Genomic DNA, 129,399 nt, shown 5'->3' with positions numbered 1-129,399 from the left:
GCCTTGTACTTGCCTTTTTTGCCTTCGTTAGTTTTCCAATAGGGTTTTGCATTTAACATTCATGAGATGACAGACGTGCACTACCACATGCTTGAAATGGAGTCTTTTGAACTTTGTGTCTGAGTTGGCCTTGAACCGTAATCCTCCCAATTTCTGCCTCCTAAGAGCTAGGATCACAGACACAAGCCGTTGTACCCAACAGAATACTATTTTGGTTTAGGCTACCCAGATGGCCTCCCTGGGGAGGTCCTACTTGAGGCCTTAACAGTCAAGGAGAGCCAGCCATTAGTGGTGAACTGGATATAGGGTCAAGCAGAACATGGAATATGAGACACAAGAGGACCAGGGTTGTTGGAGGTAGTGTGAACAGGACTGAGACTGTGTAGTTTTCTTTGGTTCTCCTATGAACGAAGGTTATGGTAGAGACAGTGATGACATGGTTTCAGTTCAACACTGCCAGAATGGGGTTGGGATAGGAATTAAGGCCACAGAAGCCACATTCATGGTGACAAAGCCAGTAGGTTAAATCCTAACCACGTGTGTAACGTGTGCTCAGGATTTAATGTGCCCTCAATGATCAGATAAAGGGAAAAAAGGCCCATAAAAATCAGATAGTTATTACAATTATTACATTTCTATTAGAAAATGAAAACTGTGACAAAAAGAGAGCTTGGGAATGTGGGGGAGCCGTATTGCCTTGAAGGAGTCCATGAGGATGCTGGGCTCTGGACTCAATGGAGACAGAAGATAGAAGCAGCTGCTGGCTTTGAGAACCAGCATCTTTAAACAACAGAGTGGCCGGATGTTTCCAAACTAGAATCTATCCCAGTGCTACTATTTCCTCATAAAAATGAGTTGTACTACCATTGATAGAATGCAGAAATTACAGAAAATAAAGATACAATCCCCGGGGCTGGGAATATGGCCTAGTGGTAAAGTGCTTGCCTCGTATACATGAAGCTCTCGGTTCCATTCCTCGGCACCACGTATATAGCAAAAGCCGGAAGTAGTGCTATGGCTTAAGTGGTAGAGTGCTGCCCTTGAGCAAAAAGAAGCCAGGGACAGTGCTCAGGCCCTGAGTTCAAACCTGGGACTGGCAAAAAAACAAAACAAAACACAATCCCCTACTCAATTTTCCCTGGTCTTTTATATATTAATTAATCTTTTTTTGTATGTAAACGTCTGGTCAAGAGTCTTGAACTCAGAGCCTGGGCACTGTCATGAGATTTTTTTTTTCTCCAGGCTAGCACTCTACTACCTGAACCACACCTCTACTTCTGGCTTTTTCTTTCTTTTTTTTTTAATATGCAGAAATTAGGACACTTTATTATAAACATTTCCAGAATATAAACTGATTTTGTATGAGGATACTTTTAAACTTTTAAAACTCTATGAAAGATAAGCTTATTATTTTTTATTATATATTTCACTTCTCACTTTCCAGTCTACAAAATACACTGCAAATTAGACCTAACAAAGAAAAAAAAATCTAATTTACTTCATAGAGAAAACCAATGAACATAAAAATGTTCAATTAAAACTGAAAACAAACTCAACCAAGAAACATTCTGCAGTCTATTAATCCTCTAATGTAAAATAAATCATCTATCAGAGAAAATAATATCACCATCACAGCAATTAGATGAATACAAGCAGAACCATGCTAAAAAAGGGACATTGCATGTAAGAAAACCATTAAAATGCTTTTGGAAAATGAGGAAAAGTAATTTCCATGTTGGAGACCAAGCATACTAAATATTCTTGTTCATTTGGCCTTAATCACAGTTATGTGTCTAAAAAAGGTAAGTGATATGAATATCAAAGAACCAAGTTCCTCAACTGCTTTCAACTAAACCTCAGGAGAACCAACCAGAGAACTTTCAAAATCCAAGGATTGACTGGTCCCACAGCATTTCCTCCTCTTTGCCTTGTTCCTTTTTCTCTTTTCTACGCTTATGGTCCTCTTTGTTAGAGTCTCCATCTCAGCTCTTTTTCTCCTTTCGATTCTTAAGCTTTTCTGTACTGACCTGTCCCATTTCTGCTTCCACTTTTGTTTTCTTTCTTTGGATGCTCTTGTGTTTGTCTAAATCCATTTCCTCAGAACTTCTTTTCCTCTTATGCTTAGGCCGTTCTTCCTCTGGTTTTTCTCTGCCTTCCTCTGGTTGGCTTTGTCTGTTGTGATGTATCTGTTTATGAATGGATTGAGGGGCACTAGTATTGTGTCCTAAGGAGAAGTGCTTGGGAACTCCAGATTCTACATTGTTTATTTGTTTTGTTTTTTTGTTTGTTTTTTTTTTGGCCAGTCCTGGACCTTGGACTCAGGGCCTGAGCACTGTCCCTGGCTTCCTTTTACTCAAGGCTAGCACTCTGCCACTTGAGCCACAGCGCCACTTCTGGCTGTTTTCTGTATATGTGGTGCTGGGGAATCGAACCCAGGGCCTCATGTATACAAGGCAAGCTCTCTTGCCACTAGGCCATATCCCCAGCCCTATATGTTTTGTTTTTGTTGCCAGTCCTGGGGCATGGACTCAGGGCCTGAGCACTGTCCCTGGCTTCTTTTTGCTCAAGGCTAGCACTCTACCTCTTGAGCCACAGCGCCACTTCCGGCTTTTTTCTATATATGTGGTGCTGAGGAATCGAACCCAGGGCTTCATGTATACTGAAGTGCCAGACTTTGAAGTCAGGCCCCACTTTACCACGTGAACCCCACTTTACCACGTGAACACCACTTTACCACGCAAACCTGAGATAAGCAGGCCCTGTGACCAAACCCAGGACAAGCCCATTAGGGCCCAGTCGGTCTAGAACTCTAACTGCTGGGAATGCTTAACTCTGACCACCCCTAGAATAGAACCCTGAGCCAATCAGATTTGTACCTGTATCCTAATCTTGCTTGCTTGAACACCTGATTGTTATAACTTTGTTCTTTGCCTTTATAAGCCCAGTGTAATCACAGCTCGAGGCTCCCTCCTCACCTCCGCTGTGTCAGTGGGTAGGACGAGGCCTAAGTTGCAGCTCACTTGAATAAAGCCTTGCCTTGCTTTTGCATTTCAGAATGTCTGAGTCTAGGTGGTCTTCTTGGTGGTGGTTTCGCGACTTGGCACAACATACGAGGGGAGCACTTTACCAGTAGGCCACATTCCTAGGCCCAAATTATACATTGTATAGACCACAATTATATTCTTGCTGACTAAGGTTCAGGGGTACTTGTTTTTCTGAGAAACAGTCCCTGGTGAATTGACAGTAGCTCAGAGAATCTAGTCTCAGCCTGCTGTCCTGGGCTGGCAACCACTGAGGTAACTGGTTTTCCGCTTTCTGTGAAGTATTGCATGATCTTGGATATGACTGCATAGTTCCAGCCAGGAATCTCTGATCAATCATTCTGTACCTGTGCCTGGACTCAATCTCTTCTCTGTACCCACAGGTATCCAAATAGTCCTCTCCCATCTTTCTGAAACAAGTCTTAGGCTCTAAGCCTCTGGCTTTCTGTACTTTAATATAATCTTCAAGTTCATCTTGCAAAGAGTCAGAAGACTTCATTGAATGCTTCATTAGGTTGACAAAAAGGGATTCTCCTTATCAGGCCAAGAGCGTGGTGGAGAAATCTGATCATATTCACCCATTAACTGCTTCCATTTTTCTACATGAACTTTGTATAAATAGTGACCCCGGGTTACCACCAGGGAGCTAAAATATCATGATATAGACACTACAGCATCTATTTTTGTCCAATACTCTATTCACCTCATAATGTGAAATCTTTTACTATTCAAATTGTAGCACTATTCCACAGATGCCTTCGATATAAAGCTCAGTCTTTGTTTACTCAATATGGTATCTTCGCTGAGGGCGGGCATCTACACTACTGCCCCCTCCCCGCCAACGCCACGGCTGGGGGGGGGGGGGGGCGGGAGAGGCTGCCGTGGAGGTGGCGGAGAGGCAGAGAACACCACCGCTGCAGAGCAGGCGGGGTGGGAGGAGGGCTTCTGGCTTTTTCTTGAGGGGTGGCATTCATTAATTGGACAGAAGAGTCTCAAGGACTTCCCTGCTTGGGCTGACTTTGAACCCAATCCTCAGATCTCAGCCGCTTGAGAAGTAAGGATTACAGGCATGAGCCATCGGCACCCTACTACATATTAATTAGTCTTATAAAGAAATTTTTTCTGTGTGCCTGCTCTGTACAAGCTAAGGGTGAAGATGACCTAAACCCCATGAATACCCTGACATAACTTCCCATAATTCTCTCACTCAATTTCAGGTATGTAATCTTATTTCTCAAGTATTCAAGGCATCTTACCACCTTGGGGTCCCTGCACAAGATAGAATACTCTCCCTTCCGATTTCCACTTGACTATTTATTTGACTCTCTCACTTCCATGAAGCCTTCCCTTTCAATCAAACAAAGACTGAATTTGCTTTATCTGCTCCTCTGTGATATCCTTCCTTTCTCCTGGATAGCTACCTGACAAAGCATGTGTTATTTTTTAAATTTCCACTGGAATTAACCTCCAGGGGGACAAGGATTGCTCTTCATTGGTATATTCCTACTGCCTAGAAGAATGTCCAGTATATTGAGGTTAATAAGTACTTGCTGAAAGAATAAACAAAAGAGAATATTCAGGGAGATAGGAATTAAAGAGTATTCCAAGCATTAAAGTTGTTTTATGCAGAATATCATCTACTCAAGGGTGAAGAACACTGTAGGTAAGACCTTTGACATGGTACATGGGAAGGCTTCTTGTTGGCCTATATTGATAATTCTATATGGCCTGTGGAAAGTGTTTTTTGTCTTGTTTGTGCTGGTACTAGGGCTTGAACTTGTGACTTTACACTCTTCACTTAGCTTTTGTGCTCAAGGATGGAGTTCTACCGCTCGAGCCACATCTCCATTCCCAGCTTTTTGGTGGCTAATTGGAGATAAACACTTTTCATATTTATCTGCCTTGGCTGGCTTCAAACTGGGATACTCAGATCTCAGCCTCCTGAGTAGTTGGGATTACAGGCGTGAGCCACTGGTGCCTGGCTCCTGTGAATGGTATTATATTCAAATGGCCCTGGCAGAAAATATTCTAGACCCCTTGCTTCCATCTCTGAATGGTATATATTGTCCTGTGCTATAGGTAGGGAAAGTGAGACCTTACACAAATAACTTGTCCAGGATCATGCAGTTGATAACTAGTCAAGCTAATTTTCAAATTTAGCCTTTCTGATTCCCTTTATAACATCACACTGCTTTGCAAAGAGCACTGTCACAATGACTTGAAGAAGAACTCTGGGGTGAGGATGTCACTTAGCAGCAGACTTAGACATCCTCTTCATTTTACTGATTAAAGTCCGTGCAGGAGGATACTGACTTATGGAGACACTATATGAGAGTACCGGGGAGCTTGAGAATCCTCAGGATGAGCTGTTCATGTCCACTGCTTTTCAGCCATCCTCAAAGACCAGGCTCAATGAAGCATCTGAGAGCCTGGTAATCAACAGACACGTGCAATGGAATTGGAAGACTTCTCAGGGTAATCATGCTCTTAGACCCTGTGGATGTATGAGAATGCATCTCTATAGTGCTGGAGTCTACACAGAAAGTGGTGGGGTACATTAGCATGTGATGATTACATGAAGAGCCTGATCATGGGGGAGGATGGAGAAGTGTCTGCTCATCATGTCTTAAGACTTGGCAAGAAAGCAGCTCCCATTCAGTTATACAAATGAGCACTTTTTAAAAAATTTACACCAAGATTCCCTTACAGCTGTCTGTAGTTAAATGCCAGTTGCAAGTTCATCCCTTGCTGTGCGTTGCTTGTCAGTGCCTGGATTCCCATGGAAGCACTGGGAGGAAAGGAATGATGTGTGCCATTTGACAGTTAAGCCAAAGTTTAGCTAGTGAACAACAAACCTGTGCTTATTGAAAGTTACTTTCAAGCTAGGTGTTGGTGGTTCACATCTATAATCCTAGCTACCCAGGAGGCTGAGATCTGGAGATCATGGTTCAAAGACAACAGTCTATGACTTTTTTTAGAAGAAGAGAAGAGCCAATGAAATATTTTTATCTATTTTTAATTTTTAAATGGTGTTATTTATTTTTGTTTATGTGACATTGAGGAATTGTGCCCAAGGCCTCATAGATGCTAGGCAAGCACTCTACTGCTAAGCCACATACCCAATCCAACTCCATGATTCTTACCCCCAGTTTAACCACCAAAAAGACAAAAGTGGAGCTGGGACTCAAGTGATAGAATGCTAGCCTTAAGCAAAAAAGCTCAAAGACAGCATCCAGGCCCTGAATTCATGCCGCAGGACTGGCACCAAACCAAAACACAGTTTGAATACTTATAAAACTATATCCACTCTTCTAAGAATCTTAAAGAAGGTATAAAAAGTAGGCTTCACAAGTCCACTTTACTCTCCTTGTAACTTTCTCTAGAGACACCCATCTTGCAGTAGGAGTTTCATTATGGATCACTCTGGCTTTTGGAACTTGACTTATTTGTGTTCTTAAATTGGATTTTTTAAAACTTTTTTTTATTTTTACTTTTTGTGGAGATGTTATACTATGCTCCCAGTCTAGGTAGAATTTCTAGACTCCAGTCAACTTCCTACCTCAGCCTACTGAGTAGCTGAGATTACAGGCACATGCCATTATACTCAGCTCAATTTTTAATTTTGATAATTTTTCACTATTTGTTTGTTGTTCTTGGGGCTCGAACTCTGGGCTTGGGCCCTGTTCCTGAGCTCCTTTTTTTCCTCACGGTTGTCACTCTACCACTTGAGCCATGGCATCACTTGGCTTTTCAGTGGTTAACTGCAGATAAGAGTTTCACTGACTTCTTTGCCCTGGCTGGCTTTGAACTAGTCCTTAGAGCTCAGCCTCCTGAGTAGCTAGGATTATAGGTATGGGCCACCAGCAATTGGCTTATATTTATTTTTCTTTCATAAATATCCATACTTTTTTTTGTTTGTTTGAGACAGGGATATGAACTCAGTACCTGATGCTTTCACTCATTGGCTAATTTTCCAGCAACTGAGCCACACTTCCAACCCCTGTACTTGCTTTTTATTACTTTCTTTTGCTACTTTTAGGCTGAATTTAATATTTTTCTAAGTTCTTGAGATAAATATTTACATAGCACAGGGTTTTCATGCTACCATTTTCCATCTAGTAATTTTTTTTGGTTGCAGTACCAACTTATGTACACCATATTCTCTTTACTATTCTGTCAAAATACTTTTTTATCTTTTGGTTATTTACTTTGTGTTGTCTTGTTTTAAATATGGTTACAGAACACATAGAAATTTATAAAAAGGGCTGGGGATATAGTCTAGTGGCAAGAGTGCTTGCTTCTTATACATGAAGCCCTGGGTTCAATTCCCCAGCACCACATATATGGAAAACGGCCAGAAGTGGTGCTGTGGCTCAAGTGGCAGAGTGCTAGCCTTGAGCAAAAAGGAAGCCAGGGACAGTGCTCAGGCCCTGAGTCCAAGCCCCAGGACTGGCAAAAAAAAAAAAAAAAAGAAAAGAAAAAAATTATAAAAATCTTCATAACCCACACAAATAGTTTGGGTAAATGTTTCCAAGGACTGAAAAATTGTACACTTTTTCACTAATTTTTTGCTTGTATAGTCTGAAGCTATGTTGTTAGAAATGTTATAGAGATATTGACTTTGCATTCATGTATTAATTTAAAACAATCTATTTTCAATAAAGTAGTGAAATATGTTGTAATTTTTAAGAAGGGGAGTTAGGATAGGAGACTGTGATAAAAGGGGTTAAGATTGATTAGGAAATATTGTATGCATGTGTATGTTATAATGTAACCCTCTTATACAATTAATATATCTTAATAAAAATGAAATATCTTTATTTTAGCAATGCTTCTCCCTTCTTTTTGTCTGATACCAATGTACATACATTGACTTTATGTTAATCTTCTTGTGGAATCTATACTCCATCCTTTTACTGTCATTTATTTCATCCTTTGAAGATACCACTCTATTGTCTCCTGACAGCTATCAGGCTTACCATTGCTGCTGCTTCTTTTTTTTTGGTAGAAAAGTGCATTTTTATTTTTACAGACTACATTGAAGAGGCTATAACTCTAGAAAGAGCTTCTGAGAGATTTACCTTGCTTATTATTTTTATACTTTCCGTGGGACATGGTAGAGAATATATGAATTCATACTCTTCAGTGACATATGGTATGTTCTTATCACTGAACAGCTTGGGAGTTTTATTTTTCACCAGTCCTGGGGCTTGAACTCAGGGCCTAGACACTGTCCTTGAGCTCTTTTTGCTCAAGGCTAGCACTGTACCACTTGAGCCACAGTGCCACTTCTGGCTTTTCCTGTTTATGTGGTACTGAGGAATTGAACTCAGGGCTTCATTCATGCTAGGCAAGCACCCTACCACTAGGCCAAACTCCTGGCCCTTGGGAGATTTTTTTTAAAGGCATTACATTGACCAATACTATAATATTTCTTTTAATTTTTTCTTTTTATCTTCAGCAAGATTGAATCTCTTTTTATTAATTAATTTCTTTATTGTCAAAGTGATGTACAGAGGGGTTACAGTTTCATACATAAGGCAATGAGTACATTTCTCATCAAACTTGTTACCTCTTCCCTCGTTTTTCTCACACATTCCTCCCTCCCTAATTCCCCCCCCCAAATTGTACAGTTGGTTTACAGCATATTGTCTTGAAAGTATTGCTGTTGCACTGGTTTGATTTTTACCCTTTGTCTCTCCATGTTGACATTCCTCTTCCCTTCCCCAGTTTTGATAAATGCACATACAATACCCAGGGTACTACCATTGCTTCTTTAAAATCAACATAAAGCCCTGCACTGGTGGCTCACACCTGTAATCCTAGCTACTTGGAAGGCCAAGATCTGAAAATCACAGTTCAAAGCCATTCTGAGCAAGAAAAGTCCATGAGACTCTTTTCTCCAATCAAGCACCAGAAAACTGGAAGTGGAGCAGTAGAGCACTGGCCTTGAATATACAGCTCCCAGGCCCTGAGTTCAAGCCTCATGACCAAAACAACAACAACAACAAAAACAACAACAACAAAAAACATGATTCTTTTTTTTTGTTTTTGTTTTTTGTTTGTTTGTTTTTTGGCCATTCCTGGGGCTTGGACTCAGGGCCTGAGCACTGTCCCTGGCTTCTTTTTGCTCAAGGCTAGCACTCTGCCACTTGAGCCACAGCGCCACTTCTGGCCATTTTCTGTATATGTGGTGCTGGGGAATTGAACCCAGGGCCTCATGTATATGAGACAAGCACTCTTGCCACTAGGCCATATCCCCAGCCCAACATGATTCTTTTTTGGGGGCACTATCCCTGAGCTTTTTTGCTCAAGGCTAGCACTTTACCAATTGAACCACAGATCCACTTTTGGCTTTTTTTTGGTCATTAACTGAGGATAAGAATCTCACAGATTTTCCTTTCAGGGCTTGCTTCAAACCCCAATCCTCAAATTTCAGCCTCCTGAGTAGCTTAGGATTATAGGCATAAGCCACAGGTGCCAAGCTCTATCATGACCTTTTGTCTGGCTGTTTTCAAGATTTTATTCATGATTTTCATCCAGTTTACTATGATATGACCAAATAGTTTGATTGTAGTTATCTCACTTGCTATTATAGCAGTCATGTAATCTCTGGTTCAATGCTTTTCATTCTGAACTATTTTCTTCCATTCTCTTTCAGCTCTTGCATATGCCTCCCTTCCTTTTGGAGCTCCAAATATATCAAGGCTATTCATTGTTTCTCATATCTCCATTACCTTATATTAGCACCCTTCCTTCCTTCCTTCCTTCCTTCCTTCCTTCCTTCCTTCCTTCTTCCCCCCTGACCTCTCTCTCTTTGTCTTTCTTTAGTTCCCAGTAATAGGGCTTGAACTCAGGGCCTTGCACTCTTGCTTGGATTTTGCACTCAAGGCTAGCACTCTACTACTTGAATCATACCACTTCTGGCTTTTCGTTGGTTATTGGAGATAAGAGTCTCTTAAATATGTGCTGGGATAGCTTTGAGCCATGATCCTCAGATCCCAACCCCCTGAATAGCTACAATTATAGGCATGTGCTACTGGTGCCTGGCTTATATTTTCTAGCCTTTTCACGTCAAGCTTTTGTCTGGGTACTTTATTCTGATCCACTTGCCACCTTATTCATTGTTTTACTCAGTCCTTCTAATCTGCTAAATATAAGCATTGGGTTAGCTCTTCATTTCAGTGATAGCACTTTTTATTTCTATTTTTTTATTGTATCTAAGATTCTCCAACGTATCATATAATAACCAGAATTTTTTTCCTTTCTGCTGAGCTGATTTATTGTTTAACTTAGTACATTGGTTTTATTTGTGGTACTGGGGTTTGAACTCAGTCAGGGATTCATAATTGGTAGGTAGGCGCTCCAAAGTGGGAAATAGCTCCTGCCCTAGTCTATGAAATAAAACTATTTAAAGCATGATGCCAAAAATCAAATATATTTTCCCCCTTTCTTACTTTTAGGGCATTGCAATGAAGCAAGTGGCTTCCTGGAATAATAGTTCTTATAATGGTCTCAGACACAGTTAAATGAAAAAATTGCTAAGCAGTCTTATAAAATTGTACCCGCCCCCATAAACAGCTGCACCTTCTTGATGCTATAACCCTAGTTAAAAGCATATGTGATTAGAACTGCTAACTTATTAAGGTCATCATCAAAAGTAGCTACAACATAAAACTTTGTCTATATATTCATATATATGCATATATATATATGCCTGTATCGATTCTTTGTGAGCTGTCATCATTCCACCTATAGATACTCAGCATTCCTTAACAATACTTAAAATTCTGTATTAGCTTCATAAATGCACCATTATACTACTGGGGACATTCAGGAGTACACACAGGGCATATAGACCATTTTTGACTGCACTATCTATACTTAGGTTGCTTTAAATTAACAATTAATAAATTCGAACCTGGATATAGTAGCTTAAGCCTGTAATCCTAAACTACTTAGAAGGCAGAGACTGGGGGATCATGGTATAAAGCCTACATAGGCAAAAAGAAGCTCTTGAGAGTTCTTCTCGACCAATGGCTGAACTCCATGGTACTACCTGTTCTCCCAGCTGTAGGGAAAGCACAATGGCTGGGCACAGTGAACATGTCTGTTATTCCCTCTAAAAAAACACAAGCACAAAAATTGCAGTCCAGGGGCTGGGGATATAGCCTAGTGGCAAGAGTGCCTGCCTCCTACACATGAAGCTCTCAGTTCGATTCCCCAGCACCACATATACAGAAAACGGCCAGAAGCGGCGCTGTGGCTCAAGTGGCAGAGTGCTAGCCTTGAGCGGGAAGAAGCCAGGGACAGTGCTCAGGCCCTGAGTCCAAGGCCCAGGACTGGCCAAAAAAAAAAAAAATTGCAGTCCAGGCCAGCCCTGGGAATAAGCCAATACAAAAATAACTAATGTAAAAGTGGGCTGGAAGTGTGACTCAAGTGGAATGCTTTCCTAGAAAGCACAAGGTCCTTAGTTCAATCCCCGGTACCATCCAAATAATTAACTAAATGAGTTTGGCAACTATTTAGGTATAAGTGGGCCCAGTGCCAAATTATATTAGTAATAGGAGATGGGAAGAATTTTCTTCTTTCTTGAATAGATTGAAATCTTTTACTGGCTTTATTTTGGTTTTAGGTTCTGGCCTTTTTTTTTTTGCTTTCCCCTCCCTGCAGTACTAGGTTTGCAGTACTAGGTTTGCAGTACTAGGATTCCACAGTTGCTTGCTTTTCTTGCTTAGCTGTTGCACTACCATTTGAGCCATATTTCCAGCCTAGCCTCTTGCTGCTTAATTGGAGGAGTCTCAGAGGGTTTTCTGTCCAGGCTGACTTAGAATAGCAGTCTTCCAGGTCTCAGTATACTGAGTAGTTAGGAGTGAGCTATGGCTCCTGGCTGGGTCTAATATTTTTCTTTTGCCCTCTTCAGAAGTCATGCCTTTGTTACAAGGAGACATATGTCCTTGCTTCATTACTCTATGTTCTTCCTGAAGTCCTGATGCATTCTCTAAAATCTCAAGGCAAGGCTTGTTACCTTAAATCCTATGTTTGATGAATACAATCTGAATTCCTTGTGATCTCTTGCTTTTTATCTCTGTCTGAGAAATACTTTGAGTGTCAAATATTTCTATGAAAAAAGTGTAGTTGAGGGTCTGGATGTTGTTCCCTTCAAAGAGTAGAAGCAGATGGCCTTAATGCAATTGAAAGTTGACTGGTGCAAAGCTGGATTTCTGGGGGTTTTGAGAGCTGATCTACTTCTAGTTTATCTGGATTCCTCAAGTTTATCTTTTCAGAATCCCAATCAAAATTCCAAGGTGTTTTCCAGCCTCCTCCTTTTCATAGGTAGCCTAATTTTCCCTTCATTTCTCAGATGGTCTTTCCAAATCTCTGCTCAAATCTTCTGCTTCTCAGCCAGCTTTTTGGCTAACCGGTGTCCAAAAAGAATAGCAAAAGCTGTTGGCCTCACCACTTTAAGATTTTCTTCTTTCTGGGATTTTGGTCCAGTGTTTACTTTCTCCTTTGATATCTCCCAAACATAATCATATTTTCTTTCTTTTTTTTGCCAGTCCTGTGCCTTGGACTCGGGGCCTGAGCACTGTGTCCCTGGCTTCTTTTTGCTCAAGGCTAGCACTCTGCCACTTGAGCCACAGCGCCACTTCTGGCCATTTTCTATGTATGTGGTGCTGGGGAATCGAACCCAGGGCTTCATGTATGGGAGGCAAACACTCTTGCCACTAGGCCATATTCCCAGCCCCCATAATCATATTTTCTGTATTTAGTCCAGTCCTTCTACCTATTCTCAGAGGAGTAGTCTGAAGTAAACCAGCCTACCAATGTAGGAGTAGTTGCCATATTTTCTCTGTACTTTGTGAGACATGTCTCCTATATTGATAGTGTATATTATTCTAAAAAAAAAAACCTCAGAACCTATCAATACTAATATTACCTAAGAATATAAATAGAAGTAAAAGCAAAATAGTATCAATGCCTCTTAACATTTTCTTCTCCACCAGTATTACCATGATCATATTTTATTTTTTTTTTATTTTGTGTTCTTTTAAAAAAATTTTATTGTCAAACTGATATACAGAGAGGATACATTTTCATATGTTAGGCATTGGATACATTTCTTGTACTGTTTGTTACCTCCTCCCTCATTACCCCCTCCCCATGATCATATTTTATAACCAAAATGCTTAGAGTAATTACATTTTGAAATCGTATTTTTATTCCATTGAAGCTTGACTTCTCATAGAAGCCTTTTCAATTCCCAAGCTTTCCATATTATCACGTGTAAAAAAAAATACTTCAGTGCTAACATACAACTCTAGGCACTACCTGCTATCATTGCACACTACATCAAATGTTCTGTGGGTCATAGGGTATTCACTGTGTGACTAAACAGGGAACACTGTAAGGTATTTAGCCTTCCTGGACTATTGACCAGAAGCATCATCATAATTTTAAGAAAAAAAAGAAGAAAGAAATAAAAATCTTTCCCCCACTAAAAGAAGGGAATGTGAATGTTCTCATCACAAACAGGTGATGTTTGAAGAGATACACAGTCTTATCTTATTTGAAAATTATTCAATGTACGCATGTGATGAAACATTAAATGTTATACCATAAGTATATATAATTATGTACAATTATTTTTTCCCCAGCACTGGGGCCTGAACTCACTGCCTGAGCAGTGGTTCTTAGCTTTTTCACTTGATGTTGGTGCTCTGCCACTTTAGCCACAACTCCACTTTGGTTTTTTGGTGGCTAAATGGACTTTCCAACCTGAGCTGGTATCCAATCCAACTGTGATCCTCAGATTTCAGCCTCTTCAGTAGCCCTGATTAGAGGCATGAGCTACCAGCACCTAGATAAACATAAAAATATTTTTGAAAGCAAAAATATGCATCCCCAAATTACCAAAATATTCTCTATGAAAGGACTCAGCTATCAATTCTTGGACAACTTCCATTAAATCTATAAAATCATCCCAGACAGTGTTAACCCAGAATAGTGCCATTCTCAGAGTGATCTTCAAGTAAAGGGCAGTACAGGTCAGTTACAGTATGTCTTTTTTTTTTTTTAACTTTTCATACGTGGACAATTCCTAAGGCTATCCTAAAATCTAATGCAAACATGGCATAGGTTTGACTTTATCCCCAGTCCTCACAAACACTGAATAACCCAGTCCTCACAAACAAGAATAACTGTATCCAATTTAGAGACAAAGAAACAGACTTAGAATTAAAGGATTGCTGAAACATTTTCTTAAAATCTTAATCAAGATGCATTGTAGTAAAAAAATCTGACAGGTTGAGCTCGGCACAAGTGGGTCACATTTGTAATTCTTGTTACTCAGGAGGCTGAGGTCTGTAGATCACAGTTTGAAGTCAGCCTGGGCAGAAAAATCTGTAAGAATCTTATCTCCAGTGAATCACTAAAAAAGCAAAATGTGGAGGTCTGGCTCAAGAGGTACAGAGCCAGTCTTAAGCAAAAAAAGCTAAGGCATAGTGTCTAGCTCCTGGCTTTAAGCCCCAATACGGGCACCAAAACATAACAAAACTAATCATGTTGAATTGAAACCCCTTTTTACAACTACTTAAAGATAATTAAGATGCATATTACAAAATATTAAACATGTCTATGATTCCGCTACACAGTTTCACTCTAAGCCATGTGTCTATTAAAGCCTGTCTTGTCTCTATCCCTGCTCCTGTCTCAATCCCCCCCACCTAAGGCAGTGGGGGTCAACCAGATTGGAAAGGCTTAAGGAAAAAGAACAACAAGTCAGCTCCTCCCACTTCTCTGCTCTGGGTGTTGCCTAGGGTGCCCATCCTTCTATACCAACTTTGCAGCTGTGGTGATTGTCCAGACCCCACTCTACCACACCTCTACCACAGTGCACAGCGTGGGGGCGAGTCCAGAGGCCTTTGCTACCCCTTCGCCCGCGCAGCTCCTCCAGCCGCGGGTCTAGCAGATCCTCTCACCTGAGGCTACCAGCTGACTTCATGATGTCTGGGCGCTAGGTTCCTCGACGCCAGTTGCTGGTCTCCACCCGAAAAGGAGCTGGGAAGATGCCTCCCCGCCTGCTGCACAGTCGCTCTCACTGGCACAGTGGACTGCCCCCGTTTCCTTGGCAACGCCAGTACACACTGAGAGACTGAGCCGAGCGCGCGGGAGATGTGCATAGGCAGATCCAGATCTGCGGAAGGGTGGGGAGCAAGGGCAGGAGGAAGATGGGGAAGCCAAGAAAGATAAAGTGGGAGGAAGGTCAGTTGGCACTCTCTCTCCCCAGATCTGGGTTTGGTTTTTGTAAGAGCTGGGCCCTCCCCTCCACCAGGCCACCAATAGGCTGTCACAGTGTAGGGAGCCTCCCCTCACTCGGAGTTTCGCCTCTTTGTTGATCTTTAGGTTTGCCGGAGAACTACTCCTTTGGAACATGTCAACCAAGAAAGCTCTTTCCTTACTACCATCCCCCAAGCCGACTGGGGAACAAGTTTCTCCCTATTAGGGGGGCGCCTCACCGTGGGCCTGGACGGTACACAGAAACAGATGTGAGTATTCACCTGCCTTTAGGTGGGTGTGGGTTCCCTGCCTGTGGAAGGATAACTCAAGTCTCTGGAGGAAAAACTTGAAGATATCTTACGCCAGCTTCCTTCCCTTTAGTTCAGTCATCAGGCTATTGTATTAGAGTGAGTTCAGCTCCTGTGGGGCTCAGAAGACTGAATTCACTAGAATTCAGAAATGCCTTTTATTTGACCTATCCAGCCACACCCTTTTGTAAAATCACACCTGTGGTGTATGTTTAGATGGTCTCGAAGGAGTCAAGAAAGAGAAATGTCTTGCAAAGAAGGTTCAGAGAGGAACATTCTAAGTTCACAGCATTTTGAAGGATGTTACTGGTGTTACTGACATTTCCTTTCTCTTCCCTCCCCCCTTCCCTCCCACTCACAGTGGAATGGTTTGGCATACAGCTTATCTAAGATTCCCACCAGTGTGAAAGGATATACTCTTGGAGCCAGAACAGCGGCAAGATTTAAGACAATCAAGGTAATGTGCTGGTCTTGCAGGCTAATCTAAGTTGTTACATGAAACACTTGGGCATTCACATTGCAAATGTGTGTGAGAGTCCTGGGGAGACTAGAAGACAGTCCACTGAAAAAATCTGGTCCCCAGACAAGGGCTTCAGTGCTGAGATGCCTACATTTCAAATACTGGAAGATGTGTGTGTGTGTGTGTGTGTGTGTGTGTGTGTGTGTGTGTGTGTGTAATATGTATCAATATATTATTTTTGGTGGTTTTTTTTTTTTTTTTTTTGCCAGTCCTGGGGCTTGAACTCACAGCCTGAGTACTGTCCCTGGCTTCTTTTTTTTTTTTTTTTTGGCCAGTCCTGGGCCTTGGACTCAGGGCCTGAGCACTGTCCCTGGCTTCTTCCCGCTCAAGGCTAGCACTCTGCCACTTGAGCCACAGCGCCGCTTCTGGCCGTTTTCTGTATATGTGGTGCTGGGGAATCGAACCTAGGGCCTCGTGTATCCGAGGCAGGCACTCTTGCCACTAGGCTATATCCCCAGCCCTTCTTTTTTTTTTTTTTTTTTTTAATCATTGTTGTTGTTATTTTTTTCAAATTTTTATTATCAAACTGATGTACAGAAAAGTTACAGTTTCATACGTTAGGCACTGTATACATTTCTTGTACAGTTTGTTACCTTGTCCCTCATACCCCCCTTTCTCCTCCCCCTTTCCTTTCCCCCCCACCCCACGGAGGTTCTCAGTTCACTTACACCAAACAGTTTTGCAAGTATTGCTTTTGTAGTTGTTTGTCTTTTTTTACCCTGTGTCTCTCAATTTTGGTATTCCCTTTCAATTTCCTACTTCCAATACTGTCCCTGGCTTCTTTTTTGCTCAAGGCTAGCACTCTACCATTGAGCCATAGTGCTACTTCCGGCTTTTTTTTCTATATATGTGATGCTGAGGAATTGAACACAGGGCTTCATGTATATGAAGCAAGCACTTTACCAACAGGCCATATTCCCAATGGCTGTGTCACCATATTATATATAATATTATCTTGCCAGTTTAAAAAAAACTGATTCTGACTTTTCCAGCCTTTTGTGTGAATGGATTCAAATGCTGAATATAGAACTTCTTTTTTTTTTTTTTTACAATATAGTAAAAGATTGACCTCAGAGCTTTGCCATACTAGACAAGTGCTTTACTATTGGTCTTAATCTTTTCCTGAATGTTTCCTGACATGTAAACCCAATGAATAGGGGATACAAGGTCTTATAATCTTCTAGTGAGGTTATGGGCTGGGGCAAGTAACCTGGGTTTTCTCCCCATCTTTGTTTATGTTTACAGTCTCTGTACTATTTGTCCTTAGCCAATCCTTTCCAACATCTTGATTGTTTTTCCATCCAGAAAAGCCTGTTTATATGTCTTGAAATGACAGAAGCATGATTTATGGTTAGAAAAAAATGACTCTTTTTTAATCATAAGGAGATACATGATAGATGCACACACAGAAGCATGTGCACGCGCACGCACACACATACACACACATCATCCTCTAACACATTGATTCTTTTCTTGGTAACAGGATACAACACCTTACCCAGGCAAGTACCAGAAAGTAACCACTGGTGAACAGAAACTCAAGCAAAGTTTCGCTCCATTTAATACTTTGATGCCTCGATTTGGGATGTATTCAAAGGAAACATCTTATCCTGGGTATGTCTCCTCTTTTCTAGTGCTCTTGAGGAAAAACCATTAGGAAAAGCAGTCCTTAAATCAGGGATTACATACAAACCATCCCAGTTAAAGAAACAACAACTTACCTTGAAATACTTAACCTTTCATTTTCCAGATCCCTGGCATTGTAAAATCTGTTATTCATGAACTAGACATGTATTTTGTGCCAGGTAGTTTTGTAGGTTCCAGGGATCTTGCAGCGCACTCATCACACAATGCTCCTGATATTAATTTTGGAGCTTTTATGTTGGAGCCTAGACAGGTAAGAACCATCTTAGTTTTCTAATATTTCTAATATTTAGTATATTTGAGAAAGAATTGGCATTGGAGTAAAAAAAAAGAGAAGAAGAAGATGCTAAACCCTGTAGTGTAGAGAACAAGGACACAATGAGAAAAAAAGAATGAGGGTGGCCTAGGGTTTACAAAGGCTTTATAGGCTAAAATGCTTATTACAAATGTTTTAGGAACTCAATATATGGAGTTATATAGCAAATGCTTAAAATCTTTAGTGATGAGAAATCCAAGGGTCAAAGAGTAACATTCCAAGATTGCATTTAAGTTTAGGAGTTGAATCTTGACACCCCATACCCTGCCATGTCTTCCCTAATTATCATTTCCCACGATAAAGTCGTAAAATATTCTGAAAAAGACAATAGCTAAGAAAATATAATCAATTACAGAAAGATTGTTGATGCATGCTAATCATCAACTTCAAATTATGGGTAATGCCGGCTCACCACTAACCTCCCTAGGGATGTTTTGATGGCTCAGCTAAGGACATTGAGCGGCAGAAATACTTTCTAAACTAGAATCAATCTTTACCCTAACTGGGGATGACTATCTCTAACACGAAGCTCTAGTTAGAAACACATTAACAAGCATATTTTCCTGACACCAAGAGGTTCATCAGTTATCATTCCCCAAGGAGTTCAGGAATGGATGTGCTACTGTGGAGTTCATGGTCACTAACTCATTACACGCTTGTATTTTTATTTCTAGTCCTGGCACATACAACCCGGAAAAAAGGCCACCCTTAAAAGTTTCTTGGCCAATGGTATTTGGAGCTCCAGACTGGGATCAGGTTCCATGTCTAGAGAAAAGAACCCTGAAAACTGAGGTAATGGTGATGTGAGGGAGGGAATGAGAGAGAAAGAGGAAATAGATGATACTAAGGAAATAAATGTACATATCACCTGATCTGGAAGAAATAGTATTATTGTTAATGTTGGTAGAGTTCATAAGCTTTGTAGATTAGAATGATGATGTTCATCATTGTGAAGGTTAACATGTGTACTGTGAAGGAGAAAATTATCATCACCAAAAAAAAAAAATAGTGAGGTGACATGATTTGAACTTCTAAAAGCTACTCTGTCTAGTCATGTCATAACTAGGAATCTGTAAAGAATAAAACTTCAGGAAGTGCATTGTTTCTTGAAATTATGCGCACAAGGTTGTGTGTATATGAGTATAAGGAATTTCCTGGAGACTTATATAACTTCATACAATTTTGAAAGGGGTATATATGTATAGCCAAAACTCATACTTAGGTATTTGATCTTCAAGTAATCCCTAAATGACAGATAGGGATGGGTACTAGGAATGGAGTGGTTTGTACAAATTGTGCAGCTAGAATCCAAATCTTATGACTCCTAATGAATTGCTTCTTTCAGTACACCACTTGTATGTTACATCATTAGAGAGCTGTAGATAAGAGCACAATTATAGGATAAGTAATACCTGGGTTCCACTAGCTATAGTTAATTGACTTGCTGTGTGATGTTAAACAAGTCCTTTATTTTTTCTTAGTCCTAATTTTCTTATTTATAAAACGAGTATGATAATACAATTGATCTAATGATACAATTAATATTAAATTTTAATTTTTTGTGTGTGCAATCCTAGGACTTGGGCTCAGGGTCCAGGGACTGTCCCTGAGCTTTTTTTTGCTCAGGGCTATCACTCCACCACTTCTAGCTGTTTGGTGGTTAATTGGAGATAAGAATCTCACAGACTTTCCTGCCCAGGCTGGGTTTAAAATGGAATCCTCAGATCTCAGCCTCCTGAGTAGCTAGGATTACAGGCATGAGCCACTGACACCATGCTAAGTTTAACTATTAAAGTAATATAGAAAAGTATTTCACACAGTTCCTGACACATAATATATCTTTGATTTGTGTTAGCTAGTATAATTTTAGTAGTGCATTTTTCCTAGTGAAATTTAGAATTAACTCCAAAAATATTTGTTAAACACTTAATGTATTAATACCATTGTGCTGTACCCTGTGATAGCATTCCAGAATTAAATATATAATCCTTCTCCTCAAGAAGCCTGTAAAATACCAGAAAGTGTACCAAGTATTAAATAATTTGTTGAATGATATATAGCATTATAAGATGAGGAAGAGTAGATTTGCACAAATATTGAACCAATAGGGCTAGATTACTATGGAATTGGGGTTCAACTGAGCCAGATAGCTATAATGCACAGCCAGGAAGCCTGCAGATAGAGGCTTAATATTAGAATATTGGTCTAGACAATATTGTTTCATTGCAGCTGTCAACAGACAAAGACTTCAGAAAGCATCGGAACCGTGTGGCTTACTTCAGCCTATATTACAATTGAGAAGCAGTCACTACCTTCATGTGCTCTTCTTGACCACGGAATCTCCAGGACTGAGGAGAGAGGCCTTCTTCTACTTCTGCATTCTGTGGCCCTCTTGTCTGCCATCTTGGGGTGGAGGGAGAGGAGTAAAGGGTCTCCATAATTACTATATGCAAGCATAAAAGACTGGTTGAGTGTTCTATCTCCATCTTTTGGTTTGTGGTCTGAAGTTGGGTGATTTCATTTTGTGTGAACTATCTATGCATCTCTACCTCTAATTCCAGGTGCTGGTTTTTATATGTTCTACTCCTAGCTCTAGTACTAGGTGGCTTTTGGCCTATACATGTCAAGGACTTAGATGGCATTTGGGCTTGTTAGATACAGAGGATAATTTAAAAACAGTTTAAAATGCTTATGTGTTAGGAGCCTCTTCCAAGCTTTGGAGTTCCCTGATCAGGAATGCGAAGGCCCTGATTTGGTTATCTTCCCCAAATAGCCTCAAAAGTTGAAGAATCAAAAAGTCACCCTTTCTCATTATATCATCTGTTCAGTCGGTTAGTCAATCAATGATTTGCTGCTCCATTTCAGGAAAGGTGGTAAGCACTGGGGATCTACATAATCTCATCTGCTAGCTCCTTTAGACTGGCCTGAAGTCAGAGGACTCCCCAGGGCAGCTAGTAGATGGAATCTTCCCCTCAATCTGAATGAACACAAAGCCATAGAAATGAGTCTTAGAGTATAAGAGTTCAAATCTACTACATTCCCATTTCAAATATGTATAGAGATACTCTGGTCTGGGAGGCAGGTCCTTTCTTTCCAACATGAGTTAAAGTAAGTCAAGCATAATAATGTAGGATTAGCATTAAGTGTGGCTGCCTTTTAATGGGAGGATCCTCTAGTGAGCACTTAGGCCTATTAGTAATTATGAAAGGTGGTGAGTCTGAATGAATACTAAAGAGTGGGAATTGCCAACAGCCATAGAAAAACTCCAGACCATCATAATCCAGAGGACTGCACGTGGTAAATGTTTACTTTGAGCTGTTTTGTTTTTTGTTGCCAGTCCTAGGGTGTGAACTCAGGGCCTGAGCACTGTCCCTGGCTTCTTTTTGCTCAAGGCTCGCACTCTGCCACTTAAGCCACAGCACCACTTCTGGCCGTTTTCTATATATGTGGTGCTGGGGAATCAGACCCAGGGCTTCATGTATATGAGTCAAGCACTCTTGCCACTAGGCCATATTCCCAGCCCCTAAATGTTTACTTTGAAAGGAACAGAGGTAGCCTTTCCAGGAGACTTAGGGAGTAAACTGATTTCTTAAGGGCCAAGGTTTACAGAAATCATAATGTAAAATGCTAAGAAATATTGGAAACCAAACTGGAATATTAAGGTGATTATAATGCTACTCACAGCTAAAAGCTTGCCCCGTGATTGAGGCTTTTTTTTTTTTTTTGGCCAGTCTTGGGGCTTGAACTCAGGGCCCTGGCTTCCTTTTGTTCAAGGCTTGCATTCTACCACCTGAGCCACAGCACCACTTCCAGATTTTTCTGTTTATGTGGTGCTGAGGAATTGAACCCAGGGCTTCATTCATGCTAGGCAAGCACTCTACAGCTAAGCCACATTCCCAGCCCAGATATAGGCTTTTTTATTTTTATTTTTTTTTATTTTTTATTTTTTTTTTTTTGGCCAGTCCTGGGCCTTGGACTCAGGGCCTGAGCACTGTCCCTGGCTTCTTCCCGCTCAAGGCTAGCACTCTGCCACTTGAGCCACAGCGCCGCTTCTGGCCGTTTTCTGTATATGTGGTGCTGGGGAATCGAACCTAGGGCCTCGTGTATCCGAGGCAGGCACTCTTGCCACTAGGCTATATCCCCAGCCCCAGATATAGGCTTTTTTAAAGATGATGATTTCATGATTTATCTTCCATTGTCATCAAGTGTTTATGACTTGATTAAGCTAGTCATGGTGATGCATGTCTGTAATCCCAGCACTTAGAAGATTAAGACAGGAAAATTGTATGTTTTAGGCCAGCCTGAGCTATATAGTGAGTTCAAGGGCAACTTGAGTATGCAATAACAACCTGTCTCCAAAAAAAATTTTTTAAGTGAGCTAGGCACTGGTGGCTCATGCCTACAATCCAGGCTATTCAGAAGGTTGTGATATGAGGATTGTGGTTCAAAGCCAGCTCAAGAAGAAAAGTCAATGAAACTTTTCTCTAATGAACCAAAAAGAAGCCAGATGAGCTGTGGCTCAAATGGTAGAGTACTAGCCTTAAGTTAAAAAAAAAAATCTCAGGGACAGCTCCCAGTCCCTGAGTTCTAGCTACAGGACTGCCACCAATTTTTTTTTAAACAAATAAATAAACCAGGCACTAGTGGCTCAGACCTGTAATCCTAGCTACCTAGGAGGCTGAGGTCTGAGGATCTCGGTTCAAAACCAGCCCAGGCAGAAAAGTCCCCATGAAATTCTTATCTCCAATTAACCACTCAAAAGTCAGAAGTAGATCTGTGGCTCAAACTGGTAGAGTGCTAGCCTTGAGCAAAATAGCTCAGGGACAGTGCCCCAGACCTTAGTTCAAGCTCCACAATGGACAATATAATAATAATAATAATAATAATAATAATAATAAAGGCTAGCTATTTTTAGGGTAAAATGGGAGATCAGAAGTTTCCTCCATGTGACTTTGAGAATAAAATGGGTCAGAGTAACAAAGTAAAGACTATGTTCTATATCCAGCAAAATTACCTTCAATAAATAAGTAAAGACTTTCCATGATAAGTATAAACTGCAGCAATTCATGACAACTAAGCTGGCATTGTGGACCATTACTCAAAGGAGTACAATACACAAAAGAAGAAACACAAACTCAAACATGACAGCACAGGAAAGAATAAATCTTTCAAGAAGAGCACATACATAGATATGGGGAAGATTCAAAAACTATAAGTTCAGTAATGTAATGAACTGAGCTTTAAAACAGAAACAAGGTCCAACTGTTTGAAGGCTGCAAGAAACCTCACTGGCAAAATCACATGGAGACTGGAAGTGAAAGGATTGAAAAATATTCTAAGCAAACAGAAGTTGAAAGCAAACATATTCCCATCTAATAAAGATGATTTTTAGCCTAAATTAGTCATATGAGGTAAACAAAGTCACTACATATTAAGGAACAATCCACCAACAAGATATAATAATTATAAATACATATGCACCAAATGCTGATGCACCCAAAACTGATACAAGCAAAACAAAAAACTACTTGACATAAAAGGACAGATAGATTCAGATATAATAATACTTGTTACTTTAATATTCTGCTCTTATGAACAGACAGGTCATCTTAACAAAAAAGTTTAAGAAATTTAGTGTTAAACAACACCATAGATCAAGTAGACTCAATAGACACCACGGAATAGTTCATCTAACAGTTGCAAAACACATAGTATTCTCAGTAATTCATGGAACTTTCTCCAAAATAGATGACATGATCAGCCACCAAGTCAATCTTAACAAATATGAAAAAATGAAATAATCTCATATTTTATCAAGTTATGATAGAATACAATTAGAAACTCATAGCAAGAGAAACTACAGAAAATATAAAAATGCATGGAGATTGGACAATGAACTTTTCAATATTCAATGAATTATTTTAAAATTCAGTAGGGAAGGAGCTAGAGGTGTGGCTAAAGTGGCACAGTGCCTACCTAACAAGCATAAGGCCCTGATTTCAAACTCATTACCCACAAAAAAATTCATTAAGGGAAAATTTAAATTCCTCGAATAAAATGATAATGGAAATGCAACCTGCCATAATGTTTGGGATGCAGGAAAGGCAGTTCTAAAAGGAAAGTTTATTATTAGGATTATGAATTTTAAAATTAAGCTATAAAGAAGGAGAAAATCATGTTTACAGGAAAATGAATAGAACTGAAGATCATCAAATTAGTGAAACACACAACTCAAATTGAATCCATTTGTCATGTAAATAGAACACAGCACTAATGAGAAGAGGAATGGCCACACAGAGACATTACTAAGCTCAGATTGACTCCATTGTATGTGAGTAGAGTCAACTAATGAAACATCAGGAAATTCACATCTCTATCTGTGCATCTCTCTAACTATACCATAATTACAGTAGAACCTTGATGTCTACAAGCATGGTTCAAAAGAAACTGGTGAGGGAACTGTGAATTCTCAGGATACAGAGCTCAGCACTCAAAAACTACTCACACCTGGGGCTGAGAATGTGCCTTTATGGTAGAGTGCTTGCCTAGCACGCATGAAGCCCTCAGTACCACATAAACAGAAAAATCCAGAAGTGGTTCTGTGGCTTAAGTGGTGTGCTAGCCTTGAGCAAAAGAAGCTCAGGGACAGTACTCAGGACCAGAGTTCAAGCCCTAGGACTGGCAAAAAAAAAAATGCCTATACCATATTCACAGTAGGCGTGAGCATCATAACTTGGAAACAGCCTACGTAAGCTATGTTACTCTCACAAAATGACTATAGCATGCATTAATTACCACTCACAAAGCACTGCATGTTAGTTCATGTTCCTTTTGTCAAATACTGTACATGTGTGATTCATCTTTCTCATAAGGTGATACAACTTCTGCTAAAGATACAGCACTTTATAAGAAATCTGAAGATGTCAGTTTATTACCTTAATTAAGCTCCTTATGCATATTTGTGACTTGAAAAGATTACCGTAAACTGAGGGCATCATTTTCCTTCTTTTTTTTTTTTTTTTTTTGCCAGTCCTGGGCCTTGGACTCAGGGCCTGAGCACTGTCCCTGGCTTCTTTTTGCTCAAGGCTAGCACTCTGCCACTTGAGCCACAGCACCACTTCTGGCTGTTTTCTATATATGTGGTGCTGGAGAATTGAACTTAGGGCCTCATGTATACGAGTCAAGTACTCTTGCCACTAGGCCATGTTCCCAGCCCATCATTTTCTTTCTGAGAGGCAGATTTTCACAAAATTAAGGGCAAGGAAACACTCAGCAAATCACACAATAATCTAAACACAACTGGTGATTAAATGAACAGAATTTCTATGTATCAACTGGGCTGCAAAACACACTTAAAATTTTAGATTTTTGTTTTTTTTTTAATTTTCCATTTCCTTATTTACTTTTTTGGCCATGCTTGATCAAAATTGCATGTAATAAACCCATGGATTGGGGCTGGGAGTGTGGCTTAGTGGTACAATGCTTGCCTAGCATGCATGAAGCCCTGGATTCCATTCCTCAGTACCACATAAACAAAAAGCTGGAAGAGGCACTGTGGCTCAAGTGGTAGAGTGTTAGCTTTGAGCATAAGAAGCTCAGGGACAATGCCCAACCCCTGAGTTCAAGGCAAAAACACAAACAAACAAAAAAACTATGGATTTACATAACTGAAGCAGTTTTGAGGTCTCAAGACCTCAAGTGCCAAAAGGTAATTTCCTGAGGACAGCTTTGTGCATTGGAACAACCTATTTCAAATGATGGAGTGTTAAATGTAAACTCAACTACTGGGCTATTGCAAACAGGGAAAATGCTCAAGAAAAATAAACTCTACTTGAGTAGAACTTTGTAGGAGCCAAAACCATGCCTGGACCAAAAAACAACCACCACAGAAAAACTATGCCTGGTTTATATTTGGCCCTCTGCAGGGACATAGTGAAAACTGTCGCATAGAAAGGTATTAAACTATTATGTTAAATCTGGATCTTATTTTACCCCTAGCTGTATGATTATCTCTCCATGCCTCAGTTTATTCCTGTGTAAAATAAGAGTAAGGATTAGAATCAAATACTTTCAGGATCAGGCAGATGAAAGACCAACAGTGCCTCATATGAGGGGGAAAGGTGTATGGTTTGGAGAGAGGAGGACATTGATTTATGAAAGTGTAATTTTCAGTTTCACAGGAAGTGGAAGATTATAGGAAAAATATTATAGGGAAGATTATAGGGGAAAATGTTTTCTGATAGCCAAAGGACAACCAGTGTTCAAAGAAAGAAGTTCATTCTGTATAGTCCAGAAAGAGTTAGAACTATGGACAAGGTCACAAAAAGACATAATGTAAGCACAACATTAAACGCTTTCCTCTCCAACCTACTAGGGAAGCAATCCCAATCTTGTAAAGTTGGAATTATAGCTTTTGATGTCCCTTTCATCTCTCAACATCTGGGAAGTTGTATCTATTTAGTACATGTAGACTTCTCGCAGACTAAGGCTTAGAAAACCAGAGCAAAACCACAAATCCTCAGTGACCAAGTGAGCATTATTCTCACCCAAACTACACTCAGGGTGTGAGGCCCACCAGAGAACCAATAGGATTGTCTATTGTTTCTGAAAGTCAATAACAGGCTGGCATTGAACCTATGATGACTGATTGTAGAAAGATCAGAGGCAGGTGTGGAATATCAGTATCATTCATTTGGAGGCTTCAATGGCTTGAAATGATTGCACCCGGGCTGAGAAAGAACATCACCCTCAGAATTTTTGTTACAATTTCTTTGTAAAGGCAGAAAGTAACTCCAACCCAACCTTAATCCACATATCCACCACCAACTATTCTCACAAAAACTGAATTTCAGATAAAGAGGAAAGAAACTACAGCACACAGAAAAGACCCCAAAGAGCCAGTGATACAAACCTTGAACAGGTTCCACATCCAAGATGTAGGAATAGGCCAGTGCTTAAGGCAAAGGAATCAAGTCACACACTGGATAGTTATTAAAACATATTCAGGTGCTGCTGGCTCATGCCTGTAATCCTAGCTATTCAGGGGCCTGAGATCTGAAAAATCATGATTTGAAGCCAGCCAAGACAGAAAAGTCTGTTGAGACTCTTATTTCCAATTAACCACTTAAAAAAAGCTAGGAGTGAAGCTGTGGCTTAGGGGTAGAGTGCTAGCCTTGAACAAAAAGTGCCCGGGCTCTGAGTTCAAGCCCCAGCTCTAGCACCATAAAACAAAAAAGCAAAACCAAGAAAAGTGTAGTAGCATCCGACAAATGGCAACCCTAAATAAAAGAAAATTGACGTGCAATGTGAATGTTTCCAAGAGAAAAGGACAAATGATTATTTCTTTGTTGTTGAGTACAAAGGCAAATCTGTGTTCCTGTTATGTGGCTGTGCATTAGCAGCAATGAGAGAAGCCAACCTAGAGCAGCAGTGCAGCTTACAACACACTAACTCTGATGAGTTTGGGAGGCCAAATACATCTGGATAAAATCTGTGCTCTTTAGCAGAATTTAGAATCACAAGCTATTTCCATTAACCTTCACTGTGACAGAGACAATGCTATTCAGACAAGTTAAGGTATGAGCCAGCCAATCACAAAGAAGCTGAGGGCTCATAGAGAGGGAGAAAGTGTGTGGTTACATCAGCAAAAAGTTTTCATACACTCTTTAATACACCATTTGACAAAAAAGCCTCTTCTAGGAAATCTTCCCAGGTTTTAGCAAGTTTTGACCACTGAAGTCACTTTATCATTGGCATTGCGGTCATCTATTTGGATTTTTGTAATTACACACTGATTTCAAAGAATGTCTGTTTCTTCCCCAGTCCTTGTGTATATATGGGACAGAGATTGTGATCTTTCCTTCTTTTTTAAAAAGAAAGTTTTATTGTAAAGGTGATGTACAGAGGGGTTACAGTTATGTAAGTCAGATAATGAGTACATTTGTTTTTAAAGAGTGTCACCTCCTCCCTCATTTTCTCCATCACATCTTTCTTTCCTTAGGCCAACAAAATACCCTGTCCAATGTTAGCTTCACCACACACAAACACACACACACACACACACACACACACACACACACACACACACCATCTCAAGGTATTGTGACAGACAAGCTGATTGAGTCTCCAGGAGGCCCACCAAGAAACGTCCTGCTGTTAGTTTTCAAGGCTCCCAAGCACTGGCATTCTCAATGAAGCTGAATCCCAGTTCACTTTTTTACACCCTTTGCTAGATGGAGACAAATCAGGACCAAGGCCAAGGATCTTATGGTACTGATATTCAAGCACCCTCCATGACACAGGACTTGGTGACAGACACAAGTATTGGAGCAAACAGAAGTGAGGTTGAATTTCTTTCTTACATCCTGAATGTTCCTGAACTTTTGTCTCTAACTTTGAGTTTTCCTGCATTTTTTTCCAACTTGAGTCCCAATAGACACATAGAATCTGTTTGATCTTTCATTTGGCAAGCAACAAAGACAGTGTGTGTGTGTGTGTGTGTGTGTGTGTGTGTGTGTGTGTGTGTGTGTGTGTGTGTTGCTACTGGGGGCTTGAACTAAGTCTGGGCACTATTAGCGTTTTTGCTCAATGTTAGTCCTCTACCACTTGAACCACACCTCCATTTGCGGATTTGGGTGGTTAGAGATTAGTCCCCCAGTTTTTCTTGCCTGTGCTGGCTTGGAACCATGACCCTCAGATCTCAGGCCCTTGAGTAGGATTACAGGCATGAGCTACCAATACCTGGCAAGACTTGATTACAGGTTTGAACCACCAACATGGGCAAGCATCAGATATTTCCGTATTCACTTTGTAATAAATGTATAAAGCAACTAGCCCTTTGCTGATGGGACCAGCAATTAGAGTCTGAAAATAAATATGAAATGTCTTGGGTAGAAGGGATCCTGATGTTTGAGCCTATAGACAAATGGAATAGAACCAAGTTTTTCTCCATAGGTACTTTTGGGGGGAGGTGGGATTTACAGTCTACTCTCTACTTCTTCCTCCTTCTTTCCTCCTGACTATCTCATCACAATCTGCCATACATAATTTTCTCTTTATTCTTCCTTTTGTATGTTTTAGTCACCATTTGGTAAAAGACTACTTTGCATTACCCCTACTCTAAGCTGTAAAGTTGCAAAGATAACCAAGAAATTATCTTTGCCTGAAATGCCTGTATTCCTATGGGAATGATGGACAAGCTGCAATGAGATGCAGTCCCTCTGGGCATTCAAGGTTTGCTGAATGAGAGTGATAATAGCAGCATTCATAAAGCAGGCAGATAAAGGGAAAAGTAGTTTCCAGTGAAATAGAGAAGGCCTTATGGAGGATGTAATATTTGTATAAGGATTATGCTCTTCAAAAAAATGGAATCATATCAATAGACAAATAAAGAACTGTCTCAGTAATGCAAAAGTTACTTCTGCAGAAGGGTGCACCACCAGCCAGAAATCTGGCAAGCAAACACACAAAGCAGGCTGCTCCCCTGTTTATCCATAATGCAGAAGGCCCTGCTCAGATTGGTAGAGCTCAGGTTCACAATCTGATAACAACTGGCTGGTTTGAATAGAGTAAGACATATTTACATAAGGTGACCATTAAAAAACTTTGAAATAAGATTAACAGTATATAAGTATACCTTCTACTATTTCTTGAACAATCTGAGGTGTGTTTTCTGAGGTGTGTTTTCTGAGGTGTGTCTTAATTCCATCTTGGAAAAACAAGTTAAGACACCACCTTGCATTTCAGAAATCCTTCCTTATCCAAAGCAGCTTTTCTTTTTCTTCCTGTACTTGATGATTTTGTCTTAGCAAAATAATAGCAAGAGCCAAGCTACAAGGCCAAAGCAGGAACTTTTAAGCAACCAATTCTGATAGAAAAGATAGTTTTTCTTGCAGAATCTTTCAAGATGTTACATGAAGAAGAGAGTTGGAAGCAGAAGAAAAACTTGAGCAACGGCACAAGAGAGTCACATTGTGTGGTGAGTTTGGAGACACTGTGCCAACATGACCAGAAGAGCAGATGTCAGCATGATTTCTCACCAGCCCAGAACACACCTAAAGGACTTAACTGAATGCCCACTGTGCTAATTATGACTCTAAGCAATGGGGAGCTTGTGTAAGTTTGTATGGGTGTGCCTGTACTGGGGCTTGAATTCAGGCCCTTGTGCTCTCACTTTGCCTTTTGACTCAAAGCTAAGTGCTCTACTTCCAGCTTTTTGCTGGTTACTTGGTGATAGGAGTCTCATGAATTTGTCTGCCCAAACTGCAATCCTCAAATTTCACCCTTCTAAGTAGCTGAGATTAAAGACTTGAGCCCAGCACAAAGCTTGAAAAGTGTTTTTTTTTACTTAAACCATTTGAAATGTAAAAAAACCCCACAATAACAAAAGAACTAAAATACCATAATGGGAATACTGTTAAGTCTATAATACTATATTAAATACATATATTCAACACTTTTAGAATTTTAAATATTATACTATCAAATGATTTATGAAATGTCTCATCACTGATTGCAACTCAACAGAGCTCTACAGATAGAGGGATTAGACTAGTATATGAGTAGTCATATTGAGCCCTGGGACCACAATAGTGAAAGGATAGTGGAGTATATTGTTAATAGCACTGGGTATTTATATGAACATGGTTTACATTATCATAATCTTATAACCCTCTGTGCACAGCTTCTTAGTATTGACTTAATTCTATGTTTATTGAAGTGTGTGTGTGTGTGTGTGTGTGTGTGTGTGTGTGTATGTGTTGGTACTAGGGCTTGAACTCAGGACCTAGGCACTGTCTCTTAGCTTTTTCATTCAAAGCTACCACTCTACTACTTGAACCACAGCTCCACTTCCAACGTTCTAGTGATTAATTGGAGATAAGAGTCTCATGGACTTTCCTGTCAGAGCTGGCTTTAAAGTGCGATCCTCAGATCCTCAGTAGCTAGTGTCTATTAGCTGTGAGCCACTAGCACCAGGCTGAAAGGGGGGTGTGTGTGTGTGTGTGTGTGTGTGTGTGTGTGTGTGTGTATGTGTGTGTGTGTTTTATCTCTCAAATGACATCTTCAAATCCTTGTAGATATCATAAATATACAACTTCTTAGAGTAGAATTTTTTTTAGATGCCTTGTGTCAGAGTCCAATTACCAGAATGATTTCCCAGGTGAAGATGCTATGAAACTTTCTGTGGATCTTCTCGGAAGCTATGCAAAGTCCTGGCTTCTCATGAATGAAAGAGTTTATAAAGAAAAGTGTATAAAGAAAAAAAGGTTTATAAAGTTTATTTTTTAAAAATACTGAAGATATGTGGCTTTTTTTTTTTTTACCGAATACTGACACCCTTATGAACCCAGCTTTCCATCCCCAAGATCATACAGTGATAACAAGGTGAACTGGAATTTCAAGTCCATTTTATCTGAACCAGAACTTATGTCTAACGCAGAGTCTGGTGTGATTCCTTTGTGCTTTTTTTGTTCTCTGTGCATGAAGAGGTCAACTTTAATAGTAATAACAAACCAATATCTATTGGATTTGGTTTCCTTTTTATACAAATGGTTTCTACTGGCTTTTCTCATACTCTCCTAGTTATCTTGCCTACCAAAATAAAAAAAGTAACCTTGTCTGCTGCTGCCACCTGGTGGCAAGATCCCTAGTTTTCAAAAAAGACGTTCTTGAAAATTGAAAGTAATTCAAGTCAGAATGTGACAATAGCCTGGCATTGGTGGCACACACCTGTAATGCTAACTACCCAGAAGGCTGAGATCTAAGGATCACAATTCCAAGCTATCCCAGGCTGAAAAACCCTTGAGCCTTTTGTCTCCAATTTGCCACCAAAAAGCTGGAAGTGGAGCTGTGACTCAAGTGGTAGAGTTCTAGCTAGTCTTGAGCAAAAATCTCAAGGACAGCACCCAGGCCCTGAATTCAAGCCCAGGTTCTGGCAAAAGAAAAGGTATAGTAGTTCACAACACCATCTCCATGACCCTTTCTTAGGCAGAAACTACTTGCATCTATCATTCCTCATATCTGTGCCCTGCCCCCTTTCCCACCCATGTGGAAACAATCAAACCATCACCTTCCCCGTCTTTTAAAATACATTTCCTCCAAATGAAAAAACCTCCCATGCTCCTGGATTGGGAGAATTAATATAATCAAAATGGCAATATTGCCAAAGGCTATCTACAAATTCAATGCAATACCCATTAATATCCCAACACCATTTTTTAATGAAATAGAGGAAGCAATCCAGAAATTCATATGGAACAATAAAAGACCTAGAATAGCAAAAACAATCCTAAGCAGAAAGAACAGTGCTGGAGGAATTACAATACCCAACTTCAAGCTGTATTATAAAACTATAGTAATAAAAACAGCTTGGTATTGGCACCGGAACAGGCCTGAAGACCAATGGAACAGAATTGAAGACCCAGAAATGAACCCACAGAACTACACCTACTTAATCTTTGATAAAGGAGCTAAAACAATAGTTTGGAAGAAAGATAGCTTCTTTAACAAATGGTGCTGGCAAAACTGGCTCAACACATGCAACAAACTAAAACTAGATCCTTATATATCACCCTGCACCAAAATCAATTCCAAATGGATTAAAGACCTCGAAATCAAAACAGACACCCTGAAAACACTAAAGGAAGGAGTAGGAGAAACACTTGGGCTCCTTGGCACAGGACGGAACTTCCTTAACAATGACCCAGAAAGGCTACAAATCAAAGGAAGGTTAGACAAATGGGACTGCATCAAACTGCAGAGCTTCTGCACGGCAAAGGACATAGCTCACAAGATAAACAGAAAGCCCACAGACTGGGAGAAGATCTTTGCTGGCCATTCAACGGACAAAGGCCTCATCTCTAAAATATAGGCAGAACTAAAAAAATTACCTTCTTCCAAAACAAAACCACAAAGAACCAATAGCCCCCTCATCAAGTGGGCTAAAGACTTACAAAGAGACTTCTCTGATGAGGAAATGAGAATGGCCAAGAGACATATGAAAAAGTGCTCTACATCACTGGCCATAAAAGAAATGCAAATCAAAACAACATTGAGATTCCATTTCACCCCAGTAAGAATGTCATATATCAAGAAAACAATAACAATTGTTGGAGGGGATGTGGCCAAAAGGGAGCCCTACTTCATTGTTGGTGGGAATGTAAACTGGTTCAGCCACTCTGGCAAGCATGTATGGAGATTCCTCAGAAGGCTAAATATAGAACTCCCCTATGATCCAGCAGCCCCACTTTTGGGTATCTATCCAAAAGACCACAAACAAAATCACAGTAATGCCACCAGCACAACAATGGTCATCGCAGCTCAATTTGTCATAGCTAGAATCTGGAACCAACCCAGATGCCCCTCAGTAGACGAATGGATCAGGAAAATGTGGTACATATACACAATGGAGTTGTATGCCTCTATCAGAAAGAATGACATTGCCCCATTTGTAAGGAAATGGAAGGACTTGGAAAAAATTATACTAAGTGAAGTGAGCCAGACCCAAAGAAACATGGACTCTATGGTCTCCCTTATTGGAAATAATTAGTACAGGTTTAGGCAAGTCATAGCAGATCATCACAAGAGCCCAATAGCTATACCCTTATGAACACGTAATATGATGCTAAGTGAAATGAACTTCATGTTATGGAAACGATTGTTATTTCACAGTTGTAACTACTTTCAACGTCCCATGTGTATCTGTAGCTTCTATTATTGATGATGTTCTTGTGTCACCTTCCTGTGGTTGTACCTACACTATCTCTGTAATCTTATCTGAGTATATTGGAAACCGTGTATACTGGTATTAGAAGTAGGAAATTGAAAGGGAATACCAAAATTGAGAGACACAGGGTAAAAAAAGACAAACAACTACAAAAGCAATACTTGCAAAACTGTTTGGTGAAAGTGAACTGAACACCTCAGGGGGGGAAAAGGAAAGGGGTGGAAGGAGGGGGGTATGAGGGACAAGGTACAAACTGTACAAGAAATGTATCCAAAGCCTAATGTATGAAACTGTAACCTCTCTGTACATCAGTTTGATAATAAAAATTTGAAAAAAAAATACATTTCCTCCTTTTGTCTCTCTTCTCTGTCAGTCTTCCCATGCTCCAGGCTTTATTAATGCACGTAGAAAGTGTTCTTTTCAGTATAATATCAGTACACAAACACTCTAGGTTGGTTTCCTTGGCATAAAATGATGCATGGAAAGGGCAGAACAATCCGAGGCCATTCACATGCATAATTTTGTTTTGTTTTGTTTTTTGCCAGTCCTGGGGCTTGAACTCAGGGCCTGAGCACTGTCCCTGGCTTCTTTTTGCTCAAGGCTAGCACTCTACCACTTGAGCCACAACACCACTTCTGGTTTTTACTATATATGTGGTGCTGGGGAATTGAACCCAGGGCTTCATGTATACAAGGTGAGCACTTTACCACTAGGCCATATTCCCAGCCCCACTTGCATCATTTGAGTACTTGCCTTAGGTCTCATTTCTGTTTTAAAGTCTTCAATGAGGCTCTTTCTGAAAAGACCACCTATTGTACATCATAGTGGTTTCCATGTAGCAGCTGCACACACACAAAGTAAACATATAGACTAAGTCCTGACATTTGCATTGCATCTTCCATCTTTTACATTTGGTAACTTTTCATCAATGACTAACAAGTAATAGAGGGAAGTAATAGGGAGAAGAGGGTGGTAGGACTGCAAAATCTCCTGTTCAAATACACATAGCTTGCCTGCTTGGTTTCATCAAGAGTTCCCGTTATCTTGTCCACAATTTAGTTTTCATGTTATCTAGAAAGGAGATAAGGAAATGGCTCCACAATTTTCAATGAGAATAAATTATTTGAATCCAAGTAGACTTAATCCAAGTGTTCATGATTTTCCTACAATGCTAGAAGTTCAGGAAACTAATCCTTTACCAGGGATGCTCAATTTCTTCCACTGTCTCCTAGTTCTTCGGCTACACATACTTCCTGGTCCTTATCATGCAGGAAGGGTGGGCATACTACCCCAAAGAAGTAAATTTGTGCATGCTCAAGTTTACCTTTTGGCCCACATGGTGCTGTGTTTGTAAGCTTGCAGAATTCAAGCATTATAAAGCCATAACAGCTTCCACTGGCTTGAGAGGCCAGCCAAAAGTGTGCCATAGGATCTGACCCCCTACAGAGACTCTTTCCTGGGAAAACTCCCTGTGAAACCAGGAGCAAAGCTGTGGGAGCGAAACCTCACTGGGGATCTTGGAAAGGAAAAGCATCGTCAATGTACCATGCCAGTCTTCCAACTACAAAGCAGTCATGCCACCTGGCATCTGCCACAGGCATGATGGGATTGTTTCTACTTGAGGCCTTAATAACCCAACCTCAGTACCCTCCCTGTATACAGTGCAGGCCTTGAAGATTTCATGTCTGTCCCACTGGGTTTTAAACTTTCTCTGGACAAGTTATTCTATTTTCTCCTCAACTATACTTTTAGTATATTTTTGTCTCCTTTGAAATGGATGTTGGAATTTAAACCCCACTGGGAAATATTAAGAGGGTGGAAACTTCATCTGATGGTGGTGTTTACAGGTGGGGCCTAGTAGCACTTGGTAAGATCATCAGAGTAGAGCCCTGAGAACTGAACACTGGCAGGTTTAACAGAGACAGAGACAGAGGATACACACACACATACACAGACAAATGTTTCGTGTGTCCCATTAGGTCATGATTCCTGCCTTGGGGGACATTATCAGCAACAAGGCCATCATCAGATGTGATTTTTAACCTTGGATTTGAATCAGGAGCCAAAATAAATCTCTTTTCTTGATCCCTTACTCAGTCTGCACTATTGTGTTACTAGTAACAGAATTTGGGTGCACACATAATGTTGGTGATATGCTGGTCAGCCCTGATGGGCGGAATATGCCTCACAAGGGGAAAATTTGGCTTTGGAGGTGAAAGCCAAGACCTGATCCTGTGTCTGTGGCAACTGCCAGGGTGAATCACTGCCCAGGTAGATTGCAGTGTGCAGAGTCTGAAAATTGGTGCTTCTAAAGGAGACCTTCTAGAAGTATGCCAGTAATATTATAGTAAGATACCATTTTAGCTTCTCTGCCACTTCCTGAGCACAGAATAAATAGGGTCTTAAAAAAAAAAGACAACCCTGAAAAAAAGAAAAAAGGACCCTGCCAAGTATATCATTGGTCAGCTCTACCTCCTTCTCCTCCTCTTCCCTTTCCCCCTAGCTCTCCTTGAGGGTTGGGGAAAAGCTTTAACAAAGGAGGCACAAACTGAGAGCCCATAATACCATTGTCCACAAAGGGTGTCCTTCACTGATCATCAAGACAGCAGTTGTTAATGGCAGAAGGAAGTTTATACTCCACACTGGAATATATCACTGTACACTAGACACAAATTCCTTTCAAAAAAAATACCAGAAGTAAAGTAGGGGAAATGACCCTTAAAGGAACAGGCACTGGCATTTGGATTGCCCAAGGCATTTTGTGTGTGTGTGTGTGTGTGTGTGTGTGTGTGTGTGTGTGTGTGTGTGTACACCAGGGGCTTGAACTCAAGACCTCCACTCTTGCTTGCTGTTTTTTGCTTAAAGCTAGTGCTCTACCACTTGAGCCACACTTGCACTTCCCAGCTTTTTACCGGTTCATTGGAGACAAGAGTCTCAACTTTTTGACCTGTATGGCTTTGAACAGTGATCCTCAGATCTCAGTCTTCTAAGCAGCTAGGATTACAAGGATGAGTCATTGATACCTGGCCTGCCCCAGGCATTTTAAGAAAAGAATCTCAAAAAACCTCAGATGATTTTTTTTTTTGCTTCTAGTTTATTCAACATAAAGGAAATTAGCCAGATTGGCTTTGATGTTTACTTTACCTCATTAACCAGGCAGCTGCTATTTTAGCAGGTAAAAGAAAACACAGCGCTTTCCCTTGGTCTGCCACCAACAGGGCTTATGTTGCATGATTCACAACAGAGCCTTCTAGGTTTTCTAGTTTGAGAGAGAGGACTTGTAGAAGAGTCATTGTATTGATGGAAAAACAGTTGTCTATGGGGAGAAAGTGATTTTCAGAAGCAAGAGAACTACATTCTGGTAGCAGGATAATAAGCCTTGACAGTTTCCTGTCTCAGCTTCCATCTGAACACCAATTTCATCCAACCTTGGCATTAGTTTGAATCTTTAAAGCCAAACTGTTCACTTTGGAGGGAATTCTGCTCATCAGGGGTTACTGACATCTCGCTCAGAAGAGACAAGGACATTTTAGGAGCCATTGTCTTCCCGCTAAGGGTTTTCACCTGAAGAGTCATAGGGACTCCGTTCATCCCTCCAGAGCTCGCAGACAGATGACTCTTCTCAGCAAGGGTCACTGTCTGAGGAGGCACAAGGGCCCCCATGGTGCCTGCACTGGTCTCAGTTGCATGGGTCACTGGGGTCACAGTCTTTGCCCTAGAAGCCTCTGTCTTCCCTCTGAATGCTACAGTGTGCTTTCCAAAGAGTGTTGTGTCCCTTCCAGGGGTCACACTTCTATCTCCAGGGACTGGAGTTGTATTTTCATTCTTCCCATTGCCCGCCATAGCCACAGCCTCTCCTCCTGGAGGCAAAATATTCGTATCAGTGGTCAGTGCCTTTGTCACAGCCAACCTTTCAGAGCCAGAACGTGACACTTTCATAGCAGATGAGTACTGAAATTGTGGTAGAGAAGTTGTGCTCAAGTCTAGAAAAAAAATCAACAGAAAAAGTTATGATTCTTCCTTCTTTCTTATTATTGGCAGGACTAGAACCACTCTGGGGCTAATGTACCTCTTCTAATACTCCATAACTAGAGAGTTTTCATCAAAATGAGAATTATAATCAATCTCTAAGTATCTTTCAGCTCTTACACACTAAGTTCCATCTTCTAACTGCTGGTATAGCCTCTAGTACCAAAAGAAACTGTCAGGCTGGGTTCTGGTAGCTCACCTCTGCAATCCTTGCTACTCAGGAGGCTGAGATCTGAGGATCGCAGTTCAAAGCAAGCCCAGACAGGAAACTCTGTGAGACTCTTGTCTCCAATTAACCACTGGAAAACTGGAAGTGGAGCTGTGGCTCAAAGTGGAAGAGCACTAGCTTTGAACAAAATGAGCTCAGAGACAGCACCCAGGCCTAGAGTTTAAGCCCCATGGCAGGAAGGAAGGAAGGAAGGAAGGAAGGAAGGAAGGAAGGAAGGAAGGAAGGAAGGAAATATCCAAAGAAACCAAATTCCCTTTTCTATTCCTTATCCAAGAAATAAACTAACATATATTGAGTACCAATATGAACCAGTGATGTTTTTATTCCATATTCTTTTGGTTCTTAAAATAGGGTTATTACCATTTCCAGATAAGGCAAAGGAAACTCTAAGAGGGCAAATAAGGAGCCAGGCATGGTGGTGCACACCTGTCATCACAGCTACTTGGGAGTATTGAGAGTTCTAGGCCAGTTCAGGCAAAGCTAGCGACTCTGTGTCAAAAACAAAATACAGACAAAAGGGATTGAGACATGACTCAAGTGGTAGAGGGCTGAAGGCCCTGCCTTCAGTTCCTAGCAACACACACACAAACACACATGCACACGCACACACACAGACACACACACAAAGAGTCAAATAGGGACAGATATCTCAGCGCAGATTAGAGAATATATTGCTTGATTTGACTTCAATGTCACGTTGCTTCATCAAAGAATTTAGAGCCACAAGAAGAGACCACTAGAGCCCAGTTATGCAAACTCCAGTTCAGCTTTCAGGTCCTAGCTACTTACCAGCCTTCACCAGAAGGTCCTTCAATACATGAACCAGAGGGAAAGGGCCAGTGCCACAGAAAGTGCCCCTGACATCATCCATGTCCAATGTCCACACCATGGCCCCCCCAAAATGCTCTCTCTTTATGAATTTTGCCTGCAAAAGTAACATCACAGTCCATCAATGTGCCTCTGTGGCTTCCCTACAGACACAGTATAGTGGCATCATCATCATTATCATCATCATCATCATCCAGAAGATAAACTCCAGGAGCCAATGTTAGGGTACAACCTGCATTTAATTCTTGCTTTGGATTCCTAGAAATTTTATATAATTCGTGTGTGTGTGCGCGCACGTGCGCCAGTACTAGGGCTTGAACTCAGTCAGGGCCTCTCACTCTTGCTTGGCTTTTTCCTATGGCCGGCACTCTACCATTTGAGTCAAACCTCCACTTCATTTTTTTTTCTGCTTAATTAAAGATGAGAGTCTCACAGACTTTTTCCAAGCTGGCTTTGAGCCACAATCCTCAGACCTCAGCCTCCTGAGTTGCTAGGGTTACAGATGAGAACCACCAGCACCTAGCTAAATTTTATTCTTAAGTACCTTAAGAATAGTACTTAAAAGTACTTAAATTCTTAAGTACCTTGGTTGCCTCAATTGTAATAAAGTAATAACATATATGATGTTCTTTAGGACCAAAAGCATTCCTACATACTGTAGCATGAATGAAACTTCAAACAAATTATCCTAAGTGAAATAGTCATATTAAATAAATGACAAATTCCACATCACATTTATAAGTCCTTAGAAGAGTCACATTCATAGAAACAGAAAGTAGAATGGTGACCTCCAAAAGCCAGGAAGGGAGAAGCAACAGGAAGATTGTGGCTAATGGGTTTCAGTCTGGGAAGAGCAAACATACTAAAGATAAATAGGGTGATAGTTGTCATAATGTATGTAATGAAGTCAGAGTGGCTAAAATGGTAGACCTTGTGTTTTCGGCTTCATGGGAACCCTGCATAACTTTTCCTAGGTGCATAGCTAAGGATCAGCTAGTGTTAGCTATTATTCTTCTGGGTCCTCCAAGTGCTTATGGCTGTTATCGTAGTGAACTATAGGTATCACTTTGTTATTTAAAATCACTTCCACATATCTTGTGTCACAGCGATGCTTAAAAGTAGAGCAGATTGGAGCTGGGAATGTGGCTTAATGATAAGAGTGCTTGCCTAGCATGCATGAAGTGCTGGGTTCAATTCCTCAGTACCACATAAACAGAAAAAAGTGGAAGTGGCACTGTGGCTCAAGTGGTAGAGTGCTAGCCTTGAGCAAAACAAGCTCAGGGACAGTGCCCAGGCCGAGTTCAAGCCCCAGGACTGGCAAAAAAAAAAAAAAAAAAAAAGTAGAGCAGATTATTTTATACCCTTTTCGCATATGAGAACATAAAGGTTTTCCTCCATGAATTTTAAACCTAGCTATAACTAAATGGCAGAGTTGATACTCAACTCTAGGGTCTATTGTTACTCTGCCAGATCTCTTTGTCAAAGCTGAAAGGAAAAACAAAAAACACTTCATTATATTCAAATAGCTGTGTGACTTGGCAAAGTCATCTTGTTGATTTTCCCCAGACATAAAATAAGTGGAATGGGAAAAACAATTATTGTTACATATGAAGCTGCAAAAGTCCTGGTTGCTTATCCTGCTTATAAGTTAGCAAGTCAGCCTGCCAGATTTTGTTTTTGTGTGTTAGTACTGGGGCTTGAATTCAGGGTCTCAAGCTCTGGCTCAGCTTTTCCCACTTATACTTGTGCTCTACCATTTGAGTCATCCCTCCAGCTCTGGTTTTTTATTGTTAACTGTGAATAAGAGGCTATCTGATTTGTTTGCCCAGCCTAGCTTTGAACTAGGATCCTTAGATCTCAGCCTCTTGACTAGCTAGGATTACAGGCATGAGTCACCAAGGCCAGCAGCCTGCCGTGTGTGTGTGTGTGTGTGTGTGTGTGTGTGTGTGTGTGTGTGTGTGTGTGTACACCCCATTATACCTCTGGAACACAGAACAGGTTACTATTCATGGAAGGGAAAAAAACAACCAAAATAGCACCTTGAGTTGATTCCTGTCCCTCAGTTCACTAAAGGTCAGTATGTGGGACTGAGGTTTACCTTCCTGTGCAGTGGGGTTTGCACTATAGAAGAACCTTTCAATTATGTGAGTTGAAGCTTATGTAGAATGGCTGAAATATCTGAATCCTCCTTCCAGAGACAGAAATAGCATGCATATTCTGGGCTGTTTACAAAGAAACCCTGAACAGGAAACAATTACAACACTTGAATGTAGGTAAATAACTCTGAACGAAAGAAGGCAGCTCATCCAGAGTGCTCACACTGGGTAGAAACAGTACATGGACAATTATGCCTCAACAGTGACCTCCAAGCTATCTTTAGCATTGATATTCTGACAAAATCTCTTCATCAGGGTGGGCAAATACAGTCATAATATCCCGTGTGTGTGTGTGTGTGTGTGTGTGTGTGTGTGTGTGTGTGTGACAGAGAGAGAGAATGGAACTTGTAAAAACTAGGTAACTTGAGGGGATAGGTAGGGTTAGGAGAGATGGGAGAGAATGATGAATGATGGGAGGGGTGACATTAATCAGGATGCATTGTACACATAAATTGACATGTTGAATTGAAATCATTTGTACAAGTACATGAAGATAATTTTATAAAGTAAGCCAGGCTCTGGTGGCTCCTGCCTGCAATTCTACTCAGGAGAATGAGATCTGAGGATCATGGTTATCTTATTTCTACTTAACCAGCAAAATGCCAGAAGTGAAGTGTGGCTCGAGTGGTAAATCACTAGCCTCAAGCAAGAAAGCTAAGGGAAGCCCTGAGTTCAAGCCCCTGTATGGAAATAATAATAATAATAATATCCTTTTGTCATCCCCACACTGGGCTCCATGTTGCTCTACAAGGTACAGCAATGTCCCTCAATGCAAATCCCCCCACCAATTAACCAGCAAAAAACCCAGAAGTGGAAGTATGGTTCACGTGAGCATCAGCCTTGAGCAGAATAAATGTAAGGGACAGAGCCCAATGCAAGACAGAATTATGAAATGCACGCACAGGCACTATGCACTCCCCGGGGGCTCCACAGAGGCCAGTGGGAATCTACACACTGAAGTGAGAAATCACGGTGTCTCACCTTGTAACTGAAGCTGGTGGCATCATCATAGCCAACCCATTCCTTCCCTTTGCAGGCATATGGAACATATTGGTAGTCAATCCAGTACTTTTTTGCTTTCTGAATAAAGTAGCAAACCTGCCAGGAAAAGCAAAGGTGAGTTCCATGAAATACCATAACAAGAAGCACCAGGAGATGTGGTTGCTCCTTCTCTCAGAATATAGAATCTTGGAAATCCTCACCAGGGCAGAAGAAGAAGGCTGATCATACTGGGCACAGGTGGCTTAGACCTATAATCCTAGCTACTCAGGAGGCTGAGAACTGGGGATCATGGTTCAGCACTACTTAGGGCAAAAAAAAAAAAGTCTTTGAGACTCTTATCTCCAATAAACTACTCAGAAAAAGCCAGAAGTGGTGGAGCACTAGCTTTGAGCACAGAGAGGCTCAAGGACAGCACCCAGCTCCAGAGTTCAGGCCCCAGGGCCAGCAAAAAAGTTCTATGCATTAGAATTACTTTGGCCCATGTAGTATCCTTCAAAAACATTTCAGCTGGGCTGAGAATGTGGCTTAGCAGTAGAGTGCTTGCCTAGCATGCATGAAGCCCTGGGTTGCATTCCTCAGCACCACATAAAGAGAAAAAGCCAGAAGTGGTGCTGTGGCTCAAGAGGTAGAGTGCTACTTGAACAAAAAGAAGCCAGGGACAGTGCTCAGGCCCTGAATTCTAACCCTCAGGACTGGCAAAAAAACAACAACCCAAGAAACAAATTTTAGCTATGCCATCTCTCACAACCACACACCAGTGGATTAATAGGAAAATATCTCCTAATAGCCAGCACAGAGCAGAGCCTGGGGACACTGGGAAGCTCCACTTCGGCTGAAGGGAACGTTTGTTTGTTTTGTGTCAATACTGGAGTTTGAACTCAGAGCCCTGTGCTTTCATTTAGCATTCTTGCTCAAGACTGACACTATACCACTTGAGCCACAGATCTGCTTCAACTCTTTAGTGGTTATTTGGACATGAGACTCTCACTGACTTGTCTGTCCTGGCTGACTGGCTTTGAATCTCAATCCTCATATCTCAGTTTCTTAAGTAGCTAGGACTACAGGCATGAACCAGCAGTGCCTGGTGCGGGAAGGTTTTAACTCTCCATCTAACAGGCCTTAAACATCTTGTGCTTTTGTTCCTATTGTCCCATACCTTCAGATGCAGATTCTCTTGTGTTTCAAAATCTGCTCAGCATTCCCCTGTTCTATGATATTTCCCAGATCCTTATAGCCAGCCCCACATGGTCAGCTCATATTCCTCATCCTTTTATGGCCTTGTCTATCTCCTCTACTTCATTCCAGAGCAAGCTTTGTTAAGAAGGGAAATAAGGATGCAGCTGGAGTAGAGGAGAAAAAACCTACATTAGAGGTTATCATAATTGCTTCAAAATAATTTAGTACCCTCGGCACTGTTGGTTCACACCTGTCTGTAATCCTAGCTACTCAGAAAGTTGAGATCTGAGGATTATGGCTCAAAGCCATCCCAGGCAGGAAAGTTTGTGAGATCCTTGTCCCCAAAAGTGAGGAGTATCTCAAGTGGTAAAGTGCCAGCTTAGAGCAAAGAAGCTAAGCAAAGAACTTGAGGTGCTGAGTTTAAGCTTGGTGTACACACACACACACACACACACACACACACACACACACACACACAGCCTTAGTCGTGAGAAAGCAAGGAATCAAAGCACAGATGAAGCAAGATTGGCCACACATTAAAGATTCCACCTAGGAGCTTGGAATATGGCTTAGCGGTAGAGTGCTCGCCTTGCATGCATGAAGCCCTGGGTTCGATTCCTCAGTACCACATAAACAGAAAAGGCCAGAAGTGGAGCTGTGGCTCAAGTTGTAGAGTGCCAGCCTTGAGCAAAAAGGAAGCCAGGGACAGTGCTCAGGCCCTGAGTCCAAGCCACAGGACTGGCAGAAAAAAAAAAGATTCCACCTAGATAAGGGATATATATATATTTTTTCAAGTGTTTGAATTATATGTATAACACATATAATTACATGTACATATATGTACAAATACATCTGTATAGTATATGTATTTATGCATATATAAATATTCACATGCACACATATCATATGATATTATATATGATATGTATCATATAATATATATCTCATGTCCACACACATATATATCTTATGTGATTTTTTTCCAGTCCTGGGGCTTGAACTCAGGACCTGAGAACTGTCCTGGCTTCTTTTTGCTCAAGGCTAGCACTCAATACCACTTGAGCCACAGTGACACTTTTGGCTTTTTCTGTTTATGTAGTACTGAGGAATCAAATCCAGGCCTTCATGCATGCTAGGCAAACACTCTACCACTAAGCCACATTCCCAGCCCCATCATATGTGATTTTTAAGGCTTATGGTAAGTCAGGGTTTACCTACACAGTACTTAAGATCCTTTTGTGAAAATATCCAAGTCTCTCATCTCTTACAAAAGATTCAACTTCCACCAAAGAAAGAAAAAATTTCTCAGATAGTGTTGAATAAACTATATCTTTGCTCTAGCTCCCACCCTATCCTCATCATCTACTGCCCCAACTAGGGCTCAGGATCCCCTTGACAGAGGTTCCAATACCCTCACCTCATAATAAGCCAGGAATCCAGCTTGCTTGGTGTACTGCCCTGAAGTCCCTGGTCCCATGGCTGCAGCATGCAACCCATTCTCAGAAGCTTTGAGGAGGCGAAAGGTACGTCCATAGGTGGGGAACCCCATGATGAGCTTCTCTGGGGGTGCGCTAAGCTTTCGCCAGTAATTCATGGCATACGCCTGCAGGTTGGAAGAACACAGCCCATCCTTGTTACTAAGAGACAATACTCGGGCTCAGATATGGACACTTGGGCTGCCTGAGACCTTTCCTTTTCTTACCGAAGACTTGGGATCCTCAGGAAAAGAGAAGAGGGGGCTATTATGTCCTGTGAACTTTTCCCAGCTTCCATGTAAGTCATAAGACAAGACACTGATGAAATCCAGGAGTCTGTAAGGAATGGAAGATATGCAGGTTGAGCTAGCCAACCTTACCTTATCAGGTAAGATCATTGCAGTGCTAACTAGCTAAGCTACGGTGTGTTGGTCACTTTAGCTTTTCTGCTCTTTCTGCCTGTGAAGTCTGCTTGGGCTGTGCCTGTCATGTTGAGATAGAGAGCTGTATATCAGGTTTCGTGCATTCTGAGAGAATATGTGTAGGAAGAAACTGGACACAAAAGCAAATATATCCAGGTCTTACACAAGTGTTCACAAGGGTCTAAATAACTGCTGTGATTAAATTCTAACCCCTAGCAATAAAAGAGATGCTGTCTTTCTACCCTTCCAAGAGCCACTGATACCACCTTCTACAAAACTTCTTAGAAACCAAGTTGTGACTGAGCATGCTCCAAGTCAGAGGTGTGTGACTTACTGAAATCATCAAATTTAATTTTGTGTGTGTGTGCTTGTCTTGGGGCTGAAACTCAAGACCTCTGTACTGTCCTTGAGCTTTTTTGTTTTTCTCAAGACTAGTGCTCTACCACTTGAGCCACAGCTCCACTTCCAAATTTTTGGTGGTTAGTTGGCGATAAGAGTCACATGACTGGCAATCTAATTTTAATCAAACCAATATCATACAGAATGTAACTTTTCCCATTTAAAAGATGAAGCAGTGGTAGAGCTCTAGCCATGGGCACAAAGAGTGCCTAGGCCCTGAGTTCAAGCCCCACAACTGACAAAAAACAAAAACAACAAAAAACTGAAGCATTTGCTGGGTGCTGGTAGCTCAGGCCTGTAATCTTGTTTGGTTTTGGGGGGGGGGGGGTTGCCAGTCGTTGGGCTTGAACTCAGGGCCTGAGCACTGTCCCTGGCTTCTTTTTGCTCAAAGCTAGCATTCTGCCACTTGAGCCACAGGGCCACTTCTGGCTTTTTCTATGTACATGGTGCTGAGGAATTGAACCCAGGGCTTCATGTATACGAGATGAGCACTTTACCACTAGGCCATATTCCCAGCCCCTCAAGGCCTATAATCTTAGCTACTCAAGGGGCTGAGACCTGATGGTCCCAGTTCAAAGCCAGCCCAGGGAAAGGGGAGACATTGATCAAGATTCATTATACTCTCAAACTCACATGTTGAATTGACACTCCTTTGTACAACTACTTAAAAACAATAACAATTTTTAAGTCAATCCAGGCAGAAAAGCCCTTGTCTCTTATCTCCACTTAACCAGCAAAAAGCCAGAAGTAGAGGTGTGGCAGAGTGCCAGCCTTGAGCAGAAAAAGCCAAGTAAGAATGTGAGGCCCTGAGTTAAAGCCTCAGTACCAGCATTACACACTACCCTCCAAAAAAAAAATTAGACCTGAAAAATTCATGTGCTGTTCTTTTCTCTCCTTTCAACTTTTGCAAGGGAGACCTGCTCTGAAATTTGAGTGTGACTAGGTATGCCTGAATTTGTTCTTGTGCCAGTGATTGTGAACTCTTCTGCCCTCTGATGCCATCCGCTTCAGCATAGGGTGTCTATAGCTGTGCTCTGGGCAAGGAGAGGCTGGGCCTGTGGCATTCTCTGGAGAGCTTTGTGAAAGCCAGTAAAAGGCACTGCAGCAGATCTTCTCGTGGTCATGATGTTTTGGGCCAGCACTATAGCACCCTGCTCTGACCTTCTAAAGAAAGTCCCCTGCTATATCGAGTAGAGCTGACTCTTGTACATATCAATGCTCCTCAGGCCAGACGCCGGGCTTCAGATGCTTAAGATATCTCCTTCCCTTCCATGTCCTGTCCCACCAGAGCAGCATCTACTCACTGTCCCATACGATACACATCATAGGACGTTTGGACAATATGTGGGACACCAGAGACAGCAGCAGAGAGCAGCAGTCTTGGGCGGTTGGTGAGCAGCGCCTCCTTCTTGAAGGCAAACAGCAGCTCCTGGGAAGAAAAACACAGAGAAGCAGATAAAGCAGCCAGGGAGAGAAAGCATCGCCCCTTTGAGCTGGGTCTGGGGAAAGAAAAGATGTAGGATGAAGACTAGGGCTAGTGTTGAGCCTTGCCTGTATTGTGGTTCAAGAACTATTCCTGGGCTGGGGATATAGCCTAGTGGCAAGAGCACTTGCCTCGTATACATGAAGTCCTGGGTTCGATTCCCCAGCACCACATATACAGAAAATGGCCAGAAGTGGCGCTGTGACTCAAGTGGCAGAGTGCTAGCCTTGAGCAAAAAGAAGCCAGGGACAGTGCTCAGGCCGAGTCCAAGGCCCAGGACTGGCAAAAAAAAAAAAAAAAAAAAAAAGAACTATTCCTGTTTTAAGCTCTCAGAGCTGAGTAAAGCTTTCTGAACAGCTAGTTAGCCCTAAAATGTCCTAAGAGATTTACTTGGCTAAATCTAAACAGCTAGCAAAAAGTTTCAATATGTCCTTCAAGTTTTCGTTGGGAATGCTTTCTATTTTTTGGCACAGGCTTCCAAAGAGAGGATAACTTGCCTTATTTATCACAGGCTAACTCATTTTTCAATTCAGAAAGACTTAAGAATTCACAGGCTAAGTCTCTTCAGTCACATTTACCAAATAAGATGGAATTCAGAAAACTTAAGAAATCAATACACAGACCTTTGTAAGGAGAAAGATAAAAGGAACAATGAGAAATTTGGGAGTGATTTAATTAAGGCAGAATTAAAATAATATAATATTTCACCTGTTTTATTTGAAAATGGTCTGTTAAAACCAGAATTCCTGAATCAGTAAAGAAGTCAGTAATGGTATCTGTTATTCAAGAAATGACTTCTGCAGCCATTTCACTTGTTTGAGATGGAAATATATCAAAGTTATTTATTAAGATATGGTAAACCAAAACAACAACAACAACAAAAAAGTGAGTCAGCCAGGTGCCGGTGGCTCATACCTGTAATCCTAACTACTCAGGAGGCTGAGATCTGAAGATCAAGGTGTAAAGCCAACCCAGGCAGGGTCTGTAAAACTCTTTTCTCCAGTTTATCTTCAAAAAGCTGGAAGTGGTGCTGTGCCTCAAGAGTTAGAGCACTCACTTTGAGCAAAAGAAGATCAAGGACAGTGCCCAAGCCCAGAGTTCAAGCTCCAGGATCAGCCAAAAAAGTGAGTCAGATGCAGGCCCTGACTATGGGCTGTGAAAAATACTGATATGGTCAACAACAGTGATTTTTCTTTCTCTTTTGCCAGTCCTGGGGCTTGGACTCAGGAGGGCCTGAGCACTGCCCCTGGCTTCTTTTGCTCAAGGCAAGCACTCTACCACCTGAGCCACAGCACCACTTGTGGCTTTTTCTGATTATGTGGTGCTAAGGAATTGAACTCAGGGCTTCATGCATGCTAGAAAAGCACTTTATACCTAAGCCACATTCCCAGCCTAACAACAATGATGTTTAATTGATAGAGAGCAAAGCAGTCTGGGTACACATGATCTAGGCTGAGAAGGTGTCACTTAGCTAGAGTAGTTAAGCAAGACTCAGATGCAGAAAAAGAACACACACAGGGCACTTGCTGAACAGCAGTTTTCCCTATCACCTGTAGGGGATAGCAGTAACAGAATATTCTATTTCCTCTCTGCTGCCCTGCCCTTGGTTTTGTGCCCTTCTACCATGAGCCTAGACACAACGAACAGTAGAACTATTCCTGGATTCTGGAACTTCCCAACTAGTCTTACCTCTATTAAGAAGAGAAAAGTCCACCGGTCACTGATGGGGCTGCCTCGTAGTCCCGGGTACAAGAAGAAAAGGTCAAGACCATCAAAGCCGTGTGTCCTCAGGAGGGATATAACTGACGCAATAAACTTGCTACGGTTGGCTGATGTAGATAACATCACAGTGAACCTGTCGGGAGACTGGGAGTGAGGCAAAGAGCACAGCTCATAGCCTCTTCCCTGCCCTAGGCAAGGAAACCGTGCAGGGCGCCCTTCCTCTCTCTGCCAGCACCTCCTCAGAACCACTCAATTCTTTTCACCTGTCCTAGCCATGATGTTCTTTCCCTGGCTGGACTGGGAAAAGGAAGGAGAGCCAAGGTCAACAATTCCAGAAAGATCTATAGACTCATCAGTATCTGGGCTGACACCAGAAGCTAGGGCTCTGATAAGAACTTCCTGTCCTCTGGCTTTTTTGTTTGCTTATTTAATTTTTTTCTGTATCTTAATTTCTTTTCTCTTCCATAGTGAAGACACTTTGGGAAGAAGTCTAACTTGTTGGAGCTAAACATGAAGTGACTCAGGACTAGCGCTCTGGACACTGCTTAGCAAATGACCAGATTCAGAGATAGATAGGCATCAGTTCCATTTTGTTGGCTGCTTTCAGCTGGGCTGACTCTAAGAGAGAAACCTGGAAAGTTCTTAATACTTGTGACTCTTGCTTTTCATATCAATCTTGGAATATAACCCCTCTGTAGGAGGCTTGTGGGCAGATACAAAATCAATGTACAGCTCCAAACTATGCAAAAGTCCAGAGGAGGAGAGGTAAAGACTAGGGGTGTGGATGGCCTCAGTTCTCAGCTGTTCTCTGCTCCAAGAATAGCCAGAAAGCAGAGGAAATATTTCTCCAGAGGTTTTGAAGACAGTTTTTCATATCCACTTTTCCTCAGGGAAGGGAAATGCTACCAAGAGTGACCATTGCATGTGGGACAGGTTCTGTGTATCCCTGCACCATGACCAGCACTTGATCTGTTGCTTCTTTTCCTCCACTGAAGTTGGTAGCACTGACTCTAACAAAGTGAGGAAATGACAGAGCCTGTGAAATTTGGAATTTATCCTTTTTGTCCTCTTACAAAGGAGTGTGGGCTCATTTGTGCATATCTCATTTGATCTGGAAATCCTCCCCACATCTCCTTTGTCGCCACTGGTGGGGACCTCTTTGTCTCTTGTGACTCTCCAGGGAAAGAGTTCTTTAAATCCAGGACCAGGTCAGGACATGAGAAACAGCCTGCATGAGCTTTGCTATGTCCATGGCCAAGCTGGCTTGCTGCTCTACCACTCTCAATTCTAGCTGGCCCTACTCATCCCTCCCAGAGGAAAAAAGTGATAGTCGATCTCACCTTGATGTGCCGAAGTTCCACCCTCCGACAGACAGCAGTGTTTTCAGCTCCCTGTTCCTGGAATGGAGGAGAGAGGGTAGGTAGGCATGTCCTTCTTCCAGTGGGCAACAGCAGCCACTGCTCTGTGTTTCACACAGTGAAGGAAGGACAAATGGGAAGTGGGGGGTGGGGATTAGAGGAAAAAAAAAAAAAAAAAGAGAAAGGAGCTGGGCACTGGTGGCTCATGCCTGTATTCCTAGCTCAATAGGAGGCTGAGTTCTGAAGATCAAGCTTTGAAGCCAGCCTGGGTGGAGAAGTCTGTGAGACTCTTTCCAATTAACTAGCAAAAAGGCTGGAAGTAGAGGTGTGGCTTAAGTGATAGAGGACTAACCTTGAGCAAAAAAAAAAAAGCTAAGCAAGAGCTTGAGGTCCTAAGTTCAAGCCCCAGGACTAGCAAAAAAATAAGAAAAAAGGGGGTGGGGTGGGGAAAAGGCAAGCTGGAAAAAAAGGGAGAAAGAAAAAAGGGGAACAATAACAGGCCCAACAGCTATGGGATTTTCCCTCTGCCATCTATAGTCATTCACGGAACACTAAATCTTCCTGTGTACAGGAAAAGAACTAGGAGTTCCAGGCAGGGAATACTTAGCATATAATTACTAAGCACAACTCTGTGCAAGTACTGGCCTGGCCACTGGGTATACTGAGGCATAGGACATACTGTCCCTCTCCTTGAAGAGCTTGAGCTTGGAGACTGCAAGTGCTAAAGGGTAATCAAAAAATGCTAATATTTGTTGAGCATTTGTGATGTTCAGGTAATCTTAGAAGCACTTTAACAGTACTTTAACTTTAATATCTGAGATTGTCACACTGGGGGGTATCAAAGGGTGAGTCTATCATCAGGCAGTGAAGAAAGAGCTAAAGTCCAGGGAGAAATGAGGCAAAAAAGAAGTTGAAGGATTTGTCAACATGGAGTTTTTAGAATTGGGGGAGCTTAGGCGCCCCATTTGAGAGGAGGTTAGGACTGGAAGAATCAGAGAAAAGTTTAAAAGTAACATGAGAAATAGGTTTGATTCTCTTAAGTCTGTAAAATTTTTGAAAGTGCAACCACCGCCCCCCCCCCCACACCTCCTCCAACATGAACACACTTTGCTTTGAGTTGGTTGAACTCTGGGTAGAGAATCTTCTCATCCTGGAGATTACTGGCAACAATACAGTTGTCATCCATTGATGCAAAGGCAAAAATCAGATGGGTGCAGAGAAAGGGATCTAGGTCATGGGGCCAAATGGAGGCAGGACCTGGTCGACTGTGTGCCCAGTTGGTGAAATAACAAACCAGTTTGTAGGCAGCACCTGATAAGGGAGAATACATATTAGTTAGCAGAGATCAAAGGATTGTAAAGGCACTGGGCACTACTGGGTCAAGCCTATAATCCTAGCTTTTCTGGAGGTTGAGACCTGAGGGTCAAGATTCATCGCCCCCTAAGGCAGAACAGTCCATGAGACTCTTATCTCCAGTTAGTCAGCAAAAGACCAGAAGTGGAGATATGGCTCAAGGGGTAGAGCACTAGCCTTGAGCTAACAAGCTAAGAGGCAGTGCCCAGGTCTTTAGCTTAAGACCCCAGGGCAGGAACAAAAAAAAAGAAAGAAAGAAAAGAAAAAAAAAAGAGTATGGAGAGAATATAGGAGAGCTCAGCTTCTGAGGAGCAATGCAACAGCCTATGTGACTCTCCCACTCAAACACACACGCATAGTTACTGATAGCAGCCCTAGAGGCCACTGACATGACCTCCTCCATCCATCCTCACCCCTACCTCCACCTTCCCAACCCTCACTGAAGGTCCATCCTTTCCTCCCTCCTTAGGTCCCAGGAAAAGAAAGAATGCCTTATGTAATCCTGGTCACCACAGACCCCAAGTTCAAATCCTAAGCCTGGATTACCTCACACAGAATTGGTGATACAGACAGCAAGTAACCTAACATCCTCCAGTAGACAGCACTGGGTCAATAATTCCTGCCACAGGAGCCAGAGTTAGGCAGGGCTGCTGAGAAACATTCTGTGGAAGACTTTCTAGCCAGAAAGTCTCCCCAGTGCTGGAGGAGAGGATACAATTTTCTTACCATTGTGGTGTTTCAGCAGAAGAACCAGTCCTGTGGGAAATAGAGGAAGGGATCACACAGATTCGTATGCACACCAAGTATTTTTCCCCTGCACACCTGTTAGCCAGTGCCCCACCAGCACCAAGATGCACGAATGGAGGTACACACAACCCATTTCCTCTCCTCCAAAGTGAAGTCTAGAGAGCAAGATCAAAGTTCATTTTCTAATAAACTTTTCTACATAAAAACTCTGTGTGTGTATGTGTGTGTGCACACACGCTTAGCACAGGAATCATAATGGTTAACGTTCCAGCAAAAGCTCTCTTAATATAACTGCAAATTAATAAGAACTGCTATCTTGGCTCTTTCCTCAGAGGTACTGATTTGATTGATCCAAGATGGAACTCACACATTAAAATGTTTAATGTGCAACTAAGTTGGAGAGCTGCTACTCTGCTCTTTGCACCCTGGACACCCTTCACCCTTCACTGTGTCTCATCCCATCTCCAGCCTCCTGAGTCCCTGCAGTGATGTTAAACTCACGAAGCCTGGTATCGCCTGGACTAACATTACTGGAACTGCCACACTCACCAACCCAAAGAAACAGCTTCCCCATCTCTGTGGGCTGACAGCTGTGAGGCGAGTGTCTCTTTATAGGAACTGACCCATGTAGAGCATTAGCATAGCACACACACACACACACACACACACACACACACACACACACACCCCTCAGTGATTCATAGGAGTCACAGTGACCCCAGAACCATCAGTCCTCTCAGAATAGTTGAAGCTCTCACATCCAACAAAGCCACAGCCCTGGGCTGCCACTGGCAGAGAACAAATGTCTTCCAGGGGCCTTGTGTTTCTGTGCTCAGCCTGGTTCTCAGACCCTCATGACTGAATGGGGGGAGAAATACTATATGATAGTAGTAAATCTATTGTTACAAGATCATAGGTTGGTAGGCAGTGTAATAGAAAGTTGGTAAGTATCTGTTTGCCTTCAGGCTTTGAGTCCAAGGTTTAAAACTCAGTGTCACCATCTAGAAAACCCCATACAACTTGCTTAGCCTTTGAGAATTTTAGTTTCCTCACAACAATGGAGGTAACAGCTCCTATTTACTCCAGACATTTTAAAAAGAACTGAAGAGATGATTTATGAAAAATTTGTTAGTTCAGTAAGCTTACTCTTGTAATCCTAGCAACTCAAGAGGCTGAGATCTGAGGATCATGGTTCAAAGCCAGACTGGGAAGAAAAGTCTGTGAGACTTTTATCTCCAATTAATGACCAAAAAGCCAAATGTGGAGTGTGGCTCAAGTGGTAGAACACCATCCTTTAGCACAAACACCAACAGACAGTTCCCAGGCTCTGAGTTTGAGCCTCAATATTTAGTTCATCCAGGTGCTGGTGGCTCATGCCTGTAATCCTAGCTACTCAGGAGGCTGAGATGTGAGAAACAACATTTGAAGCCATCCTGGGCAAAAGAAGTCTGTGAAACTCTTATCTCCAATAAATTACTCAGAAAAAGCCAGAAGCAATGCTGTGGTAGAGAGCTAGCCTTGAGTGAAAGAAGCTCAGGGTCAGCACCTAGGCCCTGAGTTTCAGGGCCTGGACCAGCAAAAAAAAAAAAAAAAAAAAAAAAGTTTTATATATGAGTGCAATTAATTAGAGCTGTTTTTAGAAACTTAGGTTGTCCAAAGAAGCAGGTCTCTCAAACTCAGGTGCTGACACTCACCAGGCAGCTCATATAAATAGGTAACATTGTGAAGATTAAACAGTGCCCTGGATACATTATTAGAGGAATAATCATTAAAGCTCAGTGATACATATCAGCTGACGTATAGTTTCTGGTCAGGAGAAAGAGAGGTAGGTGAGATTGTGGACAGTACTTGAGATTGCCCTGCAGGGAAATAGACCCATGCTTTTCTCAAGAAAAGACAAAAACTTGACTTTTTATGAATCAGTATTGAGTCAATGGTGAGAATCTGTCATGAATCTCTGAAATCTGAAGAATATAAGTTGGACATCTGAAAGCCTATTATAAATACATAGACACACAAACATACACATACATATATATATATGTATATCAGCATGAAGGATAAACAAAACAGGTCTGTAAACCATATGCCTTTATGATTTATCAGAAAATATAAGCCCCAAAGTAATACCACCAAAAAACAGCACAAGTGATCAAATCTGGAGAACAGTTCTCCTTCATTAGCAGTATGAAGAAACAAGAGAAGTCATTCTTTTAAACTCATAACTTGGATTTCATAGAATAGTAATGGTATGGAATGCCTAGGGTAGAAATATGGCAATGAAATTCTGGGAAATTCTGGTGGATACCCAAATGAAATCTCCATTTGTTAGTTTATTATTATACCATCCTTTATAGTCAATTAATAGTTCAACAAATATTCACAGGACATGTTCCCAAAACACTTTCTGCTTTAAAGACCTTGTAGTCCAGTGAAGAGATTAATCATATCCCCAGAGCTAGTACGTCTTCTAGCAGTAGCAAGATGTATGCAGTGAGAAAAGCATAGGCTATTTTTCAGTCAAATATCTGCGAGTCTTTCTGTGCTTTATCATCACTAGGGCCACTTGAGTCCCTCTTGCACGTTCCACATGCTCTCTATGGCTTATTAACCTGACTCAAGATCTTTGAGCTTCCTGAGGCCAACACTGGCTCGGGCTTGGCAATAATGTGTTCCACTGCTTAGATGATCACAGTGTGCTTTCTAACCTGTTTCCCAGCTCCATTTCTGTGCCCTAATTCTTGTTACTGTGCTTTGGCCCACAGTTACTTCCTATGTCCTCCGTCCTGCCAGTCTCTCTACCTTACAACCTGAGGTTCTACTGGCTTTCTTTAAGGACCTCCTTAACAGGGAAGACCTGTCTCTGTTTACTTCTGAACCTCCGTACGATTGAGACATCTCATGAGATTGTGTCCTTCCACTCATACCACCACAAGGGCACTAGCTGTTAAAGCCATACCCATCACAGAAGCCATGTTTGCCTGCCAGTCTTCATCTCTGGCATGTACCCTGAATCAGTCATTTGGGCTTCTACCCTCTCACAGGGTTCCTGGCAACTCTCAGACCTGATCTCTCCCTAACTGTATAAGTGAATGATGATGCTGAGACTGCCAAGATGTAACAATGGGTGCCCAGGAATGTCCTCTGCTTCACTCAGGGCTGACCTACTGCAACAAAGGCTCTGTATGGATAGCAGATGATGAATGGTAAATTGCTGAATGCAGGGTATGTTCAAAATCGGTGTTGCATGTCACTGCTCACAAACCTTTTCTTTGAGTTATTGATGCCAAAAAAAATTACAACCAATGTCTTTTGTTTTTACAGACATCTGGATACTCAGAATCACCCCTCCTTAGTGCTTAGCCTGTTCTCATGAAGTAGAGAAGACATTTGTAAAATGTAATACAGAAAATCACCAAAGCAGTATGGCCTTCTCACATTTTTACCAGTAACCTAAATGAATGTAAGATCACAGATAAAAGTGCCTTGCTAGTCCTGGGGCTTGAACTCAGGGCCTGGGAACTGTCCCTGAACTTTTTTCTCAAGGCTAGCACTCTCAGCTCTACTTACAGCAGATGAGAGTTCACAGACTTTTCTGCCTAGGCTGTCTTCAAACTGCAATCCTCAGATCTCAGCCTCTTGAATGTCTAGGATTACAGGTACGAGCCACTGGTGCCTGCCTTGAAGTACTTTATTTTTAACAAAACATTTACCCTAATCTTTCATACTAGTCATGTAGTTGAATTGGAAAAGCTTTTTTGAATATTGTAAGAATTCAGAGTGTTGGCTGCAGATTGGGGTAAACTTCAAGAAGTCTTTTCCAGTCAGTTACCACATCTTTAAATGGAAGGTTTCCTAGTATTTGGAATAAAAATTTTAGGTGTATGTAAAGGATATTTTAATTTTTTATGCTGGTACTGGAAGCTTATTCTGCTCAAGACTTTACTGTACCACTTGAGCTACACCTCCACTTCCAGCTCTTTGCTGGTTTATTGGCAATCAGAGTCTCACACTCTTCTGCACCAGCTAACTGAGCTACAGTCCTCAGATCTCAGCCTTGTAAGTAGCTAGGATTACAGAGGTGAGTCACCAGCACCCAACAGTATTTTTAAATATTTAACATCTTAAATATTTAATATGTATAAATATTTAGCATGTACAAGAAAATGTCTTTCAGATAAAGCCACACTTTCACAGACCTTTGGTTTCTTATTTTATTATGAGACAAGTTGGAGAGCATACTACTAAACTTCTTATGATACTAGATTTAAAAGTTAAAGCAGTTTTATTACAAAAGGAGCTCTTTTAGTGGACTCATGATTGTTTTTCCAGAAATAAATGGTCTGCATTAGAATGAGTAAACTGAGTAAATACACAACCAAGGAAGTGAGCACACCAGCTTCTATTTCTAAACCTAGTTGGTGTCACGTGGTTTTTATAAAAGACTATAGAATCTCAAGGTGATTTAACTTGCACATATAAAATGCACATAGGCGTATATGAAGTGTCAGTGGCTCACATTTGTAATCCTAGCTACTTAGGAGGTTGAGATCTGAGAGTCAAGTTTCAAACCCATCCTGGGCAGAAAAGTCCCCGTGAGACTATCATCTCCTATTAACCACTCAAAAACCAGTAGTAGAGCTGTGGCTAGGTGTCAAAGACTGTAAGATCAAGGATTGTGTTGGCCTTACAACTTATTTCTCCTTCCCAGATCCTCATTCTGTCCTCATCCTCTGATTCATATGACTTCTGTGATCATATAAGTCTCTAATAGCTCAATTTTTATAGGAAATTTTACAAAGAAATGTGTATGGGATCTAAGAGTCATTCACATGCCCTGTTGACTTTTCCAGTTTTCATTATGTGAGCTGAAGTTCTTGGGGGAAATTTTAATTGGCTTGAGACCAACTAGAGCTTGCTTGCTGTTTTCTAAACAAAATCAATCTCCCATGGGAGTCTAGTGACCTGCTTCATGTGACAGATTGGCAATAAGCACCTCACTACAAATAGTGACTTGTGATATAGTCTCAGCTTCTTCCATGTGCTGATTCTGCTTTGATGCCTCATAGCTTTTCAGAAGGCACCAAAACTTTACATGTGCTAAAAAGCTAAGCGATTACATTTTGGAACAAGTTTTTTTTTAAAATTTCATTGTTTTTAGACTCAAAAGTCAAGCTACGCTAAAAAAGAAAATATAAAAGATATTGCTCCTTTTGTCAAAACCAAATAATACCTTAAAAATGAGAACTCTTTACTTTCAGGTCTAGATATGGCAAAAGCATTTGCAGCCCTTTAAAGTTGAATGGTTTTTAAAATGCAATGCCTCTACTCCATCTCATGTCCTTCCTAACACTGCCCAAGGAAACGGGACCAAAGGCTCAAAGTAGTTAATTTCAGTGTTTTAATTTTGCATGATTGTGGGCTAGTAAGTATACTGGTAAACTACTAACCAAGGGACAAGATTCAAGCTGTGCTGCGGGGCACACAAGGTGCCTCAAGATTCAGCCCAATGGCTGCGAAAAGTGTCTACAAACTGTGAGTATTCCATGTGGTTCCAAGTACTGCTCAAAATGACCTCACTCAGACTTCAGTAAAGCAGACATCAGCAGTGGAATAGTTGACCAGGCTAATGGATTTCAAATACAAATCCTAGAAATTAATTTACACATGCTCAAGACACTTGAACCTAAACTAAATGCAAGACGTTTGTTTTTAAATAGATCCCAATGTTCCACCCTTAGTCTGTGTCCACTTTACAGGCCAAAGACCTAATCACTCTACAGCTTTGCATTCCTGATTATTTTGACATTGCCTGTTCTTTTCTTTGCTCACTTCAATGTACACACTCACCCAAAACTGTGCCAGTCATTCCTGTAAACTTAATGAGGTTTACAGGCCTGTAGTAATCATAAATAGGTATGAATTGCTCAGTCACAGGGTGATCTAACGCTAACCTTTTTGGTTTAAAAGATAAGGCATTCTTCAAAAAACAAAAACACAAAAACCTATGCTTTACCTATTTGAGTTGTTTTTGGTTTTATTTCCTGTACTATTCACAAGCCCAAGAGAAAAGGCCTATGCAAACTTAATACCCACCTACCTATCTCAGGTCCTCTCTTCTTTTTGTTTTTGCCAGTCCTGAGGCTTGGACTCAGGGCCTGAGCACTGTCCCTGGCTTCTTTTTGCTCAAGGCTAGCACTCTGCCACTTGAGCCACAGCACCACTTCTGGCCATTTTCTATATATGTGGTGCTGGGGAATTGAACCCAGGGCTTCATGTATGGGAGGCAAACACTCTTGCCACTAGGCCATATTCCCAGCCCCCTCTCTTCTTTTTCTAAATAACTACAAAGCATAAACTTTTACCTCTGAGAAGCAGAACTTGAGAGACTCCTCTTGCCCCTCTCAAGTTCTAGTGAAGAACAATGGAAGATCTCATTTCTATACACCTCCCACTCTAACCCTAGAATGGACAACTACAGATTCCCATGTTTTACTCAAGGGTAACTGTGAAGAGTTCATGATTTTTGAAGGGAACATGGAAAACACTGATAAACATTTTGCCTATTTTCCTTTAAACTCCCTTTCATGTGCTGTTTTATTAGTTTCAACATAACCAGAAATTGATCCAAGACTTCTATATATGTAGCCATTACAACCAACTGAAGGACTAGGTGTTCACCTTCACAAGTTCTAATTAGGGGTCCGCACAAGCTACATCTAATATACACATGGTAATCATATACAGTGAGACCAAAGGTGCTTTTAGAGGAACATCAAAGTGCACTGCCAATGTGCATCTGACTATATAAAATAACATGAATCGAAATGAACTCCAGGAATAAGGTTTTGGGTTTTTTTTTTTTGTCTTGTTTGTTCATTTATCTATGGTTGGAAAGGTACAGAAATGGAGGAACAAAGGGTGAACAAATGCAACAGTGGTACTCACTAGATACTATGTTGAAAATGAACTATATAACTTGTGGGTGGAGACAAGAGCAGGAAACTGGGAAAGAGTAACATTATCCAAAAAGAAATGTACTCTTTACCTGACTTATGTAACTGTAACCCTGCTGTGTATCACCTTTATAATAACAAAAAAGTTCTAACCAGCTACTGGAGCAACTGGGAAGCATAGAGAAATAGTGTGCTGTAAGATGAACACCTTGAAGAATCATGCAAGGATAACAAGTCATAACACAGAAGACTTCAATGGACAAGAGACAGGTCATCAATACCTGCTCTTTATTTCAGCAACCAGGGTTTCTATTTCTCCCTGATGCTGGATTTTAAACACTTAGGAGCCCATGAATATAGCATTCAGACTTCATTATACTGAATAGGTCCCAGGGTCAGGAAGTCAAACCCCACCTATCAGTGACAATGTACAGGTTTCTGTGTGTCAGTTTTCTAACTTCACTGAAATGTCTCATTAAACCTAAACTTTTCCTCCATTGAATCTAGGACAGAAAAAGTCATCTCATATACATGGTACCACAGAGCAGGTGAGAAGGAAATTGCACAGGCACTAATCATGCACCATCCAAACTATTCAACCAGAAAACTAACTTCTGATTCCGTTCAACATCAGGAAAGTGTGTCCTCCTCTTCCTCAAAGTAGGCGGGCTGGACATTTGTGAATGGAAGCGTTCCCTATGTAATGCTGCAGTAAACTGTTTTGGTTTTTTTCCAGTCCTGGGGCTTGAACTCAGGGCCTGAGCACTGTCCCTGGCTTCTTTTTGCTCAAGGCTAGCACTCTACCTCTTGAGCCACAGCGCCACTTCTGGTTTTCTGTATGTATGTGGTGCTGAGGTATCGAACCCAGGGCTTCATATGTATGAGGCAAGCACTTTACCACTGGGCCATATTCCCAGCCCCTGCATTAAGTTTTATTAAAAAAATAAAAGTTGCCCCATCTATGAATGGCACAGAGCTGCTTACAAGATCTCAGGGATGTCTACATCCATCCCATAACCCGCCCAGACATGGCCAGTTCACCACAGAGCTACAGGAACAGCATGAAATTCTTCCGTCAACATTTTTTTGGGGGGTGGAGAGAGCACTGGGTGGGGAAGATGAAGGATTTCTTTATTCCCTCTCCCCACACTAAAAACTGCACTTACACACATACATTCTTATCCATTTTCAAGGAAGATTTTCCTCCCTGTGAGGAGGATCCTAGAATCCAGCCTTCCTCAGGCTGAGAAACAGTGCCTAGGAACTGCAGTGATCTAGAACCAGCATCCTGTCCCAGGCTCCTGTGTGGTCTCATAACGGACAGGCAGGTTAAAGGAGTGGGTACTCATAAGTGGCTGTCTATTTGTGTGTGAAATCCACTCTACTCAGCAACATTTTCAGATCCAGTGGCTGGGAGAGGTTCTGTGGGCACAGTATGGTGGATGACTTGATGGTCCCAGCCCACTGTGGTAAGGAGGGAGTGATTGAGTGGGGACCACGTAGCATCTCTCACAAAGTCTCTGTGGGCTCGGCTTCTAAACCTAGAAGAAAGAAGAGGGAAGAGTTGGGCATGGTAGAGACAACAAGAAAAAATATACCTGAACAAAAAAGAGAATCCAACATCCAGGGCATTGTTTTATGATATTTTACACACATTTCACCATCTGTATGGCCTTATCACCAGGACAGCAATGTAGCTATCCACAGTGGATGTCATCCATCTTGCAATCCTGTCTTCTACTGCCATAGATGATAGTGCAGGGGTCAGGGCTAAACAGCTAATTGTGGCAAATAAGTACATATAAGTGAGATCTTCCATCGGTTACCTTTCCTATCTGTGTTTCTATGAAGCACATATTAAGACTGCCCCTTCAGAGTGCTAGCCTTGAGCAAAAGGAAGCCAGGGACAGTGCTCAGGCCCTGAGTTCAAGGCCCAGGACTGGCAAAAAAAAAAAAAAAAAAAGACTGCCCCTTTGTGGGACAGAGCTGGAATACTACACAGAAATTTCACCTGCCACATATAGTGGCAGAAATAGTCCTCTCTATCAAGGACACAGGTACCTGTAGCTCATCTACAGTCCACCTATTTGCATTGTCCAGGTCCCTGTGGTAACAGAGAACTCTCAGAGATCTGTTAGAATATAGTGCTAGAGTACTAACAAGCACCAGACCCTAGGTTCAATGCCTAGTATTGTAACAGAAAGAAAAGCTGGCTCCTTCACCCCCCCCTCCCCTGCCAATTCCTGATCACAGGACTTCAAACTTACACCTCAGACAGGCTGGAGTTCAGCACAGCAAGTGAGCAGTCTTCACTGAGGGAAGCCAGGAAAGGAACGCTAGAAGAAGGCAGAGAAGGATGTACAAGGTAAAGCCCATAGTTTCAAGACAAACCTCCTGATGAGGTCAGCCCCACTGTAAACTGACGCAGAGAAGGGGGCCTGATGATCACTTTAGGTTAAGTTCTGTCTACCATCACAAAGATCTAAGGACAAATGAAGGAAATGGAGCAAAGAAAGGGCTCACAACAATAATCTAGGCAACCTGAACCCACTCCATCCCAGCCTTCTCTACAATTCAGCAACATCAGAGACAGGTTCCTGCAAATCACACAGTGCTGAGTATTGTACAGAAATGAAGCCAATTACAGCCATTTTTTAGACACCCATACAACCCAAATAAGACCTAGTCTTAGAGATTCTCAGACACCTCAGCTAGAGACTGCTGGCTTTAAGAAACAATCTAATCACTAATGCTTTGCAAACACATGTTCCCCTCGCTTTTCCCATCATCTCCACCAGGCTCTTGGTGCCAAGGATCAGTACCTATGTGGGGAAAACACCAGCCCAGTGACAGACTGGGAGTGCACAGCTGAGCTGAGGGCAGAGCTTGTGTTCTTGGTGTCCACAAGGGAGACAGTCCCATTCTCATCACCTGTGGAAAAACAGAGAATATGCCACAATGCTCAAGAGCCTGGGCTTTAGTGCCAGCTAGACCAACTGAAATCCAGTGTGAGCTTGGACAAGTTAACTACTCAGAGCATCATCTTCCACTTTTGCAGAGTGGGAGCAAGAAGTCATTGGGTAACTGTGGAAATTAAAGAAATGGATGAGGTAACCGACTTTAAACCACAAAACATTATCATAAGTACAGCTTTGCTACTGCCACAGTACCATACCTATACAAGTTAGAATAGAATTCCTTGTGTGGCAAACCATTTGCTTTCTGGTTCACTGACTTCTACCCATGCCTCAAATATTATATCTCAAAGCTACCTTAAAACTAGCGCAATTTACCTAGTGCCCAAGTAGGCTGACAAGAACAAGTAATAAGAACATATGAACTATGGAGTTAGCTCCTTCTCTCTTATCCTCCCCTTCCCAGAACTGATATGCAATTTGTCATGTCTTACCAAAGACAAAGGCTTCACTTTGCTGAGGGTGCCAAGCCAGGGAGGTAGGAAGATAGCCAGAGGCATTGCAACCTGCCAAGGAGGGAAGGGAGGTTTGAGACACACACAAAAAAGCAGTAGCTCTAAATCCCAGGAAGCTTCCACTCCGTTTCTCAAACTCTAAAAAGGGGGCTGGGAATGTGGCTTAGTGGTAGAGGGCTTGCTTAGCATGCATGAAGCTCTGGGTTCGATTCCTTAGTACCACATCCACAGAAAAAAACAGAAAAGGCACTATGGCTCAAGTGGTAGAGTGCTAGCCTTGAGCAAAAGAAGATGAGGGACAGTGGACAGTGCCCGGGCTCTGAGTTCAAGCCCCAGGACTGGCAAAAAAACAAAACAAAACGAAACAACAACAACAACAAAAACCTCTAACAAGGCAGCAGTTTCTGATAACCTACATATCTTCTGATAACCTACATATCCATCAGCCTTCTGTCATTTAAAGTCCTAAGTTACAGGCACATTTCAAACACAAAACATAAAAATGACAATCCTAGCCGTTTTGTTGAACTTTTTACAGAGTAAACTGTCCACCCAGGAAACAGCTTTTCCTCTTTGTACTCCTTGTGAAGAATGGGCCTAGTAGAGCCTGAGTGTGAAAAGACACCATAGCAACCAGGCACTTGACAACCCTGTTTTGACTTAAGCCAAAGAAAGTCACTTCCAGACTGGTCCCTAGTACTACTCTCCCACACTGGCTTTCAGACTCACCCATCTGAGATGCTGGCTTGGGAGAGCGAGTATCCCAGAGTAAAATTCTATTGTCCTAAAAGAAGGAACAAGAAAAGGGTTTCAGTCCAAAGGAGCAAAAAGCTGCTCGCCAAGTCTCCAAAACAGAGATTTTGGCTTACTGAGGAGTGAGGCATGCTAGGAAAAGAGGCTACATCTCACCTCACTGCATGAAAGAAACACAGAATCCTTGTGGGGAGAGGCAGCAACACAGGTGACCTGCCCTGCGTGAGCTGTAAAGGAGAAAAGTATTTCAGAGACTCAGGATGTTATCAAATAAGCCTAGATGAAAAATTAAGAGGCATGAGTGAGAGGGTGAGGCCTCGCATAATGATATAATGTAACAAATTTGGTTTTAACATTTTATGGCTTAGAACAATGTAAGAAGAAAGGTTGACAGCTGTAAAACCTAAAAAGGCTTACTGAAAAATTGGTAAAGGCAGTACAATAGCAACTGGATGCTCAGTAAGAATTGTGAAAGAATTTGCAATTAAGGTACTCCAAATGCAGGAACTACCTAATTTTACAGCAGTTCTCATGTAAGAGTACACAAACTTAAGTTGTATATAAAAACTTTCTAGGGAGTTCTGAGAATTGAGAATGTTAAACAAATTAATTTCTCTAATAATTCTCTTTCAGCCAGGGAACTAGTGGCTCATGCCTCTAATTCTAGCTACTCAAGAGGCTGAGATCTAAGGATTGAGGTTTAAAACCACTTGGGCAGAGAAGTCGTTGACACTCTTTATCTCCAATTAAATAAGAAAAATCTGAAAGTAGAGGTGTGGCTCATGTGGAATGAGACGTGTGGTACAAGTGAACTGGGTTCAATCTTTTAAATGTCACTGAGAATATAGCCTAGAACGTATAAGGCCATCAATAAGAATTGAGGAAAAGACATGAGGTAGTTATTGGAGCCTGACAGTAGTATGTCAAGCAAAACAAAATTACTAGACAGGAGAATATAGAACTGCTGTTTCTAATATCCAAGCAAAGTTCAAGGGCTGAAAGGAGAGAGAAAACAGGGGCTGAAAGACTAGGATTAGAAGGCAAGAATACTCACCTCGGTATGAATTTAGTACCATTTGCTGAGTAAGGTCCCAAATCTTGATGCTAAGAAACAAAAAGAAACAGGAAACAGTTTTGACTTATAATATCAACATAGAAATGTGGGGTTCCAAGAAGAATTTCCTGTAACCAACTATTCCCATGTCTTTGCCTCCTAAGTTCCTGCCATGGTCTATTTACAATGGATTGCTAAGTATCCCATTATTAGTAATGAGGTACTTATATTGGGCCTAAAACATTAAGAAGGTTAACCAAATGCCAAGAAGCCTAGACACAGGAGCCACAAGACCAAGGACCCACCAGAAGTCTTTGCTACCACTGACAGCTCGTGTGCCAGAGCTCAGGACACTGACGGAAGACACGATGTCATCATGCTCATACTTGCAGAACTTGCTGACAATGAGTGTCTCATTCTCATCCAGCTCCCACAATTCAACAGCACCTGTTGGGAAAACATAACTCTACATTATACCAAGATTTTAAGTAATTCATTTGTAGGCCTTAAGTAGCCACTGTCACTAAACAAAATTATTCCTACAACATCAGTCCACATGGAGGAATTACCTAACTTTGAGGCCATTTGATTTTTCTTTTTTTTCTGGATGTGGGGCTTGAACTCAGGGCCCAGGCACCGTCCCTGAGTTTTTTTCACTTAAGGCTAGCACTTGAGCCACAACGCCACTTCAGCTTTTTCTCAGTAGTTTACTGGAGATAAGATTCTCACAGACTTTCCTGCTGGGGCTAGCTTCAAATTTTAATCTTCAGATCTCAGCCTCCCGACTAAACCATCAGCACCTGGCACCATTTGGTTTTACATTGCCTTACTGTTTCCTAGTAACAGTCTAGGAAGCAAGCACTCTACACTAGGCCATATTCCCAGCCCCATATTTTTTTTTTATTTTTTATTTTTTGTCAGTCCTGGTGCTTGAACTCAGGGCCTGAGCACTGTCCCTGGCTTTTTTTTCCTCAAGGCTAGCACTCTACCACTTGAGCCACAGCGCCACTTCTGGCTTTTTTCTCAATATGTGGTGCTGAGGAATTGAACCCAGGGCTTCATGTATACGAGGGAAGTACTCTTACCACTAGGACATAGTCCCAGTCCTCTAGTAACAGTCTAGACAAGCATGCAGGGATAGCTCCTAGGAAAAGATAAAATCTACTACTATGCTTCCAGAGAGAAAACACTAGGACCTCAGTTTCCAGGGAAAGGATGAAATGCACAGTAAAGTCCAGTAATGTTAACAGTTCCCAATAGTTTAGAGACTTATATGTTGAAATACTTGAACAAATATTTTGCAGTCATTTTTAAATTACCTTTAAGTAGTTGCAAGTGGATATCAGCTCAACATGTTCTGCAATGTCTTAGTGTGCAATTGTTACAGACTCAATCTTTAATATTCTACTTTTCAACTTCTATGCACTTCCTGTCAACATTGAAATTATGGTTTTTATTAAATGCCAAAAAAAACTTCGCTTAGCTTGACACGCAAAGCAGAATAAGGATAGGATATTTAACCCTGGCACTTGTGGTTCACACCTGTAATCCTAGCTACTCAGGAGCCTGAGATCTGAGGATCATGGTTTGAAGCTAGCCTGGGCAACAAAGTCCAGGACACTCTTGTGTCCAGTTAAACACCCCTCTCTACTACCCCATTCCCACCTCCCCCCCAAAAAAAACAACCAACAATGGAACTGTGGCTCAAGTGCAGAGCACTAACCTTGAACACAAAAGCTAAGGAACAGCACCCAGGACCTTAGTTCAAACCCCAGGACTGGGGCTGGGGATATGGCCTAGTGGTAAAGTGCTTGCCTCGGATACGTGAGGCCCTGGGTTCAATTACCCAGCACCACATGGTGCGCGCGCACACACAATTTAAAAAGAAAATGGGAAGAAAAGGAAGGCAGTAAGATTGAACTTCAGCATAATCTTTTAAAATCAAGGTTATTAATTGGCCTGGGCTGCACAAGATAGAAGATAATCTATATTAAAATTTGTAATTGAGGGGCTGGGGATATGGCCCAGTGGCAAGAGTGCTTGCCTCCTATACATGAAGCCCTGGGTTCAATTCCCCAGCACCACATATACAGAAATCGGCCAGAAGTGGCGCTGTGGCTCAAGTGGCAGAGTGCTAGCCTTGAGCAAAAAGAAGCCAGGGACAGTGCTCAGGCCCTGAGTCCAAGCCCCAGGACTGGCAATCAATCAATCAATCAATCAATAAATGTAATTGAGGAGCTGGGAATGTGGCTTAGTGGTAAAGTACTTACCTAGCATACATGAAGCCCTGGGTTCTATTCCTCAGTACCACATATACAGGAAAAGCCAGAAGAGCGCACGGCTCAAGTGGTAAGAGTGCTACCCTTGAGCAAAAGAAGTTCAGGAACAGGGCCCAGGCACTGAGTTCAAGCTCTAGAACTACCTCCCCCCCCCCCCCAACACATACACAAAGTGTAATCTTTTTTTTTTTCCTAGGAACGTAGAACCTTGGAAGGATACTTTCTACCTATCCTATAGTTCGAGTTTGGAAACACCATCAGCTTCTTTATCACTAATGGGGGCATTCAAAGACTGAATCCAACCCAAATCATAACCCAAGTCTCCACTCCACTTGAATTGGGGAAGCGAGAGGAAAACGACTTACCTGAATCAGAAGCCACCAAGATACCTTTGTCCCCCACCCAAGTGAGGTCGGCCACTCCAGCCTCCGTCTGAACACCGGCGGAGCAGAAGCCTTCGTTGGGGGCGGCACACGGGTCCTTGAAAAGCCAAAGGGAGCCGGCCCAGCAGCGGCCGCTCAGGCTAGAGGCCCCCAACAAAAGCGCCCCATCTAGAGAGGGGGAAGGTACACGCTGTCAGAACAAGTGCCCGCCCGTCTCCATGGTGACCGGCATCGCGTAGCACGCGGACCCGTCTAGATCAGCGCTCAGAAACCTGGGACGGGGTCACGCGAGGTACGGGTCAGGGAGGCACGCGGAGCAGGGGGGCACGCGGAGCAGGGCGGGCAGGGATGGTCGGGCCGGGAAGAGGCGCCGTGGGGTCGGGGCGAGGTGGTGTCCAGGCCGGGCATCTTCTGCTCACCAGACCGGTACCGCGCAGCCTCCAACTGCCGTTCCATACAGGCGGGCGCATTAGGGGGAAGGTTCCACTCGCGGGCCGCCGGGGGCACTAGCGAAGACGGGTTATCCTTCCGCATCTCCACGGTTTCAAATCCAACTTAAAACAGACCTGGATGGCAGCCCGCCAGAGCTACGGCGGTAACCCACACGTGCAGCACCGCCGGGCCTCCGCCCCTCTCAGGAAGACACAGCAACTCCACTTCTCGCGAGACCCGCGTCTACACCTCCCACCAGCTTTCCGTTCGCCTCTCCCTCAGCAGGTTTTCAGCGAGCCTTTGCCTCTTCTCGCGAGGAAAAAAGAAAACTCTAAAGGGGAAATCCGATACAATACTTGCATCTCGCGAGACTTGCTGGCGGCCATCTTGCGCCTGTCCCCAGACTCGGTCTCAGGTGGAGGTCACAGGGATTCTGTGGTGGCTGCTGTATGGGCATCTGCTAACCATGTTGTCCCGGGTGGCACTCTCCGCCGTCACCGCTGCGGGTGAGAGGCGTGGAAACTTGTCCGGGCTCTCGGGGTGTTCGGGGTGTTTGGAAAAAAGCGAGTCAAGGTGTTGGGGCTGGGGGGAGGGGGAGAATCGGTGACAGCAGAGCAATGACTTTGGGCCTGGACGAGGGGGATAGCCCGCTGGGACGGGAGCGCCGTCTCGGGGTACCGGAGCGGGGCTCGTGGCCTTCGTGGTCTGGCCCTGCAGAAACCGAGGAAGGAGCAAACCAATTTTTCCTTAATTTTTGTTGACCTGCATCTTGTCTTTCTGCAGCTCCGGGTCTGAAGAACGCAGCCTTTCTGGGACCGGGGTGAGTGGGCCGGGGAACGCACTCCTCGGCCTTGTTTATCTCTTGCTTCCTTTCCCCGTGCCCTCTTACCTTTAGGTCTTCCTAATTTGGGCACGCTTAAAGCCTCCCCTCACCCAAACTCTTGTAACTGCCTCAGACTTCAACACATCACCTTAAGGTGGTTAAGAGAAGTAAATTACAAGTACGGTTTTATTTTGTAAGCCGACCCCCCACTCCGTGACCTTCAGCTATTGACAGTTGTAAGGTCAATAACTAGATGACATAACCAAGAACACATTTTGTTAAGTAAAACAGTGAAGGATGTTCTTTTCAGTGTCTCTGCCTGCAGGCAGAGACACTACTATTTGCCCCTGAATCATGAGTCAGTACTGCAAGTTTTTATCCTGTCACTCCAAGATAAAAGATGCCATTTTTTACTTGAAAAGCTAGCAAACTTGATAACTATGGTTTGAAGAAATGGCCTTAATTTATCTGTAATTCTGCAAATGCAATAAAGTGAGACAATAGGTTACTTCCAGATGGGGGAAAATTATGAGCCGGGTTTATGCTCCGTGCAGGAGGGACTGTAATTCCAAGCACTGCAAAAAGAAACCATTTTTCTTTTTAATTTGTACAGATAGGAAGTGAAATAGCTGTAGAAGATACAAGGGGGGGAAAAAAACCCTAATTTTCTTTTCTTCTCTTATCTCCAGACTGCATCAACCAGACACTTCATTCAGATTGTTTAACCACCCCTTCGACTACTATTTCTACTGTAATATGGGCAACTATTAACTTTAACCGAGGCTATTTCCGAAGCCTTTTATTCTTGTTTGTTCTTTTTTGCCTGCTCTGCCACAGGCAGGCAGAATTGTGAGGGAGCTATGATTAACCTTAGATGCACAGGAGCTGTCTTCCATAGACAAGCAAATTTAGAAACAGTGAATTTCCAAGGATATAATGTAGCAGCTTACTTGAAAGTTGAACATAGAGCTAGCTACCCAACACTGAAAGGGCCTGTTACATAGTGATTAGCAGTTCATCAAAGGGAATATTTAGAAATGACCATTTTTTGGCTTTTTTTTTTTTTTTGGCCAGTCCTGGGCCTTGGACTCAGGGCCTGAGCACTGTCCCTGGCTTCTTCCCGCTCAAGGCTAGCACTCAGCCACCTGAGCCACAGCGCCCCTTCTGGCCGTTTTCCATATATGTGGTGCTGGGGAATCGAACTGAGAGCTTCATGTGTAGAAGGCAAGCACTCTTGCCACTAGGCCATATTCCCAGCCCCAAATTTTTGGTTTTAAGGAGCCTCCAACGCAGGCATATAATAGCAAACTATTTATGTAGAATTTTACCATTCTCGGAACTTTATATATATAAACTCAGTCATCACAACAACTCTTAATTTGCTCTATTCCCATATTGCACAGGGAAATCTGAGATTACCAAGTAAATTCTTTGCTCAAAATCAAATGGCAAGGACTGGGAATGTGGCCTAGTGGTAGAGTGCTTGCCTAGCATGCCTGAATCCCTGGGTTCGATTCCTCAGCACCATGTAAACAGAAAAAAACAGAAGTAGAGCTGTGGCTCAAGAGGTAGAGTGCTAGCCTCGAGCAAAAAGAAGCCAGAGACAGTGCTCAGGCCCTGACTCCAAGTGCCTGGAGTGGCAAATAAAAAATAAAAATAAAAATAAAAATCAAATGGCAAGTGTAGGGTTTTAACCCATATACTCTGGCTGTAGACATCTTCTATATCTCATTGCAAGTAATAGGCATACGGAATGTTAACCAAGTGATCTATAAGACTTAGAGGGAGTCTTTTGAGTGTCTGAGACTAAGTTGTCCTTGTCACTCCTGACCTTTCTATTCTCTTTCCATTATAACAGTTGGGAAACTAAATCCTCCCCAATGGAAGAGCAGTGCTAATTGTTCCTATTTTTGTTTTCTTTGAAGAACAAGTTTTTAATTTGTACAATTGCTACCTACAGGGTATTGCAGACAAAAAGGATTTTCCACACTTCACAGCCAAGTTTTGCCCCTGTGCCACCTCTTCCCGAATATGGAGGAAAAGTACGTTTAGGGCTGATTCCAGAGGAATTCTTCCAGTTTCTTTATCCTAAAACTGGTGTAACAGGCAAGTAAGCATTTGCCCCATATTTAATAGTATAATTGAATATGGTACCAGTCAGTTGTTTTGTTGTTTTTAAGAAATGGTGAGGGTTTGGGATTTGGCTTAGTGGTAGAGTGCTTGCCTAGCATGCGTGAAGCCCTAGGTTCAATTCCTCAGTATCACATAAACAGGAAAAGCTGCAAGTCCCGTTGTGGCTCAAGTGGTAGAATGCTAGCCTTGAGCAAAACAAGCTCAGAGACAGCACCCAGGCCCAGAGTTCAAGCCCAGAAACTGGCAAAAAAAAAAAGAAAGAAAAAGAAATGGTGGTGTTTCACTATAAAAACTTAAAAACTTGATTTGGTTACTCTTTGGAATGAAGTTATTTGGAAGTTTAACCACATTGTTTCTATTTGTTGATAGGACAAATTTTCTGAGTGCTTGCCATGTGGAAAATACAGTCTTTTATAGGGTACACAATAAAAGTATGAGTAGCCATGTAAAATAAAAGCTGTAGATAAAAAAGTAAGGCAACAAAAACCAGTAATTACATATTTTATTATATATACTATATTGTGTTAGTATGAACTTCATATTGTATATGCATGTATATATACATATATAAATAAATTAGACTATTATCAGCTGCTTCCCTTAAAAAAGACATTAATTTGGATCTTGCATTTTTATGACTGATTTCATGTCCAACACGTAAACCTTAAAATATTCCCATGAAAACATTTTTATTACTTAGAAAAGATAGAAAAGGATTTGTGAAATTTCTATTATTCTGCTAGTGACTAAGCTGAACTTAAAGGTCGGTCCCCTGATTAAGTTGACATTGTTTCTTGCTGTACCCAAAAGACTATGACTATGAAACTTTGGGAACCGAAGATTCTTTTGTTTTTTGCCAATCCTGGGACTTGGGACTCAGGGCCTGGGCACTGTCTCTGGCTCCTTTTTGCTGAGCACAGCACAGCATCACTTCCGGCTTTTTCTGTTTATGTGATGCTGAGGAATCCAACTCAGGGCATAATAGGCAAACATTTTACTGCTAAACCATATTCCCAGCCCCCATAGACTTCTTTTTTAGCCCTAGAATAGCCTAAAGTAGCATTTCCTTCACTGAGATTGCAAGAAAATTATTGTATTGGATTTATAGATCAAAATGTTACTGTATGTACTGAAAGCAATATTTCTTTTTTTTTTTTTTGGCCAGTCCTGGGCCTTGGACTCAGGGCCTGAGCACCATCCCTGGCTTCTTCCCGCTCAAGGCTAGCACTCTGCCACCTGAGCCACAGCGCCCCTTCTGGCCGTTTTCCATATATGTGGTGCTGGGGAATTGAACCCAGGGCTTCATGTATACAAGGCAAGCACTCTTGCCACTAGGCCATATTCCCAGCCCTGAAAGCAATATTTCTGAAAGAGCTACTAAAACTTTAAATCTGGATAAAAAAATGATTTAAGAATGTAACCCTTTGGGTCTTATTACTGTAAGAACTTCCCTTGTTAGTAGTGCTGCTCAGAAACACCATACAATACTCCCTGAAAAACCAGCTTTATACTAGCCTGATTTCATGTGAGTTACCAAGGAAAATGCTAAAGAAATGTTTTTAATCCAAAAACCGTTCCTTTCTGAACTCCTAGCCTGGTTAAAGAAAAAGATAATATTTTAAACATTATTAGGTGGTAGAAAAGTTGAGAATTCTTTTTTTTTTTTTTTTTTTTTTTTGCCAGTCCCGGGGCTTGAATTCAGGGCCTGAGCACTGTCCCTGGCTTCCTTTTTGCTCAAGGCTAGCACTCTACCACTTGAGCCATAGCTCCACTTCTGGCCTTTTCTGTTTATGTGGTGCTGAGGAATTGAACCCAGGGCTTCATGCATGCATGGCGAGCACTCTACCGCTAAGCCATATTCCTAGCCCAAGAATTCTTATGTTTACTTTTACAGAAGTTGTTAGAGGGCTGGGGATATAGCCTAGTGGCAAGAGCGCTTGCTTCGTATACATGAGGCCCTGGGTTCAATTCCCCAGCACCACATATACAGAAAATGGCCAGAAGTGGCGCTGTGGCTCAAGCGGCAGAGTGCTAGCCTTGAGCAAAAAGAAGCCAGGGACAGTGCTCAGACCCTGAGTCCAAGCCCCAGGACTGGCCAAAAAAAAGAAAAAAGAGCGCTTGCTTCGTATACAGAAGTTGTTAGAGTTTTTCTTGTTTCCTCTATCAGATTGCTACTCAGTTAAAAATAGGCCAGGAATAAATGTTTTCCTATCCAGTGCTTCTGTTCAGTAAATAGTATATTTTTCTGGATAGATTACTGTAGAAAGTAACCTGACATCTTTGTAGAACTATTTGTTTGTTGAGTTGTTATGCTGAGCACTTTAGGTACATTATTTATCAAGTTTATCAACTCTTTGAGGAAACTTGTTTTGATTATTTCTTATAGATCATGGAGTCATGTATGTTCTTCCAACTCTGCCATATTGCTTCTTAAGCTGGTGTTGAATCTTGATTATTTTAAATCATCACTTCACTTTGCTTCCAGATAATCAAATGCACAAGCATTTAATATCCTGCATAGTATATCCATTCTTTAAAAATAATTCTTTTTTCTTTCAGGACCCTACATGCTTGGCACTGGGCTTATCTTGTATTTTCTATCCAAAGAAATATATGTGATTACTCCAGAGACCTTCTCTGGCTTATCATTATTAGGAATAATGGTCTATGTTATTAAAAAATATGGAGCCTCTTTCGCAGATTTTATTGATAAAATCAATGAGGTAAGAATCATAAACTTTATATCCCCTTTTAGATTATAGGAGAAACATTTGTTGCTGTTATTGTTAATTTTGCTTAATTTTAGGTTGTTTTTTTTTTTTTTTTACATCTACCATACTCTGCCTTTTCCTTAGTCATACTCAATCAACAAGCTATTGTATAACTTTAATAAGCAATTCTTTTTTTTTGGTTGATCAGTTGTGGGGCTTGAACTCTGGGCCTGGGTGCTGTCCCTGAGCCCTTCAGCTCAAGGCTAGTGCTCTACCACCTTGAGCCCGGCACCACTTCTGGTTTTCTGGTGATTAATTGGAGATAAGAGTCTCACAGGGACTTTTCTGCCTGGGCTGGCTTTGAAACATGATACTCAGATCTCAACCTTCTGAGTAGCTAGGATTACAAGTCTGAGCCAGGCCTCCAGATAGTAAGTAATTCTTTGTTGAGGATTTCTGTATTTCCTCATATGTATATCTTTCTTTGTGGGTATTCTCACAAATGAGAGGTAGAATCCTAAGCATAAAATCTGTTTTTATACTCTTGTTGATTTTATAATTACAGCAAAAAATTGCCCAACTAGAAGAGGTGAAACAGGGTTCCATCAAACAAATCCAGGATGCAATTGATGCAGAGAAGGCACAGCAGGCCCTGGTTCAGAAACGCCACTACCTTTTTGATGTCCAGAGGGTAGGTTGCAATATTTATAATATTCATTTGTGTATATCTGAAAAACAAGCTGGTTTCTTATCAGGTCATATAAATCTTTTGCCTTAAATAAAAAGAAGAATGGACTGGAGATGTAGCTCCATAGTAGAGTACTTATCTAGCAGACACAAGTCCTGGGTTCAAACCTTAGCATAAAACAAAAGAAATAACTTCTCACGAGAAATTATTAAATTGGACTTACTTGATTTTGCTTACAAGTTTGGATAGAAGTTCACAAATTTTTCACCAATGCTGACCTTGAACTGCCATCCTCCAATCTCTGCCTTCTGAGTAGCTAGGATTACAGGCATTAGCCAGCAAGCCTAGCTTCTTGGGCTTCTTTTTCTGTGCCTGGAACACTTCTTCCCCAGAAATTCATATACTTTGCTTCACTCCTTTTGGGGGAGGGGGGACTCTCAGCTCAAAAATCCTGATTAGTGAACTTTATTGACAACTCTTCATCCTGTAATGTCCTCTGCTTCTGTGCTAGTTATTGTTCTTCCTAGTGTTTGTTACCCAGTGACACATTTACTTAACTATTTACATCCTGCTCTCTCATGCCTGGGTAGAAGTAAGCTCCATAAAGGCAAAAATTTTCTTCCTTTGGTATATTTTCAGCACTGTGCTTTTTTTGCTTTTTTTGCCAGTCTTGGGGCTTGAACTCGGGCCTGAGCACTGTCTCTGGCTTCTTTTTGCTCAAGGCTAGTACGCTACCACTTGAGCCACAGTGCCACACCAGCTTTTTCTATATATGTGGTGCTGAGGAATCGAACCTAGGGTTTCATGTATATGAGGCAAGCATTTTACCACTAGGCCATATTCCCAGCCCAGCACTGTGCTTTGACATGGTACTTAAACACACAAGAATTCAACAAGTATCTATTAAATATTTTATAAACAAAAACTTGGGAATGTGGCTTAGTGGTAGAGTGCTTGCCTAGCATGCATGAAGCCCTGGGTTCGATTCCTCAGGCCCACATGTATAGAAAAAGCCAGAAGTGGCGCTGTGACTCAAGAGTTAGAGTGCTAGCCTTGAACAAAAAGCTAGGCACAGTGCTCAAGCCCTGAATTCAAGCCCCAGGACTGGCAAAAAAAACCACACACACAAAAAAAAAGCTTAAGTAATCATTTATTTAAAAGAAAAACTGTACATGCTCTCATTTGTTTCTTTAAAAGACAAAGTATTTGTGTGTGATATACATGAAACAATAAATATTCTCAGGGCTGGGAATATGGCCTAGTGGTTAAAAGTGTTCAGCTTGCATACATGAAGCCCTGGGGTCGATTCCTCAGCACCACATATATAGAAAAAAAAAAAGCTGGAAGTGGCACTGTGGCTCAAGTGGTAGAGTGCTAGCCTTGAGCAAAAAGAAGCCAGGGACAGTGCTTAGGCCCTGAATTCAAGCCCCAGGACTGGCAAAAACCAAAATAATAAATATTCTCCAGTTGTAATCTAAATTTATAGCAAAAGAGGTTTTAATGTTTTCTGACATGATTAAACATTTGTATGCTCAAGAATCTTATGAATAATCTTGTTAAAAAGAATGCAGATTTTTAGAAATTTCACAAGTTCTGATTCTACAGGTCTTGGAATGTAGCCATAAATCTATACTGACTGATAAGAGTACTTGAGACCACAGTGAGAAATACTTAGAACATCAAGATTTTTAGATGCTTTATCTCTGCATCTCATTTATCTTTTCATAGGTGCTTCTTAATGTAACATTTCAACATGAAAAATCTTAAGTATTAGACATGAAATTCTGGGCTTAAAGACCATACTTGAGAATGTGTTCCTAATTTTAGAATAATAAATGTTTTAGGATCTATGTTCTGAACATAGTAAAAAGCTCTACTGTGTTCTGAATTTGCTTTGTGAGTTTGAATGTAAGTTATCTGATTTTCTTTTGAACTTACTAGGAAGACATTCTCCCACTTGAGCCATGCCACATCCTGGAATATTTTGCTTTAGTTAGTTTTCAAATACAGTCTCACTTTATTCCCAGCCTGGCCTCAACCAAGATCTTTCTTTTTATAATTTCTTTATTTATTTATTGTCAGAGAGATGTACAGAGGGGTTATAGTTTCATATGTAAGGCAGTGAGTACATTTCCTATCAAACTAGTTACTTCCTCCCTCATTTTTCTCCCACTTTCCCCCCTCTCCAATTCCCTCTCCTTCTACCCCCTAAGTTGTACACTTGGTTTACAGCATATTGTCTTCTAAGTATTGCTGTTGCATTGGTTCAATTTTTACCCTTTGTGTCTCCATTTTGATATTCCCCTTCCCTTCCCTAGTTCCGATATACAAAACCCAGGGTATCAAAATCAGTTACAGTGACATCAGGAGTAAAACCATGAGGAAGAAAGACAAAAGAAAAAGGCATAATTTCTCATGGTACATTGAAAATAACAACAATGACAAACCACTTATTTCTATAACTTGCAGTTCATTTCCCTTAGCATCATCTTATGTGTTCATATGTATGTACATAGCTATTGAGCTATTGTGATCTTGTACTAGGACTATCCTACACATGTACTACTTATTGCCAATGAGGGAAACCAGAGTCTCTTTCTTTGGGTCTGGCTCACTTCACTTAGTATGATTTTTTTTTTCCAAGTCTTTCCATTTCCTTACAAATGGGGCAATGTCATTCTTTCTGATAGAAACATAGAATTCCATTTTGTATATGTACTACATTTTCTTGATCCATTGATCTACTGAGGGGTATCTGGGTTGGTTTTAGGTTTTTTGTTTTTTGCCAGTCCTGGGGCTTGAACTCAGAGCCTGGGCACTGTCCCTGGCTTCATTTTGCTCAAGGTTAGTATGCTACCACTTGAGCCACAGCGCCCCCTTCTGGCTTTTTCTGTTTATATGGTGCTGAGGAATCGAACCCAGGGCTTCATGTATATGAGGCAAGCACTCTACCACTAGACCACATTCCCAGCCCCCCTGGGTTGGTTTTAGTCATAGTAAATTGTGCTGTGATGAACATAGTTGTGCTGGTAGCTTTAGTGTCAACCAAGATCTTTCTATTTCTAAGTTCCCATATAGCTGACGTGATAGGTGTGTACAGGTTTTCATCAATTGAAATAGGGTTATCTCAGCCATGCGGTGGCCTTAAACTATTTACCTCCTGAATAGCTAGGATCATAGGTGTGAGCCACTGTGCTAGGACTTACTAGATATTCTGATTACATGTATGTAAGACTTTTGTACAGAAAGTACAAATAAAGTCGTTTAGTTTACATCTCCCTGCTCTTTCATAGATGGTACAAGCTATTTAAAATTTTTTAAATCAGTTATGACTTTTGTATACTAGTGTTTGAATGCAGGGCCTCATGCTTGTTAGGCAGGAGCTTTTTAACACTTAAGCCATGCCCCCAACCCTTAAATTAGTTACAACTTAAATTTTCTTTTGTGTGCTATTCCTAATTTCAAAATCATTCCAGCTATCTTTTCCATTAATAGTTCTTCCCTCACCCCACTGGGTTTGAGTTATATTCTTATTGTTATAATAAAGGTGATATATAAAGGGATTCCAGTTACATAAGTAAGGTAATAAGTACACTTCTTTTTGAACAGTGTCATTCCTTCCCTCATTCCCAGTTTTTCCCTCCTCTCCTTACCCCTAGGTTGTATAGTACATTTTCATCATCATATCAGGAATGTTCCTGAGAGAATATAAGAAATCAACAAAAATGGTAGCCCACAAGGAAGCTATGGCAGACCAAATGCCTATACTGTTACAATTTTCTTTTTACTACATGTTTGTTACCTGTTCATTTGTATTAAAGGTCTTTCATGAAAAGAAATGCATTCTGAATGGCAAAATTCTCACAACAGAATTCCTTCAAGTATGCAAATAATACTCATCATTCCTTAATTTTGCTCCAGAATAACATTGCTATGGCCTTGGAGGTTTCTTACCGGGATCGGCTGCATCGAGTATACAAGGAGGTAAAGAATCGCCTGGACTACCATATCTCAGTGCAGAATATGATGCATCGAAAAGAGCAAGAACACATGATAAACTGGGTGGAGGCGCGTGTGATACAGAGCATCTCTGCACAGCAGGTACAGGAGCTTTTGTAGCTTCTGGAGTTGTATGGGTGTCTCTGATTATTATCTGCTATTGTTTGAAATAACTGCTAAGGAGTGTTTACCTAGAAGCAGCAGAGTTAATTTTTTTTTTTTTTTTTTGGTCAGTGATAAGCTAAGAAGTGCTACACAGATGTCACAATGACTTTCCCTTTTAAAGTTTCAAAACCAGTGGAGTGGTCATTGAGAGCACTGGTTGTGATGAGTGGTGTTCATGGTCCATCATCTGGGCGGCAAATAGCCAAGATATTCTCTGTAAAATGTACATTTTCGTTTCCTAATCTCATGATCTCCATTCTGTTTTCTGTTCTTAGCTGTTTCATCTAACTTGAAAAGAAAACAAATACTTCCTATTACTTTTGAGTAAACAGTATTTAAGTTTATATTCTTTATTTACTTTTGATTTGATTCCCCCACCCCCCAGATACATGGCATATGTAGGCCTTTTTGTTCATTTTCTACATAATTTATAGACAATTAGGAAGATAGGTCTTATGAAATTTGACTGATTGTTTTTATTTTTTTTAACTGTCTTTGCATAAAATAATACATTTTAAATATTTTAATACACTCCTCTAAGAAACTTAGAAAAGCCAAAATAAATAAAAAAGAAACAAAAATGATTCTTATTCTTAACTTGTCTATATTGCTAAGTGTTGATCTTTCTCAAGGATCTTAGCTATATAAGCCAACAACATGGGCTGGTGGTTGGGGGTATCTGGCTCAAGTTCTAGGTTTCATCCACAAAAACTGAACCGAAGAATTTTAACTTCCTTAGTTTGCTTTTAAATGAAATAAGTCATGTTTTATGTTATATAATTAAATTTACTTTTCAAGTAGAGTACCATTTTAAACTAGTAATGAGTTTGAGATTCTGATCTGGTAGGTATTGTATTTTAAAATCACAAAATTTATACCCATCCATGTTTCAGAAATGTCTATTTTTTTTCTTTCCTTATCACAGGAAAAGGAGACAATTGCCAAGTGTATCACAGATCTGAAGATGCTTGCAAAGAAGGCTCAGGCGCAGCCAGTTATGTAAATGAATGTTCTACAGAGATCACCAAAAACAGTTGACTGGGTGGAAATTACTCTGTGTGCAAAATCTTTCATTATTGCTATCTACTGAAATCAGTTTACCTGTCTTAAAAAGAAAAGTTCAGATTTCATTTAGTGAACTGAATCTGTTGGCCAGTCAAGTTTCTCATTCTTACTCTGCCTTTAGAGTTATTTGATTGATCACTTTTGAACAAGCTTTCATTAAAATTTGTTGTGTAATTTAGGATTATTACCAAGTTACAGTTTCATTTGGTAACTAATTTTACCATCTTCCAATAAAGTGACAATTTAAGACCAAAAAGATGTCTCTCTTTTTTTTACAAAACTAGTCACTGTTATTTGTAGCTAACTTGTAAGGTATGGGATGCTTGAAGCTTTTTTTTTTTTTTTTTTTGGCCAGTCCTTTGTGTTGAACTCAGGGCTGTCCCTGGCTTCTTTTTGCTCAAGGCTAGCACTCCACCACTTGAGCCACAGTGCCACTTCTGGCCGTTTTCTATATATGTGGTGCTGGGGAATCAAACTAGGGGCTTCATGTATATGAGGCAAGCACTCCTGCCACGAGGTCATATTCCCAGCCCTGGTTGAAGCTTTTGAATTGCTATTCTTAGAATAACTAAAGCTAGGCACCAGTGGCTCATACCTATTATCCTAGCTATTCCAGCTCTGAAGCACCTCAGTTCAAAACTATCAGAAAAGACCATGAAACTCATTTCCAATTAACCAGCCTAAATTATCAAGGAATTGAGCAAACATGAGTTCACATCCCAGTACAAAAAATAAATTTAAAAAATCACATATTAAATCATTATAGTTTTAGTAGTATGCCTGTAGCAAATATTATAAACTCAGAATTTCAGAATCACTTATGAATATAGAGTATAACTGTCCAAAACACAGAAAAGGTCTAGAGCTGTTGTTCAGTAGAAGATATGCCATTGTGCATCAGGCCCTGGATTCAGTCAGCACCAAATAAGTTGGAACTACCCACTGGTGAGATTTACTGTATTCACCAAAACCCACAGAAGCTGCATGTTGGTGAGGATATGGAGAAACTGGAACCTGGGTGTACATATTTGGAAATGGGAAATGCTGCAGCCACTGTAAAAAGTGACAGTTCCTCAAAAAATTAAAAATGGAATTAGTAGGTTACCTATCACCTTCACTATTGGATATATACTCAAGAATTGTAAAGAAAGCCAACTGGGGGCTGGGAATGTGGCTTAGTGGTAGAGTGCTTGCCTAGCATGCATGAAGACCTGGGTTCCATTCCTCGGCACTACATACACAGAAAAAGCCAGAAGTGGATCTGTGGCTCAAGAGGTAGAGTGCTAGCCGTGAGTGACAAGAAGCCAGGGACAGCGCTCAGGCCCTGAGTTCCAACCACTCAGAACTGGTGAAAAACAAAACAAAGCAAGCCAAATGGTGACATTGTACAATCTTGTCAGGTGTAGGTAGGTGGGTTCGTAGCCCAGTTGCCTGCTCCAAAGAGGAAAGGCCAGGTCTTTGAAGAGATCTGTGTACAGAAGATTGATAGCTCTGTTATTTACATTATAATAACTAAAATATAGCAGTCCAACATATATGGAGAAGCAAAATTTGCTACAGCTATATACCTAAAAAAAAAAAAACCCACAAAAATCTAGGAAGGATGGGCAACATACACAGATTTTGGAGCAGGGTGGTTTAAGAGTATGGCAAGCCCATAATAGGTGTTCTTACTGTAAGGCTTCATCATTTCTCTTGTACATAACTAAGTCAAATCGGGGTTCAAAGAAACAGACTACTAAAATGCAGGCTTATTTTTATTTATTTTTTTTCAAATTTTTATTATCAAACTGATGTACAGAGGCAGGCTTATTTTTAATGGATATGACTTTATTGTGGAATCTGCTTAGGATTTCCCCCCAACCCCCCGCCTCCCCGGGGGTATTATTTTTCATGCTGAAGCTTGAAGTCTACCTGGCAGGCAATTAAAGAAAGATGGATGGATAGTGGAAGACAGCAACAAGTAGAGATCACTAGAGTGAAACTTGTCAACTTTTGTTATCTGTGACCTTTATGAAATGATTATCCATAAACCCTTGGCCCAAAGATTAGGGAAAGAATTATCCACAAGAAAGATTAGAAGTTGCCTAATTGCAACTTGTGAGCCAACACGACATGAGCTACAAAATGAGCTTTGTATCCATCTGCATTTCAGAATTCTGGAAAATACAGTTCAGCTGACTTTGACTTTTCACATAGCAAACTATCATAATTTCAACAAATGCTAATATGAATAAGTAATACTTCAGTCCTGTGAAGTCAATGAAAACAATAAAACATGGAGCAGAAGGATGAAAGGCCAGAAAAGAAATGGTGTCTGCACTGACATTTGGAAAAGGAAGTTAGCCAACCATGTCTTGAAGGATTTGAGTTCAGGGAGATGAAGCAGTGTTTGATTATAGAATGTGGGAGAATATGCTATTTTTAAAACAAGGAGTAAAACAAATAGGCATATTTGCATCCTAAGTACGGCACGTTGGATTCTGTTCTAAGGCAGAGTAACCACCAAAATAATTTTTTTGTTCGTATTGATGCCAGTACTGAGGCATAAACCCAGGGTCTGGGTACTGTCCCTTAGCTTTTTCACTTAAGGCTAGTGTCTTACACTTGAGCTCTACTTCCAGCTAATTGTAGATAATCTTGGGAACTTTCTTGCCTGGGCTGGCTTCAAACCTTGATCCTTAGATTCAGTCTCCTGAATACCTAGGATTACAGGCAAAGCCCCTGGTACCAGCCTGGGCCAAATGGTTTTTAAGCAGAGAAAGAATAATGACTAGGTTTTTGTTTCATGATTTTTTAAAAAATCACTTCAAAAATTTTTATTGTAAACGTGATATAAGTCAGGTAATGATACATTTCTTATTGAACAATGTCACCCCATCCCTCATTTTCTCCCAGTTTTTCCACTGCCGACCCCCCCCCAACCCCCAAGTTGTATAGTTCATATCCAACATAGTGTCTAGTGAGTATCACTGAATTGGTTCACCCTTTGTCCCATTTTTTTTTCTGTGCTTCCCCTTCCCCTCCCCAAATCAGGTAAACGTAAACACGACAAAGTATATAGAAATCAAAAACAGCAACAAAAGGGAATAAACCAAAGGGGAAAAGGAACCTGCAAACAGTACAATAAAAAACAAAAAAAGAACCTTATTTCCATTTCCTGGAGTTCATTTAGATAATCATCATTTTGTATGACCATATGCACATAGCTATTGAGCCCTTGTGATCCTACTAAGAGGATCCTCTGCTAAGGATCATTCACCGTGTGAATGTTTAGAGTGCTGCTTAATTAATCATGTCCATGTGTAATTATTTGTCTTTTATTATCTATTGGGTTTACTTGTAGATTTATAGGCACATTCTAATTACAAATGAGGGAAAACATGTGACCTGTTTCCTTGGGTCTGGCTTACTTCACTTAATGTAACTTTTTCCAAGTCTTTCTATCGCCTTACCAATGGTTCTGGCCATTCAAATAAACTGACTAGGGAAAAGTTACTATTGAAAAGAGGTAAAGTGAATTAAAATGTTGGATCTTTCTAGCTACACATTATTGAAGGTCTTAACCAAAGGCCTTGGCAGAATAGATGGAAAGGAAATAAACGAGAACATACTAAAGGTAACATTAGGGGCTGGGGATATGGCCTAGTGGCAAGAGTGCCTGCCTCATATACATGAGGCCCTGGGTTCGATTCCCCAGCACCACATATACAGAAAATGGCCAGAAGTGGCGCTGTGGCTCAAGTGGCAGAGTGCTAGCCTTGAGCAAAAAGAAGCCAGGGACAGTGCTCAGGCCCTGAGTCCAAGCCCCATGACTGGCCATAAATAAATAAATAAATAAATAAAGGTAACATTAGGACCTGCCTGGGGACATTAGAAGAAGTAAAGTATCAGGTTGCCTGGTTTCTTGGCTGAAGGGGTAGAAAAGGGATCTTACAATTTAGAAAAGAGAAGGAATTGTGTAAAGAAAGAATAGAGAGCCATGGAAGAGCACCAGGGTTTTTTTGAGAACAAAAAAGAAAAAGATTCTGCAAAAGAGAAATGCCCATCATTGGAGACAGTAGTGTCATCATAGTGAGAGCAGAGAGCCTTGGGTAGGAAGAACGGACAATAATCAAATTTTCAGGGAGATTAAGAGTAGGACTTCAAGGGTCAGAGTTTATAACTCACATGTCTTTGGTGTCTATTTTGAGAATAATTGTGTTTAATTGATAAGGGAAGGAGATAGGAAACTATGGAGTTAAAGAATTGAAAGACAGACAATAGACAAGTACCATAGTTATCATACACTGCTTACCCCAAGACCTAGAGGGAGCCAATGATTGGCACAGGTGAATATTTTGAGCTAAGAGAAACTTGGAGAAAGGAAGGTAAAAAGGTAGGACTATTGACATAGTAAAGTCTCTCAGTGGGAGAACTATAGCCAATGACACATGAGGAGGGATTAGCATTCAACAGGGGTAAATCACTTTCACTGAAAGAAGGAAAGTGAGGATGAACCTTGAAAGAATAAAGTGTTTCAATGGTGGAACTAAGTCATACATCAGTCATTGGTAGAGAGCACATCATGGGTCAGGCCCTGCTAGTAGCTAGAGTATAACTGTAGGTGTGGCTTACAGCATAAAGCCTTGTGCACAGAGCATTGAATAACATGTGTTCCTGGTATTAAAACTCTGGGGTGCCCCACTTATGGTATAGATGAACTCAGTTCACAAGTTCACAAATGGCCTTCTCCAACAAATTGCATTTAAATTAGTATCTGAAGGAAAGTAGACCATCAAACAGAAGGAACAGCTCAAGCAAAGACTCTGAGTTCCCTTCCACTACCACACCCCAAGCTGCTTTAACTAAAATATATCTTAGCTCCCAATCCAGTCCCTTCCCTCTAGTTCTCATCTTACTTGGCCTCTGTGAGTAGCACTTAGCACTGTATTTTTTCTGTTCTTTGCTTTTGGACTTCCTATTCTCCTTTCTCCTCCCTCCGACTGTTCCCTTCTGCTTGGTCTAGAACCTCCCAGCTGTACCTCAGGTTTTTAGCCTGCATCCCTGTACTGTAGACATGTGTAGCACAGAAGCCTGCTTCTTGACAACACATGTAATTGGTAGCAGTCTCATACAGGCAGGAAGAAGCTATTCCAACATGACCTGCAGACAGGATTATGGGAATCTGATCGAAGAGATAAACTACTATGGATTAAGATAAAACTAGGTAGAACAATGGGAGGTCCAGCTAAACAGAGTGCAGGGTAAGGTCAAATTAGAACAAGGTATGGGAGGTCCATGTGCCCCAGAATCTCAGAGCAGAGTTGAGAAAATCCAACCCCTTTGGAGCTGCTCAGAGAGGTCAGTATGTTTTCTTTTTGTTTGTTTCCATATCTTGGAGTTAGTTTCGCCTAACATCATCTTATGTGATCATATGTACATAGCTATTGAGCTATTGTGATCCTCTGCTAGGACTATCCTAGACATATACTAATTATTACCAATGAAGGAAACCATGGAATCTATGTTTCCTTGGGTCTGGCTCACTTTACTTAATATGATTTTTTCCCAGGTCTTTCCATTTCCTTACACATGGGGCAATGTCCTTCTTTCTGATGGAAGCATAAAATTCCATTGTGCATATATACCACATTTTCTTGATCCATTCATCTACGGAGGGGCATCCGAGTTGGTTCCATATTTTAGTATGTTTTCTCAAATGGAAGAGAAGCATTTGTTAGGACTGGAGAGATAATCCTATGAATGATATTTACTAGGTTACACAAATCCACATAATCCAGATGAAATAACCAATACAGCAGAACCAAAGCAATATGCCCTGCCTGAGGGTAATTTATGTGTGTATTTGTGCCAGTCTTGGGGCTTGAACTAAGGGCCTAGGCACTGTCCCTGAGCTTTTTTAGCTCAAAGTTGATGGTCTATCACTTGAGCCACAGCTCTGCTCCCAGCTTTTTGGTGTTCAATTGGAGATAAGTGTCTCATGAACTTTCCTCTCCTGGGCTAGCTTCAAACTTAATCCTCAGATCCCAGCTTCCTGAGTAGCTAGGATTACAGGCATGAGGCACCTGTGCCCAGCTGCTGTGGGTAATTTTTTTTAAATCGTGATAGCAAAATCTCAGCTCTATAGTAAATGTTCAATAAATAGCTTTATAATGAGTAAGCATGATTCTTAGCTGTTGACGTTCAAAAGCTTGAAGTAACCATTGACTCATTCTGCTCTTACCCACATCTAGGTCCCACATCTTTGTCCTCCAATCTTACCACATCTCTGGTTCTTCTCATTCCTATTCCCACACCTTTACTAAATGATCTACTGACTATTTTCATATCCTCCTAATTCATTTCATGTCTCTCTGCCCACATTTTCTCATACAACATAGTATACTCTTCTTTAAAAACAATGTTTGTCATGTTATATCCCAGTCATAAATCTTTAGGGCCTGATGTGATTAATGTAGGAAGCCTATAATCTTAACTTCTCAGGAGGCAAGGATTGTGAGGATCATGGTTCAAGACAAGTTCAGGCAAAAACAAGACCTCATCTCAACCAACAAGTCAGGTATGGCAATGTGTACCTGTGATCTCACTTACATGGGAAGTGTAGGTGGGAAGATCATGGTCTCAGGCCAGTTACACACAAACTAAGATCTTATCCAAAAATTCACTAAAGTCAAAAAGGGCTGGTGGTAGAGTCCCTGCCTAGTAAGCATAAGGCTCTGAGTCTAGCATTGCCAAGATAAACCTTTTAAAAAGTTAGTGGTTTCTTATTTTATCAAATTTAAATACAGTCATGTACTACATAATGGTAGTGCGGTCAACAGTAGACCACATATGTGACTGTGGTCCCATAAGATTATATTAAGAACTGAAAACTACCACTAGGGACATTGGCTATTGTGATAGCACAACACGTTTCTCATGTCTGCAGTGATGCTGCTATAAACCCACCACACTCCGTTGTATAAAAGTACAGCAACAATTATGTATAATGCCTAATACCTGAAAATGATAAATGGCTGTTTCAGGTTTATGCTATTGTTCTGATTACTATTGTAATATATTTACTTACACTTTGTGGTATTCACCTTATGTTTATCTCTTGGTTGCATCAGGATGATGTGACATCAAATGATTGGCCTACACCATCTAGGTTTGTGTAAGTTCATTCCATGACGGTCACACAACAAAATCACCTAATGATGCATTTCTCAAGAAGTAGCCCCATCCCTAAGCAATGCATGGCTATATATGTTTCACTTATATTTAGACCTCCACCACCTTGTGCTAATTCAGCTATGTAACTTCATTTCCCACCCTCTCCAAATGGGCCATTTCCTGAACCACACTGAGATCCCACAGATACACTGCTTGAATCCCAGAAACCAATTCTGTTTGGCTTATAGTGTCTCTCTGATGGGAAAATTTATTGGTATCATTTTATTATAAATGTAAACTAATATCTCTTTCCCCCTCTAAAGAAATCTCAATACTCGGAGTACATTCTTCATCTGCACAGCAAGGGATTTTGTTTGTTTTTGTGCAAGTAAGGAGTCTTGAACTCAATGCCTTATACCCTCACTTGGCTTTTCACTCAAGGATGGTGCTCTACCACTTGAGCCACACCTCCACTTCTGGGGCTTTGCAAGTTAACTTGAGATAAGAGTCTCACTAATTTTTTTGCCAGGCTAGTTTTGAACCATAATCCTCAGACCTCTGGCTTCTGATTACCTATGATTACAAACCCAGCCTCAGCAGTTGTTGTTGTTTTGGTTTTGTTTTACTATTGTTTTGTTTCTGTGCCAGTGTTGAGGTTTTAACTCAGATCCTGGGCATTGTCTCCTAGCTTCTTCACTCAAGACTGGTTCTCTACCACATGAGCCATGCTTCTACTTCTAGCTTTTTGCAGGTTAATTGGACAGAAGAGTCTCACCGACTTTTTTCTATCTGTGATTGCTGGCTTTAAACCATGATTTTCAAATTTAAGCCTCCTGAGTAGCTAGAATTACAGGTGTCAGCACCCAGCACCCAACAGCCAGGAGGTTTTTATCTTCCATTATTCACACTTCATTTTTGTCAACTTCATCTCCCTGGTTAGATGCAGTTATATGATTCTTGGTCACAGTGATAAGCCATACTGTATAAGATACATACAGTTATAGTATTAGACTAATAGACTAAGGTGGTTTACATCACATCTGGCAAAGTGGTTGATGTAAATAATAAATACTTGAGAAATTCACTTGGCTTATCCCCTTATATTCTAGCATTCATGTGTAAAAACACACAAAAACAGTTCTCACTGCTTAGAGGACTTTTCAGGATGTGGCAATGACCCTAAAGAGGAAGTCCATCTGGCAACTTGGACAAGATGTTTGCAACAATCAGCTTGGTGGTAGCACTGACAGTGGTTGTAACCTTTGTCATTTCTGAAAAATCAGACAAGTAACAGAAGCTAGTAAATAAAGACTACTGCATCTTATGACTGGAGATTTTCTTGAAAGGTAATTACATTTACCACATACTTTTAATCTAGATAAAATCATCACCAAATATCAAGCGATCTGTTGGTAGTCTTTGTTACTTTTGTGTTTTTATTTGGTGTCGGGGGTTATGTTTGGGAGGTTGCATTTTGTTGATGGATTTAACAGTAATGATTAAGATTCTCTGGTGCCAGATAAAGCAGTATTTATAGCACTGTTTCCATTTTTAATTTTGTGCCTTTGTCAAATGATTGTATTGTTTTCAAAGGGAAAAATGCCTCCTGTTTCTCTTGGCTTAAATGTGAAAGGGGCTTTTTTCCTAGCAATGTGTGATGGTCTTTCAGGGTGCAGTAGCCTATTTTAGGTGGTAATATTTCTCTGGGATAGTTGTACATCCAGAAGCATGATGGTCAAGGTTACTGATCTACCAAATATCATTGGTGATTCTGAATATGCCTAATGGTAAGGTCATACATTCTTTAGTACAGTATATACTTTAAGTTTTTTTAAAAGAATATACAATTATATCATGTTATAATATTATATGGATAAGTTTATTGACATAAATTCAAAAAGGAACAAAGAGTTCTAGAAAAATCCTCTGCTTATTCTGTTATGGACTGTGGGCTTCCTGTTCTCATGACTCAGACTTTTCACCAAAATTTTCTGTCAGACTTTGTCATCTGTCTGTCTATTTGTCTTTAGGCAGTGTCTCACTATATAGCCGAGTCTGGTCTGAAACTTGAAATCCTCCTGCCTCGGCCCCTTGGGTTCCAGGATTACAGGCATGTCCCACCATACCTTACTGGTTCCTTTCTTATCCTACACTACAGGGTCTAAAAATAGTTGGTGAATGGTTTATAGTGTTGCTGTTGCTACAGTTGTGACTGATACTTGATGATTAGCAATCTTTCTCCCCACCCTTCCCTATGTCCAAGGACTTGGAAATTAACTTTTAAGAGCTGAACAATTAAAACACAGGCAGTCGGTGGCATTTGCTAAGTAAATTACCTTTAAATTCAGCAGAAATAGCTGGGCTTCCACTGAATCACACTTATTGTCTTAGCTACTCAGGAGACTGAGATCTGAGGATTGTAATTTGAAGCCAGCCAGGACAGGAAAGTCTGTGAAACTTTACTCTCCAATTAATCACCAGAAAGCTGGAAGTGGAGCTGAGGTTCAAGTGGTACCAGCCTTGAGTGAAAAAGTTAAGGGGCAGCACGCAGGCTCTAAGCTCAAGATCCACTACCAGCACATGCATGTGCACACACACACACACACACACACACACACACACACACTTGCAGAAAATAGCCAAGTGGGTATTTATAACATCACTGGTGTTCCATATACAAAATTACTGACTACAGACAGCTGATGAAAAGTATGTCTCATCGTGCACCAATGATTTTATGGGCCTTATGTGGCCTGCAGGCACTATAAAAAGTAAAATGGTGGGGCTGTGAATGTGGCTTAGTGGGAGAGTGCTTGCATAGCATGCATGAAGCCCTGGGTTCAATTCCTCAGCACTACATAAACAGAAAAAGCCGGAGGTGGCACTGAGGCTCAAGTGGTAGAGTGGTAGGTAGCCTTGAGCAAAGAGAAGCCAGGAACACTGCTCAGACCCTGAGTCCAAGCCCCAGGACTGGGAAAAAAAACACCAAAAAAGTAAAATTGTGGTCACTAAAAATATTTAGGGATGTGTTGTTATTTACTGAAATAAATTGGAAGCCATTAGTCTCAATAAGTGGGGAACTGATTAAGCAAGTTATAGTACAGATATAAACAGTAGTTAGTTTCCCTAAGTCCATGGTTTCAGTTACTTGTGGTCAGCTATGATCTGAAAATATTAAATTGAAACTTCCAGAAATAATCAGAAATTGTTGTTTGTTTGTTTGTTTTTTAAGAAATGTGCTTTGAACAGATGGCTCATACTTGCAACCCCATCTACTCAGGAAGCTGAGAACTGAGGATCATAGTTTGAATCAGCTTGGGCAGACAAGTCCAAGAATATTATTTACAATGTGGGGAAAAGAGTGGAGGAGGTATGGCTCAAGTAGGAGAGCCACCTGCCTTGAATGAGAAAGCTGAGCAAGAGCTCATGGCTTTGAGTGTAAGCCCAAGTACCAGCAAACAAAAAAAACAAAACAAAACAAAAACCTAACCCTTTTATTGCAGCATATTGTTATAATTATTATGTTTCATTTTACTTATTGTTGTTAATCTGTGCCTAAATTATCAAATCAACTTTATCATAAGTATGTATCCATTGAGGAAAAACATAGCTGATAGGTAGATAGATAGAAAATAGTAGATAGTAGATGATAGGTAAATGAATGAATGCATAGAGTGTCACTAAAGAGAAAGATACTAAACTATTAATACAAGGTAGTAGGTAGTTAGATATTATTACTGTAATTTTCTGACTTTATACTTTCTGATAAAAAGGAAGGTATAGAAAGCTTAACATAATGAATAGAGTAGAAGCGTCTGATAGATCCTAGAGAAAAGGCCACCAAGAGAAGCTTTGCCAAAGTTTTACCTGGAATTTCCAGGAAAAGTAGAGGTAGACCTGAGTAGCACCTAGTCATAAAATCGTCCATTCATCTTCTCTCATAGTTAATTGTAACCCAATGCTTACCAAGCAGGATGATGATGATGATGATGATGATGATGATGATGATGATGATGATGATATTTTGCCAGTCCTGGAGCTTGGGATTCAAGGCCTGAGCACTGTCCCTGGCTTCCTTTTGCTCAAGGCTAGCACTCTACCACTTGAGCCATAGTGCCACTTCCAGCTTTTCCAGTTTATGTGAGGAATGGACCCCAGGGCTTCATGCATGCTAGGCCAGCACTCTATTGCTAAGCCACATTCCCACCCCCAAGCAGAATTGTTTTAGTGTTATTATATGTCCTATATATGTGCTAGGCATGCTCACTATTTTCCTTACACTTCAGTTTGTACATCATTTCTGTTGTGAGTTGGTTGATGAGAATTCAATCTAGATCAATAAGTCTATTCTTGGTGCCTTAAGGGTCAAATTGCTAGACCTATGAAACTAGGGACTGGTGGCCAAGCTGTGGTAAACCACATCAGGTAAAGTCTGAGACAAGTGGTGGCCTTTGAACACACTCAGTCTATCAGTCATAGAATTGACCTCCTGCCAGACTAAGAAAGTACTTGTTTCGTTTTCAGGGGAAGACAACATGGGAGGAAGTCACCCTAAACCCAAAACTGGTAAGTTTGAGATGAGCATTGTCAGTTGCTTGAATGCTAAATCAAAGACAGTGAATTGTGCAGGAGATGTGCATAGGACTGAGTAGGAGGAATCAGGATTTAGCATAATACAGAATCTAATGATATAAAAAATGGAAGGGCAGGCACTGGTGGCTCATACCTGCAATCCTAGCTACTCAGGAGGCTGAGATCTGAGGATCATAGTTCAAAGCCAGACCAGGCAGGAAAGTCCATGGGCCTCTAATCTCCTATTAACTACCAAAAGGTGGGAAATGGATCTCTGGTTCAAAGTGGTAGAGTGCTAGCCTTGAGCACAAAAACTCAGGGGGTAGCACCCGGGCCCTGACTTCCAAGCCCAAGACTGGCACCAAAAGAAAAGAAAAATGGAAAAGTAAAAACTACCTGGTCCTTCAACTCTGAGCAGACCAGCTGGGCAGTATCCAAGGCTCTGGTTCACTTCTCTTCCAGTGTATAGTATGGGCTCTGGGGAAACCACTAAGGCTGTTTAGGGCCAGCCACCATTAATAGCTACCCTGCAAACAAGCAGAAAAAGGTAACCTTGTCCAAGGTCAAAGTCCTCAGGATTTTGGTAAGCACTGGCTTTGGGTGTTAATGCTTGTTCTTGCTCCCAGATGGAGAGTCTTGATTAGACTGGGGCACAATGTCACAATGTCTCCCAGTACTCCCTACTATGATCTTTGGAGGGAGAAAACCTGAGATGTGTTTATCTAAAGGACTTATGGGGCTTCAAAACACTAAGCTCATTTCTTTTGGATGTGTTTTGGATGATGGGGGGGAGGCTGTATTTTTTTTCCAGTATGAGATTTTTTTTTTTTTTTTTTTGGCCAGTCCTGGGCCTTGGACTCAGGGCCTGAGCACTGTCCCTGGCTTCTTCCCGCTCAAGGCTAGCACTCTGCCACCTGAGCCACAGCGCCCTTCTGGCCGTTTTCCATATATGTGGTGCTGGGGAATCGAACTGAGAGCTTCATGTGTAGGAGGCAAGCACTCTTGCCACTAGGCCATATTCCCAGCCCTCCAGTATGAGATTTGAACTCGGGGCTTCATACTTTATAGGCAGGTACTCCAATACATGAACCACTTATGCCCTGGCTAGTTGTTTCAAGATCCAGTTATGTTATTTTATTTTTATATATTTTTTAAATTTTTTGGTGCTGGTACTAAGACTTGAACTTAGGGTCTGTGTTTTTTCACTCAAACCTGTCATTCTACTCCTTGAACCACAGCTCTGCTCTGGCTGTGTGTGTGTGTGAGAGAGAGAGAGAGAGAGAGAGAGACAGACAGACAGACAGACAGACACAGACACAGAGAGAGATGAGAGAGAGAGACAGAGAGAGAGAATGAATCTTGGAACTTGAACTCAGGGCTTAGGTGCTGTTTCTAAGCTCTTTGGCTCAAGGGTAACACTCTGCCACTTTGAGCCCCAGCTCCACTTCCAGGTTTTGAGTGGTTAATTGGAGATGTCTCACAGAGACATGGGCTGGCTGCAAACTGGAATCCTCAGATCTCAGCCTCCTAAGTAGCTAGACTTACAGGTATAAGAAATTAGCACTTGGCTTTTTACTTCTCATTTTAAAGGACCTAGTGTTCTTACCTTCTGTGGATCTGCAGGCCCCTCACTAATCTCCCACTGCTTTGGGAGGGGAGACATCTGAGACATGAAGCAGGCAGGACAGGGACAGGTTTCACTGATGCCTTCCATCTTTTCTTGCAGACATCTTCATGACAGTCCCACCAACCAGCCCTGAGCCTTGCCTCCTCAGTCACCTCAAGTAAAGGCATTCACTTCATCATTTCATCCTGCGTCCCATCACATTGCATTTAGTGTTAATAGTCTTTAGGGGATGAGTACTAGAAATGGCAGTCTGGGGAGAAGGGACCAGAAACAGTAGAACTACTAAATCAGGGTTTGAACTTAGAAATGTAGTTTCAACTCGGTGTCTCCAAGCTTCAGGAGATGCAGAAATCCCTGGACTATCTCCTGACCCTGAATGTGAGGGGGAGGGGGAGAAGTTGGGGATGGGAGGCGGGCAAGCAGGCAAGGTGAATATGGATTTGCTGGAGGGCAGGAAAGGCAGAAAATCCACAACTTTCACTGAGAAGCCAAATGCCTCTGTAACCAAAAGCAAAACATTGATGACTAGTGGATGAAGGTGAAAATCCACTAGCTGGTGTGAGAGTCATCCCAAGGGCTTACTCAAAGACACCAAAGGTGTATGTGGCTTTCAGAAAGGGCTTCAAAAGGCCCAGAAATTCATCTGCTCCTTCCTTTCCTTTACCAAAACAGAAAAGAACATTTACTCTTGGCCTTTTTTGCTGGAGCTCTACTGACTCTGCTGCTGCTGGCCTTTGTCTTCCTCAGCATGAAGAGCTGCAGAAGGTGTAAGTGGCATCTGGGGAATGGGACCACCTTCTCTCTGCCATGAGGACAGGAGCCAGTGAGGGTAGGAGGCAGGGGTGAGATCAACCTATTAGCCTACCTTCCCTGATCTCCCTGCCCTTCTCACACCACCCAACACCTCCTGCTCCCCACTTCACCCAGGGTGCAAAGGAAAGACTCTCTCACTCCTCCAGGCCTCCTTGGTGAGATGTGTTCTTCTTGGTAATTGTTGTAGGTCACTCCAGTTCCCAGGCCCTGGATTCTCATTCAGATCCTCCTACCAAGGTAAGATGGCCATGTTTCCAGGACCCTGGAAGGCCATTGTGACTGATATTACCCTCATCTTCTGCATTGTCTACTGAAATAGTGATGTTGCTTCCTGAACTCTAGGCAAGTGGGTTTTTTAGAGTTCTCATCTTGTTGGGTTCTCTTACTGAAGCTTTCAGGTTGCTTCTGAAGAGGTATCTTGGGCTCCAGATTGAACTCACTCATTCCTCTTTTTTCTCTGAAGCTTTCAACCATACAAAAAGACTCACTCACCTATGCCAGCATGACTTTCAGACCTTCAGAAGAAAAGAACAATCACTTGACTAAAAATAGCTCCTCAGACCTGGATCCTGTTGTCTATGCTCAGGTTAAAGTGACAAACTCACAGTTGCCTCTTCAATGAGGCTTTAATTCTTCTCAGTCCCCACCCTCGTCCTTTTTTTCCTTTTTACAAATTTGAGGTCATGTGTTGGGGATTCAGTTTCGGCCTTAAAGGGGGAAGGGCACAGAGCAACCAAGACGCCGCCCTTCCCCCCCAGCTCTGGGGTAGTGTGGGAGGAAGTCCCTCCCACCTTCTGGCCTCAACCGGAAACGAAAGCCTCCCTGGGAGGCAAACATGTGTGTGCCACCATGATGGGGTTGTCCCGCCCACAAAGGAAGTTTCGTGATATCACTTGATGGACATGGTCCTTAGCCTATGACCGGCCCTTTGGCCAGCCCCCTTTCTTTCCCACCATTGCCTCTATATAAGTTCCTTTCCCTATTAAAGATTTTGAGACGCATCCCACCATAGCAGCGTGTCCCTGATGCCTTCTTTCCGCCCCTGCTCCTGGTAACATGTGAGGGGACTGGGGGGAGGGGAGGCTTCAGCAACCTTTCCTCAACTTAGCGCAAGTCCATGAGAGTATGCCTTTGGCCTTCTGCCGGTGGAAGGCAAGGCCGAGTGCTATTTCATAGATTTTGGGGTTCAGGCATTCTCCCCGGGAGATCGGGGAGAATGGGATCGTTCAGATCCCGACATCTGGCGCCCAATGTGGGGCGGATCGCACAGCCGGGAATTTCGGGGTACAATATCCCCACAGATTGTGCTAAGTAGGTTTTTAGAGGAGGGTCCTGCCCATCCAGATGGGGCAGGAGCATGGAGAGAAGGCAGGCCTGGCAGGGGCTGGCGGGACGCGGCGCCAGAGAGAGTTGCCCCGCCGTAGCGATTTGGCGCCAGGCGGGGGAGGGAGCAGGGCGCGCCTCCCATGGAAAAATGTCAGTGGAGCAGTGGGGCCGAAGCAAGAGGACGGCGACCCCGGGCTGGGTTCAGTCCTGCTCCACGCGCCCCGGGCCAGACGGCTCGGCCCCGCAGTGGTGCTTGAGAAGCAGCGGGCAGCCGAGCGCCGGAGCGGTTTGGCATTCTCTCCAGCTTCAGGCGGGCTGAGCATGGAGTACAATCTGGGCTCCGCGCGGCCCCGGGTTTGCGAGCTGCGTGCACTGGGGCCTGCGTGGCCTCGGGCGGCACCGGGCGTCTAGTGCGAATGTATTTGGGCAGCCGAGTGTGGCGGGCCGAGCACGGCGCGGCGGAAGCGCGGTTCCGCCACGTGGGAAGCCGCGGCATGGCAGCGGCAGAGCTTTCGGGAGAGAGCTGCTTTTGGGCCAGGCTGAGGGGCTTGCAGCGGCTGGGCAGAGCCAGCAGCCTGCATGTGGCCCCAGCCTGCGGATGGAGTTAAAACCAAACCAAAAAAAAAAAAAAAAAAAGGAGTTAATGTTAAGTTTTCTCTAGCTGGGGCTTCGTCCCTGGGAAGCAGCGCTGGGAAGTCATTTTGCGGGCCGGGCGCGGAGTGAAGTTTAGGCTCTGCAGGGCCATGGGCCGGTGCTCCCGTTGGGGTGTGCAGGCGGCAGCAGCAGCGGCAGCAGCCCGGAGTGGCTCAACCTACTGCAGCCCGGTGACCGTGGTTTTGGGCGGAAACTGCTTTGTGCCTGGCTCCCTCCCCCCCGCCTCTAAGGGAACAAAAGAGTTGATGGTCGTTAAGCTCAGAAATTCGGGTGAGTTGGTTGAATCCTGATTTCGCTGACTTAACACACGTGGAGCGCAATGGAGTCCCCCATATTGAAGGCGGGGTCCCACCCATTCCCCCCAGGTGTGGGGTGTGCCAGACTCCCCTGGGCTGGGTGGGGACTTGGACTTAACAAGCCTCCAGTGATTGTGCTACTGATGGGAGGGGCTAGCACCCCGCCTGCTTGCCTGCACGTTTTCTCTCTGTGTCAGACTTAGGGCTGCAGGCAGGGTTAAAGCCAGGGAAAGCTTCAAATTGTGAACCAAAACAAAATATTAAAGGGAAAAACCAAGTTTTGATACGGCAATAGGTAATTTGATTGAACTTCCATGTTTACCAGTTCAAAGATACAAAATCAACTGGAGTTTTTCTAGATGGATAAAAGGGTTTGCTTGTCCACTGTGATTTAAAAATTGTCATGTTGGGAGTGTGTAATTAACAGAGGTTTCCTTTTTGTTTTTTATTCAACCACGTGGTTCTATTATGGGCAAATTAATACCATTTGCGGCTGGAATTCCAGAAAATTTAAATGGCCAATCAAAGCAATTAAGAGCGCTCAGGTATTTGTGTGTGTGTGTGTGCGCGCACGTGTGGTTGTTGGTAAGATTTAAAAGCAAGACAAATGGGTTTTGAGCCCAATGTTCTATGCAAACAAAGGTGTCTAAAAAATTCCATAAGGTTCAAATATGCAACATGTGGTAAAAGTACAATGGTATAAAACCAGTGTGTTATTTTATATTCAGTGTGTTAAAAGTTAAGTGTGCATCTAGTCTTAACAACCCTTTGGCATAAATTAAGATTTTACCTTCCCATTTTTCTCTCCTGTGTTCTGATAAACTCTCATGTTCAAGGAATTGGGATTGCTTCATACAAATGTGACTATTAACCTCAACTTTCCTGACCCAGGATTAATATATTGCTTTATAGGATACAGGTGGACATATGTGCTAGCCGCATGGACGGTGGCAGCCCGTGGATACAGGAAGCTGCCACCACAGTCTGTTTCCAAACTGCCTGGTTTCACTACTAACGATCCTTTGCTCTCTCTCGCATTGGAACCTGCTCGAATGATTTATGAGCCTTGTGAGGATGTGAATAGTCCCATCCTAACAGTTACTCCAGGTTAAATCACCATAGTTATGTTAGTGGTCACAGAGCTAGCCAGGTGAATTTTGTGATTAAGAAAGTCTTTTCACCCTGCTTAAACCAGAAGGGCATCAATATACCAGAGCCAGAAATGCTGGAAAAAAATTTTAAACACCCTAACCAATCTATATAGAAATTTTGCAGGCAACCCAGAGCGAGATGTGACAGTCTATCCAGAGATGCCACTGCAGCCTTGCCTAGATTTCTCCATCGCATGGCATGGAACTTGCCAAATTGGGATGAGGGACACAGCCACTGCTGGGACCGAGGATTCCGCACTGATTTTATCTGTGTTCTCTTTCACTTGCCAGTGGGATTAAATGGCGTGATTCAAGTTGATGGCATATAACTCTCATGTTCTCTAAGTGTTATAGCAAAACCTTAACAAGCAGTTCTTGGTCAGTTCTCAACGAGTTACAAATGGATTATCTCTGTTGTTTTTTCCTTGTTGTTCAATTGGAGATAAAAAAGGGCTTGTATGACTAAGACTCCCTGGATAGTTCAAAGCCAGCCTAGGCAAAAGGAAAAATCTCTCCAAAATCCCACATCCCAGTTAAACAGCAAAAAGCCAGATTGAGAGCTCAACCACAGAGAACCAGCAAAAGGCTGAAGCAGCACCGTGACTCAAGTGGTAGAGCACTAGCCTTGAACAAAAGTGCTCAGGGACAGTGCTCAGGCCCCGAGTTCAAACGCAGATGGGAAAATGCAATCCTAGCCACAAACGTTGAAATTCCTGGGACTTAGCCAGTCCAGGAAACGGAAAGGTGGAGTAGAGCGAGAGGAGAATGGTGTCATATTATCCTAAAGGGAGCTGCCTTGTTTCACCCTTTCAAAATGGATCAGAGCTGGGAAATCGAGAGAGATAATTCCTGTCCATTTTCTTCTTTTCTGCCAGTTGTATATAGGTGTATATATATATTTATTTTTTTGCCTCTGACTGGCTATGCCAAACCAGTTTTCTATCATTGAACACTTTTTTCAGTCATTTCTCCTTACCTGTTCACTTTACAATTGGGTTTATGCTCCAAAAGGAACCGTTCCTGGTTTATGCCCAGGGTGTGTTCTATGCCATTCATGCCAACCAGCTCTGAGAACTTGTCAATACTTTGCCTGACCTTTTCAAAAGTGTCTTTTGACAGAATAACATCTCTTGCTGAGATCACCAATTGGGAATTTGCTGTTCATAGCTGTCACCCTAACACAGACCTGAACCCTGGAGGCACCAGCCTTGGAAACTTCTGGGTATGCCCAAGATGCAGAAGGGGCTAGAGGAAACCATATCGCTCTCTGGCCCCAGTGACCATTCTCATGGTAATGATGGGAACTTTTGCCAGCCACACTGGACGGTGCCAGGCTGACCAGGGGCCCTTGATTTACATCGCCCCCTTGACAGCAGGAAGTAGCTACAGAAGAAGAGACCTCCACCCATACTCCCTGCCTGGTGGCCACCAGTGTCATAATTTTAAAAAACAAAAGGGAGGGGAGTCCCCAGGATTAATTAAGGATAGTTATGCTTATGTTAATTATCAAGAAAAATTAAATCATCCCGAATCAGTGTGGGATGGAGTACTGTATATGTGTTTTTCCAGATTGGAAAATTAAACCCAGAGCACCCGCTCTGGAGAAATGTTTTCTTGTTCTCTCCAGGAAAAGGAGGACCATGTTGGACTTCTGCTCTTCCATGGAAATATGGAAAGTAGGAGTGCATACGTACGGTAGGAGGCAACAAAGCTTCCTTTCCTTGTTTGCTTTCTAGATTTTTTTCTTGAGCATCTCATGGCTCAATGTTTTGCCATGGCAATACTGCCTGCGGCGTCATACAAAAACTAAAGGAATTTTACACCGTGCTCCTTACTTTCATCTCCCCCTGCTGCTAGACATGAGGAGTCCTGTTGGAAAGAAAATAGGAGCTGAGGGTACTGACACTCAGCCCCAATGTTTTATGATAAAAATGTTTAAAAAGGTAAACGCAAAAGTTTAGCACCTTGGCTTCAATGTTTATATAAAAGAATGTTTTACTAATCACTTATGTTTGAGTTATCAGCTACTGTAAACTGCCAGGAATGCCAGAGTTTCAGCTTCTACCTCACCACCAAAAGAGGGCTGATGTCTGCACCTTCCTGCACTTGGCAAAAACCAGCTGAGGATTCCGACTTCTGGACAAAGCCAGACGGATGGACCCTTACCTACCCCTCACCCCAGTTTTGTGGAAGGGGCCCCACAGATCTTATGTCAGCATTTGCCCTATGCCCACACATGCCATGTGTTTACAGCATCCCCTGCTCATTGAAAAAAACAAAAGTGGGGAGATGTTGGGGATTCAGTTTCGGCCTTAAAGGGGGAAGGGCACAGAGCAACCAAGACGCCGCCCTTCCCCCCCAGCTCTGGGGTAGTGTGGGAGGAAGTCCCTCCCACCTTCTGGCCTCAACCGGAAAAGAAAGCCTCCCTGGGAGGCAAACACGTGTGTGCCACCATGATGGGGTTGTCCCGCCCACAAAGGAAGTTTTGTGATATCACTTGATGGACATGGTCCTTAGCCTATGACCGGCCCTTTGGCCAGCCCCCTTTCTTTCCCACCATTGCCTCTATATAAGTTCCTTTCCCTATTAAAGATTTTGAGACACATCCCACCATAGCAGCATGTCCCTGATGCCTTCTTTCCGCCCCCGCTCCTGGTAACATATGAGGGGACTGGGGGGAGGGGAGGCTTCAGCAACCTTTCCTCAACTTAGTGCAAGTCCATGAGAGTATGCCTTTGGCCTTCTGCCGGTGGAAGGCAAGGCCAAGTGCTCTTTCATAGATTATGGGGTTCAGGCATTCTCCCCGGGAGATCGGGGAGAATGGGATCGTTCAGATCCCGACAGTCATGGCTTATGTGAAAATTCAGAATTGTTTAAGCATCATCTAGCAATACTATCAAAGTCTTGAGTACCAGTGGTGGATCATTTTCTTGGCCAGAGAAAAGATTGCTACCTTCTCCCCACTTGAACTGACAGCAAATGGCTGCCTGAAGGGCTCCTTAGCATCCTTTCAAAGTATGGACAGAACTTAGTACAAGGTATCCCTAGCTTCACTGAACAACCATGGAAGAACCAACCAAATGAACAGACTTTCAAGTAAAGGCACAAACCCTCTACAAGCATAGCCTCCTTCTTCATGAGTTTGTTTTCATCACCTCATTCAGAAGTCATGACCAGAGTTCTACACAAATATGAAGTCCATATTTTATTTTTGAGCCAGTATTGGAACTTGAATTCAGGTTCTTGATGAGCTTTCCCTGCTCAATGTTGGTATTCTACTACTTGGAGCCACATCTCTTGTGGCTCTTTGCCAGATAATCATAGATAAGAGTTTTTTAGATTTTTCTGCTCAAGCTGGCTTTTAACCATAATCCTCAGAGCTCAGTCCAGCCAATCTTAGACTGAGACCTCTAAAACTGTTAGCCAAAATAAACCTTTTCCCCTTTCAAGTTGTTTCTCTAAGATATTTGTCACAGCAGTAAAAAAGTAACCTAAAAATTTAACTATAAGGTCATTAAAGACAAGACATGGGAGAATTTGTTTGTTTGTTTGTTTTTGGCCAGTCCTGGGCCTTGAACTCAGGGTGTGAGCACTGTCCCTGGCTTCTCTTTGCTCAAGGCTAGCACTCTGCCACTTGAGCCACAGTGTCACTTCTGGCCATTTTCTATATATGTGGTGCTGGGGAATCGAACCCAGGGCTTCATGTATACGAGTCAAGCACTCTTGCCACTAGGCCATATTCCCAGCCCCCAACATAGGAGAATTAAAAAAAAATAAAATTTAGAGTAGAGCATGTCTTTGAGTGTATGACACAAAATCTGGAAATCAGAAAAACTACTAAAAATGCAAGTGAAAAGCATAGAAAACATTTACCTCATCTCATAGACAAACAACTAATTTTCTTAATATATTTTTAAAAAGAGAATAGGAGGGCTGGGGATATGGCCTAGTGGCAAGAGTGCTTGCCTCATATACATGAGGCCCTGGGTTCAATTCCCCAGCACCACATATACAGAAAATGGCCAGAAAGGGCGCTGTGGCTCAAGTGGCAGAGTGCTAGCCTTGAGCAAAACGAAGCCAGGGACAGGGCTCATGCCCTGAGTTCAAGACCCAGGACTGGCAAAAAAAAAAAAAAAGAGAATAGGAAAAAAATCACAACATAATAGGAAAACAGACTGAATAGATTGAGCAATTTATTAAAAAGGAAATGTCAATGATTTTAAACATATGAAAAGATATTCACCTTCACTCATAGTAGGTTAAAAGGTAATTAGAACTACAACTTTATGATAATGTCTATCAAAAAGTTTGCCACCCACCTGCGTGGACACAATTAAGGGAAATCAAGACACACACTGAGTAGGGCAGAACACGTTGGTTCAACTACCATGAATAGAAGTTGAGCAATAACTAACAACATTTTAAATTCTATTTCCAAGAATTCTAAGAACTCAAAGAATTTATCCTACTTACCAATATAGAAAGGGACTATCTGACACTAATTATAGTGTCAACCAAGTTAGCATCAAATCATGGCCCACGGAGTCACATGAGTTAGTTTCAACTTACGTACAGAAATAGAGGCACCAGGGGGTTAAATAACTTATCCAAGTTTACTAAGTGTGATGGCAGTGGAACTTTATTCCACTTGGGTAGACACTATAGTTCACACATGTACCCATCAGGCCCAATAATCTATAATAGCAAAAGACTTGAAAATCTCTTAATGTCTGGTGATAGGGACTGGTTCATGGAGTACTAGATAGTCATTAGAAAGAAAGAAGCTCAATATATCTCAGTGCTTTGGCTGTAAACAGGAGGATTACTCACACCATCTTCAGAACATTGGCTTCCAGTGTTGAATTTGAGGGAGAAGCAAGTGAAACAGTTGGATAAAGGCACAGAGTCATTGCAAAATTTGGGCGAAAGACCAACTTAGAGAAATAATCCCACAAAGAGGCTGCAATACCAAGGAGAAGCCAGTCCCCGGAGGGCAGCAGAGCCCCAAGAATGTTCTTCTCCAGATGGCTGACTCCAAGAGGAAGCACAGACTCCAGGAGGCCTATCAGCTTTGCCGGCACCGAACAGTTCTGCCAAATCTGAAGCTGGAAGCTACTTGAGCTCTCCAGTTCATAGCCAGAGCCTTATAAACATGGCCACAGGAGCACAGTATGTATGTGTGCTAAGGCCATCCACTTGTGCATGGAATACCAAAATCCATTGCTCTCCCCTCTCTCTGCTTGAAGTCCACCCGCCCCCCCCCCCCGCACCCCTTCCCACTTTTTTAAACAATGCATGTCCAATAGGGATGTAGTTTTAGTCTTCAAGTTCTATCGCCCAACCACAAAAACTGGTATGCAACAGGAATTACTAGAATTACTAGAGGAGAAAATTAGTAATCCATCACCACAGACTCAAAAGTTCTTTGTCAAAGAAAGGAAGAAAAAGAGGCTCTTCTTGAATCCTGGATTATGGCAGCAGAACCAACCTGAGGATTTCTCAGGAAGAGTTGTGTGGCCATTGTAAGTATGATTCTATCAAACAACTGAAGGTGTCTGTCTCTGCCATGGAAGTCTGCAGTCTCATTTTGTCTACTCGTTTACCTTGAGCATACACTGAGTTGTGGAGTACAGCACCACTGTGGATGGTGGCCCCTTTGTAAAAATTCTTTACGTGGCCGTATGGAAGGATTGGAGTTGTTTGGGGCAGAAGAAAAGTGAGCACTTGGTATATTGTGTATGTGTGTGTGTGTGTGTGTATGTGCCCATGCATGCGTGCCAGTGGGACTTGAACTCAGGACCTGGGCACTGTCCCTTAGGTTTTGGTTTTGTTTTGTTTTTGCTCAAGGCTAGTGTACTACTAGCCACACCTCCACTTGCTGCTTTTTGCTGGTTAGTTGGCAATAAGAGACTCCTGGATTTTCCTTCCCGTGCTGGCTTCAAACTTTGAACTTCAGTCCTCAGATCTCAGCCTCCTGAGTAGCTAAGATTACAGGTGTGAGCTACCAGGGCATGGCTGAGTGAGCACTTTTAATGCCAATTGAACCTCGGGTAGGGAGGGTGGTCATACAGAAACACGCCTGAAAGCCTGTGTGTGGTCAGGGAGGGCACATGCAGCATCCTATCAACAGCTTCTCTCCTTGTCCTACCTCTGCTCAGACCAAGGGGCCACTGAGTAACGTGAGGACAGAGCTTGGAAACCCCATTCAAGAGCAAGATTCTGATGAGAACAGTGGACACAAGGTCAGAGAAGGCCTGGGGTCTCCCAGAAACAGCAGGAAGGACACTATAGGAGGAAAGGGAAAATTATGCAAATGAGGACATAATTTTTACCCCCTTTCATTGCATATTTCCACCAGTGCCCTCATCTTATGTTGGTAATGTTGGCACAAATAACAATGTAACTTCGCATAGATGTCTTGGTCTTCATTTGTGTTTCCCGATTTGGTTGAGCATTGCCGCTTGTCACCCTTTCATCAAAATTGGCATTATGACAGTTTTGAGGATGTGACTAATGGGACAGTCTTTTCTCCAAGTGAACCTGAAAGCCATTGACTATACTATTTCCCTTCTTTTGGGTAGGACAGCATTTAAGCCTAATTCAGAAATGAGTTAGATTATTTCACTTTTTAAGGAACTTTCCAAGGAGTACTTTAACCATGATATCCTGGGAGAAATTAGTCATAACTCTGGAGTTTGTTCAACATTGGTCAGGAATTTATTAATTAACAAACAAAATACAAGTGATTTCTGACCCAGATTCTGCACCTCTTCTTCACTTCTGGCCAATCAAATACCAGCCAACTAAGGTGAGGAGATGTTATTTGATGGCGGCCTTGTTCAGCATGGTCTGTTCTAGCTCTTCTGACTACTGCTATTGTTGTTACCGGGCTGTGAATGAGGCTGGCAAGGTTTAAAGGGTCCTTCAGAAAGCCTGAGAGTTCAGAATCAATCCCTGAGATTTCCGGCCAGTTGCCATAGTGATCCTACTCTAGCACCATACTTAATTTATGAACTAAATAAAAGACATCTTTCGTTGCACATGTTTGGTTTGAGCCATTTCCCTTGTAGTCAGCAGGCATGGGAGGAGCTTCATGGTTGCCTACTTTGTTGGGGAACAGAAAGGAAAAGTTGAGTTCAGGTCTACTGCCTATCTGATGTTTCTTCAAGAAAAGCTACAAACTCTCTCCTACAGGTTTCCTTGGGAATAAACACCAAGGTTGTTTTGAGGGTCTGGAATCAGATGCTTAGCTCATCAGTACACTAAACAGAACATATGGGACACAGGTTTACATCCACCTCTCACCAAATTTTGATGATACAAATGCAACTGGACATCTTCTCAAACTTATTATGTTAAAGCTGTCAGGGACCTTGCTTTTCATTTGCCTGTATGTGAAGACACAAGCCACAGCTACCTTGCAACTCCTTACAACTGGCCTTACAACTCCTGGCTATCATGAATAGGGCTGGATTTCACTATTGTATCTTGCTTGCATTGCACCCATGGGCTTCTTCATTTAAGCCAGTTTGATAATTTTACACTTCTGTTTATGTGGGATGGTCTTACCTTAACTTATTTTTGCTTTTCATTATATTCTAGCATCTAGTATGTTCCTTATTTGTGGAATAAATGAATAGGATGAATGATTTATGGAGAGGAAAACAGGCTCAGAAAAGTTCAAGCTGACCAAGATCATACCTTAAAGCAATGGACAATGGTCTTTGTAAAAACAGACACCATAATTGTGTCCAGGAGGGAACAGTCTCTGCAAACCTGGTAAAAGTGTTACTTTGTTCACATTCTTCCTCCTCCATAGTTACCAAAGTGACTAGATGACTAAGGCCAAGGATGCTACAGGAACCACAATTTGCTTTTCCTAGGGCTCCTGCCATGGTTCCAGTACCAAAGCATTACAGAGAAAATGTGAGACCACCCAGCCTGAGCTTGTACCCCAGCTTCTCCCAGGCTTTGGACTCTGTATTTCTCTAAGACATCTTTCTGTGGTGTCCTTATGTTTCCCTCCCCCTTTCTGTGAAGAGTTCTTCTGCTATAGTTTCATATATAGAGGTAATAGAAATCGATTTCATGGTTATGTTTACTGACTCTTCATTGCCTAAGATGTTTTTACAGTATTGAAGTGTTGGCATCTATTATTTAAAGAAAAACAAAAAGACATTTCTGAGTAGTAGTAGTAGTAGTGTGTGTGTGTGTGTTTACCTTGTAACAAAGCCTTATGAACAGGTGCAAACAGTAAATCCTCTTTTGCAACCAAGAACTCATTGCTGAGTATGAGATTTTGGTACTTGTGAGAAGGAATATGATTTCTACAATAGTAATGTGGAGGGTTGTTAGCTCACATAGGTTGGGCTCTGAGAATAAAGTTGATGTAAAAGCTTAAAAAAAGACAGATCTGCATTACGTTAAACAGAAGCACTGTGTCTGATGTTGATTCTGTTCAGCAAATACTTCGGGATTTTGGCAGCTTAGAGCTCTCTCTTGTGCCTCTGGCAAGTCACATGACACAGCCCTATTTTTAAAAGGGGGCCCCGAAGAACAGGCTCTGTGGAACACAGGATTCAGGACAGTAGAATCAAGGAGAGAACTTACCAAAGGCGTGGGGATCACAGAAGAAGCATGGTTGGTCTGGGGGCTTCTAGTGAGGCCTTTACCGGTAACCACTCAAGGGAAAAAGGAAACACAACACTAGGCACTACACCCTTACCTAAGGGCAACACCAAGGCTAAGGCTTGTGGGCTTGTTCTCTCCTACCCTGACCCTTTCAAGTTTTTTTTTTTTTTTTGTTGTTGTTAGCCATAGGACTTGAACTCAGGGCCTGGGCACTGTTCCTGAGCTTTTTCCCTCAAGGGTAGCACTCTACCACTTTGAACCACAGCTCTACTTCCAGTTTTCTAGTGGTTTACTAGAGATAAGAGTCTTAGCCAAACTTTCCAGCCTCTTCAAACTGCAATATTCAGATTTCAGCCTCCTGAGGAGCTGGGATTACAAACGTGTCACCAGCACCCAGCTCAAAAAGATATTTCGATGCCTACCCAGGAGGCCCAGAAGCTTCTGCCTTTAACATGAGCCTTGGACCCAGTTCTTCCAGGTGATCAAAATGCCTCAATCAAGGAGGAAGGCTGCCTCCCAACCTCACATGTTAGGGAATCAGTTGGCCCTGCAGATACATATATCTTGCAGGGTGGTTTTTCTCCGGGATTTCCAGAGAATATCTGTTCCAGTCTCCATTTACAAAAGCCATAGTAGAGCCAGGCACCATGCGCTCCTGACTCTAATCTCGCTACTTGGGAGGCTGAGATCTGAGGATCATTGTTCAGAACTAGCCCAAGCAAAAAAGTTTACAACATTCTTGGATCAAGTGGTAGAGTGCTAGCCTTGAGGAAAAACCTAAGGGACAGTCCCTAGGCCCTTAGTTCAAGCCCCAGTACAGAACACAAAAAATGGCATAGGGTTCCTTCTGTCACCTCTCACCAAGAGGTTGACTTTATCTTCCCTAGCACATGGATTGGCAGCTTTGGTCTCTAAGTGACAGAGCCGTAAGAGAAGGGTCACATTCATTCATTTGAAATCTGCTCCAAGCCCCTTCTCTCTGATTCCCCGCCATTCCACCACCCACTGTGGCACTTACCCCGTCTATTCCTTTGAGTTCTCCTTCTTTTGGACAAATGACTGATGATAGAGATGATTCCCAAACCGGTGATCAGTATGCAAATGATAAGAATGGACATCCTAGAGGGTAATACAGAAAACTGCATGATCCTTGAAAGGAAAACACCCTGGATTCTCTGCTTTGGCTCTCTCTTTCTGAAATCAACACCCCACCACTCTCAACCCAGTTGCAACTTGGAAACTGACTTTCTCTAGTCTAAAGTAACCACATTGCTTTGACCTGGTGACCATCTATCTGACTGAGCTGGGCCAATCAAAGTCCTGAGATATTTATCTAAGACTAGAAGCGATAAAAATGATTCATTCATTCATTCAGTGCTAGTCCTGGAGCTTTTGAACTCAGAGCCTGGCACTGTCCCTGAGCTTTTTTTTTTCCTCTCAAAGCTAGCACTCTACCACTTGAGCCACAGCTCCACTTATGGCAATTTTGGCTAGTTTATTGGAGACAAGAATCTCAGACTTTATTGCCCATGTTGGTTTCAAACTGCACTCCTGACATCTCAGCCTCCTGAGTAGCTAGTATTGCAGGTGTGAGCCCCTGGCACCTGGCAGGAAAAATAAGTCTTTAACTGACCAGTCTTAAATGGGGGAAATGAAAACTATAAATAGATAAATAGTGACAAAAAGAAAATAAATCAAAAGGGCAGTATGTGAGAAAAGGAAGGGAATGGGAATATGGCCTAGTGGCAAGAGTGCTTGCCTCATATACATGAAGCCCTGGGTTCAATTCCCCAGCACCACATATACAGAATACTGCCAGAAGTGGCGCTGTGGCTCAAGAGGTAGAGTGCTAGCCTTGAGCAAAAAGAAGCCAGGGACAGTGCTCAGGCCCTGAGTCCAAGCCCCAGGACTGGCCAAAAAAAAAAAAAGAAGAAGAAGAAGCAGCTTAGGGACCATAATAAATAAATTAATTAATTTTTTTAAAAAAAAAGAGTGCTTGCCTCATATACATGAAGCCCTGGGTTCGATTCCTCAGCACCACATATAGAGAGAGAAAAGGAGGCTAACTGAGGGGTCAATCTGTGGATGAAGATGGAGTCAAGAGATTCTTCTGACATCTGGGCCCCTGCATTTCAGACAGTGCTGGTTCCTTAGGATAAATGTCTTTTTCACACACGTGCGCGCGCGAGCGCGCGTGTGTGTGTGCCGGTCCTGGGACTTAAATTCAGGTCCTGAGCACTGGGCTTAAGGCTTGGACACTACCATTTGAGCCTTAGTGCCATGTCCAACTTAAGTTCTGAGCAGTTTATGGGATATAAAAGTCTCACAGGGGGCTGGGAATGTGGCTTAGTGGTAGCGTGCTTGCCTAGCATGCACAAAACCCTGAGTTCAATTCCTCAGCACCACATAAACAGAAAAGGCCAGAAGTGGTGCTGTGGCTCAAGTGGCAGAGTGCAATGCTTGCGCAAAAAGAAGCCAGGGACAGTGCTCAGGCTCTGAGTTCAAGCCCCACGACTGGCAAAAAAAAAAAAAAATGGGGGGGGGGGAAGTCTCACAAACTTTTTTGTCCTGGCTGGTTTTGAATGGCTAACCTTAGATGTCCACCTCCTGAGTAGCTTGGATTATAGGTGTGAGCCACCTGCACCAGGCTCCTTCCCTCTTTAATTAAAGTAGCTAGAAACTACTTTTTCTGCTTTCAAATCAGAATCTCCTTTTGAGAGAAATATATTTAAGTGGGCAAACACCATGCAGCCAGAAATAATGGGTACAAGTCAACCATCTACTGGATTATGGCCCATCCTACCCCACCACTGCCCTCCCAAACAGAACTGTTTCCTAACTCACCTGGAGCGATCTGCCTTATGGACAACTTTGGAAGTCCTGCAACTTCTGTTCTTTTGGCCTGATAGGTCTAAATCAGAAAGGATTTGTTTAGAGTTAAGACTCATCAGGGGCCCTCTGCCTTTTCCTTTCAGCTGCCTCTCTGCCTGTCATTCTGTCTCCAGAAAGTGAGTACATTGTAGATTTCTGACTAAGACGGAAGCATTCAACTGTTATATAAATATACCCTGCACAGTGAACATGGATAAGGAAACCTATAGGAGCTAAAATTCAGCCTGGTGTCAATTTGCCACAGTGCCACTGAACTCCACACACATGGAAGAAGGGAAATAGCCTGATTCACACAAAGGTCCACAGGTTATAGTCCCAGGCTGAGGGCTACTCCCCTAGGAAGGAATGCCTCCTGCATTCCTGTAGATGGCCAGTTTCATGCTTACGAAAGAACCAATATGTGATCAGTTGCCACATCCTGCTTCTGATAGCCACTAATCCAAAGGGAGAAGTCTCAACCTGGCCACCCATAGTGCCTCCACTGATATTACCTGGGAGAGGTCTGTTTTACCAAAAGCATAGATGGAGCACTTTTAGAGGGAACTTCTCTCTTCCAAAGCCTAAAACTCAAGAGTGGTTCTTATGAAATCTCATCCCTGCAGATCTAGAACCATGGAGAAGTGACTGAGGCTACAAAAACATAAAAAAAGCCAGCCTGGTCAGGAAAGTCCCTAAGACTCTTTATCTCTAATAAACTACTTAGAAAAATCCAGAAGAGGCCCTATTGCTCAAGTGGTAGTGCACTAGCCTAGAGCACAGAGAGGCTTAGGGACAGCACCAAGATCCCAAGTTCAAGTCCCAGGACTGGCAAACAACAAAAACTAAAACAAAACAAAACTTAAGTGCCCAGAAGCTTCCAACTTAAATATTTTTTAATAATTTACATGCTCTTAACTAGCTCTTTCTGCTCAATGCTGGCACTCTACCACTAGAGTCACATCTCTACTTCTTCTTTTTACTGGTTAATTGAAATAAGAGTCTCTCAGATTTGTCTGCCTCGGTTGGCTTTGAATCTTGATTCTCAGATCTCAGCCTCCTGAGTAGCAAGGATTATAGGCATGGGCCACCAGCTCCTGGCTAAGCATCCACTTTTCCTTATAAGGAACAGAGTTCTCTAGGAGGCGACTAGGAGGGTAGGGTTAGGACTGGAGCCTGCAGGATGACAGCTGCCTAAGCTAATGAATTGTGACTTCCAACCAGAGCAAACTGGGAGAACTCCCAAATACCCACATGCTCCTTCTGCTGAATGTTGGAAAGCGTGTGTGTGTGTGTGTGTGTGTGTGTGTGTGTGTGTGTGTGTGAGAGAGAGAGAGAGAGAGAGAGAGAGAGAGAGAGGGCTTGAACTCAGGGCCTATGTGCTCTTTCCCTTAACTTTTTGTTCAAGGCAATTACTCTAACACTTGAGCTACAGCTTCACTTCTGGCTTTTGGGTGGTTAATTGGAAATAAGAGTCTCATGGACTTGCCTGCTCAGGTTGGCTATGAACTGTAATCATCAGATCTCTGCCTCCTGAGTAGTTAGGATTACAGGTGTGAACCAGTGGCACCTAGATTTGCCAACCTTTTATACCAGAAAGCCTTTGTGTCTCCTAATGGAAGTCAGCTCATGGAAGGGCACTACTAGTAGCTGGTTTCTGGTTTTCTCTTGTAGCTTCTCGTTTCCATTTCTATGAGTGATCTTTTTTCTTGCTAGTCAGAGCACAATGCCAAATGAAATTGAGGAGACCCATGCCCAGTCCAACCGCCCCCCCCACGCCCCCCACTCACTCCCTGTACTAGAGCCTCTTATTATCACATTAGGCCACCTGGGAGCTGATTCCGAAAACTTCTCACAGATCCTGGTACCCATTGGCACCCCATTGCTTCGAGTATGGGTGTGTGCGTGTGTGTCTGTGTGCACGCGTGCACGCGCACGTATACACACCAGTACTGGGGCTTCACACTCTTACTTAGCTTTTTATTTTGTTTTTGCCAGTCCTGGGGCTTGGACTCAGGGCCTGAGCACTGTCCTTGGCTTCTTATCACTGAAGGATTGCACTCTGCCACTTGAGCCACAGCACCATTTTTCTGTTTATGTGGTGATGAGGAGTCCAACCCAGGGCTTCGTGCATGCTAAGCAAGCACTCTACCACTAAGCCACATTCCCAGCCCCCTTACTTAGCTTTTTTGCAATTTCCCTCCACTCATGCTTCTGTTTCTGTTTTGCTTGAAAGTCACAATTGACTGGCTCAGACAACTGTCATCCTGTGGGCTCCAGTCCCAAACCCACCCTACTATTTGCCTCCTAGGGAAGACTCTGTTCCTTACAAGGAAAAGTGGGTGCTTAGCCAGGAGCTGATGGCTCACGCCTATAATCCTTGCTACTCAGGAGGCTGAGATCTGAGAACCGAAGCTCAAAGCCAACCCAGGCAGACAAATCTAAGAGACTCTTTTTTTTTGGCCAGTCCTGGGGCTTGGACTCAGGGCTTGAGCACTGTCCCTGGCTTCTTTTTGCTCAAGGCTAGCACTCTGCCACTTGAGCCACAGCGCCACTTCTGGCCATTTTCTGTATATGTGGTGCTGGGGAATTGAACCCAGGGCCTCATCTATACGAGGCAAGCACTCTTGCCACTAGGCCATATCCCCAGCCCCTAAGAGACTCTTATCTTCAGCTAGTCAGCAAAAAGATAGAAGTGGAGGTGTGACGCTAGTGGTAGAGCACCAACCTTGAGCAGAAAAGCTAATGAAGAACTGGAGACCCAGTTTTAAAGCCCTAGTACCACCACCACAAACAGAAAAACAAAGTGAGCGTTGGTCAGCTTGACAACAACATCATAATCCATGTAAATTATTAAAATATTTAAGTTGAAAGTGTCTAGACATTTGGGTTTTGTTCCTGTTTTTTGCCGTCTCAGTCATTTCTCCAAGGTTCTAGACTTGCAGGGCTGAGGTTTCTTAAGAACCTGAAAGCCTTACCTTACCACTCATACAAAAATGTCATGCTTGTGAAATCCCACTGGCCTCTCCCAACACCTTGGTCAGACTGAGTTGGAGATCACTGGCTTCAGTGAGTTATTACTACATCAACAAGCACCTACCACTGTGGGAACAGCCCCACTCCACACACAAAAAGACTCCTGAGAACCTCTTTACCTTTCCCAGACCAGAAGTCCTTGGCCAGGCCCTGTGTGTTGTCATTCACAATCAACTCAGTAAAATCCATGTCATCCCTAGCAAAATCTCTCTGGATGCCACACCAGTACCAGCCCGTGTCCTCCTTGGTCAAGCAGGACACAGTGACAATGAGTTGGTTTCCTGTGTCCCTCAGGGCCACACGTTTGGTGTTGTTGGGGGTGAAGGCGATGATGGTGCAGTAGTCCCGGAAATAACCCCTACACCAGTATTTAGTGTGGTCCTTGTACTGGGCATCGTAATTACAGACAGCTGAAGCTGCATCCATCACAAAGCTTTCTTTGATCTTCTCATCCATAACCATGCCATCTGTGAATCACAAACAGACAAACATATACACATGGTTATTTCAATATATATATACATATATAAATACACACACACACACACACACACACACACACACACACACACACACACATATATATATACTCTCAACTTCCTTATGGATAATTATTGAAGAACCAGAGACTGAGTTTTGGCTATTTGGAGTTGATACATGTTAGGGGCTCAACTGTATTCCTCTAAAATTCTTAACCTCTCCCGTACCTCCACCCATACCTCAGAATATGATTGCATTTGGATATAAGGCCTTTAGCAAAATAAGTTAAAATTAAATAATCTTAATTAGATATGCTGGGTGTTGTTATTAAAAAGAGAGAGACCAGGGGCTGGGGATATAGCCTAGTGGCAAGAGTGCCTGCCTCGGATACACGAGGCCCTAGGTTTGATTCCCCAGCACCACATATACAGAAAACGGCCAGAAGCGGCGCTGTGGCTCAAGTGGCAGAGTGCTGGCCTTGAGCGGGAAGAAGCCAGGGACAGTGCTCAGGCCCTGAGTCCAAGGCCCAGGACTGGCCAAAAAAAAAAAAAAAAGAGAGAGACCAACAAACAATGAGGACAGAAGGATGACCTTGTGAAGATACGGCAAGGAAACTACAAGCCAAGGAGAGAGGCCTCAGAATGAAAACAACTCTGCAGAAACCTGGATCTTAGACTTTGTGGTGGTTGTTCTTGTCAACTTGATTGGATTGATTAGTAAAGTACACTTCTAGGTTTGCTTGTGAAGTATTTCCAGAGAGGATCAATTAAAGGAGGAAGACTCAACCCATCTTGAATGTGGAGATAGCATCCCATATGGTGGAGGCCCCTGATGAAATTAAAGGGATGATGGAAAATACCTCCAAGGGCAGGCCCACCCTGTCTGTTCTGGGCTGCCGTAAGGTGAGCAGCTCTGCCCCACCAGGCCCTTTTGCTATGATATTCTGCCTCATTATGACCCCCAAACAAAGAAGCCAGTCAGTGATGAACTCTGAAACTATAAGCAAGATAGATCCTTCTTCTCTAAAGTTATGTCAGGCATTACATCACAGCAATAACATGCTAACTAACACAGGTTTCTAGCTTCTATAACTGTCAGTAAATGAATTTTTATTGTTTAGGCTACCTGCATCATAGTGTGTTATTATAGTGTCCTTAGAAAAGTGATGCAGCAATCAAGAAGTATTGTCCCCCGGCCTAAGGATGTATGGATGTGGACACTGGGAGCTTTAAAGAGCCTTTGGCTTACCATCAGTAGATTTTCTGTTCCTAGCTCCCCATCCTACCTTGGTAGACTCAAAAAGAAAATGAATGTCTAGGAACTAAGAGCTTACTATTTCCTCTATACAAGAGCAATGTAGGCACTTTTATCACATCAGGATACTGCATAATGAGCAAGCTATGAATACACAGCTAGCTTGACTTTGGGCTGGGAAAGGGACCTAGGAGAAGAGATGAGGCAGCAGAGCACATCATGGATGGAGGGGATGTGGCTCCATCCTAGGAAGCAAGTTTATCTCCTGTTAGCATTCCCTCCACCTCGGGTCCTCAGTCCCTCGCACTACATTTCCTGGGGTACCTTGTAGCCCCTAGCTGCATCAGCAGAATGCCCTCCACCCAGACCTGATCTCCTCTCTGCCCCCTAGAACTATCCTGTGACAGGTGGGCATTCCCACTCTCGGCCCAGACCTAGATACCCATGCATAGTACCTCCCATCTCCAGCCCCGGAGTTACAAGGATCCCCCTGGATAGGGAAAAGCACCATATTGCTCCCTCTCCCATGGGGAATAAACTTCCTTCTCCTGTACATGACTGTCTCTGCATGGTCTCCTGGGCAGGTGCGTATTCCTCCCACGTATCATTCTGTTCTAATCGTGCATTCACAGGGCAGATCATGAGATCAGTTCCTAGGCACAGATGCTGACCCAGAGAGAGGTAAAGTAACTCTAATGGTGACAGCTGTGGAGTGATGGAGATGGGACAAGCACAGTACTCTGAGACCCATCTTTGGTTCTAGGCCTCAGCAGAAAGGGGAAAGTAGTGCCCTCCTATGTCTGTGCAAACCTGTGTGAGGGAAGAGCAGAGAGGAGAAACTGAGGGAGAAAATATAGAACCTTCTTTTTTTTTTTTTTTGGCCAGTCCTGGGCCTTGGACTCAGGGCCTGAGCACTGTCCCTGGCTTCTTCCTGCTCAAGGCTAGCACTCTGCCACTTGAGCCACAGCGCCGCTTCTGGCCGTTTTCTGTATATGTGGTGCTGGGGAATCAAACCTAGGGCCTCGTGTATCCGAGGCAGGCACTCTTGCCACTAGGCTATATCCCTAGCCCTAGAACCTTCTTTTTGACTAAGGATTTCAAGTTTCCCAATTGTTCTTATCTGAGATAAGAACAAAAGTTAAAAGGATCTATTTTCAATTCAGGAAATAGTAGCAAGGGTTGTTGTTTTTTCCTGTTGTTTTTGTTTTTTCTTTTTGTCTTGTTTGTTCATTTATCTGTTTTGGGGAGGGTAAGGGAGGCACCGAACTGGAGGGACAAAGGGTGAATAAGTGCAGCAGTGGCACGCACTAGACACTATGTTGACAATGAACTCTACAACTTGTGGTAGGGAACAGGAGAGAAACAGTGAGAGCAAGGAAAGGAGTGACACAAAAGTCCACAAAGAAACGTACGCTTTACCTGACTTGTGTAACTGTATCCCTTTATAATAACAATTTAATTTTAATTATAACATTGATTTGAAAAAAATTTTAAAGGACCTATTTTCACCTCCTTTTATTTTCCCATCCATTCTGCTTAGGGGGTACACATCAATAAGCAAAAACTCCAAGTAGGAGAGAAGAAAACTACCGGCTTGGTGGGAAGATCATGGCTTAGAACACCAAGACTTTCCTTCCCCACATCTTACCTGAAAGGAGAGCCAAAGAGAGCAGAATGAAGAGCCCCATGATGCGAACGAAGGGGACCTTCCACTGGAAAGATCGAAAGACCCTAGGAATCTCAGGAATCCTGCAACTGTTTTAGGGAAACATAGGTTTGAACTTAAGATGGTTTCATACTGTTGTAGGAGACCCATATAGAAGGACACAGCCATTATCCCGAGCATTATTGTTGTGTGTAACTGCACAAGGGTGCTTTTGAAAGGGGCGTCATTCATGGGCATAATCTTATTTATAGGACAACTGAGAAAATCTGAGCTTCCCAGACGAGCCCCAAAGAACAGGGGAGATCGCCTTCCTGAATAAATCCACATTGGCACATAGACTTTGTAGACACTAGTAGGGTATACACACATGTACCTCTGACACACATTCAGGTGTGTGATGGTGCTGTCTTACCAATGGCTCAGGTACCTTCTCCCTCCCCCATGCTTAGAGACCCAACTCCCACTTAGATGGGAAGAATCCCAGCAGAGAAATTCCTACTTAGTCTAACATCAATGTGGAAGCCACAGCAATATCTAGGAGTGTGGGCACTGGTGAAATATGCCAGCCGTTGCTTTGATATGTGCCTGGAATATAGACAATGTAAGTCTTTTTATTTTTGTTTTTTTGTCTTTTGTTTTGTCGGTCATTGCCGGGCTAGATTTACCTCCCCTGGGTCTGGGGATGCCAAGATTACTCTCTCTCTCTTAAGTGTGATCTCCTTTTCACCCTCTTCCCTGGGCGCCTGACCTACAGGTGCCCAGGGTGGAGTGACGGGGACACAGGTAAGCCTCAGTGCATGTGGCTGAACGAGACTCCTCAGGCCCTTCAAGAAAGACACTCACAGATGCATGGGAGTCTTGGAGAAGACCTCATGGGCGTTCTGTTTATTCAAATGAGGAGCCCCCCAGATATACCCCCGAGGGCGGGCACAAGAGAGGGATTGCAGATTGGTCACAGAGGGCTGTCCATCAAGTGATGTCCAGGGGACCTCCCTCGGGGGCAGAGGCCCAGCCCCCTAAGGATGGGTTTCTGAGGTGTCCTCCATTACACACGTGCTGCCCCAGGAGCAGAGCCTTCTCTTCCTGCCAAGGGCAGGAAGGGGAGGGGCAGGCCAAGGTCAGCTGTGGCCCCTTAAAGGCACAGCTGACCCCAACAGGTCATGGGTCTTGAACTCTGGGCCTGGGTGCTGTCTCTGAGCTCTTCAGCTCAATGCTAGTGCTTTGAGCCACAGCACCACACCACTTCCTGTTTTGCTAGTGGTTAATTGGAGATAAGAGTCTCAGGGACTTTCCTGGCCAGGTTATCTTTGAACAGTGATCCTCAGATCTCAGCCTCCTGAGTAGCTAGGATTATAGGCATGAACCACCAACGTCTTGCTCCACATAAGTTTTGTGTGTCAGAAGCCACAACTGTGTTCTCCATTTTTCCAGAAAGCATTCCTGGTTAGGGCTGAGACCAGTCAGGGAGGCTGGACCATGCTCTTGGTACATAGGTTAATGTCTCCTGGCTTCTGACAGACTGCGTGCTCACTAGCTTCAAAAGTTTGAATTCTGAAATCACCTTAAATTCTTTTTTTTTTTTTTTTTGCCAGTCCTGGGCCTTGGACTCAGGGCCTGAGCACTGTCCCTGGCTTCTTTTTGCTCAAGGCTAGTACTCTGCCACTTGAGCCACAGTGCCGCTTCTGGCCATTTTCTGTATATGTGGTGCTGGGGAATCGAACCCAGGGCCTCATGTATCCGAGGCAGGCACTCTTGCCACTAGGCCATATCCCCAGTCCCACCTTAAATTCTTGAATTTAAGCTGAGTGCTACTTATCAGAACCCAGAGCTCGCACTTCCCATATCCAGGGCGGATGTGGATGGTTTTCTAGATTGCATAATAATGTTCTCTTGAAAAACAGTAGTTGCTTTTTTAGTATATGTGCTTACTTCTGTAGCACATATTCTAAAACTGGATTCGTACAGAGAAAGGGGAGCCATCCCATAATTCACACCAATTCAGCAGATGGATCAACAGCAAGCTTACTTGCATCATGGTAGGTCTTTATCTACATTGTTGCATTTATTCTTTATCAAAATCTCTTCTAGCTGGGCACTGATGACTCAAACCCATAATCCTAGCTACTCAGAAGGCCAAGAACAGTGGATCAGAGTTTGAAGTCAGCCCAGGCTGAAAAGTCAGAGACTCTTCTTTCCAATTAAACACACAAAAGGCCAGAAGTGGAGCTGTGGCTCAAGTGGTAGAGTGCTAGCCTTGAGCACAAAAGGTCAGGGACAGCAGCCCTGACCCTGAGTTCAAGCCCCAAAGATTGGCACAAAAAATAAAAATTAAAATAAAAACCCTTTCCTAAAAGAGAACCTGTAGATGGGAATTTAGAGACAGGGTGAAAAATTGCAATACACAGAACTTACCTGGGTCCTAATGGAAGCAAACAATTCAGAACCATTCAACAGCAACTAGATAGTTGGTACTATGAAGAAATAATTATTCTTTTTGGAGGTGATAATAGTATTGTCATAGCTAACTCTCAAGATGGGTCTTGGTGTACCTGCCCATGTATATCTAAATCAAGGCTATCCTGTGTGACCAATGAAATATGGCAGAAATGATGGTGTGTGCCTTTAGAGGGATCAGAAAAAGTGTGCAACTTTACCCAAGCTTCTTATAGTATTTCTTCTTGGGAAAGTAGGCTAGCATTTTGTGAGAGCTCTCAAGCAGGTGATGGAGAGGTCCACAAGGAAAAGAACCAAGTTGCTACACATGGAAGAGCCACCTTGGAGGTGAACCCTTGGCCCCAATCAGGCCTTTAGGTGACTGCAGCTCTCGTAAGCTTTTAAGAGACCCTGGGCATGAACCACCCTAATAAGACATATTCTAAGTTCCCAGCCCATGGAAAACATAAGAAAAGCTTGTTGTCTTAAGCTTCAGAGGTTGGGATGATTCTTTACACAGCACTGAATAATCAGTACAGTGTGGCCCTATTTAAAAAACAAAAAACAAACAAAACAAAACAACAAAAACAGTGCTATATCTGGGCATGGTGGTATGCATCTATAATCCCAGAATGTAGGAGGCAGAGGAAGGACAATAGAGTCTGATGCCAACCTGAGGTACATAGGGAGACCCTATCTCAAGAAAATAAGCAAAAAAATAAAAGAAATTTTTGTCTTAGTCAATACTGGATGCAAAACACTCAATATTGCTTAGGGAAGGAATCATAAAACCAAAGAAAGGGCCAGCAGAAAGAAAAAAGGATTGTGCACAGATAGACATCAGCAAAACATCCAACACATGGAAAAGTAACAAAGTAAATTAGGAGCCAGGCACCAGTGGCTCACGCCTGTAATTCAAGATATTCAGGAGACTGAAATCTGAGGATCTCAGTTCAAAACTAGCCCAGACAGACAGACTGAGAGAGAGATACTTCTCTCCAATAAACCAATAAAAAGCTGAAGTGGATGGGCTGGGAATATGGCCTAGTGGTAAGAGTACTTGCCTCGCAAACATGAAGCCCTGGGTTAGATTCCTCAGCACCACATATACAGAAAAAGCCAGAAGTGGCACTGTGGCTCAAGTGGCAGAGTGCTAGCCTTGAACAAAAAGAAGCCAGGGACAGTGCTCAGGCCCTGAGTCCAAGCCCCAGGACTGGCAAAAAAAAAAAAAAGCTGGAAGTGGAGGTGTGACGCAAGTGGCAGAGTGCCAGTCTCAAGCAAAAAAGCCGAGTGAGAGAAACCCCAGTCTTGAGTTCAAGCCCCAGTAACAACACAAAAAAGAAGGAAACAAAAAATTCATTTAAATGGAGAGCATTAGGTACCCTGGCTTTCTACATGGACAAATTATGACCCAGCACATGTCAACAGCCAACATTTAAAATGTAATCAATCAGAAAACATCAAACTAAGCCCTTATTAGGGGCTTACCAGTTTAAACTTGTTAGAATTTTAGTATGCATAGACGATTTGTTTTGTTTATGAATGCGGCTTGCTCTTTTGTCCAGGCTGGTATCAAACCCACAATGCTTGAATCGAGTTGAGTTGAGTTAAGAGTTTTGGAGTTGAGTTGAGCTGAACTGAGCTGAGCAGAGATGAGTTGGAGAGTAGCTGGAAGTACAGGCCAGGACCACCACATCCGACTTCCAAGTCTTAATCTTTTTTTTCTTTTTAACCAGTCCTGGGGCTTGAATTCAAGGCCTGAGCACTGTCCCTGGCTTCTTTTTGCTCAAGGCTAGCACTCTGCCAACTTGAGCCACAGCACCACTTCTGCCTTTTTCTATGTATGTGGTGCTGAGGAATCAAACCTAGGGCTTCATGTGTATGAGGCAAGCACTCTTGCCACTAGGCCATATTCCCAGCCCTCAAGTCTATCTTTATAACACATCTGTATAACTTTTCTTACTAGTGTGCCTGCATGTGAGCCAGCCAAATGCAGGGCCAGAGGCTGACCCACTTGCTACAACAAGCACAGAATAGTTTCTGCTTGTTTTCCAGACATTATGAAGAGTTAAAGTAAACCCCATTTTCAGGCAGCCCCTGTTTTGTTGTCTGTTTAAACTATGAGTAATCCAGGCCACCAATTATCCCGGCTAGCAGGACAAGCTTATTAGGGCCCAGCTGGCCAGGAAACTCCCTGCTTAACTCTAACCACCCCGGAATACCTCAAGCCCTGAGCCAATTAGATTTGTACCCGTATCCTAATCTTGCTTGAACACCTAATTGCTGTAACTTTGGGTTTTTGCCTTTATAAGCTCTGTGAAATTTCAGCTCAGGGCCTTCCTCCTAACCTCTGCTGTGTTGGTGGGTAGGACGAGGCCTGAGTTGCAGCTCGCCTGAAAAAAGCCTTGCTTTTGCATTTCGGAACATCTGGCTCTCGGTGGTCTTCTTGGTGGTCTTCTCGCAACTTGGGCATAACAATTACAGATTTTCACACAACTTAGTAAAAAATAATAATAAGGCAATCACTTCAGTTAGCATCCACCTTTGTCCCAGCTTCCTTATATGGAGGAGGAGAAAGCCCTCCTCAGATTTGTCTGGGTGGTCTTTTTCAGAGTAAAAGCCACAATTAGCCTTTTCTACTTGCTGAAAGGAAGCTGGGGCCATGGAACAGGGAACTCCTGCCACTGTAATCTGCAAACCTGAAACCAAGGTAAGGCTCTTCCTTCTAGCCAAACTTCTAACCAATGGCTTTTGGTTCATCTTTTTTGAGTTCACTGAAAGTATTTCTCTTGAGCTTGCAGGAAAAGTCCATTTCACAAAAACAAAACAAAAAATGCAATTCTCTGAAATCCATCAATCCTCTAATCAGTGGGGGGAGGGGGTGAGTGGGAAACCAGGACAAGAGAGAAAAAAATGTAAATCAGTACATAAGCTTCCTATGGGTTGGCTCTTCCAGTAATATTGATGGGCCCAGGGCAGGTCTTGACTTGAGGGAAGTGGTCACTTAAAATTAAATTTCCAAAAAATAAGTCAGGAGCTGAGAGGTACTGTAGCAACTGAGTAAGATTGTAAATTAAGAGGTAAGGTGTACTGATTACCAGGAAACTGAGAGCTCCACAGCACTTCCTCTTCCTATTCCCAAACAGGGCACAAGTCATGAAACCTTCAAACAAATCCAGGGCCTCTTTCTGGAGCTGTGGGTCAACTACCAGTAAAAATGAAGTAAAGGAGAAACACTTTGGATTCTTGATTCTTCCTGGGAGAAGAAATAAAGACCCTTCGCTTCCATAAAATGTTAACAACGGTAAACGTGGTCATCTGGATGTGGCCTAAGATTATGCTTAGAATGTACTTCTCAGGAATGGTGAAGACTTCATTTCATTTCATATACTTTTCTTTGTGTAATAGGAATATCCACTTTGCTACATGGGCTTGGAAGTGAGAATCCATGAACAGATGCAAGTATGGATAGGCCAAAAGAGAGGCACCTTGAGTGTCTGGAGCCACAGTCAATACTTGAACGATGTGACACTCGACACTTCTCAGTATTCTGATTAGTGATCAGTAATAGTAGCTAAGGAAAGACATAGGATCAGTTTGGGTTCCCAACAACCAATGAATGGATCAAGGAAGGATGGTATTTATACATAATGGAGTAAAGAATAAAGATTACAAAATAGAGAATGAACTTGTCTTGTTTGCAAGAAAATGGATGCATGGAGCTTGTTATCAATTGTGTTGGGTGACATGAGGCAAGCTCACAAAGAGAATTATGTTTTAACTCATATATGCAATTTAGACCTAAAACAAAACTAACAGGATATGATTGTAAAAGAGGAACTGTAAGGAAGATAACCAGGGAGGAAGAATGGAAAGGAGACAATGATAGGGGTAAATTTCTTTTTTTCTTGTCTGGGGGCTTGAACTTGGTGCTTAGATGCTGTCCCTGAGCTTCTTCTGCTCATGGCTAGCACTCTACCACTTGAGCCACACCATCTCATTTCTTTGTTTGTTTGTTTTGGTTTTATTTTTGGCCAGTCCTGGGGCTCAGGATTCAGGGCTTTAGCACTGTCCCTGTCTTCTTTTTGCTCAAAGCTAGCCCTCTACTTCTTGAGCCACAGAGCCACTTCCAGGTTTTTCTGTTTATGTGGTGCTGAGGAATCGAACCCAGGGCTTCATGCAACCTAGGCAAGCACTTTACCACTAAGCCACATTCCCAGCCACCCCATCACTTTTCTGAGTAGTTTACTAAAGATAAGAATCTCACAACCTTAACTGCCCTGGCTGGCTTAGAACCTTGATCCTCAAAGTTCAGCCTCCTGAGTAGCAAGGATTACAGGGTTGAGCCTGGCTTAGGGGTAGATATTACCAAAATACACTATGTAAATGTGTGTATGTCTGTGTAAAAAATAGGATAATGAGGGCTGGGGATATGGCCTAGTGGCAAGAGAGCTTGCCTCGTATACATGAGGCCCTGGGTTCGATTCCCCAGCACCACATATACAGAAAACGGCCAGAAGTGGCGCTGTGGCTCAAGTGGCAGAGTGCTAGCCTTGAATAAAAGGAAGCCAGGGACAGTGCTCAGGCCCTGAGTCCAAGGCCCAGGACTGGCCAAAAAAAATAGGATAATGAACCCCACTAAAAATGTTTGAAGCGAGGTGTTAAGAGTACTAGGCCAGGCGCTGGTGGCTCAAGCCTATAATCCTAGCTACTTAGGAGGCTGAGATCTGAGGAACGCAGTTCAAAGCCAGCCCAGGCAGGAAAGTCTGTAAGACTCTTATCTCCAATTAACCTCCAGAAAACTAGAAGTGGTTCTTTGGCTCAAGTGGTAGAGCACAAGTGCACAGGGACAGTGCGTAGTAGGCCCAGAGTTCAAGCCCCACGACTGACAAAAAAGGAAAAAAATAAAGAGCACTAAAAGCTGAATGCTTCTATTACTGAAAATTAATTATTGCTGAGATATGAGAATTATGGTTTGAAGCCAGTCAAGACAGACAAACTCAAAAGACTCTTCTCTTCATTAGCCAGCAAAAAGCCAAAAGTGGAGGTGTGGCTCAAGTATTAGAGTGCCAGCTTTGAGAGGAAAAAGCTGAGCAAGAACATGAGGCCCTGAGTTAAAACCCTAGTACTAACATCAAAAATATTTATTTATTTATTTATTTTTGGCCAGTCCTGGGCTTGGACTCAGGGCCTGAGCACTGTCCCTGGCTTCTTTTTGCTCAAGGCTAGCACTCTGCCACTTGAGTCACAGCTCCACTTTTGGCCATTTTCTGTATATGTGGTGCTGGGGAATCGAACCCAGGGCTTCATGTATATGAGGCAAGCGCTCTTGCCACTAGGCTATATCCCCAGCCCCGTAACATCAAAAATAAAAACAAAAAGAGTAACATACCTGGAGTGAATTTGATCACAATACATTATATGTACATATGTAACTACCACAGTGAAACCTCATACAATTAATGTATGCTAATTTATACTGCAATAAAAACAGTAGCTAAGGCAAAAGTCTCAAGCTCACACACCAGTTTGTACCCTTTTGTGTGTTCATTGTCCAGAAGGTGGGGGTTGCAGTTTGGACTCTGAAGTCACAAGCCCCTACTTCTTGTCTAAGAATAAGTGGCCAAAACTTTGGATAGTCCCATAACACGGAGTGAAACCTAAATCTACTACTTGCTAGTCACGTGAACTGTAGACAGGATACTTAATTTCTCTATGCGTCTGCAAAAGGGAGACAAAAAATATTTATAGGCTGAGTGCTGAATGCTCACACTTGTAATCCTACCTGCTCAGGAGGGTGAGATCTAAGGATCACAATACAAAGCCAGCCTGGATAGGAAAGTCTATTTATTTCCAATTAACCAGCAAAAAGTTGAGGCATGGCTCAAAGAGTCAAACACTTCACATGTTGTCAGGACCAAAGGGAACAGTATATGCAAAAAGCTCAGTGAAAAATAAGTGCCCAACAAATAATAACTATCTGTTGTCTCTTTCTGCTATATACCCACTATTCTCTTAGAATGAGTCCCCTCCTCCCAAAAACTGATTAGGACTGGTTCTGTAGCAACAGGAATTAATGGTTCACAGAGCAGACAAATACTTTCTCATCATGAATCCAGGAGTGAGGAATAGGGATTCTGGGATAAGGGGAAGGAAGACAAGTACACCATCTGGCTTTGGGTAGCAAGTAGGCCAAATGTCAAGGGCATCCAGCTGGGTTTTCAAGGCCCAAGTGACAAGCAAAGAGCTGCTTTTATCTTTTTATTAACTCAGACACAGGTGACTTGCATCTAGGCCCTCCCCCCTTTAAACCACTCCCACCTTCTCCCAGGACTCTTCTGAGAGTGGATTCTCTGCTGAAATCAAGTCACTGTCACATACACTTCCAGCCCAACTTGAGCCATTTCAACAACAAAACCTTTAAGATTCCATGGCTTCTTCTTCTGTTTGGGGAAAAAGGAACACAATCAACAATACCAGAACACATTGTCCCAGTTCAGGCCTCTAGAAAATCAATTAGAGAAGAGCAAGAGAGCAAAGCCAGGCCGGTAATCCTAACTACTCAGGAGTTTGAAATCTGAGGATTGTGGTTCGAAGCCAGCCAGGCAAGAAAGTCCATGAGACTCTTATCTCCAATTAATGACCCAAAAAGCTAAAAGTAGAGCTGTGGCTCAAGCAGTAGAATACTAGCCTTGAGCAAAAACAAAACAAAACAAAAAATCCAAAAACAAAAAACCCTCAGGGACAGTGCCCAGTCAGAGTTAAAAGATTAAAAGGTATAATTGTAAGCAACTTGCCAAAAGCTCCCCTCCCAGGCAGGCAATAGGAACCAAGGTCTGCTAGGCCCCCCAGTATTTATTGACACTGAAGCTGAAGGCCAAGGAGACAGAAAAGTCATTAACTATTCATGAGTGACTACTCAGAAATCTGCTCCATGCTTAAGTCTAAGCATTCAGAGGGCTGGCAATTTCTACAGGCTTTAAGGATTAAAAAATAGGTCTCCTTGAACTTCTTGATTTTGCAAGCGTAGACAATAGGGTTCATCATGGAGTTGGCATGGGATAGCAGGATGCCCAGGTATATCACAAACTCTGGCACTTGAACTTCAAAATAGAGAATACAGTTGATGATAGACAAAGGCAACCAGCACAAAGCAAACAAGAAGAGAACCAGAAACAGGGACTTGGCTGTCTTGAATTCTCGCCCATAAAATGACCCTGGCTCTTTGCAGCCAGACAGGTTCTGACTGAGTTTGTTCCGAATGATATAGAAGATGTCCAGATAGATGGCACACATAGCAATCAGGGGAATGAAGATCCAGGTGACGAAGCTGAAGAACACCATATAGTCCATGCTCATGACGGAGGGGAAAGTGCATTGAATGGTGGTGATATTTTGGAGGTCACTTGAGATCCTTTTCATATGCCAACCAAACATAGGGGTCAATCCCACCAGGAAAGATACCAGCCAACAAATGCCCAGGGCGAGCCATATTCTTCTTTGAGTGGTGACCCTTCTGTATCTGTTTGAATGGAAAAGAGTCAAGTGAGTTCATAGCAGGAAATACTAAATCCAGGAGGTGATGCAGGTGAAAGGGTGGAAGAGCATGATAAAGCAAACTCTCCAAACTTCTGCTCAGAAAGGAGAGCATCAAGAGTCCACAGTGACTGTCAGAATGCTACTAGATATGTAAATGAGATGAGCAGATAAAGATGAGAGAAAAATCCAGAAATGTTTCTGGAAGGTGCAGAATGGATCCTGAATGTGTTGCCAAGAATTAGATGCTTATGTGTTCCCCACTAGGACTTCATTTCCAGTTCAAGATTTCTTCCATTCCTGGGTTGATGGATTTAACGAACTCTCTTAGGATCATTCACAGGGGGAGACACGGTCTCCTAAAGCATGATTGCCTGTTCTACTCTGCCTTGCTTTCTTTGCCTCTGATGTGAGTCTCAGGAAATACACCCACATCAGTACTTGAGCCTTCCCTCTTCGTCCAATGGACATCTATACATGGCACCTGAGTTAAGGAATCAGTAAGGTTGGGAAGAGCCCTTAAATGACTTTCCCAGGGAAAGCCACCATTTCTCCTTACAGGACCCTTCTTGTCAACAGCCAACACAGACTGCAAAAGTAGGGAAAGAATTAGAGAGGAGTAGCTTACTCAGAAAACTTTATTTCAATAAAAATATTTTATTGGTCATCAGCTGGAGATATTTTGATGATGACATTTTACTAATGACAATGAAAAAATAATGCAAATAGCTAGGGGCTGGTGGCAAACGCCTGTAATTCTAGCCACCCAGGAGGCTGAGATCTGAGGATCGTGATTCAAAGACAGCTGAGGAAGGAAAGTCTGTGAGACTTTTATCTCCAATTAACCATTTCAAAAAGCTGGAAATGGAGCTGTGGCTCAAGTGATAGAGTACTAACCTTGAACAAAAAAGCTCAGGAATAGTGTGCATACACACACACACAGTGCAAATATTAGCAATTATAGCAACTATTTATTGTATTGCAGGAATGTTTCTAAGAACTTTGCATGTGTTAACTCATTGAGTCTTGTAAGGAAAGTGTAAATATTATGGCCAGGCAAAGTAAGTAACTCGTACAAGCTACAAGTGATGAAGCTTCTTTGTAGCTTCTTCACCATGCTCTTTTCCCAAGAGAAGTATGAGCGCAGTATCTATCATTTAGGATACTAAGGGAGTTCATTTCTCTCATCATAAAAAGAAAGTAAACACTAAGAATCCTATTCTTCCCAGATACAGATGGTTCACACCTGTTATCCTAGCTATTCAGGAAACTGATAAGCATCCTCATCCCTGTCAGAAAAATGACAAGCAAGCCCAGGCAAAAAAGTCCATGAGACTCTTATCAAATTAACCAGCAAAAAGCTAGAAGTAATGATGTGGCTGAAATAGCCTTAAGTAAAAGGCAAGAGAGAGCTCAAGGCCTTGAGTTCAAGTTCCAATACCAGAACAACAACAAAAAAGACAACTCTCCCCCCCCCCAAAAAATACAACCTAAAAAAGAACCTCTTTCTCAACACTGGGGCAAGCACAGACTAGGGAAGCAGAATTAAAATAATCTATATTTGCAAAGCAACACAATCATCTATCTACTTCTTATTCTTCTCTTCCTGCTCCTGCAATACAATCTCTTACCTAGTAGATTTCTATCATTTCTACCCTCTCGAAGGACTGCATATCCACCCATGGTCAGTTGGGGAAGGGTTCAGAGCACTCTTCTATTTCTCATTCCTGAGTCTCAGCTCATCATTCCTAAACTTCTCACAGACTGTAGGTGAAAAGGCATCCATCTCTCCCTCTCTTTGGACTTCAAGGGTCAATTCTGATTCATTTTCAATCTGAACTTTGTTACCCCTTTCCACGGCACCTCTGCCACCGCCCCACCCTAGCCCTCTTCAGGTAAGTTTACCTGATAGTGAGCTTGACCCGCAGGTAGCGGTCGATGGCAATGGCCAGCAAGGACATGATGGAGGCATGGGTAAAGACCAGCAGCGTGCAGGCCATGAGTAGGCAGCTGTAGAAGTACATCTCAACTCCTAGACTGACCACAATGGCCAAAGGTGTGACCATCAGCCCAACTGCAATGTCAGCCAGGGCTAGAGAGACGATGAAATAGAAGGTGGTGGTCTGCAGACTGGGGTTCAGCTTGACCACCCAAATGACAAGCACGTTGCCCACGGTGGCAAAGAAGCCGATGAATATCTCCATGGCAATGTAGGTCATTCTTGCCCACAATGGAGCAATGCTATTGGATATCATACTGTCTCAGAGCAGGGTCCCAGGTGACAGGTGCAGCCAGTAGGATTTGTTTGGGCCAGTGGACCTAGCTCTTGGCAGACATCTTCTCAGAGCAGCAGCAGAAACTCACAGCTGGCTCACCACGCCTTGTCTTCTCTGGTGATTTCTTAGAGACCCATCTCCTTAGAGAGCACCCACCCCAGGGTGCTCCCCTGCAGCTCATGTGGGCCACGCATTCCTAGCATGTAGGCTGCATCTGGAAATGTTGCTTCTCTTAGTTCCCCAGACAGATGCAGTCAAGGCCTTTGCCTCCCCCTGCCCCCAGAAGGCTTTTCGAGCTCCATCGAGATAAGTAGCCCTCTTTGGGATGTTTCAGGAAGTGAGATAGGCCAAGAGGAAGTAAAGAGCTAGGAACACTCAGCCAAAAGATGGACAGAGCAGAAAAAAGGGTGGCCTGAGTGTCCTGTGGAAAGCTCAAGATGAGATTAGGCATCACCATCATTCATTCAGGGACCAGCTGAGTGTGTAGGTTTGGGTGGAAGAGAAGCTTGAAACCTGGCTACAGAACATCTTTGTTTTCTGCTTGCTAAACACAGATTGCACGATAAGGAGAAGTAGAGGAACAAGAATTAGACTTTGGTAGTAGCCACCTACCCTTAGCTGGAACTCTACTTCTACTTAGAGCAGAATGGCACTGAGGAGACTCTGTGCAGCCCAGCTGGGACCCAGCCTTTATACCAAAGATTGTGGCAGGGTGCTAGTGGCTCATGCCTGTAATCCAAGCTACTCAGGAGGCTGAGATCTGAGGATCGAGGTTCGAAGCCAGCCTGGGCAGGAAAGTCCATGAGACTCATCTCCAATAAACTACTCAGAAAAAGGTAGAAGTGGTACTGTGGCTCAAGTCGTAGAACTCTAGACTTGAGCAAAAGAAGTTCAGGGACAGTGCCCTGAGTTCAAGCCTCAAAGACTGGCATACACACACACACACACACACACACACACACACACACACACACACACACACCACAAAGGTTCTTATTATGGGACAAGCAAATATTCCCTGCTCAAAAGAGAAAAATGATCAATTTTATAGGCATTCGCATACAGTGAGACCACAGGAGGACACTCTTAGGAGAGGAACAGAAAGGCACAATGCCTGTTTGTCTATCATACATGAGAATGAACTCCAGGAAATAAAAACAAGAGATTTTTCTTTTTTGCTGTTTTTGTTTTCTTTTCTTTCTGTCTTGTTTGTCTGTATTTCTTTGGGAAGGTAATGGGGAAGCACAGAAATGGAGGGACAAAGGGTAAACAAATGTAGCAATGATACTTATTGGGCACTATGTTGAAAAGGAACTATACAAGTTGTGGGTGGGATGTGAGGGGAAAACAGAGGGAGAGTGAGGGAAGGGGTGACATTGTCCAAAAGGAAATGTAATCTTTGCCTGACTTATATAACTGTAACTTATATAGCTGTTCTTAGCATTTTCAAATAAAATAATAACACTAATAAAAAGAGTAAAGGCACAGCACCTCTTGTGTTCATCTCATCTGCTTAGCTTCTATCATCAACTTCCCACACCCCCAGTACAGTCTCATGTTCTCTCCTCCTAGCAAGTGGCCATTGTCAGACCTCTCCAAGGATCAGCTGGACAACAGTATAAACAGATATACAGGAAGGAAAGATCATCTGTGCACACATCTGCCACTCTCCCTCCCCAGCCCCAAGCCTCCAGTCCTACTCCATTGGTCAGCAGCTTCTGAGATCCACCAACATTTGAATGCAATTGTATTGGGTTCAGAGGCTTCTTGGTGGCATCCACAGTGGTAACGGGCATATTAGAAAGTCATCAAAGAGAACCACCAGGACCTATGCCCACAAAGTGGACAGAAGGACTTACCTGATTTACCATAATATATATATATATATATATATATATATATGTATATATATATATATATATATGGCCCAAACCCAAATTTAGCCATAACAACAGTGTTGTTGCAGTATGATTCCACTTCTGGCTTTCTGTTGGTTAACTAGAGATAAGAGTCCCTTGGGTTTTCCTGTCCATGCTGGATTGGAACTGAGATCCCCAGATCTCAGCGTCTCAAGTAGCTAAGATTACAGGCATGAGGCACTGGCTCAGCAAGCAAACACTTTTTAATGGGGTAGTTAAGAGACACTTGAGCATGGGGCTTGTCTGTACTCTAAGTTTTTCAAGTCTGAGGAGTCTTATACTCATTGATCCTATACCTGTCACTTGCCCCTGAACCTCAGTAAGGGGCAATCCTCCTTGGTTGCATTCCCTTTGTTGTAGCATTTTCCGATATTAGCTCTGCCAGCATCCCTGTATTGAAGAATATAGAAGCTTTGTCAGCCTTGATGTGGCCTTATTGCAATGGCTCTCTTTCTCTCTCCTTCAGAGGAGGAAATGTCTAAGAGAGTAATTGGGGGGTGGGGCAGTCCTAGGCTTGAACTCTAGGCTCAAGTATTGTCCCTGAGCTTTTTCAGCTCAAAGCTAGTGGTCTAGCCTGAGCTACAGCTCTGCTTCCAGCTTTTTAAATTTTGGTGATTAATT

General features: G+C 42.4%; 6 protein-coding genes, 1 long non-coding RNA gene and 1 other non-coding gene across 11 annotated transcripts; 5 read left to right on the top strand and 3 right to left on the bottom strand.

Annotated features, from left to right (window-relative positions):
- The first annotated feature begins 15,214 nt into the window (after positions 1-15,214).
- Positions 15,215-20,593, top strand: Pifo (primary cilia formation). Its single transcript, XM_048349960.1, has 6 exons — positions 15,215-15,305; positions 15,447-15,589; positions 15,990-16,085; positions 17,632-17,762; positions 18,783-18,900; positions 20,338-20,593. The coding sequence occupies exons 1-6, from the start codon at positions 15,272-15,274 to the stop codon at positions 20,404-20,406; spliced, it is 591 nt and encodes a 196-aa protein (XP_048205917.1). The 5' UTR covers positions 15,215-15,271; the 3' UTR covers positions 20,407-20,593.
- A 16,483-nt stretch (positions 20,594-37,076) lies between these two features.
- On the bottom strand, positions 37,077-52,785 carry Ovgp1 (oviductal glycoprotein 1). Its single transcript, XM_048352142.1, has 11 exons — positions 52,713-52,785; positions 52,191-52,220; positions 51,218-51,422; positions 50,094-50,150; positions 48,721-48,886; positions 46,853-46,977; positions 44,955-45,063; positions 44,670-44,855; positions 42,056-42,172; positions 38,880-39,015; positions 37,077-37,815 (listed from the first exon to the last, which is right to left on the bottom strand). Exons 1-11 carry the CDS (start codon positions 52,783-52,785, stop codon positions 37,268-37,270), a joined length of 1,752 nt encoding a protein of 583 aa, XP_048208099.1. The 3' UTR covers positions 37,077-37,267.
- Positions 52,786-60,077: 7,292 nt separating this feature from the next.
- Wdr77 (WD repeat domain 77) lies at positions 60,078-67,745 on the bottom strand. Its single transcript, XM_048351756.1, has 10 exons — positions 67,486-67,745; positions 67,049-67,234; positions 64,710-64,851; positions 64,405-64,454; positions 63,507-63,577; positions 63,327-63,381; positions 62,577-62,648; positions 61,990-62,098; positions 61,435-61,503; positions 60,078-60,708 (listed from the first exon to the last, which is right to left on the bottom strand). The coding sequence occupies exons 1-10, from the start codon at positions 67,598-67,600 to the stop codon at positions 60,549-60,551; spliced, it is 1,029 nt and encodes a 342-aa protein (XP_048207713.1). The 5' UTR covers positions 67,601-67,745; the 3' UTR covers positions 60,078-60,548.
- Positions 67,746-67,865: 120 nt separating this feature from the next.
- On the top strand, positions 67,866-79,326 carry Atp5pb (ATP synthase peripheral stalk-membrane subunit b). The gene is made up of 7 exons (XM_048351757.1): positions 67,866-68,004; positions 68,282-68,318; positions 70,282-70,427; positions 73,014-73,177; positions 73,731-73,856; positions 77,775-77,954; positions 78,943-79,326. Exons 1-7 carry the CDS (start codon positions 67,965-67,967, stop codon positions 79,018-79,020), a joined length of 771 nt encoding a protein of 256 aa, XP_048207714.1. The 5' UTR covers positions 67,866-67,964; the 3' UTR covers positions 79,021-79,326.
- On the top strand, positions 76,563-77,454 carry LOC125355407. Its single transcript, XR_007211657.1, has 2 exons — positions 76,563-76,623; positions 76,845-77,454. It is a non-coding gene; the product is annotated as an uncharacterized LOC125355407 (long non-coding RNA).
- An 8,041-nt stretch (positions 79,327-87,367) lies between the features above and the next one.
- On the top strand, positions 87,368-120,273 carry C7H1orf162 (chromosome 7 C1orf162 homolog). 2 transcript variants are annotated; one of them, XM_048351755.1, is made up of 6 exons: positions 87,368-87,586; positions 90,765-90,806; positions 92,539-92,596; positions 93,112-93,206; positions 93,440-93,489; positions 120,194-120,273. In XM_048351755.1, exons 2-6 carry the CDS (start codon positions 90,776-90,778, stop codon positions 120,260-120,262), a joined length of 303 nt encoding a protein of 100 aa, XP_048207712.1. In that variant the 5' UTR covers positions 87,368-87,586; positions 90,765-90,775; the 3' UTR covers positions 120,263-120,273. The 2 variants fall into 2 exon arrangements, with proteins under 2 accessions (XP_048207712.1, XP_048207711.1); XM_048351754.1 differs by lacking the exon at positions 120,194-120,273 and adding an exon at positions 93,716-93,930.
- LOC125355403 (adenosine receptor A3-like) lies at positions 103,527-128,435 on the bottom strand. Of its 3 annotated transcripts, XM_048351751.1 has the most exons (7): positions 126,489-127,065; positions 114,597-114,703; positions 111,334-111,681; positions 108,155-108,221; positions 106,329-106,429; positions 105,290-105,360; positions 103,527-103,783 (listed from the first exon to the last, which is right to left on the bottom strand). In XM_048351751.1, the coding sequence occupies exons 1-7, from the start codon at positions 126,836-126,838 to the stop codon at positions 103,781-103,783; spliced, it is 1,047 nt and encodes a 348-aa protein (XP_048207708.1). In that variant the 5' UTR covers positions 126,839-127,065; the 3' UTR covers positions 103,527-103,780. The 3 variants fall into 3 exon arrangements, with proteins under 3 accessions (XP_048207708.1, XP_048207710.1, XP_048207709.1); XM_048351753.1 differs by lacking the exons at positions 103,527-103,783; positions 105,290-105,360; positions 106,329-106,429; ... (2 more) ...; positions 114,597-114,703; positions 126,489-127,065 and adding exons at positions 123,823-124,569; positions 128,351-128,435; XM_048351752.1 differs by lacking the exons at positions 103,527-103,783; positions 105,290-105,360; positions 106,329-106,429; ... (1 more) ...; positions 111,334-111,681; positions 114,597-114,703 and adding an exon at positions 123,823-124,569.
- On the top strand, positions 104,879-105,002 carry LOC125355824. Its single transcript, XR_007211752.1, has one exon. It is a non-coding gene; the product is annotated as a small nucleolar RNA SNORA40 (small nucleolar RNA).
- Positions 128,436-129,399: the final 964 nt, after the last annotated feature.

This window comes from Perognathus longimembris, chromosome 7 (genome assembly GCF_023159225.1).
Source record: "Perognathus longimembris pacificus isolate PPM17 chromosome 7, ASM2315922v1, whole genome shotgun sequence".
Lineage (NCBI taxonomy): Eukaryota > Metazoa > Chordata > Mammalia > Rodentia > Heteromyidae > Perognathus > Perognathus longimembris.
The sequence above is the reverse complement of the archived record's forward strand: the minus strand, read 5'-3'. Positions and strand labels throughout refer to the sequence as shown.

What these genes read in the sequence shown, in the direction of transcription:
- Pifo (XM_048349960.1), top strand. Translation starts at nt 15,272, where the DNA reads ATGGGGAAGCCAAGAAAGATAAAGTGGGAGGAAG. An exon ending in AAGGAAACATCTTATCCTGG is followed by an intron (nt 17,763 to 18,782) that starts GTATGTCTCCTC and finishes TTTTATTTCTAG; the next exon opens with TCCTGGCACATACAACCCGG. An exon ending in AAAGAACCCTGAAAACTGAG is followed by an intron (nt 18,901 to 20,337) that starts GTAATGGTGATG and finishes GTTTCATTGCAG; the next exon opens with CTGTCAACAGACAAAGACTT.
- LOC125355403 (XM_048351751.1), bottom strand. Translation starts at nt 126,838, where the DNA reads ATGATATCCAATAGCATTGCTCCATTGTGGGCAAGAATGACCTACATT. An exon ending in CGGGTCAAGCTCACTATCAG is followed by an intron (nt 114,704 to 126,488) that starts GTAAACTTACCT and finishes TCCCTAAAACAG; the next exon opens with TTGCAGGATTCCTGAGATTC. An exon ending in CATAAGGCAGATCGCTCCAG is followed by an intron (nt 106,430 to 108,154) that starts GTGAGTTAGGAA and finishes ATTACCCTCTAG; the next exon opens with GATGTCCATTCTTATCATTT.
- Wdr77 (XM_048351756.1), bottom strand. Translation starts at nt 67,600, where the DNA reads ATGCGGAAGGATAACCCGTCTTCGCTAGTGCCCCCGGCGGCCCGCGAG. An exon ending in CAAGCCAGCATCTCAGATGG is followed by an intron (nt 62,649 to 63,326) that starts GTGAGTCTGAAA and finishes CCTCCTTGGCAG; the next exon opens with GTTGCAATGCCTCTGGCTAT. An exon ending in CTGGTGTTTTCCCCACATAG is followed by an intron (nt 61,504 to 61,989) that starts GTACTGATCCTT and finishes GCCTTCTTCTAG; the next exon opens with CGTTCCTTTCCTGGCTTCCC.
- Ovgp1 (XM_048352142.1), bottom strand. Translation starts at nt 52,785, where the DNA reads ATGGGGAAGCTGTTTCTTTGGGTTGGTGAGTGTGGCAGTTCCAGTAAT. An exon ending in CTTTTCTCTTCTTAATAGAG is followed by an intron (nt 46,978 to 48,720) that starts GTAAGACTAGTT and finishes TTTTCTTCCCAG; the next exon opens with GAGCTGCTGTTTGCCTTCAA. An exon ending in CTGAGGATCCCAAGTCTTCG is followed by an intron (nt 44,856 to 44,954) that starts GTAAGAAAAGGA and finishes TCCAACCTGCAG; the next exon opens with GCGTATGCCATGAATTACTG.
- C7H1orf162 (XM_048351754.1), top strand. Translation starts at nt 90,776, where the DNA reads ATGGGAGGAAGTCACCCTAAACCCAAAACTG. An exon ending in TCACCCTAAACCCAAAACTG is followed by an intron (nt 90,807 to 92,538) that starts GTAAGTTTGAGA and finishes CTTTTCTTGCAG; the next exon opens with ACATCTTCATGACAGTCCCA. An exon ending in CATGAAGAGCTGCAGAAGGT is followed by an intron (nt 93,207 to 93,439) that starts GTAAGTGGCATC and finishes TAATTGTTGTAG; the next exon opens with GTCACTCCAGTTCCCAGGCC.
- Atp5pb (XM_048351757.1), top strand. Translation starts at nt 67,965, where the DNA reads ATGTTGTCCCGGGTGGCACTCTCCGCCGTCACCGCTGCGG. An exon ending in GCAGCCTTTCTGGGACCGGG is followed by an intron (nt 68,319 to 70,281) that starts GTGAGTGGGCCG and finishes TGCTACCTACAG; the next exon opens with GGTATTGCAGACAAAAAGGA. An exon ending in AGAGCATCTCTGCACAGCAG is followed by an intron (nt 77,955 to 78,942) that starts GTACAGGAGCTT and finishes TCCTTATCACAG; the next exon opens with GAAAAGGAGACAATTGCCAA.